Genomic DNA, 105,065 nt, shown 5'->3' with positions numbered 1-105,065 from the left:
CGCAATGCAGGATAGAGCAGAATCAGCAATGTTCTTCCAAAAGAACTTGACCCTTTGCAAGAATCAACTGGATGGCTTGTGAATACAGCTCCAACCAATCTTTTCCCAAAAGATTGGAATCAAGATCAGATCTTGATTTCTCCCAAGAACTGGAGATCGAACTGAGGGTGATGGCGGCTGTAGGAAGGAGGCGGCAAGAGAGAATTCGTAGGGTGCAGAAATCTCTCTTCTTGTGATTTTCAGCTCTGAAGAGGATTGAACATCAATCACTAACTGTATCGCCCCTTTCTTTCTTTCATAATCTTAAAGGGATCAGCTCCTAATCCCATTAGGAGTTGCTAATCCAAATCATATTTGGATTAGAAGTCCCTTTAAGTGATAAGGGATAACCCTTATCTTATCTGCAGATCAGATCAGCCATCTCCTAATCTAATTAGGAGGCTTCCAGATCTAAATCTCATCTAGATCTTGGACTCTCTAAGTGGATAGGGTCTAGGCCCAATCCTATCAGCTGATCCATATCAGAATTCGCCCCTTTTAATTGACTGATCAAATCAGCCTAGTTCGAAATGGGCTTAAGGTCCATTTAAGGTCATGTACCCACTTAGCCTTCCAAACTGCTGCCCAGTTGGGCTTCCTTGTATGGCGTGGGACCCAAACATTGATCTGCACATCAGTCACATGGGTTCAGCCCAGCCTTTGTTATAAGGCCTGGCCGAATACACTGTTATGGACAGTGCACCCCTTGAAACCCATCTTATGGGCTCTATGGGCCCAACACTTACCCTAAGTGGTCCCTGGGCCAAGCCACCTTGTAACACCCAGGGACTGTGGGCAAATGCAAGATTAGCCCATCAGGTATTATCCTCAATGGTCTTACACTTAACCTCTCAGCCCATAATGATCAAACACTGCCCGACAAGGGAGGACCTCTCCCTCGACTGCAAGGAACAGTGTTGCACTCTCCGCTTACATGGATCCCGTGAATTAAAACCTTTTGCAAATCATCTCGAAACCATAACATATATATATCTTTATATATAAATATATTTTACAAAACAAAATCTCAACAATTGAAATCAGCTGCCGGCAGTCTTGGTTTCCATCAAAGAGAGTGCATCCCCGATCATTACCTTTGTCCGACAAATGGGCTGATCCTGTCACTATGATCACCCACTCAGATGAATTCTCGGACTGTCCCGACATACCCAGGTTTTGACCCCCACTAAGGATCTCACTAATTGGTACATCAAAGACAGCCCAATCCGACACCTAGTGTAGTATCATAATCGAGTCTAGGGGTTAGGTGTAACTTTCCAGTTTTGCCCATCTACCTCCAAGGTCCAGGGCAATACTGGAAATCTGGTCCGGTTCAAAGGTTCTATTAATCCTACACTGCATGTGCTTCGGGTCTCACCCTAGTAGCTGAGACAAGCCACCCCAATAGTTGGCCGCACACCAGTGTCAGCCTTGGCAGGATAAATCTCCCCAGACTTACCCAATGGCTGTGAACATTCTAAACTAACACAAGTCTCATTAAGTATCCAGTTTAAGGGTATTACACAGAAACATACCACAGGAACATGAATCAAATGAGTACTTTATTCATTTACAATAAATTCATAATGTACATAATTCTAATTGAAGCTAAGGGCATACAATTGTCTAACACAAGAAAGGCTAGAAAGGATGCATTGATTGAATATGGTAATTATATCATATTTATAGACTAACACAAAGACTAAACCTATTCGAAGTCAAACTCTTAAACCTTATCTACGACTCTATGTAATCTATCTCAATCAATCTCAAACTCTATCATAACACAACAAATTATGTCTTATTTAGAGCTCCTAATGTAACTCTATTCAACACCACCCTTATCATAACAGCCCATACACCAATTCTTATCTTAATTCTCTAACACAGTTACACTCTCTTTTGATCAGGAGATCCATGCTTTTGAATTGGTGGATGAAGCATTAAATAAGTCTAACCTCATCCATCCTAAAAGGGAGAATATTCCCCCACCAACAAGTCAGTGAAGAGGTTCTGGAAGCACACGTAAAACAGATATGTAATATCAATTATACTATTGCATGCAGTAAAATTTATTGATAGCGGCAACATAGAATTCATTTTTGCACAAAAAATCAGAGAAAGACATAGCTCTGAATGGTTCTACCAGTCTAGCTGGATTCTCTTAGATTCCACTGGCACAACAGAAAAAGTTTGGGCATAGAGAGTCTTGCTCCAAATCCATATGGTCCCTCCCGACATGGTCGAGGTCGAGTCTTACCCAATCAAGAGAAAATTTGCATAGGCCATCTCACTCGGAGGTTGTATACACGTAAAAAGATAGTATTTGACCTCCGACAACCACTCTACACCGGACGTTTCATCCTCTACTCTAATTAGGTAAATGGCTTCGTTACTATTATGAACAATTGTCGAGAATTTCTGCGATTTGTGGATTAGTAGGACACATCTGGCCAAATTGCAAAAGGAAAAATGCTTAGACAGCCGCACCTATGGGCCCCCCATTTACATGGACAAATGGACAATCAGGTACAAACAAAGTTCTGGAATGATTGGATAGAGAGCCCTAGCCACCCCCCTGAATGGGTTCACTTATTCCCACAGACAGTTCTCACTCATTTCCCAATCATCTCCTCCGACCATGGACCTATTAAAATAAACATCAACCTAGTTGAAAATTCTTTTAAATCTTAGTTCCATTTTATGCCCTTTTGGTGTGATAATCCTGACTGTCACACGATTGTCACTGAAGCTTGGTCGAACTAGGTACAAGGTCGTCCCTGGTACAAAGTCACCTCAAAACTCAAAGAATGCAAAAGAGCCTTAAAAAAAGGAACAGAGAATGTTTTGGTCATATCCAAGAGCACCTCCAAAAATTGTCTTCTATACTTTCAGAAATCTAGATGATCTGCAACTCAATAACCAGTAGAATTGGTGTCGACTTCTTCTCGTAACCAGGAAGTGAGCTGTTTCTTGCCTCGGTGAGTTATGGTGCCAAGCACCGCTCAGCTAGAAATATGAACACAAGGATTGAGTTTCAAATTAGACGATGCCTTTCCTTCATTCATGGAGGGATATATATATAGAGGTTAGATCCATTACAACCCAATGATAGCAAATCCCAACGACCATGATTGAAAAGAAAAGTAAATAACAAAATAAGTAATAGAAAAATGGCAGAAGAAAGAAATAACAGAAAGGTGGCAAAAGGTAATCTGGGATCTCACGTCCCTAGTCAAGCATGTGGAAGGTGGATTACTTAGGCCCACACTGGAATGTGGATTGGGCTTCACTTTGGACCGGTTCGCATAGAGGTATCTATATCAATCCCTTCCCCTTAAGGTTGGCCTTGCCCTCAAGGCTAGTTCCATGATAGTGTTCCACCAAGTATGCCTAGCTCTTCCACGTGGCATCAGAAGGTGGTGTGCCTTCCCACTGAATCAGTAGTTTTGTGTGGGCCTTGTTTCCCTGTTTCACCATTCGGCGGTCCAAGATAGCCATTGGATTTGGCTTCAACGTACCATTTGAAGTGAGAGGAGGCAAGGTGGGTTGACTAGTGCAATGGGTGCCCAACTTTTTCTTCAACCATGAAACGTGGAAAACTGGGTGCACTCGACAATCCTTAGGCAAGTCCAATCTGTAGGCCATAGGGCCCACTCGTTGTAGCACCTTGAAAGGCCCAAAATAACAGGCTGAGAGCTTTTGAGATCTTCTAGCTGCGATTGAGCTTTGTTGATATGGCTGTAGCCTCAGGAACACCAAATCTCCCACTTGGAAAACTCGATCTGATTTGTGCTTGTCTGCCATTTTTTTCATCTAGGCCTGGGCTGCGGCCAGATCTTCCACCTGAAAGGGGTAGTCTTTGCTGTTGATTGATAGGTGGTATTATGCCACCACTCGGCCAGGGGTAGGCACCTAGTTCACTGATGTGGGTGTGTACTAGTGAAGCACCTCAAATATGTTTTCACTATGTGGTTCAACACCTCCATTCGACCATCGGATTGAGGATGATAGGCGGTGCTCATGTAAAGATTTGTACCTTGAAAGCGAAATAACTCCTTCCAGAAATGGTTTGTGAATGTGGGATCTTGATCACTAACTATTGATGTTGGCATTCCATTCAACTTGAATACGCCTTCTATGAAAATTTGGGCCACATCTTGGGCTGAATATGGGTGACTCATGGGTAACAAGTGTCAGTATTTCGAAAAGTGATCAACCACCACTAATATAATTGACTTGTGATTTGAAGTAAGGAGCCCCTTTATAAAGTCCATGGATATCTCAATCCAGACCCTTTCAGGTGTAGGGAGTGGTTGGAGCAGTCCTGGAGATGCCACATTCTCTGTTTTATGGCGCTAACAAATGTCAATTCCCAGACCCAAGCTCATACTTCCTTCCTGTACCCCTTCTAGTAACATACCCTCAGTCGTTGCAGCGTGTTAAAGTACCCTGAATGCCCGCCCAATGGGGATGAATGGGCCTCTGCAATTAATTTGGCCCGAAACTAAGATGTAGGGATGATCATTATTCTGCCACGGCACCAGACAAGGCCATGCTTAACTTCATATTTGGGCCCTGACCCCTTTCCATTAAGAATATCTTGTTGTAACTGTTGCATAGCAGGGTCTTGGGCCACTTTCCTTTTCAGTTCTTGTCAACCCCCTTTTTGTATTGGATCACAATCATACCCAAATAATATTCTCACCAGTTTCTGTTGTGCAGGGGTATGGATTTTCTGTTCCAACAAGTAACCCAAGCTCCTATGATCAATTTTGATAATAAATTGCCTTCCCAAAAGATATGCTCTTCATTTTTGTACTATTAATATGACCACCAGATATTCTTTTTCGCAGGTGGAGTAGTTACTGTATTTGCCTTGTAAAGCCCTGTTGAAATAGGCTATTGGGCAACTATCTTAGGACAAGATTGCTCCCACACCAATACTACAAGCATCACAGTCTAAAATGAATGGTCTAGTGAAGTCAAGAAGGGCCAACAATGGTGCAGTTGTCATGGCTTCTTTAAGGGCGATAAAAGCTTGGTCAACTATCACATTCCAATCCCAATTCCCCTTCTTGAGCAATTGAGTTAAAGGCTTGGCAATGATCTCATACCCCCTTATGAATTTCCAGTAGTATCGAATCAGTCCTAGGAACCCCCATAACTCCTTAATGGTCATGGGTTTGGGCCAGGATATGATGCACCTAACCTTGTCATGGTCAAGCTTACACCTTGGGCTGAGATGGTATGCCCCAAATATTCAACTCGTTCCACCCCAAAACTGCATTTGTTCATTTTAGCAAATAGCTTATGCTCTCTCAAGGTCTCTAAAGTTGTTTGTAAATGTTTTAGGTAATCAGCCCAAGTTTTACTATAGACAAGGATGTCGTCAAAAAAGACAAGTATAAAGTCTCATAAGTAGCGCTTGAACACATCATTCATGAGCGCCTAAAAGGTTAAAGGTGCGTTACTTAAGCCAGAAGGCATCACCAAGAACTCATAGTGCCCCTCATGAGTTCTAAATGTAGTTTTGAACTCATCTCCCATCCGGATATGTATTTGATAGTACCCAGTTCTAAAGTCTTGTTTCGAGAATACTCTCGCCCCATGTAATTCATCAAGAAGTTCATCCACAACAGGAATAGGGAAGCGATCAAGTATGGTAACCTTGTTAAGGGCATGGTAAGCTACACACATTCGCCACATGCAATCTTTCTTACGTACCAATAATACTAGAGCCGAAAAGGGGTTCGTACTAGGTCTGATAATTCCATCTTGAAGCATAACTTGCACCATTTTTTCTATTTCCCTTTGTAAGTACATGTAGTTCATTATCACCCAATCACATTTCATACATCAAAATAAGGCCACAAGCGCAAAGCTAACAACACATAGAATCTCCCAGACTTGCGATGAGCATAAGACACCTCTTGGAACCCATGGTGAACAATGGGTGTCGACTCGCGATAACATCGCCAAATCAGATATTTTCCTTTAACACGTTGCCACTAGGATACCCATAAAGGGACGTAGCCTGCACGTATCACGTGAGAATCCTTAAGAGAAAGTAAACTTTGTCTTTGGAGGATCTCGTTAGACATGTAGCGAAACCCCAATGGTGCTCCCTTAATAAATGACATAAAGATCCCCTTTCCTAATAGGAAATGTCTCCTTTTAGATCATTCTCCTTATAGCCTTGGGGTCCTCTTTATATAAAGGGGAATAACTCTCCCCCACAAAAAAACGAGATCATATAACCTTGACCTAGAGCTTCTTAGAAGGGGACTCTCCCTTCTCTCCCCTCTTCCCCTCTCTTCCCCGCGTTCTCTCTCTTTTCCATCGCCTTCTTTGGACATTTGAAGACTTTACCAACCTCCATAGCCTTACCATCACACCAACACTCTTTTTCGGAAATGGAGGTATCTGTAGGGCCGAACATTGATGGGTCCAATTCCTAGTTGTAGTAATATAGTGTGGTCATGGGTGCGGTTAGGGGGAAGTCCCTTAGGTTCACTGAAAATATCCACATACCCTTGTAGAAGATTAGCAATCTCAGGAGCTAATGGGTTGGCACCACTATATTCTATTGGGCCCATCAACTACAAAATAAAGGCCTGTTGGGACCGGTTTAGAGTTTTGGACGCCAACTCAGCTCCACAAACCTGTGGCTCCTCAGTCTGTAAACCCTTCAGGGTGTGTGTACTAGTCGAGTCTTTGAACTGTAGTTGTAAACAAGAGAAATCCCAAAGAACTAGGCCTAATGTCTCCAACCATTGGGTACCCAACACAGTATCATACCCAATCAAGGGCAATAGAAAACAATCAACCATAATGGTCACACCTTGTGACTTTAGGGGCACTCGCTAATACTTTCCTACTCCTTGTAACTTCTCACCATTAGCCATAATCACATGGAACAGAACGGTTTTTTTTCTACTACAATCAAATTAGCCTTGTGGGCCACCTTGGGGTCCAAAAAATTATTAGTAGACCCACTATCAATTAATACCAACAAATGTTGTTGAAGGATGGTACCTTGTATTCTCATGGTATTAGAAGATCCAACACCCACAAGAGTTTATGCATGTCAAATTCTACTCCTGATGCCTGAATCTCGTCACCATCATCTGGATCCCCCACGATCCAAAACAATGTCCGAGACTTGCATTTATGCTATGAGTGGTAAGGCTCATCGCAATTATAGCAGAGACCTTTCGCCCTCCTCTCCCGAACTTCCACTGGTGTAAGCTTCTTAACCTCCCGTATCTTAGAATTAGTTGTTGCAGCAGTAGTCAAAACAGGTATGGGGTTCAAGTTTGGCTTCAGTGCTTTAGACTTCCAAACCTTACGCCCAGGATAGAACTCCTCTTCCTCGAGCAATGGTAGTCGTATTGCTCTTGCCAAGGTCACAGGTTCAAATTTCTCCATACCCGCTCTGATGTCAGGACGAAGGCCCACTACAAAACAATAGACCAAAAACTCTTCGGACAACCCCTTAACACAACTTGAAAGACATTGGAAATCTTCTATGTAATTTTGAACTGATGAAGTTTGAGCGAGCTTGGCAAACCTTCCGGCAACATTGGAGCCCAAGGGACCGCTGAACCGACTTTCAAGTGCAGCTACAAATTGCCTCCAGTTTGGCTCGGGGTATAGGTCCTTGTACCAACAGTACCACTCAACGACCCTTCCATCAAAGCCCTAACTAGCCACCGACACCCATTGCTCCACAGGTATTTCTTGCAATTCAAAATACTGTTTAACAAATATCAGCCATCTGTCCAAATTATTACCATCGAACTTGGGTAGATCAACCTTAAGCCGGCAGTAGTTGTTACTCTCTAAGCCTCCCACTGGTGCAGACTCCCCCACACAAACTTGTGACACCTCCGGTGTCACACAATGCGATGGCCCATCACCTGCTAACAACTGGTCCAGCTTGCTCACCACTTCATCGAGATGATGGTTAAAGTCCCGTTGATTCCTTCCAAACTCCTCCTGGGCTCATTCCAAACTCCTCCTGGGCTCATTCCACACTACTGTCGAGAGTCTTTTGCTGCAGTGGCTCTAATATCAGAATGGTTTTGACTTCTTCCCATAACCAAGAAGTGAACCGTTTCTTGCCTCGGTGAACTATGGTGCTAGGCACCGCTCATCTAGAAATATGAACACAAGGATTGAGTTTCAAATTAGACGATGCCTTTCCTTCATTCATGGAGGAATATATATAGAGCAAGCCATTACACCCAATGATAGAAAATACCAACAACCATGATTGAAAAGAAAAAGTAAATAACAGAAAAATGGCAAAAGAAAGAAATAACAGAAAGGTGGCAGAGGGCAAGCTGGAATCTCACATCCCTAGTCGAGCACGTGGAAAGTGGATTGGGTTTCACTTTGGGCTGGTTCGCACAGAAATATCTGTATCAAGAAATGAGTTGAGCTCCCTTCAAAACCAGTACCATTACTGGTTACAAAAAGAAGAACAACTCTAGAGGTTAAAGTCCAAAGAATTATGGCTTATAGAGGGTGATAAAAATACAAATTTTTTTCACCAAGTTGCCAGACGAAGGAACATCAGATGGTAATTGGACCTCTGACAAAAAAGAAGTATCCAAGTTATTTTTGCAATCCATTCAACAAATTAAAGGAGCTCCCCCGAATCCTTTGAAATTTCAGCCTTAACCCCCCCCCCAACTTTCCCCAACTTCAGCAACACCAAATTGAATCCCTTCTCTTTGACAACCACAAAAGTGGAAGTTTTTGAGGTGGTGAAACAAATAAATCCCCATAAAACCCCAAGCCCAAATGGCTTCACAACCTATTTTTATCAAAAACATTGGGGCATAATTGGGAAGGACATACATGCCATGGCCAAGGATTTCTTTCAAACAGAGCAACTACCAAAGGAGATAAATAACACCAACCTGGTCTTCATCCCAAAATGTAGTTTGGCCCATTAGTCTCTACAACGTACTATACAAGATAATCTCAAAATGGCCCGTCAAGAGATTACAACCAATCCTATAGGATCTCATCTCTCCTTCACAAGCTAGCTTCCTAAAGAACAGACAAATAACATCCTCCTAGTCAAGAAAATCACACACTTTATGAGGACACATAAGAAAGGGAAGGGCCACGTGGCAGTCAAACTCAACATGTCAAAGGCTTTTAACCATATGGGGTGGAATTACATAAAGGAAATTCTCAAAAAAAAATGGATTTTCCAGGTGGAATTACATAAAGGAAATTCTCAAAAAAAAATGAATTTTCGAGAAAAGTGGTGTAACCTCACATTTCAATGCATCTCTACACTCACTTGATCAAATTGGGAAGTGAAGTTCATGAGCATTTTCATTTAAATAGAGGGCTCAGGCAAGGCAACCCACTCTCATCCTACCTATTCATAATATGCATGGAAGCTCTAAGCCAGTTGCTAAATAAGGCCATATCACAGGCATGGTTCAAAGTATCAATATGCCTCTGCCGATACGCAGAGGCGTATCAATACTTAGAAACACATGGAAATACATTTTTTTTAGTTTTTTTTTTCAAATTTTGGTTTTTTGAAAGCTAAAAATGGGTTTTTTTATTAAATACAGGTGTTTCGGGACCCAAACAATACGATACTCCCGTATCGTATCAATTTTTTGAACCATGATCGCAGGGTGAACTACAAGGAGTAAAACTTAGTCGTGATGGTCAAGCAATCTCTCATCTTCTCTTCGCAGATGATGGCATTTTGTTCTGTAAATAGGATCTCTCTCAAGTGAGACTTCTTGCTAAGATTCTAAAAGATTTTGAACTTCTCTTAGGACAAAGTTTAAATCATGGAAAGTCATTCATTTTCTTCAGCTAAAACGTTGCAAGGCAACACCAAAAATTCATTCAAGCGGCTCTTCACATCAAAAAATCCATGGTGGGTTCAAAATACTTGGGGGCAAGGATTGGTTTGAAAGACAAATAATGTTCCTCCCATCAAAATATTCAAGATAGAATTCAATCTAAAGTAAACTCTTGGAGTTCTAAATTCCTCTCCTATGCCGGGAAAACTACCCTTATCAAGGTAGTAGCTCAATCAATACCCTCATATCAAATGTTAACGAGTCTTCTACCACAAAATATTCATTCCACATTATAGAGAATTGCCCGAGATTACTGGTGGGTAACTTCAAAGAAAAACACAAGGCACACAATAGGTTGGTCAAAATTGTGCCTACCAAAAGCGTAAGGGAACTTGGTTTTCGCCATAGTGAACATATGAACAAAGCTTTATTTAGGCCCTATTTGGCATGTATTTTCATGCGGGTTGTCAGTTTTTTAGAAGCCCGGCAACCTAAGCTTTGGTCTTTTCCCATTTGGTTGGGAAAAAATCTAGCCGTTGAAAACCACATCCCCAAAAAGACACGAGAACCCCATTTTAGGATATTTTTGAAAAGATCCAAATGGAGATTTTTGCCTTTTTTTTCAACTCATCTTTGCACAGAAAAACATGTGAGTAGACGTGCCTTAACCAAATAGCCTTCAAACTGTTAAGATTTTGATACAAAAGTTTACATCATCTTTTGACTATTAGAAGACATGAAAATAGTCGATATGTTGCATTTGGATGGTACATGGAACCAACAAAGGTTGAGGGATACTATCACTTCATCACAAATACCACACATCATATACTTACATCCAAATCCAGAAATGGAATCAGATCTCATGGTCTGGACCAAAGCTCCAAAAGAGGAACTTACTGTTTCATGTGTATACAAATACCTAATGGATCTAACCCCATCCACCTCAACTCCCCTCTTTAATTGGAGATTTCTATGGAATCCAAAACTTGCCCCCACGGGTCCAAGTTTTTATTTGGAAATTCCTATGGGACGGAATCCTCACTAAGGACAAATGTTCTACATGGACATACATGCTTTCCGAGGTCGGTTTTCCCTCATCAAGAGCCACTAGTAACATTACAACAGTCTCGTAATACTCATCTAACAAACATATTCCAAGTTGATGGTTCTTTTGATTCAAGGATCAAAATTTCATCATGTATCGACTTGTATTGGTCAATATGTATTGTATCGGGGCTTTTTTGATATGCCTCTACAGGTGGTGTATCGAGTCAGACCATGGTTTAGAGAGTATTCGAGACTTAACCCAACCTTGAATCAGTTTTGAAAAAATAAATAAAACAAAAAAAAAAAAAAACTGATATAGGCCAATACGCCATCGATATTTAGAAACTTGTAAAAGTAAACCTCTTGAATGGATTGAGCAGCTACACTGGGCCAAACTCACTACCATCTGCAAATGTTTTGTTAAAGTATCTTTTGTTTTTGTAAATAGATCTAGAAACACAATTGCTCATACTCTAGCATATACAGCTTGTAAAGGCCAGCTGGCCATAACATATAAGTTCAAGGAGGCTCTATCTATACAAATCTCTACAACAAAGTTGCTTCATTTTGATTAAAAAAAAAGGGTAAATCTCTTAACAAAAAGGGTATTTTAAAATTCTTAAAATACCCTTTTTGTTCACCACCACTGGTAGAAGTTGCAGCAGTGGCGCCTGGCGGTGATTATGGTATCGTCGTCACAGGTTACGGCGGCCATTGCAACTTCTGAACGGAGCTCTCCTCTTAACGGTGATGATGGTTGGGGAGAACGATTGTAGAGGCAGAAAACAAGTGATTCCCATGGAGCCGGCTTTGCCTAACTACAGAGGCGTCAGGCAGCGAACATGGGGAAGTGGGTCACCGAGATTCGAGAACCGAACAGAGGAAGTCGGCTTTGGTTGGGAACCTTCTCCACCGCTCTCGAAGTTGCTCTTGCTTACGATGAGGCTGCCAGAACCATGTATGGTCGTTGTGCACGTCTCAACTTTCCTGAAAGCTCTGCATCGATGGAATCTTCATACTCAGCTACCACTTCATCCAGCTATTCTGAATTTTGCTTAGCTGAGGAATTGAAGGTGAATCTCCCAAAGGTAGAACCTAAGCCAGAGCAGTGTGAGTTGGGGATTTACAGTCAGCCTTGTACTGCAATGGAAGCAGCTGCGCCAGCACTAATGAATATAGTTAAGCAAGAGCCGAAGGAAGAGCAGCCTGTGGAACCCATGAATCCTGAACAATTCTGAGGGTACGGGATCACCCAAGGACCAATAAATTCTGGTCACTTGACTCAGTTCAGTGAGAGTGGATGCAATCATTTTGATGATGCGCAGAACTTTTCATTGGAAGAACTGTTTGATATGGAGGAGCTATTGGGATGCTGGGTCCAAATACTCCTGGGCCAGGACTGAAGAATGAGTACGATCAATTAGGTGGCTCTGAAAAATTGCAGCGTGGAAGTCCATCGGATTTATTGTATCAGCTGCTGAATCCCATTGAACTAGAGGGAGATGATGGGTATGGGCTATACGAGTATGACGAGCAAGGATTGCTGCAATTGGATTTTCCTGATTTGTGGTTTTAAGTAGTTTCTTGGAGGACTGAACTGATTCTAGGGAGCAAGGGGGGACTCTGCTTTAGCTTCTGATCTGTACTTAGTCTAGGTGTATATATTTTCTTTTTGGGTCTTCCACCAACTGTTGGAGCTGACGGATGTAAGCTGATTCTCTATTTGTTTTTTAGGTTGGAGAATTCGGCTGATATTTTTCTTTTCCATCCTGGGAGGTGGACTGAAGTTTTTTTTTTCCTTTTTTTCTTTTTCTTTTTTCTTTCCGAATTCAATTTGATACTGCTGTAATTTAGAGGGTAACCAACTCTTGGATGGGATTTCATTTTCGTTCTTGTAAATAAAAGAAAGACATGGTATGGCAGCGTAAAATTTAGATTGATGATAAGCATGTATTCTTCAAAATTCTATAGTCGTGGGATTTGGAATTTGAGTCGCTAGGGAAGGAACAGATTGACTAAGTTCACACATGTAGATATGAAAACCTTTAGGTGATGTTTGGTACCGTTACGTTTATTCAATAAATGTTTATTGATGGTGCCACATAGGCGTCATCTCAGCATTTTCTCTTTCTTGTTTTTATATATACATAAAAAATGTAAAAGGTGAACTTTGATTTATGTGCATGTCAGCCGTTTCTAGAAGTTATTTTTTGAAACTTCTATAAACGGCCAGGCGTTTATTCACTGTTACGCTGAAGTGGCGCCTAGTGGCGCCCAGTTGTCATAAACGATTGCAATCTGTTCCTTTTTATTCGTAGTAATAAAAAGGGTACCATTGTTTATTCAATAAACATAAAGGGTACCAAACACTTAGTCATTCCAATATGAAGCTCTGTATTCCACTACCCTTTTGCACTAGCACTATGGTTTGGTGCTTCGGTTCAATTCTAACATTGGGTTCAAGCCTACTTACCAAAAACACAGAAGCCTGGATATATCTATGATGACTTGATTGACAAGTCTATGATGACTTGAGTTCTCCGGTTCTTAATTGATTCGTAGTAATAACACGAACCAAGTCCCATCTGCTCTTCGGCAGTTGAACTTGGCCACCATTGTTTTATACAACCGGGCTGGGAACATAGTAAACATCGTTCCAGAGTCAACCACCATTCTGCCATATTTGCATTTGGAAGTTGGGTTTTATTTTGAAAATTTGATGAATAGTGAAGGATAAATTCGATATTTCATTTTTTCCTTTAGTGTTTATCAGCATGTCAATTGTCAGAAAACTTAAGGGTACTTAAGGCCATAAAGATATAGTTGGTCAATTTCGCAAACAGTAGGAATAATTTAAGAGGTTTACCTAAAAACAATACTTAATTTCTAAAACAATTACAAGAGAGGTGGGACAATGGGAGTGGCATATTCACATGATACCTGGCTCCTACCCCCTTGGAGGGCATGGGATTTTGAGTTAAGGTGGTCCAACTTACGACATTTTATACAATAAATTTAAGATTTTGAGTTAAGGTTTAGGGATTTAGTGATTTTAGGGTTTAAGAGTAAAATTTAGATTTTAGGATTTAAAACGTAGGGTTAGAGTTTAGGGAATTAAGTTTTAGGGTTTAAGGATTTAGATTTTAGATTATAGGTTTAAGGTTTAGGATTAGGGTTTATAAGATTTAAGGTTTAAAATTTAAATTTTTGGATTAGGAATTAGGATTTAGGTTCCAGGCTTTAAATTTGAAAATTAATAGGTGGCATGTTCTCCAATGGGTACGTACTATGTAGAGCCAAGTATTGCCCGACATATTCATGATTTGGGACGTTAATGACTACCAACCTGCAAACCTTGACGAGGACAATTAAATTTTAATTTTATTCAGCTACTCGGATAGGTCAGACCATTCGATCATCATTTCATTTCATGTATTTCCAATGTTTTTCCAGATTCAATGGCTTCAGCTTTGTCGTTGTTTAATAACTTTAATTTTTATATAACAAACTAAAAACTAATAGGTAAATTTTTTAAACTGGTTTAGTTAATTGATTAAGTGTATTTTTATTGTTTGAAAATTGACTAAGGTTATTCCTATTGTTTCTGACAATCGATTAATCTTTCTTAATTATTAACGTGCATCAATAGAGATATGAAAAAGACTATTTTACCCTCTATTATAGATTACTTGGATCTCTCCCTCTCCCCCTCATTTTCTTCACTGGAACTATCGGAACGGCGAATGGATCTCATATCTGAGCATCTCTCAAGTCTCAGATTTGGGTTCCTTACTCGGATCTTTCCCTCTCCTTCTCATTCTCTTTGCTGAAACTGCTGGAATGGTGAATGATAACGAGATCTCATATCTCAGATCTGGGTTCCTTACTCAGATCTCTCCCTATCCCTCTCATTCTCTTTGTTGGAACTGTCGGAATGGCGGATGATGATCGGATCTCAGATCTGAGTATCTCTTAGATTTTAGATTTAGGTTCCTTGCAGACCTGAGAATATGAGAGATACTCAGATCTGGGTTCCTTAGGCAGATCTCTCCCTCTCTCTCATTCTCTTCGTCGGAATTGTTGGAACCGCAATAGCAGCAACCACCGGCGGAGTGCAGTGACGGATCTCCCATGTTCTCCTTTTTTCTGTGTGTTTTATCCAGACCAAGCAACAAAGAGCAGCGGCGGATCTCCCTTGTTCTCCTTTTTTTTCCTATGTGTTTTAGCTGGACCAAGCGATGGAGAGTAGTGGCAAATCTCCCCCGTTCTCCTATTTTTCCTATGTGTTGGTGTGCAAATGGCAACCGCAATAGCAGCAATCACCGACGGAGAGCAGCAGCGGATCTCCCCTATTCTCCTTTTTTTCCTTTGTGTTTTAGCCGGACCAAGCGGCGGATCTCCCTTATTTAGGATAAAGGAGAGAAAGAGGGAAAAAGAAGGAGAGAGAGAGAGAAGAGGCCAATGCAGAAAGGAGAGAGAAAGAAGGAGAGGTCGGAGGCAGAGGGTAAAATTGGGTTTTTAAAAAAACTATATGTCATGTGCCTATGAGTTTTAATGGAATACTAACAGAACCTAATGGTAATGGTAGAGTTAGTGCGTTAGTCAATTTTCAAACTATAAGGGTACACTTAGTCAATAAAAAAAAAAAAAAAAAAAAAACCTTACAGCCTGTTTGATTTGAAAGAAAATATAAGGTTTAAGGTAAGGAAATATGTACAAAATTTGTACAGACATCCCTACCTTTCCCTCTCCTACCTTTTCTTTCAAACCAAATACAGCCTTAAAGGTCAGGAATAAGAACCAGTACGCTCATGTCCTATCCCCTAAGAAACAATATAATGGGTCTCAATTTCTGGACTTTTCTATGATAAAAATGCCCCTATATATTATACTTTTTTTCTTTTATAATAGGGTTAATGTTGTAAATTCATTAGGTTGTTTTATTATTAATGGAACATATATTCAAACATTTTTCAACTTCTTGACTTCTTAATTGCTTCACCTTTCCAAACAACTTCTAAATAAGGCAACTCACTTGAAGCCATGAGACTCTTCCATCACACCTCATCCTTCTCCTTTTCCACATCTCTCTGAACATCTCTACTTCACTCGGTCATCAATGTCTAATTAAGGACCAGTATGAAAACTATATCTTTCCACCTTTCATCCAAATCCGAAATGTTGATTTCTACCACTCTTAAAAAAGAGACAATGAAGATATCAGATTTAATAGAGGAAGAGGTCCACATTGTAGGTAATATTTGAGTTTGTTTCTTATTTTCTGTTTGGTTTGTATTTTAAGCTTTGAAATGTCTAGGAAGGAGGGAGGTCCCTTTCATACTCATCATACTCTGAAAATGGAATTAAACCCTTTGAAAGCTCACTACAACTACAACCCAACAACTAATGAGTGTAGTAGTGAAGGTTCAAATTTTCATCATGTATCGATTCATATCGGTGGGTCACCATACACCAAAGACTGACCCTCTGAACAGGTTTTGTAAAAAAAAAAATAATAATAATAAAAAAAAAGGAAAATGTGGGGTTGAAACACTATACGCCCCATCTGACGTATCGGTATGTATCGATATTTGAAACCTTGCATACCGTATTACTCTTTCTTTTGTTAATAGTTTTGGACTATTGGGTATATTAGTTAAAATTTTAAGGAAACTGAATTTGGAATTGGTTGGTATATAGGTTCTTTTTTTTTTGGATTGAATTTGAATTGATAATATATGCTTGCTATCAAGCTCTGAAACTTATAGTAATATAAGAATACTATTAACATTGTGTATTTATTTCCTTGGTCTTTGATGAATGTTTTTTAACATTTTTAATACTTCTCCAATTTCTACAATATATGGTTTAACTACAACATGTAAGGAATCAAAGATATCTATGCATGCATGAGTAAAGTAGTAGTTGTATGCTCTAGCTAAGGTTGTTCACTATTCATAGATAGTGTATCAAAATTTCTTTTTTTTTTTCTTTTAATCACCCATGATTCTTCTTGATTTAGACTTAATAAAAATAAATTTTCTTAGTGCTTTATCACAGGCTTAATTATTGTCTATCTTGCAATTGATGTGTGTTACAAACATCACATGAGACCAAGACAATACCATTTGAGTCATTGTGCATTATGCATTGATTTTGAACCAGAAGTTGATGCCAACCTAATGTTTTCCTGTTGTCAATGCTCACATTTGTGAGGGTGTATATCTATCAGAAATTTGTTGTTTCTTCCTTTTTGGGCAGAGTCTCATTTGCTCCACCCAGAACAAGTTCAAAGGGATTTGGCCTTGCCTACTTTGCAAAAACAATTATCAGTTTGGGAAGTGTGCAAATTCAATTAAATATGTTCTGGATTGGTTAATAGAAATCACCAAAATTAAGGAGAATAAACTTTTGTTGAAAATAAGGTCTTAGTAAAAGGAATAAGTAGATCGATGGATGCACTTACATAGGGCTGTCAACGGTTTGGATCTGGTTCGGGATAGGGTAGAATCATTCTAAACTGATTGTACTGAAATTGAACCAGACCCGATCGATTTTATTTTTTCAAAACCGGTACCAAACCAATGAGTAACCGGGACAATTGGATCTAACTTAATTGGACCCGATTAAATAAAAAATTATGCTAATACTTAAGACCTACATTTTTTATAAGAAAAAAAGAAACATTTTATTCAATAACTTGTTAAATGTGACTAATCATGGTAAAAATCAACCTATAAATAGACTACAATAAATATCAAAGTTGATGCCGACCGGAAAAAGGCCACAATAAATTGACAAATATTTATATTACATATGAAGTAACAAAACAGGTATATATAATCGGTTCGGGTCTAATCAGTTCAGGACAGCCAAAGCCAGTTCCAAACCGGAAGAGAAAAATTAAAACCGAAACCAACCCAATGGAGTGATTCACAGACCCGGCTCATCGACAGGCCTACACTTACATCGTCCGATATTAGGACTGAAAGAGGCTGTTAACATATAGGGTCAAGTATACTAGAAAGTAGAAACCAAATGTGATTTAATTTTTTGGTTAGAGTCATACCCTTGTGGTAGGTTTTGTTCCATTTGTTTGAGAAAACTTTGTGTGTTTTGCCCAAAAATGTTACCAACAGCCCAAGCTATTAGTCCCAACAAAAAAAAAAAGGTTTTTTTCCCTTTTGTTTGGATTATATGTATAATTTACTACCAAAATTTATCCAGGTATGACACAAAATATTCAAATGATGTTATTTAAAATTCACTTTTGTTCGTCATTACTTCAGATTTGAAACTCCACTATTTTTCTTTGCTTTCTAAAGTGGCTAACCTTTGATTTAGGGGGCGTTTTTTTTTTCAGATTTTGAGGGGGAAAAGTTGGTCAATGTGATTTTGATTTCCATTGATCAAGAATCACATGTTCTTTTTTCAGATTTATGTGGGAATCAAGGAAAGTTTATTTTCTTGTGTATCACTTACCCATCTCCTAAGTGGGTAAATAACTTTCCCACCTAGGAGGAAAATTGCCAACACTTGAATGGGACAAAAATGCCCTTTTTAATAATAGATTTTTGTGGCTAAAATAGTCATTACCTTATTTACATGAGAAATAAAAGAATATGGATAAATGCACTTACACGAGCAAGTGTTTCCCAGGAAAAACTTACCCAAGTAACTACATTTACTTACAATGAAACCCATCGAATAATACAAAATGCAATACCATTAGCATTGTACCCATTACCTACAATGAAACCCATAGAATAACAAAAACTTATCCTTCTATTAACTTAAAATATTTAAGTCTTTAACATTGCTTTTATGGTTTTTCTTTTGGTTTAAATTACAAGCATCTCAAAATTGTGGTGCTTTTACTTTTTAATTGTTTGGTTTTTAAGCTAAATTTATGTATTTTTTATTGATTTTTTATGTGTAAGTTGAAATCTTAATTTATTTTCCGATTTTTTGTTATACTTTCTGCTTTTCATTGAATTATTTAAATATATAACCTAGTTAGACTGGAATGACAGATCACTCCTCCAAGCATTTTATTGTTTTCCATTAGTATGTCCTGTAGTGCTAATGGAGTTTTCCATTACTATTTCCTTGTTTAAAGGTAGTGACTTTGGTAAGAGAAAGTGTTCTCTCCCTAAGAAATTCTCTACTGATCATAATTCATGTGATTATTGCACAGCCTTTTGTATAATTACATAATTCTTTTGCTTGGATGGATGAAAATGGCTATTATAGTTGAGAGAGTTGTTGGCCTTTTATGTGAATTTATTATATTATATTATATATTAATATTAATACTATAAAAGTGGGAATGGATTCATAGATTTTAGACTTTTTTTGACAAAAATACCTCCTTTAAATTGGGAGACTTTCTATTATAAGCATAGAAAATGTAATTTGAATATTACTTTTTAGTTAATTCTATTCCCTCTTATCAAAGTCCTAAATTAAAATTTATTAAATTCTCCCGTATTGTATTATATTAGGCTAATTTTGTTTCTCATCATTAAATTCATTACAGCTTAAAAATGAAACTATTTTTTTTTCTTTATGTCCATGTGGTAGGTAAATAATTTAATCATTTGGATAAAATGGGTAAATCCATGATGTCATAACTAAATAATAAAAATTCAAAATAGATAAAATATAATAAACTATAGAAAATTTTAGGTATATCCCCGATATCATATATTAATTCATCATATTAAACAAAAATAAGCATGATAAATAAGAAATTGTTTATTAGAGATGGAAATTGGATGCAAAATTTAAAACTGAACCATAAATGAAATGATTTTTTTTTTCTCTATTTGGGTGGTGGGTTAGTGGTTCAACCATTTAGGTGAAATGGGCCATGATGTTATAGTTTAATAATAATTTTTAAAATAGAACATTAGGATGTATATTAATAATAAACAAAATTAGGCACAACTCTAATATTATATATTAATCATAATAAACAAAAAAATAAATGTGATAAACAAGAATTATTTTTATAAGGATGTAAATCAAATACAAAATTTAAAACTATGGAAACAAAACTGATTTCCTGTCTAGGTGCATAGTAGGTTAATGGCCCAACCTTCAAGGTTAAATGGGTCTACCCATTATGTCAAAAGTAAATAATAAATTTTTAAAAAGGTAAAGCACAACAAAAATACAACAAAGTTTGGAAAAATTGTAAAAAAAATTTGAACACTTCTCTAATATCATATATTCATCATATTAAACAAAAATAAGTGTGAAAAATAATAATTATTTTATTAATAGAGGAATTGAATACAAAATTTAAAATTGACCCAAAAGCAAATTAGTTTTTTCCATGCATGTGGTGAGCAATAGTTTCCACCAATACTATGCTTTGCATTCATTACCTATCTTTTTTACAAGAGTTCTTATAAGAACGCTGACATTATTATCATTACATCATCATTATTTAAAATTGCTACGTGCACATTTATGGTTGGATAAATAACTGTTTATCCTAATAAGTGTTTATGAGTCTTTGGTGAAAAAGCACTTCTTTCAAAATGGGGTATTTTAGGTATTTTGAAATTTATATGGCAGGCCAAGACGTGCCAAAAATACAATAAGCATTTGTTGAAAAAGCATTTAAAAATAAGCCAAAAATTTTTGGCTTCTCCAAAATGGGCTTATTTTATGGAATAAGCACTTATTCGAGTTTTTCCCCAAAGGCATATAAGTGCTTATTGGTAAAATAAGTACTTAAAAGTATGCATTCTCAAATGGGGGGCTAAAGACCAAAGACGGCTCTATTTTTCTCTGAAAGGTTGAATCAAGGAGTTAAGAGTAGATCTATTCATGGAATAGGCTCAAGCTTGATTTTTCAAAATTTGAATGGGCCCGACCCGAAGCAAGAGCCTAAAATAATGTAAAGCCAAACCCAAAGCATCGCCACAATCACATTCATTGGGAAGGAAACCAATCTGCTAACTGGATCGCCACCCTAGGCCATTCAAGGCTCAAACTCAATGATTGGAATCTAAATTATTTTCTTCTTTCTAATTTTGTTGGTTGTGATTTTTCTAGGTTGTAAGTTTGTTAGTGTTTCTCCCAAATTTGAATCCGATCCGAATCGTAGGAAATTAAAGTAAAAGGAGCGCTATCTAACTCACTTAATAACATTATAATAATTATAATTAATTATTACTTGGATGATTTAAATTCCTTTTAATTATTGAAAATAAATTCTATTAAAAAATGAAAGAAATTCTTATTTTTATTATTATTATTATAAGATTAATTAATAAAAATAACTAACACAAATTAATAAAAAAAATAATAAAACCTGTCCAACCTAAAAATAATGAATGGGTTGGACTTGAACCATCTCGGTCCAATTACATATGTCATAGTTCCTTTTGCTTCAGATTCACTTGACAAAGCATGTGCATCATACAAGGATATCTGAATCTAACAAAATTAGGGATCGTATTATCTTTTATAAAAAGACATGTATATATATGATAAAGTTGAAAAAATTGCTGTTTTTTTTTTGTTTTTCTTTATATAAACAGTTATGTTTTTTATTTTTAATAATTTGTTAAGATTTACAGCAATTAAATCGGTTTGGATCAAAGTCAAATATCCTTAACAGATTCGGATTCGAAATAGCCTTTATAAAATCCTATTGGATCTTCAAATAAGATCAAATTCATGATTTATATTATCGAATCGGTTTCGGATATACCCAGATTCCCATCTGATCTGATCCATTTGTATCCCTACTTGGCACCCCAACTTTTCTTTTATGGGCCTAATATATGTTTTAATCCGTAGCGGGCCTAGAAGTTTGGGGTCCTAGGATTGGGTCATCTTATATGGGTAAGTCGGGCCTGGTCGGGTTTTAATTTTCTGGTATTTTTCTACATAATTTATGCATTTTTTCTTGTCTTTTCATGCATTTTCTGGTCTTTTCTGCATTTTTTGCAATTATTCTGCAAAAGTTATGCATTTTTTTGCACTTCCTACTATTTTTTTTTCAATTTCTGGTATTTTTTGCATTTTTGCAAATTTTCTATATTTTTCTGAATTTCCTGCAATTTTGCTACATGATTTCTGCATTTTTCTAGTGTTTTCATGCATTTCTGCAATTCGCTGGTTTTTTTGCATTTTTCCTACAAAAGTTTTGCAATTTCTGATATTTTTTCTATATTTTTGCAATTTTTTTGCATTTTCTACAAAGTTTTTGATATTTTTCTACATAATTTTTGCATTTTCGGGCGTACAGATCAACTCGACCCATTTTTGCCATGTAGTAGCCTTGGTAGAGATTACTCCCTCAAAAATGTTATTTTTGGGTATACGAGTTGGTCGATTCGTTTCTGTTATACAACGATCTCGAGGGATGATTCCCTCAAAAACGTTATTTTCGGATATACGGGTTGACCTGACCCGTTTATAGCATTGGTAGACCCGAGAGAGTTTATTCTCTCAAAAGCTGTTTTTTTAATATATGAGTTGACCCTGTTTCTATATTTTATAGGTGAGGGTAGGTGGGTTAGTATGGATGAGGGTGAATAAGGGTCAATATGCATGGGTAAAGTGAGTCAATATAAGTGATTTAGAATGATCACAGGTTAGAGTGAGTTATAACCCTTTAACAAGCATTGATGATGGGTCATGGTAGGTTTGATGGGTGAATATGGATAAATTGATATTCCTAATTATCCAATCAAATCCAACTCAACCCACCCATTTACCACCCCTAGACCCAAACTTCCCGTGCCCACAGGGCCGTGCTGATCTAGTTTGCTTGCATTTCCAAAGTCCCAAATCCCACGAGATAACGGTTAAGTCCAAAGCAGTCGACGAATCGCCGATTATTTTCATCTGTCGGTCAGGACTCAGGACTCATGAATTATCGACTTACTTACTAACGACCTCGTAGCATGCTCTGGCCACATCTTCAGTACTTTTATTTGTTATATTCATGGGAGATGTTCTCAATAAACGGTGAGATTTAGTGGGATGTGGCTGTGAAGTCGGTGTGAGGAGCGCTCATATCGCAAGCAGTCAATATTAATCTCACCGGTCACCAAACTCACCATCAGTCACCACGCTAGCAGACTCGCAGGCCGCAGCCACCCCACCTACCATTGGAATATACTCTTTTTGGTGTTTCTCTTGCCTTTTTCCTTCTCTGTTCCATACATCTAATGGAATCAGGCCTAACCTTGGCATCTCTGTTGTTCGAATTCTAGTGTTTCTTTTCAGCTTTCTCTGTAAATCTCTTCCAAAAGTCGCGCTGAAGAGTTTTGATTTGGTTATCTTTCTCAAGTTTCTGTTGGTTTCTCCGTATCTTCTTTAAGTTAAGGGAGTGTTGAAGGAATGGCGAGGAATTCGACTCTAATTTGTGCACCGGTAATGGGCCGATCGGTTGATCAGATGTTGATCGAGATGGGTAAGGCGAAGGCCGCTGGTGTGGACCTCGTTGAGGTCAGGTTGGACTACATAAAAAACTTCAACCCTCGCCAAGATCTCGAAGTCCTTATTAAACAGTGTCCTTTACCCACGCTCTGCACATACAGGTATTGCCGAAGCTCTGCATGTTATCGCATTGAGTTTTGCTTCTGTTTCTGCATTTTCCAAGTTCGAATAGTTGTGAGCTGTAGTAGTTATTGAATGTCAAACGATTCAAATTAGCTTTTATAACTTCAAATAGATTATAGAGGAATGGAAGATAAGAAGGGATTTCATTATGCATTTACAGTTCTCTGAGAACATTTTAGACTCTCAATTCGCTTTAGAGTCAGTAAATATAATTTGACCTCCCTAATTCTCTCAAACAGGAAACCTTTATGTCCCATGTCCACAGTTAAAGGCAATACTGGCATAGCTTGAAACTAGTTCCACCCCCTCCCCCCCCCCCCCCCCCACAGTGGTAGAGTTATTACTAAAACATTGGACGCACCAACTGACATAAGGTGACATTTAATAAATTATTTATCCATGATGCAGCACCAAAGGTTGAGGAAGGGAAGTCAAACCATATCTTCCTGTGCCTTCCAATGGCCCTCACGATGGCAAGTAATTTTCACAAATCTGATATTAATCTGATTCAATTCCATGGGCCTGAATTCAGAAAGCTCAAGCTCAATAAATTGTTGAATCGGTGTTCTATTTCAGCAAGCCCAAGAAGTTGGTTTCCAACTCATATAGACTTAATGTGTTATGGAAAAGATTCAATTCTAACCAAATCTTCTCAAGATTATCATAGTCAAATCATTGTAGGATTTGATTAGATCCTCAAGGTTTGCTGACTATTTGGAGATTTAGAAAGTTCATTTTGTAGTAAAGATTTCTTCTTTTAATTTCATTGTTTAGGAAAATAAATATTGTAATCCCAAAAGGGATATCTTAAATTGTCTATGTAAACCCCATATGAACAGTCTTTGGAGCATTGATGGAATGAATAAATGAAAGATAAATTGTTCTCACAACTTTTCTGGTTTGGTGCTGATCTCTAGATGCTAACTCCTAGAGAAACCTAATGATCTTGACTCCATTAGGCTCTATCTTTACTCTCTAAGTTTTATTTACTTATTTCATCTTACTTGTGTATCTCCTCCTCTCTCTCTCTCTCTCTCTCTCTCCTTTTTTTATTATTATTTTTGAGCTTTATGTGTCTACACAATAGAGGGTAGCCTGTTCGGCTGTCCCCCAGACCCATAACTCTCAACCCTAGTGACAGTGGGATTTGATCTCAAGTCTCCACTACAACCAACCAGAAAACTTACCAACCAAGCCACCATAGTTGCCAAGGCACCCTTGGAGGCTCGCCTCACCTAATTGCCAAGCATTTTTGTATGTTGTGTTATAAAATACTTTTACATTTTTAATTTTTTGAAATTGTAATTATAAAATAGGAATTCTTAAACTAAAATATTCATTTTATGTGTTTATATATTAATTCATTTTTATTATTTCTTATTCGTTAGGGTTTAATCCATGGTTCAGAGTATTGATACACCTTTGTGTATCACCAAAGGGTATTGGTACTTTAATTGATACACCTTATATATATATAATAAAAAGGAGTGGAGATTTGATATCAACTCTCAACCCATAACTTAATCTCGGTTGTCACGCATAGTTGACTACTAGTAAAAACCAGTATGACGCCAAGCTCGATTGTTGTAGGTAATCAGTCAACTACTAGGTGACACCAATTTTGGTTGTCACAGGTAGTCGACTACTGCCTTATGGGTAGTTGACTAATGATTAACTCTTAACCTTAGACCATTGAATAGGTGACTCCTATGGTCAGAGAATCGACTCCTTAGGGTTCCAAACTTATTATTTTCATAATTAAGTCTAGTAATGAGTTTGGAAAAAGCTTAAGAACTTCTTCTAACTTAACCATTGGTCTATAAGGTTTTGGTAAACCGAAGTAGGTATGAGTTTTATCCCATGTAGTGCATCTTGTCAACTAGACCCGTTCACGGGCCGGGCCTAACTTTACATTGTGTTGGGCTCGGGCTTTGGGCAGGGTCCATTCAAATTTTGGAAAAAGCCAAGCCCAAGCTCGGCCCATGAATAGGTCTAATTACAACAAGTTCTAGCAAATGTAAAAACAAACTTCATAGACTTCTAGAACTTGATCTCATCATCATCATTATAGACTTCTTCTTCCTGTAACAAAAATAGGGTTCAGCCCCTATATTTTCTTTTCTTTTCTTTCTTCTTTTTCTTCTCACGAATATGTTGATTTTCTATACTTTAACATGAAGTTTATACTTGTGGAAATTATGGATAATTATTATGGAAATATGGTTATGGAACCTAGGGAACTATCCTATGATATATGTTTTTCACTTAAAAAAATCCAGTGCCTAGGTGACTAGGTGACAAGGCGCCCCCTGTTGCCTAGCCTCGCCTTGGTGCCTTGAAAACTATGCGAGCCACCATCAGTTGGTTATGTTGTTAACCTCAATTTCTTAATCTTTTGTTCTTACCTTCTCTCCATTACAGACTGATTTTTATCTCTTGTTGTTTCAATCCCTATGACCTTCCTAAGCCTCTGAGTAGCTGTTCCAAACTTCCAACATGTTCATTCAACCTGTAGGGTGTATTTCCTATTCTCTTACACCCCTTCTAGACCTGTTCCCTTTTATTGTTATTTTGAACCCCTAATACATTCTGTCCAATCCCTGTTGGTTGTTAAATTTAAGCTAAGTGTTAAGCTAACAAGCTGAGGGTTTTGCGGCCTAATTCCAGCTTGCTCAGACCCATTTTAGCCACATCAAGCAGTTGCTTTTGGGTGGGTCCAGCATCAATCTGAAATCACTAGAATCTGATATAAAACCTGGAAGGAAACACTTGGAACTTAGTTCCATCTGAGTACCACAAGGACCTTGTTGAAGTGGTATGTACTTGTTAAAGATGTATTCATGTAGTTTAAGATTTGTAGTGGGGATAGCATAACTTTGGGTGGGTCCAGCATCAATCTGAAATCACTAGAATCTGATATAAAACCTGGAACGAAACACTTGGAAGTTGGAACTTGGTTCTGTTTGAGTACCACAAGGACCTTGTGAGCATAGTTGTCAAGGCAATGCCTAGGCAACAAGGCGCCCTTGGAGTCTCGCCTCGCCTAATCGCCAAGCAGTTTTCTATAGCGTGTTATAACAAACTTTTATATTCTTAATTTTTTGAGGTTATAATTATAAAATAGACATTTTTAAACTAAAATACTCATTTTGTGTGTTTATATACTGATTTCTTTTTGTTATTTTCTTATTTGTTAGGGTTTAATCAACACAAACACATTGCTAAATGCTGTATTGAACCCTCAAAGAGTTCAAAACCTGAACCAATAAGTAAGAAAGAACATAAAATGTTGTCCAATCAACACATTTTCTTCTTTTTCTTTACTAATTTTGTGTTTTTATATACTAATTTCTTCTTCTTCATCCACCTCTTTTTTTCTTCTTTTCCTGTAACAGAAATAGGGGTTCAGCCTCTATATTTTTTGAAATTTCTTCTTTTTCTTGTCATGAATATGTTGGAATATGTTGATTTTCTATACTTTAACATGAAGTTTATACTTTTCTTATGAAAGTTATGGATATTTATTAAGGAAATATGGTTATGGAACCTAGGGAACTACCCTAGGATACATGTTTTTACTTGAAAAAAATCCACCGCCTAGGCGACGGCTAGGTGCCCGCCTAGGCAACTAGGCGACTAGGCACTCCCTATTGCCTTGCCTCGCCTTGGCGCCTTGAAAACTATGCTTGTGAGGTGGTATGTACTTGTTGAAGATGTAGTCATGTAGTTTAAGATTTGTAGTGGGGATAGCATAACTTTGTCTTATACTTTCATTTTTTCACTTTTAGATTACACTAAGGACCAAAATTGAGGTGTTACACTAATTGGCTTACTATTGGTAGCGAATGTTAAAGGGAGTTGACATTTTGAATCCTCCATTATTTTTTTGATGAATACATTTTGAATCCTCCATTCATCAACTTTGGTTTCTATTCTAGCTATTGAAACTCCCCCTTTCCTATGACATGATTTGAGAAATCCATAGTCCATACTGATTAGTTCATCCATATCTATACTACTATTAAAACTATGAACGAGGGTGTGGAATTTTTCTTGACTAAAACACCCCTATTTCTGAATTTAGTACCTTTCTAATTGTGGGAACTGAAAATGAAATTTGAACTACTACATTTCATCTCATTTAATTCACCCTCATGAAGTATTACATTTAAGGTATAAACTCCCATTCTCTCACATAAAATCCTATATTTAAGGTATTTTTTCTCACTAATAAATTATACTAATTAGATTTATATCTGATACTTTTAACAACATAAAATCCATAATTTTAAAAACTGACCCAAAAATGAAACCATTCTTCTGTCTAAGTGACGGGTAAGCAATTCAGCCATCTGGGTTAAATGGGCCATGATGTCATAGTTAAATAATACTTTTTAAATAGAAATAAATACAAAAATAAAAAAATTGTAAAAAAATTGGGCATGCCTCTAATATTTTATATTAATCATATTAAAGAAAAATAAATGTTATAATTAAATTGTTTTTTATTGAAAAATAAATGAAATACAAAATTTAAAATCAACTAAAAATGAAATTATTTTTCTATTTGGTGGCAGGTCAATAATTCAACTTTTGGGTCAAATGTGTCAACCTTTGATATCATAATAAAAAAAAAAAAACATTTGGGCAATCTCTAGTATTGTATATTCATCATATTAAACAAAAATTTATGTTATAAATAAGAATTATTTTTATACACATAGAAATATAAAAAGTTGTAAAAAAATTGAACACATCTATTTTTATCTATACTACTATTAAAGTATTAACGAGCTTGTGGAACTTTATTTTGACTAAAATACTCCTATTTTTGAATTTAGTCCCCTTCTCTAATTGTGATATCATAATATGTAATTTGAGTGACTAATTTTCATCTCATTTAATTCCCTCTTACAAAGTCTTTTTTAAGGTATTAACTCCCATTTTCTCTCATTAAATGTTATATTTAAGGTGTTTTTCTCACCAGTAAATTCTATTGATTAGATCCTTATCCAATACTTTTATCAATATAAAACCCATGTCTTTTTTTATAGACTAACCAAAAATGAAATTGTTCTTCTGACCATGTGGCAAATGATCAATTCAAACATCTGGGTCAACCCATGATGTCATAATTAACTAATAAAAACTAAAACACAAAAAATTATGAAAAAAATACATAAACTGTGTAGGAAACATTTGAGCACATCTCTAATATTATATATAGGGTGAGTCTAGGCACAACAGTTGGGTTGTTCCATTGCAACCTGGGTGACCAGGGTTCAAATCTTGTAAACATCCTCTCTGTATGTGCAGGGGCAAGGCTGTGTACATCTGTCCCTCCCCAGACCCTGCATTGGCGGGAGCCTCATACACTGGGCTGCCCTTTCTTTTATATATTCATCATATTAAACAAAAGAAATGTGTGGTAAATAAGAATTATTTTTATATACAGAAATATAGAAAAATTATAAAAGAAATTGGACACATATTACTAATACCATCATCATCATCTGAAATTACCATGTGCAAAGTATGTGCACATTCACTAGTATATGTAAAATGTTGAGTATGTTGATCATATTCTGTTTAAATGTAAGCCATGTCCTAAAAGAATTAACTTTTGGGAGGTCTTGCCTTATCTGTGTTAATGTTTTCATCTATTTTGTATAGATATCAACTGAGATAACAGATTTTATGAGTAAATAAATCACTTATTGCATTTTCATCATGTTATGAAAAACCATTATGTGATCGGGATATCTTTATCTAGACTATTCTAATTATATGTTTTCAGACCAAAATGGGAAGGTGGTGAATATGAAGGTGATGAGAAAACACGAACAGATGCACTTCAGTTAGCCATGGAAGTGGGAGCTGATTATGTTGATGTTGAGCTTCAGGTTGCTTTCTTGTCAGTATAACTCAAAACAATTTAATTGACATGATGAAAAACTTCAATACCAGTAGGCTTTCTATTTATATTGCAATCTATTCAGTTTATGGTGCTTGAATTTGTCTTTCTGTGAACCAGAGACATGGAGCTCTTTTGTGTGTTTTCATGTAGAATAGGGACTGGGAAAGAAACTTACTGGCTATGTTATACAGAAAAGGCAAGGACATGTCATGGATAATGCATCAGAAATGGAATTCTCTCTACAAATTTATTTGTCCATCATGGACACGGTACCCATTTTGAAGTTTCCATGTGACATGGTTCTGGCTATTATACACTTTTAAATTTGTTTTTTTTTTATCAGCAAAATGAGAATTTTATTCAATTAAGAGAATTAAATACAGAATTACAGCAAGTAGCATTTAAATTTGTTTATTTTTTGTGCACTCATTGCCTCACATCATCCTTTTAAAACTTGAGATAGATGAGAGCTTCCTTTTGCATATACAATGAAATGCAAAGAAATTGGCTGTTTGGTTGGGTTCCTTCCACAGTTGAAAAATCTCAGAAAGATGAGACACTGTACATGTGATGGCCGAAGGAGCAAACTTGAGGGGGAGGAGGAGGAACAGACCAATGGGATAATTAACAAGAAATTAATTAATTTGAGAAACCATAACATTGTACATGTGACAGGTTTTTACTAGGCTCAAAATTGGCCTAGTGGGGGCAGGACGTACAAAAAAATACAAATGGATGTATAGAAGGAAAAGAGTGAGAGGCAAGGTGATATCCGGTTGACACCATGGGGAGGCAATGAAGCAAGTTCAGGCTTCGATTCCCCATTAGACGAAGGAACATCAGGAGAACAAGTTAAGAGGTGCTGTAATTGTCCCTGGTGAGAACAAGTTGAAGAAGGGTAGTGATACTATCAACAGAGAATCAAGTGATGAAGCTCTTCAGAAATTAGTGGATAGAGAGGTTACAATTGGGAAAAGCCTGGGTCTGTTTTTCTGGGGTGGGGAGGAGTTTTCCAGGAGAACCTTCAAGGAATTCGAGAAAAGAAAAAAGGAAGAGTTATTGAAGAAAAAATTACTTTCGAAAGGAAGCAAGGTCTGGGATGAGGATGTCTCAGACCAGGAGGATGATGTTCTCACGGATTTAATCTGAAGGGTGGTGTTTCAGGAAGGGGTTTTGTTGTTTTCTTTGGGGATTTGCTTTGGGTTGGTTTTGGGTTTTATCTTGGGTTGGATGGGTATTCAAGCTTGTATGCTGTGGGGTATTTGGTTCATTTTGTGGGTTTGGGGCTGGTATTGCTTTTGGTGATATCTTATCACCTCTGATGTATCTCCTTTTCTTTTTAATAAATTTTTTTCTTTATTCTTCAAAAAAAAAGACACTGTGATACCTACTAAACAAGCTTGTTTAACCCAAGTAAAATGACACTTTACACTCCATAACATTCTTGTAGTAAGTGGAAGTGGAAATAGATGCTGATATTGTGCTACTTAGCCAGATGAATCCCATTTCAATAGCCATTGTCTTGAAAAGAAATATAAGAACATTACTAAGCACCACATAGCACCACGATATCTATACTGTAAATAATACAAAAATACATAAACATAAAAAAAAACCAATTGACTCTTCAGTTCCTGAATCACCTGTTCAGCATCAGAGTTGTCTTTCCACCAGCTTTCATCTTTTTATATGGATAGGGAAGCTTCATGTTTGCAAATGGAACTGGAAAGAGCCACTATAAACCATTAAACCTGGGAGATTTGGTCAGTTCAGCTATAATAAGTACTTGAAAAATGAGAAAATTGGACTGGAAAGATCAAATTACCTGAGTTGATTGGAAGATTGGTGTCACAACATATCCCTAATAAAATAAATAAATAAATGTAAGAAAAGAAAGCAAGGGAGAAAAAGAAAATCTGTGTTAAAATAAAATAAAAGCCATCCTACTTTAGGTTTTCATACCTTCAATGTTGCAAGCTAGTGACTTGAGGCCCTGAACCAGGAGAAGGAAACTAATTATGTAGTATGCACTACTTCTTCTGCCTCTTTCCCTTAATCCCTTCCAAGTTCGCCTTTGTTTGAAAAACATCCACCATGTTATTACTATTCTCCTTCTCCATTTATATCACTGCAGACACAAAACAGGGGATGTCCCTTAACAAAGTGGGTTAGAGTTCTAGTTATTGTGGTGGGAGGATGGAGACTCCAGCTGGATTTCTAATGAGTGTCCCTTAGGAAGTTAGGTTCCTCCCAGATTTAAATGGTTGGAATCTTTTGTTTTACTCTTGGAAGGTGGTCTCTTTCAAACTCTATCAAATTTGAGAGTGAAAGGGGCTGTGTGGCCAGAGAGTTGCTTGTGGGTAGTAGGGAAGCTGCAGGTTAGGTGGTTTACAATTAGTGTCTGGGGAAGACTGTTGATCCTTCTGAAAGTTCTAATTGTAGTGGGAGAAACAGCACTGTGCTGTATTGACTGGTTTGTCTAATTAACTGAATAATTTCATATTATTGGACTGTCAAGAAGTAGCATATTCAAAAAATTGCATGGCTGAATGTGAATGCTAAGATGGATAAATGGTAAAACTAGAAAAAATACAATTAAAAATGAGAATATTCATGGGAATCTAGGAGTAGAATCAACTGGGATAAGGGAAAGTAGGCTGAAATCGTTTGGGCATATGCAAAGAAGACCATGTAAATATGTAATGTGTCAATAAGAAGTGATATGTAGCAAATAAAAGGGTCTAGAAGAGCTAGGAGTAGGTCAATAAGGACTTTATTGGTTGCTGATCATATAAAAAAGGACTTGATTGGTAGTAGCAAGAAATTATTTGAGGGCTCACGATTCCACAATGGATATGCCCGTATGGGAAGAGAGAAATTCACGAATCTTTTCAGACAAGGAAAGAACCACGGAAAACTTATTAGAACTGACACACTTAAGGGTAGCTCACTGGCTGAAATCTATGGAGCTGTTCTCAGATTATTCCATGGCTGACTTATTGAGAAATTGGAAAGAGATAGCTACCTCTGTCCAATGTAAGAGGACTCCTAGGCCCTCTTGGTCCCCTCCTCCCTCTGGATTCATAAAACTGAATTTTGATGGTAGTAGCTTAAGGAATCCAGGGCCTTCTGGGATTGGGGGAGTGTTCAGGAATGAGGATGGGGTTATTACTGCCTTGTTCTCAGGCCCAATTGGAGAGGGTGACTCTCTTAGGGCTGAGATTTTGCAGTTATGGAAGGAATCCAAAGAGCAAGAGAATAAAACATCAGATGCTTGGTCCTTGAAGGGGACTCGGAGGTGGTGATTAGGTGGCTAAAGGGAGACAACAGTGGTTTGTGGAGATAAGCAATGAAAAGAAAAAATTTAAATGGCTGAGTAGGGATATTGAGGTGAAGTACAGCTAGGTGAAGAGAAGTGCTAACTCAATTGTTGATGGGTTAGCCAAGCAAGGGCATTTAGGGAATCTCTGTTTTGGGCTAATTTTTAGTTTCTTTCTTTGTTTTTGTTGTGGGGGAGTTAAGACAGTTTACGGAGCCCTTTGTAATTAAAGTATCACAAAACTTCTTCATTAATAAAGCTTATTGTTATTGATAAAAAAAAGGGTTCATGTGACCCCATGTAATTGGGATGATTCTTTGGTTACTTGATTTTATCTAGGCTGTACAGTGGCTACCATAATTTTAATACATTTCTGCAGTTTTTTTTTCTGAATTTTTTATGTTTTTTTTCTATTTTCTTATTTTCTAAATATATTTGTTAAGATTTCAGTGCATTTCAAGTTTTTTTTTTCAGAAATTAGATGATCCCTCTAAATTTGTCTTTGAAATTCCTCTCCTTGGCTTTCTTCTTTGGAGTTGGACAATGTTGGAACCCAATGGAATGAGGGATTCACTGTGAACCTAACAACTTTGCTCTTCTAATCTTATGAATGATTGTCGATGGCCCATCAGCAAGTTTCTGTCTCTCATCCACCTTTAACAATCTAGGGTCGCCTTCAATATATATCTCCTCTGATAAACCATTTAGGTGTGGGAACAGACCTAGTCAGTTCTTAATTAATGTGAAAAATAAGAAGAAACAGTTCTAGAATAGTAGAGGAGAAGGAAAGAGAGAAGAGAACTAGGGCTGGAAGAGCAGAGGAGATTGTAGTAACTAATCTCAACTGCTGCCCAGGCTTTTATTTCATTATAATAAATAGTGAAATTACAGCAATACCCTCACTTAAGTAAATAAAGAATTAGCAAAAAGACAATAAGAATAAAAGGACTAAACTGACCCTACTAACAAAATAACTATAATTTAACAGTGTGCAAGTCTAAAAACCTGAATTAATAAATAGAAACCCTGTTCTTCCAGTATCCTGAACTAGCTGGTCCTCTAAACTGACCCTACTAACAAAATAACTAGAATTTAACAGTGTGCAAGTCTAAGAACCTGAATTAATAAATAGAAGCTCTGTCCTTGAAGTATCCTGAACTAGCTGGTCCTCTATATGCAAGAGCTACCTCACCATAAGTGTCTCAAAATTTCCTTGCAATCCTTCATGGACCTGAATACCAGTGATCATCCATCAAATTTTAATTTAAATACCATCCAATTTACAGCTCTACTGAAATGTCCGATGTGCTGTGACCGGATCTGCATCATCACCTTAAAGATATTTCCATCAACATCATTCAATATAATTACAGTGCTGTCGGTTGTCTGGTAAATATGACTATTACAACTTGAAGGCCAATTTCATCTATTGTTACTGTGCCATAGTGCTAAAACCATAACACTCTTTGGTGACTGTCATTGTTATGATTAATAAATTTGTTATATTTTGTGCTTCAAAGATCTTCAATTTTTTTTTTACTTCATAATAATGTTGGAATAACAATTTCCAAGTTAATGTCTCAAAGTAATTTTACTTAGTTTAAAAATGCTTTTAAAATTAAAATGTTCCAACAAATAAATCCTTGAAGAATGAATATGTGTTGTTTGTTTCTATATTCTACTCCAAATCTTGGCATTGAGCCTAAAATCATAATTAAAGAATTTAAAGTATTTCATATTATTTTCATTCGTGCCTTTCATACTTATAGAGAAAATCCTTTGAAATTAAGGAAACAAATACAAGGAAATCAGCCCTTAAGAATTGAAGTACAAGACAATAAAGGCAAGGAGTCTATAGAAAGTTACAGTTGGACACTTATAGACAAAATCTGGAATAGCTATTTTTCCTTTCTTTTTATTTCTTGAGAAATAAGGTGACAATTTGTATTAATATTAATAATTGTAAAGGGATGCCACCGACATAAAAGAGATGGCCTTATCTTGCTCAGATACTCTTTAGTTTCTAAAAGCATCTTGGATCTGGGGTAGTGACAATAACGTAATATATCTATTTCAGGTTTTGTTGAACTTTTTATCAAAGAAAAGAAAGGTAAAGGGGGGGAGTAATTTGGGCTCAGATAAATTGGGCATATCTCTAAAGAAAAACAAAGGAAACCCTCTGTAATGGTAAAGATTAATATATGGGGAATTTCTGCCTTTTAAAACATGTACTTTTTGACTAATAATTGGGGCTGTGCCCTGCTTATCAAAAATGATGTGCCCAAATCACTCCTCAGTCCTCCCCCACCCCCCAAAAAAAAATGTTGTCACTTATCTTTCTGGTGCATTAAGTTGTCTGAACCCAGGCCCATTAAAGAGTCTTCTTAAATAAACTTCAGCATTTTATCTTTTTCAAGAGGAAATAATAACTGGTCTAAGGATTATTTCTGAATCACTAAATAAGATGTTTCAAAATAAAGTTACCAATCAATTTCAACTGCCAACCATGGTTGTCAAAGTGTATGGGTGATTCTAGGCAACAGTGGAGTGCCTAATCACCTAGGAAGGGTGATAGAATTTAAAAAGAAAAATATACCAATCAGCATATATATAATATTTATAATAAGAAACCTACCTTGTGATTCTTGCTGCCTAGGCACCTGTCTGACCATCTAGTCATTGATGCATTCAGGCTAGGTACCTAGTTGCCTAATTTGCTCTGTACTATGGTCCTGTGGAACAGGGTGATGTGGCAAGGTCAGAGTTTCTGGCTGCAGTATATGGGGTTGAAAAGGCAAAAGAGTTGGGTATAATAGACTGATCATTGAGGGAGACTCGAAAATTGTGATAAAATGGTTGCAGAAGGGGGAAGGGGTGACATGGCAGTTGAGGAGTGAATTAGGAGATTTAAATGGCTGTCAAGGGACATGTTAATCCATGTGAGATGGGTGAGGAGATCTGCCAACAGCTTGGCAGATAGCTTAGCTAAGCAAGGGATACAAAGAACACATTTGTTTTGGCTCAATATTAAATTTGATTTGGGTCAGCTTTATAAAGCTGGGTTTATTTCACAACTTCTTGTTGCATCCATGATTTTTTTTTTCTAATTAATTAAATCTTTTCTGTGTTGCTGATAAAAAAAAGGTACCCAGTTGCCTAATTGGGTGCCTAGACAATGCCTTCAAATATGAAGTTCGAAGGCATTGATGATATGTGGACAGTATTATTAACTGATATGTCTCAAGTTAAGCTTAAGGACCTGTATTATTTATAATGATGTGCAAAGAGCCTTTTGATGATATGTGGACAGTCCTAGCAAGTCCTGATCTAATATTGAATCTTTGAAGGTTGCTCATGAATTTGCCAATTCCATACATGGTACAAAGCCTCAAAAGTTTAAACTTATAGTTTCATCTCACAACTATCACAATACTCCATCTGTTGAGGACATTGGTAACCTTGTTGCAAGAATACAAGCTACTGGAGCAGACATAGTTAAGATCGCAACAACTGCATTGGATGTCACAGATGTGGCACGCATGTTTCAAATAACTACCCATTCCCAAGTAAGAATTTATATACTGTAACTGGATGGCTTCTTTACGATTTCAAGAAATTTCTTTCTCTTATGATTCTTTGCCAATTTCAGTATGAAATTTCATCCACTATGTTAAAGAATTACCTTATGGAAATACAATCAGATGGAAGGCTTTTAGGGTGATTATAACATAATTACCCATAAAAATCGAAAGTAACATAATATTGGTTTAGAGATGCCAATGTAGCATCATGATTTTCCTTCCTTTTTGAATCTTGCGTCTTTCTTTTCTCACACCCCTTGTTTGATCAGTCTGTTTTTCTAATAGATTTTTTTAACATAATTAACCATAAAAATCAAAAGTAACATAATATTGGTTTAGAGATGCCAATTTAGCATCAATATTTTCCGTCCTTTCTGAATCTTGTGTCTTTCTTTTCTCACACCCCTTGTTTGATCAGTCTGTTTTTCTAATAGATTTTTTTTTTCTTTTTACTGCTACACAGCTGTGGGGTTTTCTTTTGATCAATAATGAGATATATAGAATTTTAAGTCTCACAATGCACGATGTGTACAAAAACAAATAATGTTATGCAAGGGCCACAATTTACAGACAATTATATTTTGACTGTTAACCTTTTTTTGATAAAAACAGTTAACTTTCAATCTTGTTTACTATGGCAACCTCAATCATTTATAAGGTATATGCCATATTTAGAGAACGGTTGTGGGGCCACTAGCAGTCTTTGGGGGAAGAATGTGGTAATCTCCCAGGTCGATGCTAAAATCAGGGGTTGGATAATCATTGATTTATTTTTGAAGAGCAGAGTATTAAGATGTTCTAACACAAAATAATCTCAAATAACTCTGAATTGGTTGGTGGAAGATGGAAAACATGTTACTCAGGAGAGGATGATCTCTTTGGCATCTGAAGGTACAATAAAAAAAGGCCATTACCCAATGTTGGTCCCAGGTATCTAAAGTTATGATGTATTCAGTTAATGTTTGGTTCAAACATTGCAGGTGAATCGTCTGCCTTCTACCATTGCTTGTTGTAATGGTAAAATCTTGGGAAACAAGCCACCTTGTGCACACACACACAAAAAAAAAAAAAGCTAAAAGGATAGGTCTATTATCCAGTCCACCCCTCCCAAGACCCCAGATAGCTGGGACCAACATTAGATAATGGCCTTTTTGAGGCACCGGAGAGATCTTTTGATGATTGATGGAGGTAAACCTCTAGACATTGGGGGATGGAGACCTATACAAAAGGGTCTGTTGTTATTTCAGAACTTCAAGATTATGGCCTCCTGTGTTTGTAGTCCTGCATGTTGAAGATGTACCTCTGGCAAATGGTTCCATGGAGTAGGTCAGACCTAATCTGGTTGTCTCATCTTAAAATGCAATGATTCATGCCATTGGGTGACTCATTGAAAATGCTAAAGGAGCGGTATGAAAAGATAATTGTCAAAGAATTTCATTTAAAGGAAAAACCTATGTTGAGTTTCATCAATTCTCACCAAACAATCTTTCGTAACAAGGCTGAAATTTACATTTAGTTCTCCCTTTAGATGGATAAGACGATAAGTGTCATCATTCTAAAAAAACTGGTTGACGACTTTGTTGCAATACAAATTAAGTGCATCATCTCATGATCTAGAGGTTTTAGACCATCTAATACATGTTTGACAGAAAATATCAACCAGTAAACACCTCCTTCAAAAGTTAAGTTCTTCTATTGGGAGGCTGCCCTTCAAATTATCAATTATAGTGAGAGGCTCCAAAGAAAATACGAAAACTGGTGCACCTCTTCCCATGTGCGTATTCTTTGTTTGAGTTTTGGAGATAGCACTATCTCTTATTATCTTGTTCTTATGCTTCTCAGATCTGGACTTATTTTCTCTAGTTATTTGGGGTGTCATGGGTGGTTCCCTCCAATAAAATGGAGTTGTTTGGGTGGTATCTTTTCAGCTTAGGACCAAGAAAAATGAAGGTGATGTGGCATAGTATTAGAAATGCTATTCTGTGGTATGCTTGGGGAGAAAGGAATACTAGATTATTTGAAAATAAGATTCAACAAGCTGAGAACACGATTGAACTTATAAAGGTAAAGGTTGCATATTGGATTATATAACAGATGGATTTAAAGGAATTTCCTTGTCTGAAATCCTAAGAGGGTGGGATATTGTGGTGGCAGGATCCAACAATTAACCAAGAAGAAGTGATCTCTGGCGTCTACACAGTTCTCATACTTTGAAACTAAATGTTGATGGATGCAGTATGTGCAACCTGGTGGACTCAGGGATTGGAGGAATGGTCAGGGTCATGGAAGGTAATATCAGATTAAGTTTTTTTCTGGGCCTGTTGGCAGGAGAAACTGTTTAAGGGCTGAGCTTCTTGCTATGCCACAGGAACTAGAGTTAGCTGCTGAGAACAGGTTAAATAACTTGTGGATTGAGGGGAATGTCAGGTGGCTACCTTATGATTGCAAACAGGAATGGAATTCCCATGGGAATTTGGATTTATTGTTAGGGAGATCACTTATTTAGGAAGACAAGTAAACTGCTTGTTCAACTGAGTCCCAAGAAGTGCCAATGCAGCTGCTGACAGTCCATCCATAGCAGGAGCTCCATGTCTGGGCTTAGTTGGGTTGTCCAGGACCAGGGTCTTTGTTGTTACCCTTGTCTTTATATTTTTGAGTTTCAGTTTTTGGTGAGCTTGTAGATGCCTTTGTACTTTAATCTGTCTCTTGTAGTCAGTTATTTCTTCTTCTTGGAATGGAATTCAGTTAATTATCATATATATATATATATATGATAATTATAGATAGATAGATAGAGAGAGAGAGAGAGAGATGGATCCCTCTTTCCTCTTGCTAATAGGTGTATGATGAGAAAGATTCTTTATACAATATTAAAATTATCCAAAATTATAAGAAAGAACCCCAATGGGGATGATATTATATTAAAGTTTCTGAATATAAATTCTCTTCCTAAAATAACCCCAATCCTTGTACACCTTAAAAATTGAATACTTTAACACTCCCCCTTAGCTAGCTTGCCTGGAAAGAACTACTGTAATCTTGGTATCATCATGATCAATTGATCTTCCAAATCTTCTCTCAAACAAGATAACTTTTAGAAAATAGCATGGCAGAAACTAGCTCTTTCACCACACTCTAGGGATCCAACCAACTCGGTTGCACTTATGGAAGCACTTTCAGCTCTTACCCATGGCAAGACAATTCTTCAATTGATTAGATGGCACTCATGGTAGCTCATGGTTCTCACCCAAGACATGGCAATTGTCAAGTTCACCTCTACAACAACATATTACCAACTTAATGAAAGATCCAATCGCAGATGTGATAATATGAGTAACACTGTTAAAAACTTTAACATGCAAACTACCACAAAGATACACAAGAACAACTAAAAATAAATAAAATTAAATGACCCTTAAGCACAGGAAAGACTCCCCCTCAATCAAAACCTATAGCCTTTCAAGGATTGGAATAAGGAAGAGTTTGGGAGACTTGAAGAATCAAAAGAGAGAATTGCAAAAAGGATTGAGGAGCTAGACAAAATGGAAGGCCTAAGAGAGATTAGTTTGGAGGATAGATAAAAAAGATGGAATCCAAAAGTGGAATTAGAGGAGATTCTGAGAAAGGAGGAAACCTCTCGGAGATAGAAATCAAGATGCAGATGGCTTGTTGAAGGAGATGGCAATACAAAATACTTTCACTCTCTGGAAAATGGAAGAAGTAACACCTTGATCTCTAGTATAGAGGTTGAAGGTCGGGTGGTAACTTCAGAGGAGGAAATAACAAAAACTTTCTTAAAGCACTTCAAATCAATCTTTGCTTCCTTAGGAGAGAAAAGTTCAGAGTTGGGGGAGTTAGACTGGATTAGGTTACCAGAAGCCCAGGCCACTATTCTAGAGAGAAGCTTCAGTGCAAAAGAGATGCATGAAGCAATGTTTTCAATTGAAAGATCCAAAGCACCAGGGCCCGATGGTTTCTTGATGGCTTTCTATCAAGGTTGTTGGGACTTGGAGCCAAAGAATTTGTTGGTTTACAGGGTAGAGGAAGAGAGGGCTAAGATTGTATCGTTAATCCTGGAAATTCTAGCTGACCCAGCCTTAGGTTTGGATTGTGCTGATGCTAGCCTAAACCAACTCATTACCCAAACAAAGCCAACCCAGAACGAGACCCTGGAAGGAACAAAGGAAGGTAGGCAGGAGGGGAAGGAGGGGTTAGAAGGAGTTAGGATGGGCGGTACAAAGGCAGAAGGAAAGAAAGTTTACCTGAGAAAAAAGAGTAAGCAAAGAAAAAGGAAAATGAGTGAGATTGAGAAGCTCAAGAGTGGAATAAGTTATGAGAAGGAGGAGAACAGGAAGAAAGGAAGAGGGGAGTGTTGAGAAGTAGCAAACCAGGGGCGTCACAAATCACTAAGATGAAAATAATAAGTTAGAATGTAAGAGGATTAGGAAGTGCCAAGAGGAGAAGGTTAATCAGGAGTTTATTCAGGAAAGCAAAACCAGACTTGATAATAATTCAAGAAACCAAATTATCAAAGCTGAATAGAAGGTGGATAAGGAGCATCTGGGGAGCTAGGGGTTTAAGCTGGTCATGTGCACCTTCGTGGGGAGCTTCAGGGGGAATTCTGACCATACGGAGGAATGAGGAAATGGAATGTATGGAAGAATTGATTGGCCAGTATTCAATCTCCCTAAAAATTAAAAGAAAGTCGGACGGAAGAGAATGGGCATTAACAAATGTGTATGGCCCTAATTCTTATAGAGACAGATAAGCTTTCTGGGAGGAATTATGTGCTATCAGGGGATTGTGGGATGGTCCGTGGTGTGTGGGGGGTGATTTTAACATCATCAGATATTCGGGGGAATCAAACAACCCGAACCAGGGATTTACTACTAGCATGAGGAAGTTTAATAGGCTAATAGATTCTCTGGAATTAAGAGAACCCCCTTGCTTCAGGTGGACTATACTTGGTCAAACTTTCAATCCCCCCCCCCCCCCCCCAACATGCTCCAAACTAGACAGATTCCTCATATCTCCTGAATGGGAAGAAATGTGGGGATCCTTAATAGCAAGAGGTTTACCTAGAGTTACTTCAGACCATTGCCCTATTTGTATTGAGAAAGAAATCCCAGGGGGAAGCCCTTCTCCGTTCAGATTTGAGAATATGTGGTTTGAAGACCCTACATTTCGGAAGGGTAGAGGAAATAAAAGATAACTTGGTGGGGAGGATTGAGGAGCTGGATAGGAAAGAGGCTCTCAAAGTCATTTTAGAAGAAGAAAGAGGGGAAAGATGGAATCAAAAGCAAAAACTAGAAGAGATAGTATGAAAGGAGGAGATTTGTTGGAGACAGAAATCAAGGTGTCAGTGGCTCGCAGAGGGGGATTGGAACACTAAGTTTTTTCACTCTCTTGCAATTGGAAGGAGAAAGAAGAACTTAATCCTTAGTGTGGAGGAGGAACAAGTGGTAAGAGAAAGTCTGGGGATTACAAGGATTTTTGTAAATCATTTTAAGGAAATTTTCTCAAGCCTACATGGAGTGTTGCCAGAATTGCCAGAGCTGGAAGGGGATGTTCTGTCAGAAGAGCAATCTCTTGCCCTAGAAAGGAGATTTTCTCTGCAAGAAATCAAGGAAGCTATTTTTTCACTGGACGGATCTAAAGCCCCTGGACCGGATGGTTTATCCATGGCCTTCTATCAAGAGTGTTGGGACATGGTGAAATCAAACATCTTGGAAGTCTTTAATGAATTTTTCTCCAAAGGGGAGGTATCACCAGGAGCAAATGCCACATTTATCACTTTGATTCCAAAGAAGAGGGAGGCCAAAACTCCTAAAGACTTTAGACCAATAAGTCTCATTGGGAGTGTTTACAAAATTCTGTCAAAGGTCTTAGCAGAAAGACTAAAAAAGGTGTTACCCTCGATCATCTCTCCTTTCCAAGGAGCTTTTGTAGAATGAGGGCAGATTGTGGATCAAATCTTGGTGGCTAATGAATGCGTCGGGGAAAGAAGAAAGGGTAGAGAAAAGGGGCTGGTTTGTAAGGTAGATCTAGAAAAAGCCTATGACCTGGTTAATTGTGAAGTCCTTCTAAAAGTATTAGAAAGACTGGGATTTGGAGATAGATGGAGGGCTTGGATCAAAGGATTTTAAGTTCAGCTCATTACTCAATCCTAATTAATTGTACAGTTAGGGATTTCTCCCCGGCCAGGAGAGGAATTAGGCAAGGTGACCCCCTATCCCCATTCTTGTTTACCCTAGTGGCAGAAGTGTTAAGTAGAATGGTGGCAAAAGCTGACGCTGAAGGCCTTATTAGAGGTTAGAGGGTAGGTAGAAATCAAGTGATTGTTACCCATCTCCAATTTGCAGATGATACCATATTTTTTTGTGAAGGAAACAATGAGGAAGTTGTGGAAAACTTGAGGGTGTTGCTGAATAATTTTGTGGGAGTAATAGGGCTGAGGATAAATTGGACCAAAAGTGGAATAGGGGTCAATTTGGAGGAAGGAGAACTAATAAGATTTGCGGAGATCTTGGGGTGCGAGATCAGAAGCTGGCCTATTAGTTACCTAGGTTTACCCTTAGGAGGAAACCCCATGTCAGTTGGGTTCTAGAAACCAGTTTTAGAAAGTTAGCCCTTTGGAAGAGGAATTACATTTCTTTGGGTGGAAGAATAACCTTGATTAGAGCTACCCTGCCAAACCTCCCCACTTATTTCCTTTCAACCTTTAGAATCCCTTCTAAGGTAGCAAGGTGCTTAGAGAAGTATATGAGAGATTTCCTTTGGGACCCAGGAGAGGAAGGGAAGGACCACTTGATCAAATTGGGACCAGGTTAGCAAACCTAAGGAACAAGGGGGCTTAGGAATTGGGAACATCCTTTTAAGGAACACAACTTTATTAGGTAAGTGGCTTTGGAGGTTTCCCTTCGAGGGTGACAGGTTGTGGCACAAAATGATTGAGAGCATTCATGGGGTGGCTGGAAATGGCTGGGATGCAAAAGTTTCCCCTCTTAGTTCTTCAACTCCTCCTTGGAAAGCAATTCACAAAATCTACCCTACTTTCCTCAACTCCATCCGGTTCGATGTGGGACAAGGTACTAGAATTTTGTTTTGGGAAGATCTATGGGTAGGGGAAACCCCACTAAAAGACCAATTCCCTGATCTCTTTGCGCTATCTAACCTTAAGGGGGAAGCTATTTCCATGTTGGGATCACTGTCCAAACGGTGTGAACTGGAATTTGGGCATTAGAAGGGGGCCAAGGGAAAACAAGTGTGAATCTTTAATCTGATTTCTGGACCTCCTAGGGCAAATCCACTTGGACCCTTCATTGCAAGACTCTAGAATCTGGGTAGGTTCTCCTGACGGCTTCTTTTCTTGTTCCTCTTTCTTCAAAGTACTTGCCTCCCCCAACCTTCTAGGTGGGATGTTCCCTATGAAAGAAATTTGGAGCAAGCCTATTCCCCCAAAGATCTAAGCCTTCTGTTGGGAAATATTCCTTGGTTAGGTAAGCACTTGTGATATTCTACAAAAAAGGAAGCCATATATTTGCCCATCTCCTCATGTGTGTTCTTTGTGTAAGGAAAGTGGTGAGACCCTTTCTCATTTAATGATATCATGTTCTTTCATGCATCGAATTTGGGAATTCTTTTGTACTCTATGTGGTAGGACTCTTCAACCATGATTTCTTGAGACAGCGAAGGAAAAGAGGGGAAAAGAGGGATGGTAATGTGGAAAGCAACAAAGGCAGCAATTTGCTGGGTAACATGGGAAGAGAGGAACAACAGAATTTTCTTGGAAAAAAGTAGAATAATAAAATAAGTGATTGATAGTATTAAGGTGAAAGTAGCCCATTGGGTAAAATCCTTGGATAGCTTTCAAGTCTTATCAGTCACAGACATTCTAAGAACATGGTCCGAAGTAGCACAATCTTCGAGAGTAAGAGATAAAGTAAGGCTAGAGTGGAAACCACCAGAAAGCAATAAAGTAAAGCTGAATTTTGATGGGTGCTCCTTTGGAAACCCAGGCATCTCAGGAATCGGAGGAGTATTAAGAAACTCTGACAGGAGGATATTGGGTATGTTCTCAGGATCGATTGGCAACAGAAACTCGCTGAAGGCTGAACTATTGGCATTACTACAAGGGTTAAAGCTAGCCAAACAACTAGGATGCAGACATGTTGAAGTGGAAGGGGACTCAAAAGTAGTAATAGCATGGGCAAAAAATAGCAGCCAGACCCCATGGACGTTTAAACATGTGATTAGGGAAGTGGAGAAGATTGCAAAGGAGGTTGATGCTGAATTCAAATGGGTCCAAAGAAGTGCAAATGGGCTAACCGATGGATTAGCAAAACAGGGGGCATTGAGACAACAATTATTTTGGGCTGCACTGTAATGCGGGGTAGAATAGAATGATTAAAGGGGATCAACAGTCCCATCACCAAGTTGTATAAACTGCTTATAATCTGAATTTAATAAAATACATTTTTACTGATCAAAACAAAAAAAAAAGATGACTTGATGGAGCTCTTTTCTAAATTCTCCCATTTCCAATTGTAGAGAACACTGATGTGGGCCCCACAACTGTGGTCCCCACTGTGTTCGTAGGACAGTATGTGTAATTATTTGTTTCAGTCATGGTAGTGTCAGTTGGTGGTCAGTTTGTTATTTCAGTTGTTATTTATTTCAGTTTTTATTTGCTTTATTTGTCATGTAAGTACTAAGGGCAGATCTGTCCTTTTCTCTATGTACTGAACATAACCTATAAATACTAAAGAGAGTGGCGGCGGCAGAAGTGTTAGCATCTGTCCCTTCTTTCAAACCTCTATGTTCTCCTGTTCCTCTCCTCTCTTTCCTCCTTCCTCTCACTTTTCTTCTACTTTTCTTAATCTAAAAGCTATTAGGGTTCAAGGCTGATTGCAGTCTTGATCTTCTACTTGGTATCAGAGCCTATCTAGGGCTTCTCATGTGTGTCTAGTCCAGCCGACCACATGAGAACTATTTAGGGCTGGAAGCATATGAAGCAGTATTCGTCGGCTGATTCTTGGAGATTACCAGGAGAGTTTCACAGCTGTTGAGGACTTGCCACGGCTTGCAGAGTGTTGGTAATCAGGAAGAAGCAGCGAAGGCTAGGGTTCAGGCAACCCTGGAAGGCAGCGAACAGCATTCTTTGAGTAAGTTTTATTTAGTTTCCAAAGACTGCTATCAGTCGAGATAGGTTGGACCTATCTAGAAGGAGAGGCCGAACTGCTTTAGGGTTTTTCTCTCTAATCTAGGGTTTGACTGTTGGCCCGAACCCTCTTTATCTTCTTGAAAAGTGATTGTTTTAGGGTTTTCTCTCAGAGGTGATCAGTTTTAGGGTTTCACATTGACCCTACGACAAGTCCTAACTGTACGGACTGCTTGGAAAGTGCGGCTGAGCACTTATTTCAGACCTACGATTAAAACCCTAATTCTGCTCTAGCATCTCAGATTGCTCTCTAAGCTGGTTTCAGACCTATTTTTGGCTTCGAGCTCTTCTAGGGGATAAAAAACTTGTACGGACTGCTTGGTACTGTGATTGCCAATTGATTTCAGATCAGATTTGTACTGGTTTCATGCATATACTGTGATTGCCGATTGGTTTCAGATCAGACCTGCACTAGTTCATGCATATACCGTGATTACAGATTGGTTTCAGATCAGACCTGCATTGATTCTATACTGATTTCTGATTGTGATCGACTGTCCAAGTGCTGTTTTCTGGTGTAGTGACTCTTAACAGTTTGTAACTACTGATTCTTGACCAAAGATGGAGTTTAAAAATCAGGGAGAAGGTAGTTTTGGGAACAACAGTTATGGTAGTGTATCTGAAACTGGGTTTCAGATTACAACTGTGAGATTTGACGGGTCAAACTATTTGGAATGGGCCAATCAGCCATGATGGCTATTGGGGGAAGGGGAAAACTGGGTTACCTCTTGGGAGATGTGAAAGAACCTTCCAAGGAGGACCCAATGTATACCAAGTGGGTTCAAGAGAACTATTTGGTTATGGCATGGCTGTGTAATTCTATGCAGCCACATATCAACCAAAATAACTTGTGGGCAAAGACAACCACAAAGAGATATGGGATGCTGTGAAAGAAACATATTCCCAGCCCCTTAATGTTGCCAGAGCTTATGAACTGAAGTGTGAGGTGAACAATCTTAAACAAGGAGAGAAGCCAGTTTCTGTCTACTTCTCTACCTTGAAATCCTTGTGGCATGAGATTGACCATTTAGAGACCCTTGAGTGGGAGAGTCCCAAAGATGCACAGACTCACAGAAAGCAAGTCGAGACAAATAGGGTGTTTGAGTTTCTGGTTGGCCTGAATTCAGAATATGACATTGTGAGGCAACAGATACTGACTAGAGATAGTATGACCCTCTCTCAAGCATACTCCCTGGTGCATAGTGAAGAGACCAGGAGGAAAGTCATGATGCAACCTCAGCCCCCTTCCCCAGCCCTGACTGCTGTTAAACCTAAGTCAGGGGGTGATCTAGAAAGGGACAGGAAGAAGGAAGATAAACGGGACCTGGTATGTGAACATTGCAAGAAACCCAAACACACAAAAGATATTTGTTGGAAGCTACATCCTCATTTGGTCCCAGCAAAACTAAGAAATAAGAAGGATAATGCTCATGTGGCTATGAACACTGATTCAACATCCTCATCAGGCACAAAAGGCACATCACTAGAGACCTTAGCTGCGGTTCGGGCTGCCCTCATACAGTTGGAAAAGGAAGTTGGGAGTTCAACTCAGCCATCTCAGTCACCATCAGCCCTTGCCACATCTGCATTTGCACATTCTGGTACTCGAGCCTCAGCTTACCATGCTTCAACTCCAGGTAATACTGAACACTGTTGGGTAATAGATTCAGGTGCATCCGACCATATGACTAGCTTGCCATCATTGTTCACTACTTATCACTTGTCCTCCGGCAGAGATAGAGTATCCATTGCTGATGGCTCTCTTGTTCCCATTTCGGGCAAGGGTGACATCAAGTTATCGGATACTATCTCTTTATCTTCTGTCTTGCATGTTCCTAAGCTTGATACTAACCTGCTTTCAGTTAGTAGTATTACCAAACATATGAACTGTTCAGTAACCTTTTTCCCTGACCGATGTGTTTTTCAGGACTTGGAGACGAGGAAGGTGATTGGGACTGGCCGTGAGACGAATGGGATCTATCTGCTTGGAGAGAGTTCTCGTCGGGTAGAGCCAGTGGATAAGAAGTCCTTTGTTTCTCAGTTTGTGAGTTTGGTTATGCTTTGGCATAATCGATTAGGTCATTTGTCTTTCCGGTCCTTGAAGAGTCTGTTTCCTGCTTTATTTGAGTCTGTTGAGTTGTCAAAGTTGAGGTGTGAGAGTTGTGAGTTTGCCAAACATTGTAGAACTTCTTATTCTTTAAGTAATAAAAGGAGTAATTATTCTTTTGATATTGTGCATACTGATGTTTGGGAGCCATATCACATCTCTTCTATGGGTGGGTACAAATATTTTTTGTTGTTTGTTGATGACCATACCCGGTTTTCTTAGGTCTATCTTATGCGTTCTCGGGATGAGGTTCCTGCTCTGACCCAAAACTTCCATCAGATGATTCTCACTCAGTTTGGGGCCAAAATCAAAGTTCTTAGATCTGATAATGCAAAGGAATACTTTGCTAAGCCATTGACCTCCTACCTCCTTAGCCATGGAGTTATTCACCAGAGCACTTGCCCTCATACACCACAGTAGAACAGGGTTGCCGAAAGGAAGAATAGACACATCTTGGAGGTGGCTAGAAGCATTATGTTTACCTCCAATGTACCTATTCGCTTCTGGGGTGATGCTATCCTCACGGCAGTATATCTCATTAATCAGGTTCCTTCCCGGGTTCTTGATATGAAAACCCCTTTTTCCCTTGTATACCCAGATGAGGAGTTGTTCACCGTTCCCCTTAAAACCTTTGGTTGTACCTGTTTCGTTCAGCTTCTCGAGCCCCATCATTCCAAGTTTGAACCTAAGGCCTCCAAATGCATTTTCCTCGGTTATTGCTGCTATGATCCTATTTCAGGGAAAAGGTTTGTCTCCATGGATGTCACCTTCTCTGAGGAGACACCCTATTATCCTAGGGTTTCTCCTCAGGGGGAGCGCAGTGAGAGTGGGATTTTGAGTCTCTTTTCTCAGGGGGAGCGCAGTGGGAGTGGAGCTATTCCTTCACCTATTCCACTGGGTGATGAAGGCTGTAGTGGTGAGGGTGGTCAGAGGGATCAGGAGTTGAGAGTCTATCACAGGCGATGCAGACAGGTTGATCCTAGTCATCGGCAGTCCAGGCCAGCTCCAGTTCCTTCTACGGCTCTAGATCCAGGTATTATAGTTCCAGAGCCCACTGAGACACCTTCCACTGTTGCCACTTCCCCTCCTGCGGATAACCTTGATCTCCCTATTGCCGTCCGCAAAGGAAAACGGCATTGCACCACATCTACAGCTCACTGCATTTCACAGTTTTTATCCATGATCGCCTATCTCCCTCTTACCGGTCCTATCTCACTTCCATTGCCAATGTCCCTATTCCAAGAGCAGTGCAAGAAGCCTTATCAGTTCCAGAGTGGAAAGATGCAATGCAAGTCGAAATGGATGCCCTGTTGAAAAATAATACTTGGGCACTGGTTGACCTACCTAAAGGAAAGAAACCGGTTGGATGTAGATGGGTATTCACTGTGAAGCATAATGCTGAAAGCCCGATTGGTTGCAAAGGGGTTCACCCAAACTTATGGTATAGACTACTTGGAGACCTTTGCCCCAGTAGCCAAGATGACCACCATCCGAGTTCTGTTATCCCTTGCAGCAAATCATTCTTGGCCCTTGTTCCGGATGGATGTTAAAAATGATTTTCTAAATGGAGACTTACAGGAAGAGGTCTACATTGCAGTTGCCTCTTGGATTCTATGATACAGAGACAGGTAAGAAGGTTTGTCGACTGAACAAGTCATTGTATGGTTTGAAGCAGTCACCTAGAGCCTGGTTTGATAGATTCAGATTAGCCCTTGGAAAGTTCGGTTATGTACAGACCCAGTCAGATCATACACTATTCATTAAGAGGGTGGATTCCTCTCTGACCCTGCTTGCTGTATATGTGGATGATATTGTAGTGGCAGGAAATGATAGTGGTGAGATTGAGTCCCTCAAACAGCTCCTTCATCAAGAGTTTGAGGTGAAAGATCTTGGTACACTACAGTATTTTTTGGGTATTGAGGTTGCTAGATCTGTTGGCAGAAACTGGAAAGTTAGGTGTTAAGCCTGCTAATACACCCATTGAACAAAATCACAAGATTAGTGCGGAGGGCGGGGAGCCTCTTGAAGACAAAGTTATGTTCCAACGGTTGGTTGGAAAGCTCCTATATCTCTGTCTCACTCGGCCAGATATCAGTTATGCAGTTAGTGTTGTCAGCCAGTACATGCATTCCCCTAGAACTACTCATCTCCTTGCGGCAGAGAGAATATTAGCATACTTGAAGAGATGCCCGGGTAGAGGTATACTGCTCAAGAACAATAATCACATGAAGGTGGAGGTCTATACAGATGCCGATTGGGCTGGGAGTGCTGATGGCAGGAGATCTACCTCTGAATATTGTGCCCTTGTGGGAGGTAACCTTGTCTCTTGGAGGAGTAAGAAGCAGAGTGTTGTTTCCCACTCTAGTGCTGAAGCGGAATACAGGTCAATGGCTAACAGAGTGGCTGAAATCCTATAGCTGAGATCACTACTTGAAGAGTTGAGTATTGACTATGAAAAACCCTTGATGTTGTATTATGATAATCAAGCAGCTATTAATATAGCCCACAATCCAGTGTAGCATGACAGAACTAAACATATTGAAGTTGATCGACATTTTGTGCGAGAGAGGGTCTCATCACAAGAAGTGTGTCTCCCGTATATCACATCTAACATGCAGCTCGCGGATATCCTCACCAAGGCTGTACCAAGGAAAAAGTTAGAGGCAGACCTATCCAAGTTGGGAATGATAAATATCTACTCCCAACTTGAGGGGGAGTGTAGAGAACATTGATGTGGGCCCCACAGCTGTGGTCCCCACTGTGTTTCGTAGAATAGTGTTGAGCAAGAGGCCAAGAAGAAGAAGAAAAGGAGAAGAGGAAGAAGAATAAGAGGCAACTGAGTTAAGGCCTCAACAAAACTAAGCTTCAGTCGAGTGAATCTTTGCATTTATACTATTCTGGCCGTACATAACAATATGTCTACAGAACTACAAAAATACCCCTGCGGGTACTAAGTCTGTGAACAGTACATATATTACACTTGTTAACACTCCCCCTCAAGTTGGGCCATAGATATCAATCATGCCCAACTTGTCACAGAGACCTTGATGTCTGGAACAGTTTAGCCCTTTTGTAAATAAGTCTGCTAGTTGGTCTTCAGAGCTGATGTATGGAGTGCATACTTCGCCTGTGATGATTTTCTCTCTAATAAAATGCTTGTCAACTTCAATGTGCTTTGTTCTATCATGTAGTACCGGGTTGGCAGTGATACTGATAGCTGCCTTGTTGTCACAGAGTAGAGTCATGGGTTTACCAACTGGAAAACCCAACTCTCCCAATAGATTCTTTATCCACATACCTTCGGCTACTCCGTGTGCCATTGCACGGTACTCAGCTTCAGCACTGGATCTAGCTACCACGGTTTGCTTCTTACTCCTCCAAGTAACAAGGTTCCCTCCTACAAAGGTGCAGTAACCACAAGTAGACCTTCTGTCACTTTGGGATCCAGCCCAATCCGCATGTGTAAATTTCAACCCTCAAGTGTCCATGTTTCTGGAATAATAAACCAGCACCCGGGAACTTCTTAAGATACCGAAGTACTCTCTCTGCTACTTCAAGATGGGTGGACCTAGGTGCATGCATGAACTGGCTGAGGACACCAACAGCATATGCTATGTCTAGACGAGTCATAGAGATGTACAACAATCTTCCTACAAGCCTCTGAAATTGCTTCACATCCTTAAGAGGTTCACCTTGGCTGTCACTTAACTTATGGTTGGGGTCAATGGGTGAGTCGGTTGGTTTAACCCCAATCTTTCCAGTGTCCTTAAGCAAGTCTAGGACATATTTCCTTTGGGAGATGAAGATACCCTTTTTTGATCAGGCAACCTCAATTTCAAGGAAGTATTTGGCAGGTCCTAGATCTTTCACTTCGAACTGAGTGGCAAGGAAGCCCTTCAAACTTTGAATTTCATCCTCCCAGTCACCAGTGACAATTATGTCATCCACATATACTATTAGGGCAGCCATTTTACCTTCTACCCTTTTTACAAACAGTGTGTGATCTGACCGACATTGCTTGTATCCCCTCTGCTGAACTGCAGTATGAAATCTGCTAAACCAAGCTCTTGGTGATTGCTTCAGCCCATATAAAGACTTCTTTAACTTGCACACTTTCTTTTCACTTCCTTGAGCCAAAAAACCGGGGGGTTGAGCCATATAAACTTCCTCTTCAAGGTCACCATTCAAGAAGGCATTCTTGATGTCGAGCTGATGTAGATCCCAATTCAGATTGGCAGCAAGAGAGAAAAGTACTCTAATAGAGTTCATTTTGGCAATAGGGGCAAAGGTTTCTGCATAATCAACTCCATATACTTGAGTAAAACCCTTTGCCACTAAACGAGCTTTATACCTCTGCACAGTTCCATCAGCCTCATGCTTAACAGTGAACACCCATTTACATCCAACTGAAACCTTACCCTTAGGGAGATCAACAAGTTCCCACGTGCCATTCTTATGAAGAGCATCAATTTCTTCCTTCATGGCATTTGTCCATTTTGGTACCAAGAGAGCTTCTACCACATTCTTGGGAATAGGGATACTGTCAATGGAGGTAAGGAAGGCACGAAATGAAGGTGAGATGTTCTCATAGGAGACAAAGTTGGAAATGGGGTGTTTTGTGGTGCACAAACTAACACCTTTCCTGTGAGCAATAGGAAGGTCAAGATCATTAGCAACAGGGAGGTCAAGACTATCATTGGGAGTCAAGTTACCTGAGAGGGTATGATCTTCCCCCGAGGAGTTTGATGGCACTTGAGGTACAGCTTTTGGATTCTCCACAGCTCTTGAACTTGGTTGGCCTTTATGACGACGAGAAAAAACACGGAAAGGTGGAGGATCAGGAAGAGAAGGGGGAGAAGGAGAAGGATTAGGAAGAGGAGGAAGTTGAACCAGTTTCTCCTCATGCCTACACTCCCCTTGAGGAGAAACAGGAAAGAAGGGCTCATCTTCAAAGAAGGTAACATCCATGGAGACATAGAATCTCCTAGAAACAGGATCAAAGCAACGATACCCTTTCTGAGAGAATGAGTAGCCAAGAAATATACACGGGATAGCACGAGAGTCCTGTAGAGAAGATGGGTCGAATGGCCCATAGACTGTCATTTCATGTTATGTTATGTTTCTCTCTGTTGTGGGCCTTATTCTAGGCCCATACTCTGTAATGTTCTATTTTTGTATTTTCCTGCCCACTCAAGGGCCTCTCTGTAATTTGTCAAAGATTAACTTATTAATAAGATGTTTAGAGTGTTAAAGAGAGGTTATGTTCGAACCTCTTACTCTCTAACACTCATTTCCGCCAGCGCTCTCTTCTCTTCCTCTCTTGTTTGTTTATTTTCTGGTTTGCATCTAATCTCAAACAGTTCCATACATCAAGTGGGCTGTTTTTCAACTTGGTATCAGAGCGAGCCATTGCTCGCGTGTCCCTCATGTGGTTCTAGTTCAGCCAACTACATGAGGAGGTTCTAGGGCTGAAAGTTTACAGTCACCTGCTTGGTTCTTGGAGGTCATTGGAGGGTGCCCAAGTTTCTATACACTTGGAGAAGGGTTCGGTGACCAGGAAGAATCAAAGAGCAAGTTGTTTGGCCTGATTTGAAATCAGAGAAAAAGAATTTCGAAGTTATCTCAGAGAACAAGTGTTCGGCCTGGTTTATAGTTCAAACCAGAGACTCTTGCTGTAAGTCTTTTCTCAGTCCTTTGTTGGGTTATTTTTTGTTGTTTGGGAGGATTGTTAAAGCATTCAAAGCCCACCTCCATTCGGCCCACTGTTGCTGGACTGATTCTACTCAGAAATTTCTGGGTTGTTTTGGAAGTGCTATTCGGCTGATTATTGGACTGCCAAGCTGCTGAAACTGATCTAAAACTAAGTGGTACTAGTCTCATCTTCATCCCAGCCTCTTCTTGGACCTATACTGAACACTTTGAAGTGGTTTCTTCTAGTTAACAGTAGGTTGTTAACTACTGCACACTGAGTGTTCGACAAAAGGTCTCTTAAGGACTGTGGCCTTTTTTCTTCTCTTTGGGACAACGGCTGTTGGGAACCTGAAATACCTTGTGATTGGAGGTTTGTTGGGTGTCCTTTGAAGGTTGAAACAGTAAAGAAAGAACTACCACCGAACTGGACTGTCACAGTTATCAAGATTGAACTGATTCTGTGAGCTAGTTGTTGTTGCCTATTCAGCTCAAACTAAACTAATCAAGACCCCAGTACCTTGGGAAACCTATTGAAAATCCTAATTGGAGCCTTTACATGATGGATTTCTCAAGCCTTGAAAACAAGAATGCTGCTGAATATGGACAGATTTTGGGAACCCCAACCAATTCTATGCTGGCTGTAACTACAGTTAAGCTTGATGGGACCAACTACTTGGCTTGGTCACAATCAATGAAAATCCATATTTGTAGCAAAGGAAAATGGGGTTTTATTTCTGGGAGCAAGAAAGCTCCTCCAGAGGATGATCCATCTTATGAGAGATGGGTGCAAGAAAACTACACAGTGATTGGGTGGCTTGTGAACTCAATGCAACCACAGATTAGTCAGCATTATCTGTGGATGAACTCGTCTAAAGAAATCTGGGATAGTGTTGCAGAAACTTACTCCCAGAAGTTGAATGTTGCCAGAGCTTACAAACTGAGAAGTGATGTGAAGAATCTAAGACAGGGGGAGAAGTCACTTGCAGCATACTTCTCAGCCCTAAAATCTATATGGCAAGAGATTGATTTGATAGAGGCTGTGACATGGGATACCCCTAAGGATGCTAAAACATACAGGAATTTGGTTGAAAAGGAATAGGGTCTTTGAGTTCTTGATAGGGCTGAATTCTGAATATGACATTACAAAGCAAAACATCTTGTCCAAGGAAGATGTTTCATTGTTTCAAGCATATGCTTTGGTCAACAGTGAAGAAAGTAGGAGGCAAGTGCAGGTTCAAGGAGTCAGTACCAATGATCATTTTGCAAATATGGGAATTAAACCCAAAGGGGTTACAGGAGCTCCTAGTGGCACAGGAAAGAAGGAGGTGGTGTGTGAATATTGCAAGAAGCCGAAACACACCAAGGACAAGTGCTGGAAATTGCATCCCAGTCTTGTCCCTATCCGATTCCAGAAGAAGAATGATAGTAGAAAGACAGGAAGTGCACATGCAGCCACAAGTACAGATACAAAGGTTGAGTCTGCCAATGCACAATTGGCAGCCATGAAAGCTGAATATGAGAAGTTTGGAAAGATGATCAGCCAGCTTGAAGGTGTAACTTCATCATCCAACCCTTCTGGAAGTCCAGCCACCACCGCATTTGCTCACTTAGGTATAACGGCTTCTGCTAACCATGCATCCACCTCAGGTAATCCAAAGACCCCTTGGATCATTGACTCAGGTGCTTCTGATCACATGACCAACCTTTCCACTTTGTTTGTGTCATATGATTTGCTTCCTAGTCGTGACAAAATCACCTTAGCTGATGGTTCTCTTGCCCCTATTTCTGGCAAGGGAACTGTCAAGCCTACAGACTCTTTACTCTTATCTTCCACTCTTCATGTACCTAAGTTAAATACCAACTTGTTATCTGTAAGTAGCTTGACCAAGTCATTGAATTGTTGTGTAACATTTTTCCCTTCTCACTGTGTGTTTCAGGACCTGAAGTCTCGGAAGGTGATTGGGAGTGGCCATGAAGCGAATGGAATATACTTGCTCGACACCCCTGGCCAATGCTTTGATCATCCCAAGAATATTGCTTTTGGTTCTACTTCTTCAGAGTCTGTCAATCAAATTATGTTGAGTCATTGTTGGTTGGGTCATTTACCTTTTTCTGCTTTAAGTCATTTGCTTCCCAAACTGTTTAAGGGAGTCAGTGTGTCCAGTCTCAATTGTGAGTCATGTTAGTTGTCAAAGCATTGTAGAAAAAATTACCCTGTGAGCAATAAAAGATCTTTTTTTCCTTTTCATATTGTACACTCTGATGTGTGGGGGCCTTACCACTTATCCTCTATGGGGGGTTACAGATACTTTATCCTGTTTATTGATGACTTTTCTAGATTCACTTGGATATACTTAATGAAATCCCGAGATAAAGTCCCGAGACTTGTGAGGCAATTTCATGAGTTTGTTTTAACTCAATTTGATACCAGAATTAAGGTTTTCAGATCTGCCAATGCAAAAGAGTATTTTGAGAAGAGTTTATCCTTGTATCTCTCTGACATGGGGGTTATTCACCAAAACTCCTGTGTTAGAACCCCTGAACAAAATGGAGTTGCTGAGAGGAAAAATAGACATATTGTTGAAGTTGCAAGGAGCCTTTTATTTGCCTCACATGTTCCCACAAGATTTTGGGGTGATGCTGTACTTACTACTACCTATCTCATAAACCGTATGCCATCTAGGGTTTTAGGGTTTAAATCCCCCTTCAGTCTTCTTCATCCAGACAAGGATCTCTTCCCAATTCCTCTTCGTGTGTTTGGCTGTACCTGTTATGTTCACATTCCAAGTGTGCAGAGACACAAGTTTGAACCAAAAGCCCACAAATGCATCTTCCTTGGTTACTCCCCCACACAAAAGGGTTATTGTTGTTTTGATCCAAAGACTGGCACCCGACATGTCTCTATGGATGTTACCTTTGATGAACTTTCCCCTTTTTATGGTTCCTCTCAGGGAAGGACATTGTCAACAGGGGGAGAGTCTGTCACAAGTTTTTGCTCTTCCCCTTCCTGTCCCAGTTGAGTCTCTTGACAAATCTGTATCCTCACCAAATGAATCAAAGGAGGATCAGCCACTTCATTCCTCTTGTCCTAGTGCTCCTATTTCTTTACCTCCTCGTCCTACCCATAATCCCAAAGTGTATCAAAGGCAGAGATCCAGGAATGAGCAAGTGGTTTCCCTTACGACAGATGAGGCTCATACACTCCCAATCACAGATGAGATAACAGGTACTGCTTCAGCTCCCTTGGAATCATCCTTCCCAGATCTTGATGTCCCCATTGCTGTTAGGAAAGGAAAGCGGAAGTGTACTGCACACTGCATTTCCAAATACCTTTCTTATGACCTACTTTCCCCCTCATATTGTGCCTACCTCTCTTCAGTTGCTTCTAACCCCATTCCTAGGTTTGTATCAGAAGCTCTTGGGATTCCAGAATGGAGAGATGCCATGCAAACTGAAATGGATGCTCTACATGAAAATGGTACTTGGGAGGTGGTGGATTTGCCTGAAGGGAAGGATCCAGTTGGATGCAAGTGGGTTTTTACCATTAAATACAGGGCAGATGGGACTATTGAGAGGTACAAGGCCAGACTTGTTGCAAAAGGCTACACATAGACATATGGGATTGACTATCTGGAGACTTTTGCCCCTGTTGCTAAGATGACATCTGTGAGGGTTCTTTTATCTCTGGCAGCTTACTTTGATTGGCCTCTCTATCAGTTAGATGTAAAGAATGCATTTCTGAATGGTGACTTACATGAGGAGGTCTACATGTGTCTTCCTCCAGGAATGTATGGGAAAGATATGCAAGGAAAGGTATGTAAACTGAAGAAATCTCTTTATGGCCTCAAACAATCTCCTAGAGCCTGGTTTGAGAGATTTAGAGCTGCACTTGTTAAATTCGGCTATGTTCAGACACAGTCAGATCATACTCTTTTTGTGAAGAAAAGTGGATCTCTAGCAGTGTATCTCATTATGTATGTTGATGACATTATAGTGACTGGTGATGATGCCTCAGGCATTCTGGCCCTTAAGTCTTTCCTCCGTACAGAATTTGAGATTAAGGATCTGGGGGAGTTGAGATACTTCCTTGGCATAGAAGTTGTCAGATCCAGGGATGGGATTCTTATTTCCCAGAGGAAATATGTCCTTGATTTGTTGTCTGAAACTGGAAAATTGGGTGCAAGACCAGCTGCAACTCCTATTGATATGAGTCACAAACTTTCAACTTCGGATAGAACTTTGTTGGAAGACAAAGGGGTCTTTCAGAGACTTCTTGGGAAGCTTTTGTACCTGTGCATGACTAGGCCAAATATTGCGTATGCTGTCAGTTGCATTAGCCAGTTCATGCATGCTCCTAGAGATACCCATATGGCAGCAGCAGAACGGATTTTGTGCTATCTGAAAGGCTCTCCAGGAAAAGGAATTCTATTTGCCAAACATGGTCATCTGAAACTTGAAGCCTATACTGATGCTGATTGGGCTGGAAATATTGATGATAGAAGATCTACTTCAGGGTATTGCAATCTGGTGGCTGGTAATGTTGTCTCTTGGAGGAGTAAGAAACAAACAGTTGTGGCTCGATCCTCCGCAGAAGCAGAATATAGAGCCATGGCACATGGAGTCTCGGAATTGTTGTGGCTAAGGTCCTTAATGGAAGAACTTGGGATTGATCATGACAAACCCATGATGTTGTACTGTGATAATCAGGCTGCCATCAACATTGCTCACAACCCGGTACAACATGATAGAACCAAACATATTGAGGTTGATAAACACTTTATTCGTGAAAGAGTCTCCTCCGGTGAAGTGTCTCTTCCATTCATTACTTCTGAAGGACAATTGGCAGATTTCCTCACCAAGGGCATTTCCAAGGCAAGGCTTCAACATGACACTAGCAAGTTGGGCATGATTAACATCTATGCTCAACTTGAGGGGGAGTGTAGAGAAGATGGGCTGAATGGCCCATAGACTGTCATTTCATGTTATGTTATGTTTCTCTCTGTTGTGGGCCTTATTCTGGGCCCATACTCTGTAATGTTCTGTTTTTGTATTTTCCTGCCCACTCAAGGGCCTCTCTGTAATTTGTCAAAGATTAACTTATTAATAAGATGTTTAGAGTGTTAGAGAGAGGTTATGTCCGAACCTCTTACTCTCTAACACTCATTGCCGCCAGCTCTCTCTTCTCTTTCTCTCTTGTTTGTTTATTTTCTGGTTTGCATCTAACTCAAACAATTCCATACATCAAGTGGGCTGTTTTTCAACTAGTCCAATTTCCCCCGAGTGGGAGATAGGTTTTGGACAAAGCACCGACAACCAAAAACATGAGGAGGGATAGAAAGAAGAGGGGCCTTAGGAAAGAGAAGCTGATGTGGGGCTTTGTACTCTAACCAATGAGAGGGCATTCAGTTAATGAGGTATGTAGAACAAAGGACAGCCTCAAGCCAAAATCGTTTGGGAATATGGAGTAGTAAACCCCGTACCACTTCAAGGAGGTGTCGGTTCTTCCGTTCAGCCACACCATTTTCTTGTGGCGTACGGGCACAAGAGCTCCGATGAAGAGAGCCATGTGAAGCAAAGAACTCCGTGAGGTCACTATGAAAAAACTCTTTTGCATTGTTTGACTGGAATATTTGAATCTCGGTCTGAAATTGGGTGAAGACCATCCGTTGAAAATCTTGTATAATTTTTGGTACTTCCTCACGGGTTCGCATTGGATATACCCAAGTGTATCTGGAATAATCGTCAATGAAGGTAATGAAGTACTTGTAGCCACTCTCAGAAGGTAAAGTAACAGGGCCCCACACATCAGAATGCACAATGTGAAAAGGAAACTCAGATTTACTATTTCTTTGAGGGAATTGAGTTCTACAATGCTTGCTTAACTGACACGTTTGACAGGAAAAATCAGAAACAGACATTGACTTACATAGTTCTGCGAAAACCAATTTCAAGGTTTCAAAAGACAAATGACCCAGACAACAATGCCACAAATACATTTTACTCTTTTTGAACCAACTCATAGACTCTGTAACATGAAGGCCAGTCGTATTCTCCAGCATGTAGAGTCCATCAACCATACGACCCCTACCAATCGTCCTCCCCGAGGCCAGATCCTGAATCACACAATAGGTAGGGAAAAAAGTCACAGAACAATTCAAGGAATTTGTAATACTACTAACTGAGAACAAATTCATAGGGAATTTTGGAACATGAAGAACATTAGAAAGAGTAAGGCCGAGGGGAAGAGAGAGAGTTCCTTGACCAGCTATGGAAGTGTATGGTCCATCAGCTAGTCTCATTTTATCTCTTCCGGAAAGAGGGTGATAAGTTTGAAAGTAAGAGGACATACCAGCCATGTGTTTTGACGCTCCAGAATCGATGATCCATGGAGAGTCAAGGTTGTGTGAGGCAGCATGGAAAGCAGTGGCAAAATTACCTGATATGGATGCAAAAGAGGTGGTGGAGTTTACAATATCCTCCCTTGGGTCTGATCCAGAGTAGTTGTGTTGGCTATGTGATGTTTGAGGCACAGTAGAAGTGGAGGGCTGATTCTTCCGAGAAACCATATTTGCCATGTGGTGTTTCTTGGTACCTTGTTGCCCGGGTCTTCTAATTACATCTGAGCCTTGCTTCTTAGGTAATCCTGAACCCACTTTGGTTTCCCATGGAGATCCCAACAAGTATCTTTGGTGTGTCGGGGCCTCTGACAATTAAACACCACAATATTTCCTTAGTCATGATTCTAGGTTTAGAAGTACTCAAAAAACACAGGTACACTGCCTTACAGAGCTGTTACAGTCCACAACTAGGCACTTGCTGATTTTCAGTTTCATAGAGAACCAAACACAAACACTGCAACTGCAGTACTAGGGGTTATCACCTACACTGTGTAGGAGTTCACAAAAACACTATACGAACTGCACATGCAGTGTAACCAGGTCTGAAAGACCTACAGTTTACAACTTTGATACAGCTTCTCAGCCCAAAAAGAGACACAGTAGGAGCAGCAATACGAGTGGTGATTCACCACACCTAATCGGCTGATATCCACTTTCCAGGGCAGCCGAACAGTCACTCAAGTTCTAGGGTTCATCAACAGCCCCTTAGAGTGCAGACTAGGGCAACATACAATCGGAGGAAGGGGAACAGTCCCCAAGTCAGATTCTGGAACATTAACAGTCGTGCAAGAAGCCATAAACAGGAAGAGAAAAAAAATCTCAGTACCAGCAATAGGCAGCACAGTCATCAGTCATGAACTCGAACTTCCCTTCAGGTCAGATTGCAATAGGCAGTTCAGTCATGAAATCGAACTCCCCTTCAGGTCAGAGCCTTCCTTTGAACATCTGGGATGGATTTCTACAGTCCTCTTAGCCGAAGCAACCCAGTTACCAGCAAAAAACATGTAGCCGAACCCTTTTTCTGTGCTAGGAAGTTGAACAGTCAGCATACTTGTAGCAGAGCCCTACTCGGCAGTGAAGACTAACCGCAGCACTAGAAAAGCTTCCTCTTCCTTGTCTTCGAGCATCAGTACTATAGCTCCTTCGCAGCAGAGGAGAGAGACCTCAGCTAGTAGTTTTCTAGGCCTGGACGAACCTGCTCTGATACCATGTTGAGCAGGAGGCCAAGAAGAAGAAGAAAAGGAGAAAAGAAGAAGGAAGAAGGAGAAGAGGAAGAAGAATAAGAGGCAACTGAGTTAAGGCCTCAACAAAACTAAGCTTCAGTCAAGTGAAGCTTTGCATTTATACTATTCTTTTCGTACATAACAATATGTCTACAGAATTACAAAAATACCCCTGCGGGTACTAAGTCTGTGAACAGTACATATATTACACTTGTTAACAGATAGTATGTGTAATTATTTGTTTCAGTCATGGTAGTGTCAGTTGGTGGTCAGTTTGTTATTTCAGTTGTTATTTATTTCAGTTTTTATTTGCTTTATTTGTCATGTAAGTACTAAGGGCAGATCTGTCCTTTTCTCTATGTACTGAACATAACCTATAAATACTAAAGAGAGTGGCGGCAGCAGAAGTGTTAGCATCTGTCCCTTCTTTCAAACCTCTGTGTTCTCCTGTTCCTCTCCTCTCTTTCCTCCTTCCTCTCACTTTTCTTCTACTTTTCTTAATCTAAAATCTATTAGGGTTCAAGGCTGATTGCAGTCTTGATCTTCTACTCCAATCAAAAAAAAAAATTCTTTCATAAGTGGGAGTCTCATTGGGAGCAAATGCCACATTCCTAGCACTAGCTCCTAAGAAGAAAGAAGCCAAAACTCCAAAAGAGTATAGGCCCATAAGTCTTGTTGGTAACCTATACAAGACCATAGCTAAAGTTTTGGCGGGAAGGTTTAAAACTGTGTTGCCTCTGGTAATCACTGAAAATCAAGGAGCCTTTGTGGAAGGAAGACAAACAATTGACCAAATTCTAGTAGCAAATTAATATATAGCAAAAAAGAAAAAACAGGGAGGGGAAGACTTAATGTGCAAATTGGATCTGCAAAGAGCCTATGATATGGTGGATTGGACCTTCCTCATGAGCCTGATGGGAAAAATAAGGTTTGGAGAAAGATGGAGAAAGTGGATAAATGGTAGTATTAGCTTGGCACACTTCTCAGTTCTAATCAATGGTGTGACAAAGGATTTCTTCCCACCTAAAAGAGGTTTAAAGGCAAGGAGATCCTCTATTCCCTTTCTTGTTCACCTTCATTATAGAGGTCCTGAGTAAATTGATCACTAAGGCTGATCTTGAAAACCAATTTAGAGGGTGGAGAATTGAAAGAAATGAGGTTGTTGTGACTCATCTGCAATTTGCTGATGACATAATCATTTTCTGTGAGAGATGTACAAAGTTTAGCATAAGGAATTCGAAAGCCTTAGTTGACCAATTCCAAAGAATATCAAACTTGAAAGTCAATTGGGGAAAAAGTTGTGTGGCTAGGATAAAGTTGGGAGAGGATTACATTTTACTATTGGTTGAAACCCTAGGGTGAGGTGAGAACTTGGCCCCTAGAGTATCTAGGTATGCCTTTGGGAGGAAACCCTAGAGCAAATAGTTTCTGGAAACCAGTAGTGGAAAGATTTGCTAAAAAGTTTGCCTTATGGAAGAGAAATTATATCTCTTTAGGGGGAAGAATTACATTGATCAAATCCACCCTAGCAAATTTTCCCACCTATTACCTTTCCACCTTTAGAATCCTAGTGAAAATTGCAAAGCAGTTAGAAAAAATGATGAGGGATTTTTTTGTGGGTGCCAGGAGATGAAAAGAAAGATCATTTGGTGAAGTGGGAATAGGTATGTAAACCTAAGGAGCAAGGAGGCTTGGGAATTGGACCTGATTAAGAGGAACACAACTCTTCTAGGAAAGTGGTTGTGGAGATTTCCCTTAGAGGAAGACAGGTTGTGGCACAAGATCATTGGAAGCATTCATGGTGTAGCGGAAAATGGCTGGGATGCAAAACTGGCGCCTCACAATACTTAAATTTTCCCTTGGAGGGCAATCTTTTAGGTACTACCTACTTTTGTCAATCACATCAGTTTTAACGTGGGATGTGGGATAGAGTCTTATTCTAGGGTGACCTCTGGCTTGGGGAATTGCAACTCAAATTATAATTCCCAACACTATACTCATTAACATACCTCAAGAACGAATCGTTCTCTAGGTTTGGCAGGCTTTCAACACTAGGGTTAAACTGGGATTTCAGGTTCAGAAGAGGCTTGAGGGACAATGTATGTGAATCCCTTATCCTCCTACTTTCTCTCTTGGAAAAGGTTTTCCTGGATCAAAATCTTTTGGATGGTAGAGTTTGGTACCCCTCCCCTGATGATCACTTCTCATGTTCTTCCTTCTTTAACCTTCTTATTAGCTCAAAACCTGCAGGGGTAAATCTCTCAGTGAGAGAAATTTGGTGCAAACCAATCCCTCCTAAAGTGCAGGCTCTATGTTGGGAAAGCTTCCTTGGGAAGATTAACACCTGTGGTGTGCTACAGAAAAGAAGGTCAAATAATTGCCTTTCTCCTCATCTGTATCTCCTTTGCAAGGCCAGTGGTGAGACCCTTCCTCATTTACCACTCTCCTGTTTGTTTGTGACTTGTATTTGGGACTACCTTTGCTCTCTTTTTGGTTGTAGATGCCTAGATGGGTACCCCCACAGGATGTGGTTACCCTATTCAACTCTAGCTTCTTGAGGCAATAGAAGAAAAGGGGAAGATATTTGTGGAGAATAACAAGAGCAGCCCTGGTATGGACCATCTAGGAAGAGAGAAACCAAAGAATCTTCCATGAGAAGAGTAGATCAGTGGAGGAAGTGATTGAATCCATAAGGATCTGTAGAGAACACTGATGTGGGACCGGATCATTGGGAAAAAGCAATGGAACTCTTCAGAGATGTTTCTGCAAATGACTTATTATGGAAATGGACTGAAGTGGCACAAACAGATACACACAAAGAAGTAGTGAGAATGGAACGGAAACCTCTATGGCCAAATAAATTGAAACTAAATTTTGATGGGAGCTCCTTTGGCAATCAAGGGAGGGCGGGGTATAGGGGGAGTCTTTAGAAACCATCAAGGAGTAGTGGTGGTCATATTCTCCAGGCCAATTGGTTTTGGAGATTTGGTTAAGGCTGAGATAATGGCCCTTTTACAATGACTAAAACTAGCAGCACATCTGGGTGTTAGAGAGCTCGAAGTAGGAGACTCCTTATTGGTCATTTCTTGGGCAAAACAAATCAATTCAGCCCCATGGAAATATAGATTTGCCTTAAGGGAAATTGACTTCCTTGCAAAAATTTGTAACACTAGCTTTGGATGGGTAAAAAGAAAGGCAAATGGGCTGGCAGATGTCCTAGCAAAACAGGGAGTGGACAGATCCACTTTATTTTGGGCAATGTTGTAATCTGTTATAGTAAAAAAGCGGGGGATGGCAAAACAAATTAGGGTGGCCAAGCTGTTTTCTGTTGTTTTTGGGCTACTGTGTAGCTAATTCATGCAACTTTTTCAATCATTAATAAATGAACTCACTTTGCTGATTAAAAAAAAAAAAATGTAGCCTTTCAATAATTTTATTGAACACATGCAAGGTACAATAAACCTTGGTGTCAGAACTTGAAATCAGTAATCTTCAAGAAACATTTCTTGATTATCAGAAAAGCCTAAAATATAAAGGATCTTTTGACCTACAATCAGGATTCATAGACTCTCTCAAGGTAATATCTACCATGATGCTCATTCAATTTTTTCACAAAATCCAACAAATCTTCGTTATTGGATCCAGAAACTAATAAGATAAAGAAGGGTGGGCCTTGGTGCAACAGTTGGGTTGCTCCATTGCGACCTGGGTGACCAGGGTTCAAATCTTGGAAACAGCCCCTCTGTTTGTACAGGGGTAAGGCTGCGTACATCTGTCCCTCCCCAGACCCTGCATTGGTGGGAGCCTCATGCACTGGACTGCCCTTCAAACTAATAAGATAAAAAAAAAATCCTGAAGCACCATATTAGATCTAGACAAGAAAGCATTAACCATGCAAAAAAAATCACAAACTCAAATTTTCTTAATTTTTAGGAAGGAATCTCTAGAACTCTTTTATAGGCATCAAAAATTGCTTGAAAATTCTCCAAAAATCCTGAAAAGCTAGGTGAATTAAGAATGCTATAGCCTAACATAAATTTGCCTATTTATAGAAAGCCACTGTCAAACAGTAGGAAAACGAGTGGCAAACCAATGTTTTAAAACGCGGAGGCATGACACAATGCATTCCAGTACCTAGAGGTGTGAGGCGTAGTTCAGAACATAAGAGGTATAAGCCTCCTTAAGAGGAGGGGGATGAGGAGGAAAAAGAGGAAGGAGGAGGAGGAAGAAGGTGTGCCTCCAAGCGTATGCCTCCCACGCCTTTTAAAACACTATAGTAAACCAAGAAGAAAATAGAAAGAAGAAAGAGAGAAAGCACAAAGTGACAAAGATTTAATGTAGTTCAGCTCAGTAGCCTACATCCACGGGACGGGAGAGAGGGAAAACATTCACTATGAGAAGAAGAGATACAAAACTGACCACACTACAGACTCACAACAAATGCCTTCATTCACTCAACCCTGCACAACCAATGGCTTAAATAAGCAAGAGACCAAATTATATCAGAATTACACACAGGCTCTCTTCCTCCCATAAAGACATACAAGTCCCCAAAATTTATTGACATTACAAATACACCCATGTAACCTCCAACACTTCCCTTGAAAGAAAACCCAAATACAATATATTTCTCAACACTATTTATGGTAAAACTAGATACAATAACAGGAATCACAAGAGGGTAAACTGAAATTAAGAATAGGGAGACCAAGAAGATTGATAAAATCCTAAAATGTCAAACAATTAACATGATCTGATTGAAAGATAACAAGAATAATGAATAATGAAGTGTAATAGAAGAAGAATTAGATTTTCAACATAAAAAGAATTTTTAACTAATAGATCTGTAGTTACTTGACATATTTGATCACTATAAACACAGATTATTAGATCAAGCAATATCACACGCCAGTCTGTCTCTCTAATGAGAAAGAACCTTTTTAATGTTTTAAAATTATCCAAAATTTCAAGAAACCCTCCCCCATATTACACTAAAGTACCTGAATATAGTTTTCTCTAAAATAACTCCATTCCTCGTACATCTTAAGAATTGAGTACTCCAACAAGGAGGTAAAGAGTTGTTGTTGTGCAAGTTGTGAAGAGAAGATTAGATTGAATATTTTTTAGCATTAGTTTCAGTTCCCAGAAGAAGGTTATAGTATCCTATCTGGTTTTCTGACAGGTAGAGGAATATTGTCATTTTCCTTCAGAGGGATTTTGCTAAATATGAGGATTCTGAAGAAATGGAGATGTTGGAGCATATCTGAATGCCTTCAACTTTGATGCCATATCCCTCACTTTTCAATCACTGATTGTTTGAACTGTGGAAGCCTAAGGAAACCTGTGAAAATGATGAAATAGTTCTCTCCCTTGGACCAGGAAGATGAGATTTTGTTGGTTTTCCATATCTCCAATCAAATACTCGAATGGATGCTCAGTTTCAGTTCAAAAACACTGCCCGAAATTACAACTACTTTTGTGTTCCAAGTCTCTCCATGTGTACTGGGATCACCATTAATATGTGAAATTAGGGTTATACAGTTAATTGTTTATGAACTCTGGCTGCCTTGATGGATAGAGTATATCTGTTTGTAATTATCCTCTTTTCAGTTTTTTTTCTGTGCTTTTCCTATTTAGATGAAAATTAGAATGGTTGATTTTATTTTCCAGCTCTTGTTAAATTGTATTCTTCTTGAGCTTTAATTACTCATGCATCTTTTATCAATGGATATAAAGTGAACAAATTATCTTGCATATAAAATGGCAGTATGGCCTGTTGAGCTAGAGCAAGAGAAGAGAGGAGAGGAGAAGAGAGAAGAGAGGTGAGTCGAGTGGACTGAAAGCCCTCCAGAACATTGGGGGCGAATGAAAGAATTATTATTTATACTGGTCCAGTCGTACAATATAAATAGGAGAGAAATTACAACAGTACCCTTGTGGTACTAAACCTGAGTACATAAACAACTGTCAACACTCCCCCTCAAGTTGGAGCATAGATATCAATCATGCCCAACTTGTCAAAAAGATCATGATGTCTGCAAAGGTTTAAACCCTTTGTAAAGATGTCTGCAAGCTGGTTCTCAGAAGTGACATAGGGGGTACACACTTCGCCTGATAACTTTCTCTCTGATAAAATGCTTGTCAACTTCGATGTGGTTTGTTCTATCATGTAGCACCGGATTGGCAGCAATGCTTATAGCTGGTTTGTTATCACAAAACAGAGTTATAGGTTTGGCCACTGGGAAACCCAACTCCCTCAACAAATTCTTTATCCACATGCCTTCAGCAACCCCGTGGGCCATAGCACGATATTCAGCTTCAGCACTGGATCTAGCCACCACATTTTGCTTTTTACTCCTCCATGTAACAAGGTTCCCTCCTATAAAGGTGCAGTAGCCACTGGTAGACTTTTTGTCACTTTGGGATCCAGCCCAATCTGCATCTATATAAACTTCAACTTTCAAATGTCCGTGCTTTTGAAATAACAAACCAGTACCCGGATACTTCTTTAGACATCGGAGGATTCTCTCTGCTGCTTCGAGATGGGAAGACCTAGGAGCATGCATGAACTGGCTGAGGACACCAACAACATATGCAATGTCTGGGCGAGTCATAGAAAGGTATAACAATCTCCCTACAAGCCTCTGAAACTATTTCACATCCTTGAGAGGTTCACAGCTGTCACCTAATTTATGGTTGGAGTCAATGGGAGAGTCAACTGGCTTCACCCCCATCTAGGACATATTTCCTTTGAGAAATGAAGATACCCTTCTTTGATCGGGCGACTTCAATTCCAAGGAAGTATCTGGCAGGTCCTAGATCCTTCACTTCAAACTAAGTGGCAAGAAAAAGTTTCAATCTCTGAATTTCATCCTCCCAGTCACCAGTAACAATTATGTCATCCACATATACAATTAGAGCAGCAATTTTACCTTCTCCTCTTTTCACAAACAGTGTGTGATCTGATTGACATTGCCTGTATCCTTTCTGTTGAACTGCCACATGGAATCTGCTGAACCAAGCTCTTGGTGATTGTTTCAGCCCGTATAAGGACTTCTTCAACTTGCACACTTTCTGTTCATTGCCTCGAGCTAGAAAACCAGGAGGTTGAATCATGCACACTTCCTCTTCAAGGTCACCATTCAAGAATGCATTCTTGATGTCAAGCTAGTGTAAAACCCAATCCAGATTAGCCGCAAGAGAGAAAAGGACTCTAATAGAATTCATCTTGGCAACGGGGGCAAAAGTTTCTGCATAATCAACTCCATACACTTGAGTAAATCCCTTTGCCACTAAGCGAGCTTTATACCTTTCCACTGTTCCATCAGCCTTATGCTTGACTGTGAACACCCATTTACATCCAACTGGAACCTTTCCCTTAGGAAGATCAACAAGTTCCCATGTGCCATTTTTGTGAAGGGCATTAATTTCTTCCTTCATGGCATTTGTCCATTCAAGAACTGAAAGAGCTTCTGCCACATTCTTAGGGATAGGAACACTGTCAATAGAGGTAAGGAAAGCACGGAATGAGGATGAAATGTTCTCATAGGAGACAAAATTGGAAATGGGATGTTTAATGGTGCACAATCTAACACCCTTCTTGTGAGCAATAGGACGGTCAAGATCATTAGCAGTAGAGGAATCATTTTCAATAGATTCAAGGACATCATTGGGAGCCAAAATACCTGAGTGAGTATGATCCTCCCCCGAGGAGTCTGGTGGCACTGGAGGTACAGCTTCCGGATTCTCTACAGCTCTTGAATTTGGTTGGCCTTTACGACGACGAGAAAAAACACGAAAAGGCAGAGGGTCAGGAAGAGAAGGAAGCTTAACCAGTTTCTCCTCATGCCTACACTCCCCCCTGAGGAGAAACAGGAAAGAAAGGCTCATCTTCAAGAAAGAAACATCCATGGAGACATAGAATTTCCGAGAAACAGGATCAAAACAACGGTATCCCTTTTGAGTGAAGGAGTAACCAAGAAATATGCAAGAGATAGCACGAGGATCCAATTTCCCACGAGTGGGAGGCAGATTTTGTACAAAACACCGGCAACCAAAGACATGCGGAGGAATAGAAAGAAGAGGAGCCTTAGGAAAGAGAAGTTGATGTGGGGCTTTGTACTCTAACCGACGAGAGGGCATACGGTTTATAAGGTAGGTGGAACAAAGAACGGCTTCAAGCCAAAAACGTTTGGGAACATTCATATGAAGTAGTAAACCCCGAGCCACTTCAAGGAGATGTCGGTTCTTCCGTTCGGCCACACCATTTTGTTGTGGCGTGCGGGCACAAGAGCTACGGTGAAGGGAACCACACGAAGCAAAAAACTCCGTGAGGTCACTATGAAAAAATTCTTTTGCATTGTTTGATTGAAAAATTTGGATTTCAGTTTGAAATTGAGTGAAGACCATCCGATGGAAATCTTGAATGATTTTTGGTACTTCTTCCCTGGTTCGCATTGGGTAAACCCAAGTATATCTAGAATAATCATCAATGAGGGTAATGAAATACTTGTAGCCACTCTCAGATGGTAAGGTAACATGGCCCCATACATCAGAATGAACAATGTGAAAATGAGATTTAGATTTACCATTTCTTTGATGAAAATGAGTTCTACAATGTTTACTTAACTGACACGTTTGACAAGAAAAATCAGAAACAGACAGTGACTTAAACAGTTCTGGGAATACAACTTTCAAAGACTCAAAAGACAAATGACCAAGACGACAATGCCATAAATAGACTTTTTTTCTTATAGGACTGACTCATTGACTCTGTAACATGAAAACCAGCCTTATTCTCCAACATGTAAAGTCCATCAGCCATACGACCCCTACCAATCATCCTCCCCGAGGCCAGATCCTAAATCACACAATGAGAAGGGAAAAAAGTCACTGAGCAATTCAAGGAATTAGTAACACTACTAACAGAGAACAAATTAATGGGAAATTTTGGAACATGAAGGACATCAGAAAGGGTAAGACCAAGAGGAAGAGAGAGAGTTCCTTGACTAGCTATGGAAGTGTATGATCCATCGGCTAGTCTCACATTGTCTCTCCCAGAAAGAGGGTGATAGGTTTGAAAGTAAGAGGACGTACCAGTCATATGTTTTGACGCTCCAGAATCAATGATCCATGGAAAGTCAGGGGTGTGAGAAGCAACATGGAAAGCAGTGGCAGGGTTACCTGACCTAGATGCAAATGAGGTTGAGGGAGGAGCATCCATCTGACGAATTGCTCTACCATAGAGCTCTAAATGGTCATGGAAGGAATTCATAATGTCCTCCCTCGGGTCAGGTCCAGTGAGATGTGTCTGAGTCACAATAGAAATGGGGGGCTGATTCTCCCGAGTAGCCATGTTGGCCATGTGATGCTTCTTAGTCAGATCTTGAGCCCATTTTGGTTTCCCATGAAGATCCCAACAGGTATCTTTGGTGTGTCGGGGTTTTTGGCAATGAGTGCACCACAATTTGTCCTTATCTTCTGTTTTTTTCTGGAGATCTCCTTTCCGGGAAGAAGATCCCACACCAGTAGAGACACCCCCTTTTGCAACCAACACAACAGCATCCCCACCAGGGCTGTTCATCAAATTTCTCCTACTTTCTTCAGACTGTACAAGAGCATAGACTTCCTGAACAGATGGAAGATCCTTAGAGCTGAGAATTTGAACTCTGATAGATTCATACATAGGATTCAGACCATGTAAGAATGCAAACACCCTTTGCTGGGAGGCAAGCTGCTTGTACTTCTTAGCATCCTCATCACACTTCCAATCCACACTCTGGTAGTGATCCAACTCCTTCCAAACAGATGTTAAGTCAGAGTAATAAACCGATAACACCTCTCCCCCTGTCTACAAGTAGAAGATGCTGCTTGCAGTTGATAAATTTTGGCATAGTGTCGCAATTCTGAATATGTAGACTTTGCTTGTTCCCAGATTTCATTTGCAGTTTCAGCCCACATGAAATTCTTCCTTATTTGAGGTTGCATGGAAACCAAAAGCCGGGACATAACAATACTGTTCTCCTGATTCCATCTATCATATTCAGCACTCCCAGAGGATGGTTCTTTTATCCTCCCATTAATATAGCCTATCTTCCCCCTTGTAGTGATGTATAATTTGATCCCTCTTGACCACTCCGGGTAATTTAAACCATCAAGAGGGACAACAGCCATAGGAAAGGATAGGTCACCCCCACCCATTCCATTCAGCATTGAGGAAACTCCAGATGTGGCTGAATCTTCACTGCCCATGATATCAGAATAAAAAACGAAACAACAACCAAAAGAGTACAGCCGTACAAGGCTATTGCAGAAATAGGTCCTTCTGACATCCGGTTTCACTGAGAGGAAAAAAACAGAACACTGCTGTTGCAGTACAAGAACAGGTCCTTCTGACCTACAGTTTCACTGAGAACAAACAAAAAACTGAACACTGCTGTTGCAGTACTGAAACAGGTCCTTCTGACCTACGGTTTCACTGAAACAAGTCTGAACACTGCTGTTGCAGTACAAGAACAGGTCTGAATGACCTAATTAGTAGGCCTGATAGCCAACCAGTCGAGGAGATCAACAGGGTAGCTGAATAGTCAATCAATAAGATTAATATTGAGCAGACAATCAATCGGCTGAACAGACAATCAACAGTCCACAATACCAAGAAAAGAGTTGAATACAGTTACTTTGTTAAGGATACAGGCACTCAACAGTAGGGCAGCCGAACAGTTCATCAAACAATAGGCAGCTGAACAGACAACAGTAGGGCAGCCGAACAGTTCATCAAACAATAGGCAGCCGAACAGACAAGGATGATAGTACCTCTTTTAGTTTCAGATGATAGTCTCCCTGTAAGCCAGAACTCCTTCTACGAACCTCAAACAATAGGCAGCCGAACAGAAGATGACTAGTACCTCTTTTAGTTTCAGATGATAGTCTTTCTGAAAAACAGAACACCCTCTACAAACCTCAAACAATAGTCTCTCTACAGTCGAGCAGACAAGAGGTGCAATTTTTGGGCTGGAAGATGAAAAAACTCTGTAACTTCTGGGTCGAACTGATTACACCAGATTAGGAGTTCGATTGGAGACAGCTCTGGGAGATAAAAAGTCACTATAACTCCTGGGTCGAACTGGATGCTACAGCAGTTTTCTTGACACCACCCTTCAGGCCTGGACGACTTGCTCTGATACCATGTTGAGCAAGAGCAAGAGAAGAGAGGAGAGGAGAAGAGAGAAGAGAGGTGAGTCGAGTGGACTGAAAGCCCTCCAGAACATTGGGGGCGAATGAAAGAATTATTATTTATACTGGTCCAGTCGTACAATATAAACAGGAGAGAAATTACAACAGTACCCTTGTGGTACTAAACCTGAGTACATAAACAACTGTCAACATGGCCTATTGCAGAAATCTGCTCAAGACTTGGATTCAGTGTTGCATGGACTCCTAAATGGATGAAGTGCCATGTTGGACATATGTACATTCTGACAGTACATTGATTCCTAATGCACACAATGGATACTATTTTCCTATAAAACTTTATTAAATAATAGTGATTTTTGACCTTTTTCTATGGGTTTATAATGTTCTAATTGAAAAGAAGTAAGGACTATTTTGATAGTTTATACTTTTCTATAGACATGCCTGTTGAGTCCTTTTTGACGTACCAAATCAAACTCCTGGACACATGTTGAATTCTGATCCCTTTATACATTCCCATGCAACACTACTTAGATTGTTGTGTAAAATCTAGTTGCATTATTGTTGATTCGTTTTTGTCTATAACAGTGATTTGGTTTGCAACATTTATTTTTTAAACAAAAAAATATATATGTTCTACTGTAAGTCTTCACTACAACTTCTATGGAACCACAGAACTTACGATTTCTGTGTTTCTTTTGAAGAAAATTTATTAATGATAGAAGGTACAGATCTATATGATTTCTGTGTTTCTCTTGAAGATCCAATTAAACTTCTTGGCATATTTATATGCCAATTTACATTATTAAAGTTCTTTTCCAGTATGACACAACATTGAAATTTCAGGTTCCAATAATAGGGCTGGTTATGGGCGAAAGAGGTTTGATGTCACGGATACTTTGCCCCAAGTTTGGTGGATATCTCACTTTTGGTACACTTGAGGCTGGAAAAATATCAGCTCCTGGGCAGCCAACAATCAAAGATTTGTTGGACTTATACAACTTCAGACAGTTGGGACCTGATACAAAAATATATGGACTTCTTGGGAAGCCTGTGAGTCACAGCAAAGGGCCTTTTCTGTTCAATGCAGCATTTAAGGCGGCCAGTTTTAACGGTGTTTATATGCCCTTATTGGTAGATGATGTTGCAAAATTTTTTGATGTCTACTCTTCCCCTGATTTTTTCGGATTCAGGTCCAATATCCTCACACCAAAGACCTTAATATGAATTATAGTTCACAAATTCATAGTAATTTCTTCTTTACTTTTTTTTGGGGGGGGTGAATTTTTTAGGAGTTAGGCTTCCTTTGGCACAATCCCGACCTTGGTGGATTGTTTTGGTTTTGACACTGTAGCTTTTCTGATGGGTTATTAATTCAAGTAACTGAGGTATTTGGCTTGGGTTCTGTTACTTCATTTTATATGTATTTTACATGATGCACATATTTCATTATCTATACTCACACGATGGACTTGCTTTTGAAGATAATACTTTATTTTGAATTGCAGTTGTACAATTCCTCACAAAGAAGATGCACTTAAACGCTGTGATGAGGTTCATCCAGTTGCCAAGGTAATTGATCTTTTGAGCTTATAGATTTTTTGGTAAACTATCAGTAGCTTGTTCAAATTGATTCAATCTTAATGGCAAATCTGTTTTGTCTTTCTAAAATCATGTCCAACTGGTTTATCTTCTTTATCAAACCTTGCAGTCCATAGGAGCTGTTAATACGATTATTAGGAGATCAAATGATGGAAAATTATCTGGTTACAATACTGACTATGCTGGTGCTATTTCAGCTATTGAGGATGGACTAAGAGGTTTTTAACATGTGTACATTATCAAGGCTTTTTTTAAAATGTTTTGTTTGAAGGTGTTTTGGAGCTCACTCTTTTCTTTTTGCAGGTTTACATGATATGCACAATACAATTGCTTCACCTTTAGCTGGAAAACTCTTCATAGTCATTGGAGCAGGCGGTGCTGGTAAGGCACTTGCCTATGGTGCAAAAGAAAAGGGAGCAAGAGTTGTAATTGCCAATCGCACTTACAGTAAGAGTTTGTGTGCCTTATTTTCTTTTAGCATTCCCTGAAATAATGACTTTGAAACTTTATTAGTTATGACAAAAGAATGATATGTGCAGTGTGCAAAGTGCTTGTTAGGCTAGCAATGTGTACCTAACTCCACATTATGGTACAAAGATTGATTACCCCCATTCTGTTTATTCTTAGTGTTCTCTGATATGACATTGTTATTTTGTTATATACAACTAAATTTTTTGACTGTCAAGCTTGAGGAAGTTGCCTCCCTCTTTGACACTTGAAGAGATATACATTTCTTTTCGTGCTGCCATCCTTCTTGCTGTTTCTCTACTTCTGAGTCACATCGTCATTGACCTTTCAAATGGTGTTGTTTCCAGTTAAGAAACTCTGTTTCCTTCTCTTCATCCCAAAGTTACTTCTTTGTGTGGGAAGCTGCATGCATAAAAATCAACTCTTGTGACAATTTAAAGGGAAAAGAAAAGGGAACCTGTGGATTTATACATGAATATATATACATACATGGAAAGGAAATTTGTTAGTAGCTTTTTTTCTTTTATGGCATGATAACAAGGAAGCTATGGCAATTTTTCTTGAGATTGTTGGGATTGGCACACAAAGCAACCCCCTTTGAAATTCCAATGGATTGGATCTTCCCTTGCCAATTCATGGGCCCTAGCAACCAAGGAATTCAATGGTGTATCTATGAATGATTTTTGGAGATCCTAGATCCTCCCATCCTGATTTCTTAAGGAAGGTGAAGTTGTAATTTGATTGAAGCTCTCATGTCAACTTTCTTTTCTTCTTTTATCAGTAATAAAAAGTGTAATAATAATAATAATAATAATAATAATAATAACAATAATAATAATAATAATAGAAAAGGATCATACATCTAGATACAGAATATAGGGCAAGTGCATATATACAAACAGCTCAATCTGGCAAATTAGACTTTAAGTATAAACATTTAAGTATGCTTTCACTGTCTTAGATATTTTTCACTTCATGGAAGATTATCATCTTATCTCAGTTATCTATGATGTTTATGCCTCTAGCATGACCACTTGAGAAAATGTTAAGGGAAGGGGGGTAAATGGCCAATACTACTGAACAATGTTCTAAAAATCGTAATCATATCGTAAATCGTACAGAAAGTTGAATTGAATTGAATCATGAATCATATCGTAAATTTACAAATTTGTTAAAAAATTAAATATAAATATAATAAAAGTACATATTTTTTGTAATAAATAAAAAAGAAAATTTATTAATAATAGAGAAGTGCATCTGATAGTGATGAGATATCACTAGAAAAAAAAAGCTACAAGGAGAGTGAAACAAAACATAGAGGAGACGTTGAAAAGAAGAAAAGAGAAATACATAAACCAAACAAAAGGGAAACTATTAAGCATTTAAGCCAACTCCAGAATGTTTAAAAAATCAGAACCAAGGTCTTCTTTTGTGACTCCTTCCAACTCTGGAAATGAGAACCTAGTTCATAATTCTTTTCTCACATGGTAATGTGATATGCCCCCTTGATCAAAGCCTTCTCTTCAAATATTCTTCTATTTCTTTCTTTCCAGACTTCCTAACAAACAGCAAAAGGAATGCAGCTACGGGCAATCTTTGCCTTGACATTTCCCCTTACCATTGGCCACTTGGAGAAAATCTCCTCCACAGAATTGGGAGACCACCTATCAGACTTGAAGAGCCCAAAGAAAAGGCCCCAAATGAACTTGGAGAAGAGACAGTCAACAAGCAAATGATAGACATTCTCCTCAGCATTCTCACAGAGGTAGCATCTGCTAGCTAGGTGAAAACCTCTGTTTTGAAGATGGTTTAATGTCAAAATGCCATCTATTGCCACTACCCAAGCAAAAGCTTCCACCCTTGGGGGGATAGGGTTTCCTCAGATGCCTTAAAATTCTACATTTTCTCCAATTGACCTTCACAAAACCTTGTAGAAATATTTGACTAAAAATAGTCCATTTCTAGCTTCAGCTGACTAGAGATTTTCCATATCTACCATATTTGCCATAGGTATGTATGTAGGAAAATGATTTTACCCATTTTTAATCCATATCTACCATATATGTACCTAAAGCAGTAGAATTTACCATGTACAATAGAAGCCTAAGATGATATAACCAAGTTTGACTCCAAATTCAAATAATCTGCAAGCAATGGCTATTTAACTTACATATGATGAAAAATAAACTCAATAGTCTTAAATGACATAAATAATCATTTTCTAGTAAGGGCTATAAAACAAGTCTCCTTGGATAAAAGTAAATACAAACCAAAGAATGACAAACTAGAGAACTAATTCTTAATTAAGTTTATTTGAATAGTGGATCGTAGGAGTCCTATAAATTGTAAGATTTATGAATCAAATTGTAGGAATCAAACAAAAATCATAACATTTTTGGAGAAAAGAATTCATATATAAGATTCAAATCGAAACCCTTAAGATTCATGATTCAAAGTGTGAGTCATGTCGTAAAGCGCAAGATTTTTTGACAACATTGCTACTGAAAGGATTCGTCTTTGGCAGATAACTCCATGAATTCTTGGGAAACAATTCTATGTGACTTTTTTCTCTCTCATTGTTTATTTGACATAAATGAACGAACTGCTAATGTACATATTGAACGTCATTTTTATTACAAAATGTGGTTTTAGAATGTTCTTAATTTAGAAGCATTATGAAGCAATATTCTTCAAAAATAAATTTCTTTCTATGTGATATATAATACTTAAGTGCCAAGTATTAGCTTTTTTCAAATGTTGCTAGATGTAACGTTCTAATGGGTCTCTAATTCTATGCTTCAAATTACATAGCATGATAGTTCTTGTCATGACTCATTATTCTTTATCCTTCTGATTGAAAGGTCGAGCCAAAGAACTTGCTGATATGGTTGGAGGAGATGCCTTGTCTCTTGATGAACTAGGTGATTTCCATCCAGAGAATGGGATGATCCTTGCAAATACAACATCTATTGGAATGCAGCCAAAAGTTGACGAGACACCTATACCTAAGGTTGCCCCCACACCAAACATATCTTTTCCATGATACATCATGTTTCATCATTGGTACTGATTTTAATTCAACTTTTTTCCTTTTTCCTGCATCTACTTATAACTAAAACAGAAAAGGGAGTTTATTTGAAGGGATTGGTTTCTACCATCCATGATTAAGATAAATTCTCATCCTTCCTACTTCAACATGGAACGGTCTTCAAGGCCTAGAAAACATTGAAAAAACAGTTTTAACAAAAATAAAATCATTTTACCTTGTAGTGTATCTTTGGTTATAGAGGTTACCCTCTTATTGGAAAACATGTAATTTCTTTACACAAGGAAGGGATTCTATCCTCCAGTTTGTGATAAAGAAGTAAATGACGTTCTGTTTTTTTTTGCAGAAAGCTCTGAGCTCCTACTCCCTAGTTTTTGATGCTGTTTACACACCAAAAATCACCAGGCTCCTACGGGAAGCAGAAGAATCTGGAGTAACTATTGTTACTGGGCTGGAGATGTTCATCAGGCAGGCATATGAACAATATGAAAAATTCACTGGGTTGCCTGGTAAGATGGATAAGAAAACCCTGCTATAAGCCTAAAATTTTCTTAGGAGCTTTCTCTATCTATCCTGCCTTATGTTTTCTTTCTTTTGGTACACACCCTTATTCTTGTATTTTCTCTCTGTCCAATTGCAGCACCGAAGCAACTATTTAGAGAAATCATGGCAACATATGCCTGAAGGAGTTCTGTTTGTTTTACCCATTACGAGCCTGCAGCACACCCCTATTCAAGTTGCAGTTGCCTAACTTGATTTCTGGTTGTACAAGAACTGTTTATTTTGTTGTACCATCCAATTTATCATTTCAGTTATTATTTGGGGAATGACCATTTTTCATATCATCTTATGAAATAATGTTTGGGAAATGAGCCCGTTTCATTGTTGTTATCGAAAGGAGAACCAATTAGATCTGTAACCACTTCATTCTATGAAACTATGGTGTCCGTCTCGTTGTCATGTGATCCACATCTACTAACTAGGTATGAATTACAGATGCTGAAGTTCAGCTGTTTGGGCGTCCCTAAAGCAATATTGATATAGTGCCCGTTTGGGAGGGCTTTCAAGATGCGGCTTCTGGCATACCGAGCTGGGCCCTTTGTAGGAATGCCAGAAACTGTGTTTTCTGAACGCCCAAACCACCACTGCTCAAATATGAAGCTACTCGGAGAAGTTTCTCCACTGCAGCTCAATTAACACAATGTTTAAGTGCAGAAGCTGTGCTTGTTGAAAATACGGAAAGCCCAAATCAGTGTTCTGAACGCCACTTGAGTGAGTAATATACATGAATCCACTGCGAGTAGCTTATCTGAAATGCAGATGCTCAACATGAACCACTTCTTTGTAACAGCCCAATCCAAACCAAGAAGCTCTCCTGAACGGGTTGTAGCATCTAGCAAGTAATATTGCTGGCTGACAGTTGAAATGTTTTGTTCATTCATTTGAATCTACCCAAACAGCTACAATCGGTCACACAACCTGTCAATTAAACGACCAGATTTCACTTCACTTGATCCGGTTCCGGGAACCCAAGTCTCTTGATGGAGGTGAAGCCTCCATCCACCACCAGATTATGGCCGCTCACGTATTTGGCATCATCAGAGGCAAGGTACAGTGCGGCATTTGCAATGTCTTCAGCTTCACAGTTGGCCCCGGCCAACTCTCCGGGACCCTGAACCATCTCCACAAGGCGCTGTTCATCAACGCCGGGAAACATCTTGACCATTTCTTCCATCACAAACGGGGTCGGAATGGCGAACGGCGAGATGCAATTAACCCGAATGCCATACTTGCACATCTCGGACGCAACTGATTTGACGATCCCAACGACGGCGCCCTTAGAAATGGAGTATGAGGGTGGCGACAACCCACCCATCAACGCCGTGACGCTCCCGGTGCAAAGGATGCAGCCAGAACGGCGAGGTATCATGACTCGAGCTGCGTGCTTTATCCCGGCGACAACGCCCCGTACATTGATGCTCATGATCCGGTCAAATTCCGTCATGTCGAGGTCTACGATGCTGGGAGGAGTGTTCCCGGCGATCCCGGCATTGTTGTACATGATGTCAAGACAACCGTGTTTTGAGATGGTAAAATCCACGGCATCGGAGATATCCGATTCTCGGGTAACATCGCAAGAGACGAAGGTCGCGTTGGGTCCAAGCTCCACTGCTGCATCTTGGCCAAGTTGGCGTCGGATGTCCGCGATCACTACTTTGGCCCCATTTTTTATGAATTCTGTCGCCGTTGCCTTTCCAATGCCTCTCGCTGCTCCGGTGATCAATGCAACCTTGCCTTCCAACCTGCTGTGACACTGAACGCGTCAGATCAACGGCATGAAGAGGTGAATGGACTGACTGCCCACCATCACAATCAGCTTAGAAATTTCGGTCTTCCCCACGCATTTCAGGTGGAATCTGCATGTCGGGGTCCGCCCTGCACGGTTCTACCTGGGGGCACCCGCCGGCTACACTGCACAGACTGCGATCGATAGATACGATTGAAAGGTCCCAATCCAACGGTTGTAGACTATAGGGAGGTGCCGGCGGTCGGTGGGTGCCATTCCAGCCTGGGCAGGTGTTCGGAGACAAAAGAAAATAAATTATAAAAACGGAGTGGTTGGAGTATCCGATGAACAAACCTTCCTGACTGCGTCGAGAAACCTCTTTTGATGCTCTCAGCAGCCAGATTTCTTAGATTGAAGAAATTTCTACTCTTCCACGTTCCAACAACGTAAGACAGATACAAGCTTCAAGTAAGTAAACAGTTCGAGCAGAAGGAAAGAGGAAGAAGATCAATTCTCTCTTGTACATGTATGATTGAGCTTTCATAGAAGCTGGAGAACTAAAAACATCTGCTCATGTCTCACTAAATCAAAGTAGTTTCCTTTCATTTATCCAGATATCAAAGAAAATATTCAACATAAATACCAAAAGGAACCAAGAACAAGAACCAGTAGAAGGAAAAGTATAGCGGAATCCTAAACCCACCTGGATCGGAGCTTCAACATATTCTCTTCGGAGATAATTCCAGTCTGAGAGCCAGAGATTTTTCCTTGAATCCAAGCTCAATGATGAAAGAAATATTTATGTTATTTTATATATAAAATACCACCTTATTCTTTACGTGGGCCAACATTTTATGATTAAAACTGGCTTTTCTTTATCTGGTTGGGACGTTTTTTTTGTCTCCTTTGCCTTTTTTTTCATTATCTTTCCTAATTGTAGGAGAGTTGGGATGTCATGCCAGCAAACACGTTCCAACACCCTATCAATTTTCTCTAACACGCAGGTACGAGATGTGCGGTGTTAGATAACGTTGATAAGTTGTTGGAATGTATTTTGTTAGCAGGTGATCCAGCAATACTCTAGCAATATAATCCAACACCATAAATCTCAGCTTCCAACATTATTCCAACCAACCATTGCAGTCGGGAACATCTCTCCATGACGATAAGGGAGATGTTCCTAACGTGTGGCTACAGTGGGCCAATTTTATTGTGATTAAAATGACATTTCTTGTATGTGTGGATGTTTCTTATCTTCTTTTACCTCTTTCTCTTGTTGTCTTTTCTGATTTTTGGGATATATTACCCCCGTTTTTGTAGAATCCTCTGTTCAGAGTTCGGACCGGTTACCATTACACAGTCCCAACCAAGGTTCTAAATATCAATATGCCCAATACACAGTAGGGATGTATCCGGCAGTATTGGTACTTTTTTTTTATTTTTTTCAAATTCGATTCAGGGGCCGGTTTAAGGTTCCTCCATCCTTTGAATCGGTCAAAACCTCGATACACCCTCTATAAGGGTATATCGGGGTGCTCCCGATACGATACATATCGACCGATATGGACAGGTTCATGCCAATTTTTTGAACCTTGGTCCCAACAACATCCCAACCAATCATTCATACATCAAGAATATCTCTTCATGAATGACAAGAGAGATATTCTCAATGTATAGCTGTAATGGCATGTTGGGACAGTGTTGGGAGTGTTTTATTGGTAGTAGATCCTTACCCCTCCATTCTATGAAAAACACAAGTTCAAATCAACTTCTCACAAAGAGTCCCTGATCTCCTGCCCACATCTACCCACATAATATGGCAGCCACACATGGAAAACATCTTATCCACCTACATGGTATTATGCATGAGGAAATGTTTCCAATGCATAGAGGTAATTTGTTGTGGGTATTCTTGTGGGCAAGAGATGTGAGGTAGGTGTGAGTAGCAAATCCCAATTAAAAAACACATACATTTTACGGTAAGGAGTCTGATCATTTGTATTCGGAGGAGAAGCCCAAGAACCTGAAAGACCCAACAAACCTTTTGATGTAAGAGTTAACAACCTACAAGTTAAACTTAATTACCACTACTCAGATTAAAGATAGAGAAAATTCCGGATTAGTACCCTGTACTTTGGGTCTAGTGCCATTTTGGTCCCCGAACTTTAAAACGTGACAATTTAGCATCCAAACTTTCAAAATGTGCCAATCTAGTACTTGCCATTAACCAGACGTTATGTGTCATTTGAAAAGACACAAATACCCTTCAAGTGTCATCTAATTCTCTTTATCAACCATCCAAACGTTGACAACAAATGAATAGTCACAAATCCTTGCCTCTTCTGTTCAAGAAAGTTGGGGTCACCAAAATGCCCACTGAGACATAACTCCAACTTTTTTTAATATTTGAGGCAAGGATTTGAGACTATTCATTTGTTATCAACATATGGATGGTTGATAAAAAAAAATTAGATAACACTTAAAGGGCATTTGTATCTTTTCAAATGTCACTGAATGGCTGCTTAATGGATTGGTTAATGACAGGTACTGAATTGACACATTTTAAAAGTTCGGGTACTGAATTGTCATGTTTTAAAGTTCGGGAACCAAAGTGGCACTAGGCCCAAAGTACAAGGTACTAATCAGAAATTTTTCCTTAAAGATATCCCGTAACAAATGCCAAGCATCAACAGAGAGATCAAATGATTTACTGTGAATTGGCATATATTCACTATAGACTTTGAATCACTTTCAATAGTCAGATAGAAGCCCAAGTTCAACAGCCAAAACATAGCACTCACGAATTGCATATAGTTCAGCATATTCAGGGGATTTTGATAACCAAACAACAAGGAACCATTAATTATGGTCTCTTACAACAAAACCGAACCCACTTGGACCATTTTTAACAAAACTACTATTGCAACAGTTGTACTTGTGTGTCTTAGATGGTGTTTGGCACTGCCTTTTGGTCTGTTCAAAAGAATGAAAACGACATTTTTTTTTCCATTTGGTATCAATGAAGCTTTTGATCTTTACGCATTGAAAATAGCTTTCCCAATTATTTTTGACAGCTTGATAGATTATGATGCAAACCAAACAGTCTTGATCTTTAATTAAAGACAATACCCCCACAAGCTCAATTAATTTTTTGGATATCTTGCTCCAAGGGAGAATTTTCAATTTTACATTGGTGCCTAATGGCACTTAGCTAGTATATGGATATAGAATAAGTAACAATAATAAAGAGATATAGTAAAAAAGTTACTATATCTCTTTATCTATATCCATATACTACATCTACAATCCTTTGTCTTGGGTTCTGTGTAAATTATAAAAGTTAAATCTAAATATAATATATATATATGATTAATATTTAGTTGCATACATGTATAAAACATGTTTTTACACTAATTAATATTATATAAAACCAAGACTTGCCTTGGTTTTGGTGCAAACCCATAAAAAGTTAAATTTGATGTATTTAACAAAAGAAGATGTATTACTAAATAAACAACAAAACAAGGATTACATGATAAAAAAAAGGTCTATAGTCCTGTCTTATCCAATCAAAGTTAAATTTGATTATATAATGTTAATTCATATCTTTATCCTGATGTTAATTCATATCTTTACCCTGCATTGCATATTACATGAATTTACACTATGCATAATGAAAAGAAATTCTAACAAAGGCTACTTAAAGTGTGTTAGGGAAGAAGATGTGTTAATGTGGAATCTTAACCCAAAGGGGAATTGAATATTAAATCAGCATATAATTTATTAAGAGAAAACACCACTATGAACCTAAACGCCCTTCGAATACTACAAAATGCAAGGAAGTTAATGTGTTCGAAGAAAATCAAAATATTTACATGGCTCCTAATCCTAAATAAGATTCCAACTAAGAACAACTATTTGAAAGGGGCTTGTCCTTTCTGGGGTCAAGATAAAGAGAGAGACCACATACATACATGCATACATACATACATAACTAAGATTTACAATGATTAGTTATTATTATTATTATTATATAAATAAAAATATTATATATATAACAACTTTTATTATATATTATTTTCTATATGTATAATATTTTTATATTTATTATGTATGTATGTATGTATGTATGTAAAAGCTCAATTAGGCTCACGAGCCTCATGAGCCAAGTTTTATTAGGCTCGAGCTTAGCTCAATTAGCAAACGAGCCAAATGTTTTATAAAAATAAAAAATTATTTTTCATTTGATATTTAAAAAATTAAGAATTACAATAATTAGTTAATATATATATATATATATTATATATAATATTTTTATTATATCTATATTAATTTCTATATGTATAATATTTTTATATTTATTATGTATGTATGTATGTATGTATGTAAAAGCTCAATTAGGCTCATGAGCCTCACGAACCAAATTTTATTAAGCTTGAGATTGGTCTGATTAGCAAACGAGCCTATAAATTGGACTCGAGCTCGACTTGAAACTCAGTTTAAACCGAGTCGAGCTCAAATAACTCGTGAAAATCTTGACTCGTGGCCACCCCTACCTTCAGGTTATCTCCCAATGTAGTTGTTCGTCGATCGTGATTGAAGGTAAAGCTGAGGTTCCATGCTCCAAGGCAAAGTTGAGGTTCCATGGGCATGTAGATCTCTTGTCGAAGAGTGCAATTGGATAACCAATATCTGCCATGTAAGAGTTTTATATAGGCACATGCACAAGGAGGGAAACAATGTTGTTGATTGGCTCGCAAACAAAAGGTTGATTAAAGAGCAAGAGTCTGTGGATGAAAACCCTTGGGACCTTAGGCTGAGTTTGGAAGGAGTACAAATGCAAATATGTAGAGTGCAAAACCTTATATTTTGTATGTATTTACACTGTACATATTTGCATTTATACTGCTTCCAAACTGAGCCTTAGATTTTTTTTTTTTTTTTAATTCTACCAGTACGTTACTCCCTTGCTGGTTATGATTCTCTCATTGTATACAAAAATAGGAAGTAGTGAGAAAAAGGAAACCAAATGGAAGGTTTAAAGCATTTAGCCCTTAAAACATACATTTCAGTGAATTGTGATGTCCTCCAAAAATATCTATCCCAATATGGCTACAACATGATCTATGCCTACACAACTCACCACATCCCACCGAGACAAGATGAGCTCCCCATAGCCCATCTCTCGTGCATTTGGAACATCTCCCCATCTGATCTCCATCCCACCATAAGATTAGGGCCCACCATGCATGAGATGTGCTTACACAAAACCGTGTTGGAATAACGGTTCTTTTGTTGGGGGGAGATCTAGGTTCCCTTTTTAGCTTTTTTTTCATGGTATAAAAAAACAGACCTTTCAGCTTACTATAATTGCAATTGCATGGAGTTGAAAATCTCAACTCCAATCTCCAAAAGGCAAAAAAAAGATTTGAACATAGTTCTAGATTATAAATAATAAGAGCTTGTTTTTTTTAATAAATTTACCCTTTTGCATGCATCCATTGGACAAATTACATCTAAAATGTTCTGCCTACTTGTATGCAATAAATACTATTTATGATTTTTTAGAGCTATGGTCAATAGAAAATCCATAAATAAGCATTATCACCTTAAAAATATTAATAATTTATAATTTTTTTTATCCAATGATCAAAGTATCAAATATCAAGTATCATATTAGACAACTAGGATACTATGTGCTTTGGAAAGGCATGGATACGAACAAGATAAAAAATATAAAAACTCTTGGATATGCTAGAGAAATGCATATAAATTTCATAAATACATTAATAACATTATAAACTCTTATATATACTGGGGAAGTGCTTACAAATTTCATAAAAAATATATTATAATTAATACAGCGGGATGCATAGATATCAAATAATTTTATTGATAATGCATCAATCAAGAGTCCAATACACAAAGCATATGCATCTACCATATTTTAATTATTATATCAATTATTTTTTATTTTACTATTTCAACTCAATACCAACAAAAAATTCAACTAAATATTAAATTCTCAAATGTAAATTAAAATATCAATTAATATTTTATAAAAATATATAATCTTAACTTAAAATATATCAAATTTGTTAAAATTTTATAAGATATATAGCATATGAAAATTCATAATTTTTAATTACTAAAACAATTATTCCATTATTAATATTTTATTTCTATAAATTTTTCGAAATAAATGTAGACTAGTGTGTTTGATAAATTCAATTTAATATTATATTCTTGAATATTTTATAAACAATATTTTATTTTTTGTAAGTAATAAATATATTGATATTAATGTAAATTAAAATATTAATTAATGATTTTAAAAAATATAAAAAACGAAGGTACATATCATGTGAAAATTTATAAATTTTAAGTACTAAAATAATTATTCTATTGTTAATATTTCATGTGTATAGATTTTTTGAGATTAAAAATCATCTTTTGATATAAATGTGGATTTGATAGATTATTTTTAATTAGAGTTGTTAAACACAAATATATATGTGTTCTTTACTTGAATTGCATGTGGACGCTAAAGTTAATAAAGGATTTTATTTCATTTATTATAGTAGGATATAGTGTGGCTTAGTGGTTTAAAAATGCATTTAAAGTTTGGGTGCTAGGTGCTAGGTGATCTGAGTTCAACCTTGTTTCTATCTAGAATCATAGAAAACTATAAAGGATCATCATTACTATAAAGTATTTTTTTTTATCTAAAGTAAATGGTAACGAGACAGTTGAGTTGAATTAAAAAAACATACCTCTTTTTTTTGGTTTGATGTGTGGTCTAATTCTCATAAACATTGCTTTAAATATAAATTTAAAAATATGACTTATTAGGCCTAGAAACATTTATATACCCACCTACACTCATAACTCATTATTTGTACATTAAAACCGTATGCTTTCTTATTCCTTATCTAGCACCTATAAGACTATAACTTTTCTCTCTCTCTCTCTCTCTCTCATATTTTGAGAGAGACAATAATAAGTTGAAGGTTGATGATGATAGAACTCCGGGAACTTTTGCCAAGCTTGAACATGGGGCTCAAACTTCTTCAACAGCCCAAGTGTGAGTCTTATTTTCACCCAACTTTTAATCTTATAGATATGTAGATGAGGAGAATAACTAGCTAAGAGATTTTCCCAAGAGGCTTATCTTCATTACATGGTTCTTGTATGTCACTTTTGAAGCTCTATTTATAGATATTCCATTTGAAAGTTGTACGGTATATTGGGTTCTCCAAAAAAATAAGGAGCAACCCTATTCCTCCTCTTAGAACATTGGGAACTTCCTCTTTATCTTGGATGAGGCACGTATTATTGTAGTTGAGACTTTTTCTCAACCAACAATTACTCTTAATGGACAAGTTCAAAAGAGATAAAGCAAAACAATTTTTTTTTAAGAAGAATGTATTGATAGTGTGTTCATTCTAGTCTATATAGAGCAAATACTCCATTGGTCATATGGTTATTCCTATTGACCTATGAATAGTCCTTATACGTTGAGGATGGTATCAATGGCTATAATCCATTCAGTCCAACATAAGTTAATAACCATCTTTTTAGGAGTCCAAAAAAATTCTCATAAAATCAAATCATCATCATTATTCACTATTGTCATCATCATCATCATCATTATTCACTATTGTCATCATCATCATCATCTAAGCCTTCTTCCAACTACATGGGATTGGCTACATGAATCTTGTTTTGTTATCCCAATTTGTTTAATATTATATTCATCGTTAAAATAAGAAGGGAAAGACCATCAAATGCATCCAACTCCGTTGAGGCTTCTTGTCAACAAGAATAAAGAGAGGTAAAGGTTAAATTCCCCTCTCATAAGTCCACCCCATCATAGCTTTGCTCTCATCTATTTCCTCAGTATCTCTAACAAGCTAAAGAAAGAAAAAGTGATGAGGAGCTTTCAAGTGAGTTAGAGCCTCTGCTTTTTTATTGTTTAGAGCTGTCGTTATCTTGGGTTTTATTTTCAAGTATTTTTTTATTATTTGTGTATTCTTACATGAAAAAAAAATATATATTTTTAATTGTTTTTGCTGACATGGCAATTGTTTCTTTTTTCTGTTTCAAAAACAAACCAACCATGTTGTCAAACACCTCCTTTAACCAATACATACTCAAAAAATAAATATTAAAATTGATGATATGTATATAATATGAAGAGGAATGCTAATAATATGGGAAGTGTAAGGCAAAAATCATTTACACAACATAGGTTTGGGGATTTATATTGTCAAAACACAAGTTTCTTTACTATGGTAATGCCGAAAATTTGCTAAGGATGTTGTTCTTATTATGAGCTACAACTGGCCTAGTCACTGTCTAAAGGAACTCATTCCCAGCTATTTATACACATCTAAATCTACTAGACTAGAAGCCACACTACAAGGAAAACGGTAGAGGACCGCCGGCTTTGGCCTAAAGACCGCCGATGTAAGGTGGCGGTCATGTGTCTGCCCCCTAAACCTCTACCGGCCTAGGTCAAGACTGCTGGCTTAGACAAAAATGACCGCCGCCTTTGAGGACCGGTCCGATGCAGTTCAATCATTCCTAAACCGGCGGTATGTCAGAACCGCCGGCTCAGATTTAATAAAGGCTAGACCGTCGCCTTAAGTTCGTCGAAACATTGTGACCGCTTTTAAGTGGCCGTCTAGACCACCGGCTTAGATATCTTTGGACCGCCACATTAGGTCCGTCGAAACTAGACCTATTCATGGGTCGGGTAGCCCGACGGGCCGGCCTATCCCCCAGACGGGCTTGAACACGCAAATGGGCTCGTGGGCTTAATCTCGGGCCATAAAGCCCAACCCACAATAAATTCAAGCCAGGCTTGGGATTTGCCAAAATAGCCCGACCTATAATTAAAGCTAAAAACCCTAGTCGAATACCCCTCTTTCTTTCACCTCTTTGGCTCTTTCACCTCTTTTTCCAACCGAACCTTTCTTCTCCACATCCTCCACAATTCTCAGTCCTCACTCTCAGGCAGCCACACAACCGGCGAAGCGACGAACGTTCACCGACGCAACAACTCCGGCGATGAGTCCTCTCTCTCTCTCTCTCTCTCTCAAACGTGAATTGATCACTGTTAAAATCGCAGGTCGCAGCTCACAGTCACCGCAAACTCAACTTCGGCAAACACAATCACCGGCGGTGAGTCCTCGGGCTTCGGGCTCGGGCTCAGGCCTAACAAATTTCCATTAATAAAAAGTAAAAGCCCAACCCGAGCCCGGCCCGGCCCATGAACAAGTCTAATCGAAACATTGTGTCCATTTTTAGGTGGCAGTCTAGACCGCCGACTTAGATATCTTTGGACCGCCACCTTAGGTCCGTCGAAACATTGTGTCCACTTTTAGGTGGCAGTCTAGACTGCCGGCTTAGATTGCTTTTAAGTCTAAGGCGGCGGTTGCATGACCACCGGCTTTGTTTTTTTTTATTTTATATTTTTTATATCAATTTGATTTCAACATTTTGTTTGTACATGTTTAATACAAATCTCATGGCAGATATTAATGCATAAAAATCAATTTAAATAAAAAAATACAAATTGAAAATAAAATAAAAAATAAAATTATTAATTATTATAATATCCAAAACAAATTGCTTAAATACAATATCCAATTAACATAAAAAAGTACAAGGCATTTAAAAATAACTTTTGAATAATGTAACGCATCTTCCAATGCAAATCCTCTCCATGACCCCGGTTCTGTCTTCAGTACAAGGCATTTGCAGGAAAAAACTTCTGTCTTCAGTGTTCTTGGACAATCTAAATTCTTAGCACTGAGTCCTATGTCACTTTATACTTAATGTTCATCTCCTTGTCGATTTGAACACCTTCCAACTCCAACTGAACCCGAGAAAAGAGAAACTAGATATCACTTATAAATAAGTCATTGAGGCTTATTTTAAGCTTACAAAATGCTGAAAGTTGCTAATAATCTGACCATCAAATGCATTATTTGAGAGAGAGAGAGAGAGAGTCCATATTTGAGGGAATTGATGAGAGGGGAGATGGAGATAATAATTAAGAAGAGTGAAGAATGAATTGTAATTGTTCAGATAAAGGAGTGAAAAAAATAAAAGAAAATTGAAGTTCTCAATTTTTTGTTGCCTAGTAGCAGTGGTTGGTTGGTTGGGGTTGTGGACCATGTGGTATTCAATCTTTGCAGTTAAAGTATTGGGATTGTGGTAGGAGAGATGGAAAAGACCATGTTGAGAGGGTCTAAGCTTTTGCAATGGAGGGAAGAATAAAAGTGAATGTTGACAGCTGCTGCCTTGTTAACCCAGACCCCTCTCAAGTAGGTGGTGGTATTTTTAGAGACTACTGGAAATACATTGCGAAGCAACCTAGGTATAACAGGTGAAGATACATAGGGCTGAGTTTATTACTCAGTTCAAAGGCCTAAAACTAGCCTATTCTCTGGAAAAGAATAGATTGGTGGAGGAATGCAATTGTCAATTGGTGATAGGCTGGCCCACAGAACTGAACTGCGAGTACCAGGCCCAGGAATTAATGTGTAAATTTATGGTGATCTTGTTTTGTATGTCGGTCATTAGCTGTTTGTATTGTTCCCCTTCATTCAGAAGTGTGGAATATTGGGGGTTTCTCCTTTATGTAAAATACATAGAAATCTTGATTCCTGCTGCTGATACAAAAGAAAATTGATTGGGTGTTACCTTTTGGTAAACAGTAAAAGCCATTTGTAATCATTCAATACAGCCAGTGGTGACAGGTAACCTTCATTTGATCAGCATAGAAAGAGTTATAGGCTCTAGCATCAAATCCACAATTTACTTTTCAGCCATGCTGCCAACTCATCAGATTACGAAGACACTTGGAATTCTGGAAATTGCATCCATTTGACCATTTTAGAAGAACAAAAAGTATCATTTCTAGCACCATAGCTGACGATTCCTCAATCCCTTCTATTTGTTGCTGTGTTATTGTTTTGTTTCTTTTTTAGGGTAAATTACAAATTCACTACCTGGGGTTTCCAATAATAACAAATACCAACCCCTGGTTTCTAAAATTGTTCTGCAATTAACTCAAGCTATTTGATAATTGCAGATACCCTCACTTTGTCCAGGAAAACAAAAATTACCAACAAAAAAGGAAGTCCATGTAATTACCCTTCCCAAGATCATCAGGATCAGCATGTACTACGACAGCCCTTCCAATAATTGAATTGGGTCCAGTAAGAGGAATCTGCAACATAAATCAACATTTGACAAAATGGACCATAATAAGTGTAATGGGCATTTACAAATGAAAGTTGAGGGAAAAATAGAAGATAAGGCAAATTAATTTTTGGCTACATGTTAATGATGGAAAAGAGAAAATGCAAATTAATGGCTACATGTTATTCATTACCATAAAGAATTTTCTAAATGATGCCCCGTGACTGAGCAAAATGGTCTTGAAACTCTGCGAGCTTATACTAGTTTACCTCCAAGAGGTCTGCGTGAAGCAATGCTCATGCCAGCTCTGTCCAAGGTGGATCCAATAGCTTCACCCTGTCTAGAAGACTCCCCTCTTCTGTTCCTTGAATACATGCCAAAAAGATTACAGCTATGATAACGATGTGCAAATCTTTAATGTAGCATATTAGCCTCAGCAATAAGATGGAGCAGGTGTTAAATTGGCTAGAATAGCATCAGAAGAAGTTAATAGGACCTGGAAATGAATATATATATATATAAGGATGAATGGATGAGTTTTCTAAAAACATAAACATAATAACTTAATGAATTTGAAACCTCTTCTCTTAAATCTGACGGGAATGTAGCAATTATTGAGACAGCATCCATCTAAACTGGTTGGCCTTCCAAACTAAACAAAGCTGGATGAATATGAAATGTACATCAGCTAAATTCTCAGTCAAGTTGCAGTAAAAATGTCATTTCAAGCAGACTAGCACAGTTCAGGATATCCTGCATCATTTAGCAGTGTTAAAACATTCGATAAAATAAACTGACAACAACAAGAACAATACGAACTACACATAAGAGCTTTGAAATTGGTACAATTATAGATGAAAATAATTCATTTCTTCAAAAATGACTGTGGAGATTCCTAGTTTAACGCCATTCCCTTTGGCACTCGTTGATCAATAGTATGGCATGCATCTAAATGAGTGGACCAATAATTAAGGAGAATTTTATCACTGCTGTGGGACCAATAATAACACTCCACATTAATCATAAAATGCATGGGACCCATAATCATTCAATCTCTTAGTGTGGGTCCAATGTATTTTATCACTGCTGTGGAGGCCCATCATTGGTTCCACAGCCTGCCTCACAGATAAAGTGTTCGGCTAATATGAATTCCCTTTAACACTACTAACAATTATCATGCCAATCTAAGGCCCTACAGCATAAAACACCCTCCGCAAACGCATATAGAAATATACAAATAATCTTTACATGCTGATGTAAATGTGGGAAAAGGAAAAGAGACCATGGAAGAAGAAATCAAGTTAACTGATGTAGGATATATAAGGGGGTCTTACAAATTTCTGGTCTGTTGACAGGCCTTGAAGGGTGAAGGAAGATAATTTGAGGGATTAATGATGAAGAACGGATACAGAGGAACAAGTGGAAAGCTTGCTATCCACCAAAGAATGAATAGCAGATTAAGAAGAAAGAGATGAACTCTTGTTTCTGCTGCTGCTGCTGCTTTTAGAGTAGACAAGAAGAGATAGTTCAATCATAAAAAGAAATAAGATTGCATAGGAAATTTTAAAGCTTACTGCTTTTCAGTATATATATATATACACGCGCACACACACACACGCACACACACACACACAAAAAGACACTAAGCTTATATTTTCTGAGTTTCATAAAATATTGAAGATCAAGTCTTTCATTTTCATACCAAAAAGCAATATCTTGAAGAGTAATTGTAATGCTCAATGAGAATGGAGTGATACCATGCTTATGCAAGATGTGATTTCTTCATATTTGATTAGTAACCCACTTTTTTTATTGGCAAGTAGTATCCATTTTGCTAGTTATGAAAAAGAATGACTGAATGAGATATGTAGATCAGGTTGCAAGAAATTCCTTTTTTGTTGGGCTAAACTACCATCTAACCCCATCTCTTATCACTTTTCCAATAAAACATTACAAATCCACCCCTTGTTTAGCCTCTGAAATCTGAACCCATTTGAAGCTAGTACCAACTTTTTTTTTTTGATGAATGAAGCTAGTACCAACTTCTCTCATCAGTTTCTTTTCTTCCACGTTCCCTCATAACATATTTATATTGCCACAAAACTTGGCTAATATTTACAATTACCCAGGAGCCCCCTTCAATATATTTCTGAAACCCAGATCTCTACTCAATCATAGGCCTTGTATGACTGCCATAAGCTCAGATTAGTTGCATTGGCATATTTCAGGGTCCACATAATAGAGTGTTCAGCCTAAACATTGAGGATTTGGCCTGAGAAATATAATACCCACCATGGTTTTCTTCATTTTTTCTTTGCAAAACAAGTTCTTATAAACCAATTTTTGATGCAAACTAGTGAACAATTTTAAGTTCAGGTACCTGTGAGCATAGAAGAATTTGAGCTGAAAATTCTTCCATATAAGCTGGGGAGAGGAATATGGGGACTCTATTTGAGCCCAAAACAAAGTTTCCAAGCTACAGAGATGAAACTCCAATATATCCCCTAATATGATATCCAAATCCTCTCTTAAAACTCGGATAAAAACTGGAGAGATCAGAACCCAAACTGCAACCAGAAATAACCCTCGAACCTGAATGATCAATAGCAAGGGCTGAAACAACCTGTCAAAGGCTTCACCATCAAAATCAATGTTGGGGAAAGAAAATGATTCAGAAAATAGCCTAAGCTAATTTAAATCTGAACTACAAATGTTAAGACATGCCATAGATAATCCTTCTGTTTCAGAAGGAATCATTTTTATGTCTTTAAAACAAAAGGATATTCTCATGAGACTTCAAATCTTTTGATTCTACTTAGGATCCATGGGGAGACATCAGAAATTGTTTCCCATAAAAATGCAAATTTGTAGTTTAGCCAAGTGCTATGCCACCCCCTATCCAACAATCTTAACTACACATTGTACTCCCATAAAAATGGATATCAGATATAAATGAAATTGTTTTCATGGGCAAAATTTGGCATACAATCATTCCATACTTTTCTAAAGAGACACCGAGAATGGATGAAAGTCCGCTTAGCATAAGGAATGAATCTACAAATCATATCATATAAATTTTAAAATTATATTCAAATATTTTAACTATAAAAGATAGACAGGGTAAATAAAACTTACATGGATTGAACTCCAAGCAATTGGAACACCAACAGCGGTTCCAATTGTTCTATAGCGTCCATATGGGCGCATTAATGGTGCATCACTTATATTCGGAACATTGATCACGACCTCTGTCCATCCATAACCAAGTGGCACACCACCCACAATCTTCTGAGGATCTAAACTTGTAATGGTTGCTTTGGCAACAGATACAAATCCTCCTTGCATGAAAGTCAACAAATTACATTCGGTATTTTCCTGCAAATGCAATTGTCCTTGTCAACAAACACCTTACACTTTCTCATTTGTATTTAAATCAAATGACACTTACTAAAAACACCTGTGATTCAGTGTCGGAGCTAAATTGATAATAAAAGGGACTTTGATTCAGTGTCTTCGCAATTGGGATGATTCACCTCAATCCTTGCATAGAATTAATGAAACATAAATATCAAATAAATATTTATGCAATCAAGTGTAAACTATTTAGATATATATATATATATATATAAACAAGGGTGATACCCGTCTATTAAGCAATTAAGCTTCCATCGCATCCATCTGTTCTCGCATTGATGCAATCTGCTCTTCCAGCTTCTATGAACACTCTTCGGCTGCTCTTTTACCTTCATTAACAACCCTCATGGCATCTTCATGGCTCTGTCGTGGGCCCCTGAACCTGGACGGAGTTGGGCCTAAACCTAGACCACGCACTCAGCCACGACGCTCTTGGCCCATCACACGAGCATAGACATCATCGTGTCCTTGTTCACTGCCCTCATTTTGAGTGTCTTCCTCTTGAGCCATGCAATTTTGCATTTACTCCTTGGATATTATACAAAACTATTAGTAATTCAAAGCAACTTGTTAATTCATACCATTTAATACACACTTGAATAAATATACCATTAAAGAACCCGATCTTGGATCTACAGGCGTCCCATCCTTTCTCCTGTGTGTTGCATAAAATACCTCCGCACGCGATACATCAGCTTCCCTCTCTATTTTCTGTTACCATGAAGACAATATGTAATTATTTTCAACACTTACAAAATAAATGAATGTAGAAAGTATAATGAACAAATCAAGTTTGTATACTTACCAATTCCTTGAGTACTCTTGCGAAGCTCTTTGCTCCTGCTGTGTGGTTGATTGTTTATTCGGAGTGGTTAGCTTTATTGGTTATGGATCTTGCCTATATTAAAATACAACTAATTTACTTTTCACTCATTCAAATAAAAAACAAAAATATTTAAATGTTTAAGATACTTACAGCCCCTTTTTCAGATCTCCAAAACTATACCAAATTTCTCCATTGGTGTGCATTAACCCGACTTTCAAGCTGCTCAATTGGTAGTGCATCTGCACTATCCGGATCAAGGTCATAATACTTTTTCTTCAAATTGGACTTCCAATCCCTCCACTTTTTACCCAATGACTTCAGTGTGTCTTTTGTGTCATCATTCACCTTGAATTTTTTCTATAACCAAAATAATAAACCAATCATCATGTTTGCATAAGAGAAACATTTAAAAAATAAACAAAAAAAAAACAATGAATTTAATACCTTGATAAGTTTCCATATTTCTTCCTTTGTCTCTGTAGGAAATTCTCTCCAATCACCCATGTCTATGGGCAATTGGTTTGGAGTTCGTGCAAGGCTACCCAAAAATCCAACTAAATCCTTTGTTTTTCCATCATTGGGTTGGTTGTATTCATTGAACCCAACTTCAATTTGTTCCCCTTCAGGCATGTTTCATATATCTATGGCCATACCGGGGCCTCTTAACCTATGTGTTGTACGAGAAGACCCCTCTCCAACATGCCCACTAGAGGGCTCCTCATGCCTTCCCAAGTCAGGTGACTAGGTTGGTGATGTAGTATCATCTACGTCAGGTGTTGACCTATTATGAGCCATCGATTGACTTGCATGTGCCCGTGTATCTTCTATATTGGGTGTGTTACTAGTGGTTGGGCGGGACCCTGATTTACTTGCTTGTGATCGTGTCCCCTGTTTTGGAGCAGCTACAGTAATCCGAACCAATGAAGAAGGAAGAAGACAAGAGAAGGAGAGAACAGGAGGGTTTAGTCGAAATTGATTAGTCACACATTCAGTCGACCCCCTTATGTTTATTAGGTTCTAATTACACTTACAAAGACTAAACTGCCCACACTTAAGTGTGGGGCAGAGTGCTCTAATAAAACAGCCACATAAGCAAAGTACTTAACTGACATGAGATTACTAAACTACCCCTATTCGGCTCACTCTAACACTCCCCCTCAAGCTGGAGAATATATGTCACATAATCCCAGCTTGTTACATAGATGGTTCACTTTCCCTGAGTTTAGAGCTTTTGTAAACAAATCTGCCCATTGATCATTCGAGCCCACATGTTCTGTGTTTATCTCTCCAGCAAGGACCTTCTCCCTCACAAAGTGGCAATCAACCTCTATGTACTTTGTTCTCTCATGAAATACAGGATTGGATGAGATATGGAGTGCAGCTTGGTTGTCACAATACAGTCCCATAGGTTTATCCATGTGAAACCCAATTTCTTGTAGAAGATTCCTCAACCACACTAACTCACAGGTAGTATGTGCCATGGCCCTATACTCAGCTTCAGCACTACTTCTGGCCACAACCGTCTGCTTTTTACTCTTCCATGTCACAAGATTTCCTCCAAGAAATGTGCAATAGCCCGTAGTAGATCTTCTATCATTCACTGAGCCTGCCCAGTCTGCATCTGTATACCCCACTACTTCAAGTTTTCCTCCTGGTTTATACAATAGTCCACGGCCTGGAGCTCCTTTCAGATACCTCACAATTCTAAGAATTGCATCCCAGTGAGGTATACGAGGGTCCTGCATGAATTGGCTCACCACACTGACTGCAAAGGATATGTCGGGTCTCGTGATAGTCAGATAGTTCAGCTTCCCCACTAGTCGTCTATACCTTCCAGGATCTTCAAATACTTCTCCTGTATCACTACTCAACTTAACATTTGGTTCCATAGGGGTCTCAGCCGGTTTTGCACCTAACAATCCTGTTTCTTCTAATAGATCAAGAACATATTTTCTTTGGCACAGATTTACACCTTGTTTTAACCTGGCAACCTCTATTCCCAAGAAATATTTCAATGTTCCAAGATCTTTTGTTTGGAAATGATTTTGCAGAAATACCTTTAATTTGCCAATCCCCAATTTATCACTGCCAGTAATGACAATATCATCCACATAGACCACTAATAGAATCTTCCCAGCTTCTGAGTCATAGTTGAGCACTGAGTGATCTACCTGGCACTGCTTCATTCCAAAACTCTTCACCACTTCACTGAACTTCCCAAACCAAGCACGCGGCGATTGTTTCAGCCCATAAATTGCCTTCTTCAATCTGCATACCTTACCATCCTCCCCCTGAGCAACAAACCCAGGTGGTTGCTCCATATATACCTCCTCCACAAGATCACCATGGAGAAAGGCATTCTTTATATCAAGCTAAAACAGAGGCCAATCATACATAATTGTCAGGGAAATTAGTACACGAACAGAACCAATCTTAGCCACCAGAGAGAATGTCTCCATGTAGTCCACTCCATACAACTGTAAGTAACCTTTAGCAACAAGTCTGACCTTCAAACGCTCCACACTACCATCTGGCAAGTATTTCACAGTATACACCCATTTGCATCCCACAGCATGCTTACCAGGTGGGAGAGTAGTAAGTTCCCACGTTTGAGTATGTTGAAGAGCAGAAAGTTCCTCCTCCATTGCCCACCGCCAATCAGGTGAACTGAGAGCTTCTTGAACATTGTTAGGTATGGAAATAGAGGATAAAAGGGAAACAAACTGGCGATGTGATGTAGAAAGACGAGATAATGAAACAAAATTGGAAATGGGATGGAGGGTAGAATTGCGTTTACCTTTCCGTAAGGCAATGGGTAGGTCAAGGTCTGAAGGTTCAACAATAGGAGCCATGAGAGGATCCGCAGATGAGGTAGAAGTTGGAGGAGGGGCCGGTGTCGTTCGACGTGTATACACTTGCTGGATTGGTAGACGTTCGGTGGTGATCTGCACGGGATGAGGTGATGAGTCTACTCCAACAACAACATCTGGAACTGGATCACTGACAGGGAGAGGAAGAGGAAGTGTGGGTGGAGACGAAGGCGCTTCAAGACTTGAGAAGAAGGGGACTAACTCAAAAAAGGTGACATCAGAGCAGACATAGCACTTTCGGGTAATGGGATTATAACACTTGTACCCTTTTTTAGTCTGTGAGTAGCCAAGGAAGACACATTTAATTGAGCGTGCATCTAGCTTGTCTATTCCAGGGCTCAAATTGTGGACAAAGCACACACAACCAAAGACACGAGGAATTAATGGGAATGGAGATAAAGTGGGAAACAAGATAGAGAAGGGGGACCGACCATGAAGGATGAAGGAGGGCATCCGATTAATGAGAAAACATGCAGTGAGTACAGCATCACTCCAAAAACGTTTAGGAACATTCATGTGGTGAAGAATAGACCGAGCAGTTTCAAGAAGCTGACGGTTCTTCCGTTCAGCTACCCCATTTTGTTGAGGGGTGTATGCACATGATGTCTGGTGAATAATGCCATGCTATTCTAAATACTGTTGAAATGAAGTAAGAAAGTATTCACGACCATTATCCGAACGGAGAATTTTGATTGGAACACCAAATTGTGTGCGTATTTCAGCATGGAATTTTTGAAAAATAGAAAACAATTCACTTATTTCTTTCATTAAGTAAATCCATGTCATTCTTGAACAATCATCAATAAAGGAGACAAAATACTTGTACCCATTATAAGACTATTTTGATTGGACCCCAAACATCTGAATGAACCAAAGAAAAAAGACTCAACATACGACTCTCAACTCTTGGACTAAAGGACAGACGATGATGTTTCCCAAACTGACATGACTCACATTGCAAAACTGACAAATGACTCAATGACGGGACCAAAATCTTGAGAGCCTTGAGAGATGGATGTCCCAGTCGGCAATGCCATTGTAGAGGAGTAAGTAAAGTCTGAAGAGCAATTGAAAATCCACCACCATCAAGATAATACAGTCCACCAGCTTCATGTCCCCCACCAATCTTCTTCCCCGTCTTGAGATCCTGAAAAACACAAGTGGAAGGAAAGAAGGTAACAGAACAGTTAAGAGCTTTGGTTATTTTACTAACAGACATAAGATTGAATGGAAACTTAGGGACATATAAAACAGATGATAAGGGCACAGAAGCCATGTCAACATTACCAACACCACATATGGGAGATGAGGACCCATTGGCAAGTGTAACAGTTTGTGATGTGGGGGTTTCAGAAAGAGAAGAGAACACACTTGGAGTCCCGGTCATATGATCTGAGGCTCCAGAGTCAATAATCCAGGGAAAGGTTTTAGATGACATGCAAGCAATACCTGATTGGGCAAGTGTGGTAGTGGTATGCTGTGAAGTAGTTTGAAGGAACCGTTCATACTCATCACGCGGTACGCTCACCATTTCCCTCTCAGAGGTAGATGTAGATGCGGGAGGAGTTCGGCCTGCCGGTTTACTGTCACTGATATCAACCTCACCTGCTACAGCATGATTAGCCCATTTAGAGGGAGGGCCATGTAGATCATAACAGAAATTCACTGTGTGCCCCTCTCTACCACAATGAGTACATTTCCTTGTAGAGTTATTCTTCCCTTTGCCACGGCCTCCCCCTAAGTCACGACCACCCCGACTAATCATGGAACTGCCACGGCCCCCTCGGGGAGCATGACCTCCCCCTCTTGTACTATGTCCAACCCCTCGAGCTGTCACAAGTGCTGATCTATCAAACTGTGTGGAGTTCTCTGTCTGTCCCAAAGAAATTCTACGAAGCCTTGAGAATACTTCCTCAAGTGTAGGAAGAGTAGAGCGCCCCAATATTTAGGCTCTAACTGGTTCATATTCCGACTTCAGCCCCACTAAAAATCTTGTAACATCTAGTTGCTCCTTTTGTTGTTGTTGAACTTTAATATCTGGAGTAAGGGGGTGATAGACATTGAGTTCATTCCTTATATTCTTCATGTTGGCATAGTACTCTTCTAGAGTTTTGGTTCCTTGTTGTAAATCAAAATACTCCTGATAAAGCTGATACACTCTTGTTGTGTTATCTTGTCCAGAATATAGCTTCTTAGCATACTCCCATATATCCTTAGTCATATCAAGGAACATGAAGTTGGCACTAATTTTGGGTTCCATACTATTCCACAGCCAAGTCATGATTTGAGCATCTTCTTGCTCCCAATCATCAAACCCTGGAGAGTCCACCGATGGCTTTTCATCTCTTACATGCTTTACTTTCTTCTTTGCCTTGAGAAACACTTCCACTGATTTAGCCCATGGAACATAATTCTCCCCATTCAGCTTAATTGAGGCCATTTGTACCCCTAGGTAGTCGGAGGAAATTACCACATTAGGTTTCTGATCATTGTAGCCATCTCCTATTGCTACCATTGTACTCTTTCACAGTTGCCTCTAACCTTACTTCTCAGCTACAAGCTGATTGATGTTGTTCACAGTTTGATACTTCAGCACCTATTGCAGCCCCTAAACACAACAGTGGGAGCACACACTTGCTCTTCTTCACACTACTGCTGACTTCACACACCTACGACCCACATAAGCATCACAAACACCACAACACAACAGTAGGCCCTCTTACAACCACACAATAATAAAAAAAATTGTGCATCACAAGCACCACAACACAGTCAAACTGCTACACCCAGTTCAGATTTGTTTAACACACTTAAGAGGGAATACACGACCACAAGGAGCTTGGCAAGGTCACTGCATTCCACCTTACACCACTCGGCCACCTACAGCAGCCTTAACACCACTCAACAACTCACAGCAGCCCTACACCATTCGGCTACTGCACACACAGCCCTTCTTAGGGCAACAATGAACCTAGTTCTCTAAGTTCTAATCAGTACTAACTGATTCTTGAAGGGTTCCTACCCAGAAATACCAGCAACACAAAAGGACTAAATAACCAACCTTCCTTTGAGAGTATCAGCCAACCATTCACTGCTGAAATCACCTTCCTTGATGAAGAAAATTGTGCGCAGCAGAGAGCAACGAACTGTGATGTCTCAGACCTAGGGCGAACCAGCTCTCTCCATTAACTAACCAGAAACGAAGAAGAGGGTGTCACGAACACAGCTGAGATGCTTTGCAAGCAGAAGCAGGTCAGAAACCTCGCTCTGATACCATGTTTTGGAGCAGCTACAGTAATCCGAACCAATGAAGAAGGAAGAAGAAGATGAGGAAGAAGACAAGAGAAAGAGAGAACATGAGGGTTTAGTCGAAACTGATTAGTCACACATTCAGTCGACCCCCTTATGTTTATTAGGTTCTAATTACACTTACAAAGACTAAACTGCCCACACTTAAGTGTGGGGCAGAGTGCTCTAATAAAACAGCCACATAAGCAAAGTACTTAACTGACATGAGATTACTAAACTACCCCTATTCGGCTCACTCTAACATCCCCTTTTCTTTAAGTTTCTTCAATATATTCATTTTAACCTGTTACAAACCAATAGGGTACAAATTTAAAATAAAAAATTGAACATTCAATAATTAAAAGAGTAAACGATAAAGAGTAAAGACTAAATAGTAAAGATGAAAGAGAGAAAGCTTCTAAGAATACACAAATAGTCCCAATTAGACCTAACAATCGAGTCAACGGGTTCACCCATGACCCAACCAAACCCATTTTTTTCTGGGTTGGGTTGGGTCAGGTCATTCTCAAATTCAGGTAGCTAAATATGAGACCCTAACCCTGTTTTTTTGGGTTGGGTTGGGTCAGGTTCGCAAGTTGGGTCATCTTTTTGCTAGGTCTATAAGTTGGCATGTTTCATCCTTGCACCATATTGGGTGCTAGCTTGATGTTTTTTTACTCTGATATGGGGTAAAAGGACTTCCTATTGTGAAGGGAACTTTGGTGACTAGTCTAGGTAAAAACAGTTTGCTGATAGTATTATAAAGGACAAAAGTTGTTCTGCCTACACTTATTTCTTTGAAAATCAGTTTATCCAAGTGGTATAGTGTGATGTAGAAATATAGATTCCTGACTTAAATGGCATAACTCTTTCATTTCTTTGAAAATGCTAGGTGATTTTTCCAAATACTTGAAGGCACCAAATAAATCAACCACCTCTATACTACATGTTTATTAGTAAAGGTGAAAAAGGGCTTGAATCAATTGGGTTACCCAGATTGGCTAGTAAGTGCCAGAAATGCAGGTTCAAGTCTGAGAGCATATACTTTGAGCAAAAAGTTCCAAAGGTTAGGGCCTATCCAGTTCCAGTCTACCCCTCCCAAGACCCCAGATATCTGTGACTGGGTAATGGCCTTTAATTGCATTAGAGTCACATTCTAATTCAGGATATATATACTTGGCTATGTGTTAGGTAACTATATATATATATATATCCTTTTTATATTTAAGACTCTTCTAATTGCATTAGTATCATTTTCTTTGTTTTCTTTTTGATGAAAAAAGGAAGGCAATACAAATATAATCAATTTCAAGTTGAGAATGGAGGAGACAAAATGCATTAGACTCAGTTTGAAAGCAGTACAAACTTCCAACCTGGTAGGATGCTATATGCAGCCTCCGTGGATAGAATTAAGCTTCAAATTGCATATTTACTGTCAAGATCTGGGAACATGTCGGCCATTTGGGGATGCCCCAAATTGCAGATTTTCTGTCCAGATTGCCAAACCTGAGCTTCAACCCAAGTATGCACCAAGGAGGTAGAGACTTTCAATCCTTTGTTTCTGGCCTGGACAATGCACAGATCCTTGTGCAGACTTGACTTTTGTGGTTTTTTAGTAATACAATACTTCACCTTGTTGTGCAGACCCCATTCTGATGGCATTAAATCATAGATGTCGAATTCAGCCTCATTGATAGGATATCAACACAAAATTGACAATATCATTGATGGAATCTAATAGTGGTCTAGATTGCAGCATTTAATAATACTAATATTTATAGTTTCGGCCACAGTAATATATTATTAATTGTTCCCTTTGGCTTGGGACAATGGGGTTTGGCTTTTGATACCTTTCAAGAGGTCATTGATTTTGTTTCCTATGGTGGGCCATGGATTTCCTTTCAGAGTATGCAAAATAACAACCCAAACAGCATTTGAACAGAGCTATTGATTTCCCCTACAAATTTCAGCACAGGGACCCCACCTGCACTTCTACTTCTCTTTGCTTTTCCTATGAAAACAGCTTTTTTATGTGAAAACAGTTTGGTTCTTTTCCATGAAAACAGTCTGAAACTATTCCTGAACCTTATGTGTACTATTCCTGAACCTTATGTGTACTGACAGCCACGAATTTGCTTTTGAATAACTTATTTCCCTGATCCCATTGATCACCTTATTCTGGTAGCACTTTTTGAAATCCATTGGTTGTAGAACATGGCTGATGCTTGTCTTGTTAGGGGGCATAACTTATAACAAGAAAGGTATTAATGTAACAAGAAAGGTATTAAGGACAGTAAAGGGTGTTGGCTGGGATGTTTCTGCTATTGGAAATGGTTTGTGTGCTTTCTTTCTCTCATAAACCTGAAATCAGATCTGTGGATATTCTTTTTAATTTTTGTTAGCTGTCTTTCCATCTCAAGTAATGGTCTCCTGTTTTGGAAGTGTTTAACAGGGCCATCCAGAGGGTGATACCCAAGTGTGCTTTGCAGTCACACCCAAGTGGCTCACTTCAGTAGTCCACATTATGTTCAGAGAATCATGCTGTTGGTGAGTGCCTAGTACCTGGAAGTGGAGTTGTTAAAAACTTGAGTGTTTAAAAACTTGGCTCTAGACTCTAGCTAAGTGATGTCTAGGACACATCCATTTATTGTGAGAATTATATTGTGTGTTTTGATAATGAAAAAAATCTATATTGTATGGGGTGGTGTACATGGTTGAAAATGTTATTCAAAATTCAACATTCTGATACATAGCACGTCAAAGTAATAAAATATCAAACTAGACAAGCAGAACCATGAAGCATTAATGCTCAAGAACATAATAGATCTGAAAACATTAATCTGCAAGTAGCAGATGCTGGACTTTGCGAAGATAATAATGATGTTAGAATCCTACTTATAATTTTGTAAGTCAGTACTGTTGGGATTATTAGGGTGGATTTCTAGCCCGTTATAAGAAAATTATGTAGACCCAGTCCTGAAGCAGACCCTATAGGGTCTATAATACCAGACCTAGAACCAAAATGAGGGGGGGGAGTTCCAGTGCAAATGGGGCATAGGAGATCCAAATATAAGCATTTGTGACATAGGAGATCCAAATATAAGCATGTGTGAAATATTGTATGATATTGCTGAAGCTATTCAAAAATATATATATACATCAACTTACAAATCAATCTTACCACGTTCGTTCTTATGCTAGACATCAACTAACAAATGATAGCATATCTTGTGAACAAGCATAATCATACTAATGTAATGAAGCAATCAAAGGGGAAATCTAATAGGATTTAGGACTCACTAACCACGAACGAAGATGATGAAGGGAATTGGGGATATGATGAGAAAAAAAAAAAGACAGGATGATAAAAAATGGACAGATCTACGAAACACAGGGGAAATCTAATAGGTTTTAGGATATGATGAGAAGAAAAAGAAGAGGAGGAAGAAAGAGGAGGACGATGGTCGGATGGTTATCACTTCTCACTGGAAAGAAAACCTTGGTAGAACGAAAGAGGAGGAAGGTGAAAATTGATTAAAAGAAGGGTTGGAATGTTACCTCTCCTCTCTTGCTTGAACGAACAATGGTCGGTGCTGCTGGCTTGAAATTTTCTCCTTCTCAAACAGATATTTCAACTTCTCAAATGAAGAATAAACCTTTCACGAACTGAACTTGTACTATGCAATTTTTCTTTCTCGTGAAGAAGAAAGTCTATCTTCTTCAAAAATGCTCTGCAACACTCTGCAAGCTTTAAAGTTTATCTTCTTCAAAAGAGAAAAAAGTTTGTGTTCTTCGAAAAAAAAGTTTTTGTCTTCTCGATTTCTTGTCGAACAGGAGTCAGGACTCAGGAGATGCTTCGCAAAAGTTTTTCCC

General features: G+C 38.7%; 2 protein-coding genes and 1 pseudogene across 9 annotated transcripts; 2 read left to right on the top strand and 1 right to left on the bottom strand.

Moving 5' to 3' along the window:
- Positions 1 to 10,083: 10,083 nt before the first annotated feature.
- Positions 10,084 to 12,906, top strand: LOC104590236 (dehydration-responsive element-binding protein 2A-like; annotated as a pseudogene).
- Positions 12,907 to 23,024: 10,118 nt separating this feature from the next.
- MEE32 (dehydroquinate dehydratase, putative / shikimate dehydrogenase) lies at positions 23,025 to 78,230 on the top strand. Of its 4 annotated transcripts, none has more exons than XM_088899931.1 (11): positions 23,025 to 23,506; positions 29,326 to 29,431; positions 29,637 to 29,714; positions 36,112 to 36,330; positions 73,024 to 73,370; positions 73,686 to 73,749; positions 73,889 to 73,997; positions 74,083 to 74,226; positions 77,109 to 77,257; positions 77,640 to 77,802; positions 77,934 to 78,230. In XM_088899931.1, exons 1-11 carry the CDS (start codon positions 23,307 to 23,309, stop codon positions 77,975 to 77,977), a joined length of 1,623 nt encoding a protein of 540 aa, XP_088756057.1. In that variant the 5' UTR covers positions 23,025 to 23,306; the 3' UTR covers positions 77,978 to 78,230. The 4 variants fall into 4 exon arrangements, with proteins under 4 accessions (XP_088756057.1, XP_088756056.1, XP_088756058.1 ...); XM_088899930.1 differs by having other exon boundaries at positions 29,601 to 29,714; XM_088899932.1 differs by lacking the exon at positions 29,637 to 29,714 and having other exon boundaries at positions 23,026 to 23,506.
- Positions 78,231 to 78,521: 291 nt separating this feature from the next.
- On the bottom strand, positions 78,522 to 82,590 carry LOC104588430 (NAD(P)-binding Rossmann-fold superfamily protein). Of its 5 annotated transcripts, none has more exons than XM_010246359.3 (3): positions 80,284 to 80,432; positions 79,935 to 80,042; positions 78,522 to 79,599 (listed from the first exon to the last, which is right to left on the bottom strand). In XM_010246359.3, the coding sequence occupies exons 1-3, from the start codon at positions 80,301 to 80,303 to the stop codon at positions 78,795 to 78,797; spliced, it is 933 nt and encodes a 310-aa protein (XP_010244661.1). In that variant the 5' UTR covers positions 80,304 to 80,432; the 3' UTR covers positions 78,522 to 78,794. The 5 variants fall into 5 exon arrangements, with proteins under 5 accessions (XP_010244661.1, XP_010244662.1, XP_010244663.1 ...); XM_010246360.3 differs by having other exon boundaries at positions 78,522 to 79,596; positions 80,284 to 80,431; XM_010246361.3 differs by having other exon boundaries at positions 79,935 to 80,003; positions 80,284 to 80,379.
- Positions 82,591 to 105,065: the final 22,475 nt, after the last annotated feature.

This window comes from Nelumbo nucifera, chromosome 3 (genome assembly GCF_055504915.1).
Source record: "Nelumbo nucifera cultivar China Antique chromosome 3, China Antique-T2T, whole genome shotgun sequence".
Taxonomy (NCBI): Eukaryota; Viridiplantae; Streptophyta; class Magnoliopsida; order Proteales; family Nelumbonaceae; genus Nelumbo; species Nelumbo nucifera.
The sequence above is the reverse complement of the archived record's forward strand: the minus strand, read 5'-3'. Positions and strand labels throughout refer to the sequence as shown.

Coding starts and splice junctions, on each gene's coding strand:
- MEE32 (XM_088899930.1), top strand. CDS start 23,307: ATGGCGAGGAATTCGACTCTAATTTGTGCACCGGTAATGGGCCGATCG. Junction 23,507..29,325: donor CCCACGCTCTGCACATACAG/GTATTGCCGAAG, acceptor ATATGTTTTCAG/ACCAAAATGGGAAGGTGGTG. Junction 77,803..77,933: donor AAAATTCACTGGGTTGCCTG/GTAAGATGGATA, acceptor GTCCAATTGCAG/CACCGAAGCAACTATTTAGA.
- LOC104588430 (XM_010246359.3), bottom strand. CDS start 80,303: ATGTTGAAGCTCCGATCCAG. Junction 80,043..80,283: donor ATGTTGAAGCTCCGATCCAG/GTGGGTTTAGGA, acceptor ACTTACTTGAAG/CTTGTATCTGTCTTACGTTG. Junction 79,600..79,934: donor TTCTCGACGCAGTCAGGAAG/GTTTGTTCATCG, acceptor TCAGTGTCACAG/CAGGTTGGAAGGCAAGGTTG.